Genomic DNA, 144,179 nt, shown 5'->3' with positions numbered 1-144,179 from the left:
GACTTGATGGGCCGAATGGCTAATTCTGCTCCTACAACTAATGAACTTATGAACGTATTTAAAAGGCTTTTACACAGTAGATAGGTACATGGAGGGCTCAGGATGAATCATAGCCAGTTTATCTAGGTATTATGTTCAGAATGGACATTATTGGCCGAAGGGATTTTTCTGTGCTGTACTTTTCTATGCTAAGATTTTTATGAAACACTATATGGAATTAGACAGTTGAACTGAAAACTGAGATTGACAGATCTTGTTTAGGGAGGAAATTGAAGGTAAAAGACACAAAATGCTGGAGTAACTCAGCGGGATAAGCGGCATCTCTGGAGAGAAGGAATGGGTGAAATCGTTCTTCAGACATGAAACGCCACCCGTTCCTTCTCTCCAGAGATGCTGCCTGACCCGCTCAGTTACTCCAGCATTTGCTGTCCATCTTCGGTGTATAAACCGGCACCTGCAGTTCCTTCCTGCACATTTTGAAGGAATGGGTGACATTTTGGGTCGAGTCCCTTCTTCAGAACAAGTCAGGGGAGAGGGAAATGAGAGACATGGAAGGGCAAAGTGTGAAAATGAAGGATCAAAGGGGACAAAGGCCAATGAACATGTAGAATAGATCATTGTTAGCTAGGGGAAGGCATAGGATGTAAAAATGTAATCTGGGGACATTCAGACTGGTCGGAGAATTAGGATGGGGGAGGGATGGAGAGAGAGAGAGAGAGGGAAAGTGAAGGGTTACTTGAAGTTAGGGAACTCAATATTCATACCGCTGCCCAAGTGAAATATGAGGCGCTGTTCCTCCAATTTGCGTTGGGCCTCACTCTGACAGTGGAGGAGGCCCAGGACTGAAAGGTCAGTGTGGGAATGGGAGGGGGGAATTAATAACCGGTGATGATGTAGGTTTAGGCGGGCTGAGCGGAGGTGTTCAGCGAAGCGATCGCCAAGCCTGCCCCTTGGTCTCGCCGATAGGTAGGAGTCCACGCCTGCAACAGCGGATACAGTAGATGAGGTTGGGTGGAGGTACAAGTGTGGGTTTAGCAGTTCTTGGCCCTCACTCGCACACGTTGAGGCTCACACTAACACCCCCACTGGCAAAAATAAACAGTCCTTGAAGAAATGCCTTCGGGCGAATGGAATTATAACCAGTGGAAATGTGTAAATAATTTCACTAATTAAGATAACTGAATGTTATTTTCTTTAATTGATGCTTCTTATTAACTGGTGATATAATTATAGTACCAACATCTGTAACTAACCAGGAGATGATGTACTTTCTAATGAAAAAACTCAAGAGATTTCTTCCTCGATTTGAATGAACCATCTTCATCAACAGCAGATCAGCAGACACACTAATGTACTATATTGTATTTGATTTATAAATAAAAAATCTGGCCTCCACAACCTCTTCATAATAAAGTATCACAAAGATTACCGAATGGCTTGAGTGGAATTTATCTGAAACCTCCTTGTACCCATTCCTCAACTGTTCATAAACTTCTACCAGTTCAAGAGGAGAATGGATTGGGTAGATGCACAGAATCTTTTTTCACAGAGAAGTTGGGACAGTCCAGAACCAGGGGCCACAGTTTAAGAATAAGGGGGTCGGCCATTTAGAACGGAGATGAGGAGAAACGTTTTTGTGAATCTGTGGAATTCTCTGCCTCGGAAGGCAGTGCTGGCCAATTCTCCAGATGCTTTCAAGAGAGAGTTGATAGATAGAGCTCTTAAAGATAGCGGAGTCAAGGGATATGGGGGGGAAGGCAGGAAGGGGGTACTGATTGTGGACGATCAGCCATGATCACAGTGAATGACGGTGCTGGCTAGAAGGGCTGAATGGCCTATTCCTGCACCTATTGTCTATTGTAATGGAATCAAGAACCAGAGGACATAGGTTCAGGGTGTGAGATTGGGCAGGCAAGACCTTTATTCCTTGGACCATAGGAGGATGAGGGCTGATCTTGTAGAGGTGTACAAGATCACGAGAGGAATAGATGGGGTAGACACACAGTCTTTTACCCTGAGAAAGGGACTCAAGAATCAGAGGACATAGATGAGATGGGAAAGATTTAATTGGAACCCGAGGGGTAACTTTTTTCACACAGTGGGTGGTGGGTGTGTGGAACGAGCTGCCGGAGGAAGTAGATGAGGATGAAATGATAACTATATTGTAAATGGCTTCTGTAAATTGTAAATTGGCCCTCGTGTGTAGGATAGTGATAGTGTACGGGGTGATCACTGGTCGGCACGGACACGGTGGGCCGAAGGGCCTGTATCTCGGCTGTGTCTCTTAAGGTGTAGAGGTGTAAGGAGCCAAAATGCCTCCCTCCTAAGATAGACATGGAAAGTTGGAGTAACTCAGCGGGTCTGGCAGCATCTCTGGATGGAAGGAATGGGTGAAGCTTCTTCAGGCACTCAAACCGAAGTGTTACCCGTTCCTTCTCTCCGGAGATGCTGCCTGACCGGCTGAGTCACTCCAGCCTTTTGTGTCTGTTCTCAGTTTAAACCAGCATCTGCAGTTCCTGCCTTTCCTGCTCCCAGCACACTGATGCAATTATAAAGAAGGCACATCAGCGCCTCTACTTCCTGAGAAGATCACAGAGAGTCGGTATGTCAAGGAGGACTCTCTCGAACTTCTACAGGTGCACAGTGGAGAGCATGCTGACCCGGTTGCATCGTGGCTTGTTTCGGCAACTTGAGCGTCCAGGAGCGGAAAAGACTGCAGAAAGTTGGGACCACTGCCCAGTCCATCATCGGCTCTGACCTCCCCACCATCGAGGGGATCTATCGCAGTCGCTGCCTGAAAAAGGCTGCCAACATCATCAAAGACCCACACCATCCTGACCACACACTCATGTCTCCGTGGCCATCGGGAAGAAGGTACAGGAGCCTGAAATCTACAACATCCAGGTTCAGGAATAGCTTCTTCCCCACAGCCATCAGACTATTAAACACAACATCAAACAAGCTCCGAACAGTCTAATATTATTATTGCACTCTATCTGTTTACTTATAGTGTATATGTATGGTCTATGGTATATAGATACACTGAATTTTTATCTCTCTTGAATCTTGACACGTGTGTCTCCATCCCCCCCCCCCCCCCCCCCATTCACCCCCACACACCTCCCCCCCCCCCCCCCCACCCCCCCCGTCGGACTTTCCCCCACTGTTATAGGGCCACCAGCGGAAGCACAGTGCGGGGTCAACTCAGGGTCCATCGTATCTCCCCCTGGGGTGGGCACTTTCTCCGGGGCTGTTTGTTGTCCAAACCGGACCACCCGCCAGCAGAGAAGATCCTACAATAACACACAGACGTTCGCAGATGTCCGGAACGGCAAGGTGATTTACCAATGTAACACCTCCCTATCCAACCCCAGCCCACCCACTGCACAAGTCTCCCCTACTCCTCCCCCCCCCCAGCGCAGCATAGATATAACTCAGCGGGCCAGGCAGCATCTCTGGAGAGAAGGAATGAATGAATGCTAAAGTTTATTGGCCAAGTATTCACATACAAGGAATTTGCCTTGGTGCTCCGCCCGCAAGTGACAACATGACATACAGTGACAATTAGGAATGACACATAAAATATTAAACATTAATAATAGATACATAGAAAATGGGTGCAGGAGTAGGCCATTCGGCCCTTCAAGCCTGCACCGCATTCAATATGATCATGGCTGATCATCCAACTCAGTATCCTGTACCTGCCTTCTCTCCATACCCCGTGATCCCTTTAGCCACAAGGGCCACATCTAACTCCCTCTTAAATATAGCCAATGAACTGGCCTCAACTACCTTCCGTGGCAGAGAGTTCCAGAGATTCACCACTCTCTGTGTGAAAAATGTTTTTCTCATCTCGGTCTTAAAGGATTTCCCCTCTATCCTTAAGCTGTGACCCCTTGTCCTGGACTTCCCCAACATCGGGAACAATCTTCCTGCATCTAGCCTGTCCAACCCCTTAAGAATTTTGTAAGTTTCTATAAGATCCCCTCTCAATCTCCTAAATTCTAGCGAGTACAAACCATCCAGTCTTTCTTCATATGAAAGTCCTGCCATCCCAGGAATCAGTTTGGTGAACCTTGTCTGCACTCCCTCTATGGCAATAATGTCCTTCCTCAGATTTGGAGACCAAAACTGTACGCAATACTCCAGGTGTGGTCTCACCAAGACCCTGTACAACTGCAGTAGAACCTCCCTGCTCCTATACTCAAATCCTTTTGCTATGAATGCTAACATACCATCCGCTTTCTTCACTGCCTGCTGCACCTGCATGCCTACTTTCAATGACTGGTGTACCATGACACCCAGGTCTCGTTGCATCTCCCCTTTTCCTAATCGGCCACCATTTTGATAATAGTCTGCTTTCCTGTTTTTGCCACCAAAATGGATAACCTCACATTTATCCACATTATACTGCATCTGCCACATTTGCCCACTCACCCAGCCTATCCAAGTCACCTTGCAGCCTCCTAGCATCCTCCTCACAGCTAACACTGCCCCCCAGCTTAGTGTCATCCGCAAACTTGGAGATGTTGCATTCAATTCCTTCATCCAGATCATTAATATATATTGTAAATAGCTGGGGTCCCAGCACTGAGCCTTGCGGTACCCCACTAGTCACTGCCTGCCATTGTGAAAAGGACCCGTTTACTCCTACTCTTTGCTTCCTGTCTGCCATCCAGTTCTCTATCCACATCAATACTGAACACCCAATACCGTGTGCTTTAAGTTTATTGATATTAAATAAAATACCAGAGCAAAAGGAGGCTACGGATTTTTGGTGATTGAGTAGAGCTACCACTTGTGGGGAGAAAGCTGTTATATATGTCTGGCTGTGGCAGCTTTGATGTTTGGGGGACGTTTCGGACATGCTGCCCCCGACCATCTTGGCGTACACTCCCCCCGCCCTCCTCTCCCCCCAAATGTCAGGCAGGCACATGGCAATACCTCATCAATAGTCACACCACCACGAGACATTAACTTAAACACTTTTATGGCAGTTGCCCCTTGACCTCTCCACTTAACTGTGTCCTGAGCACCATTTGTCTGCTGTGCGAGTGAGTGTTTTTTTGGTGCCATAGTTGAGACAGAGGGGAAAGTAGAACGCCGAGCCCTTGGGTAACTTGGTACGCAATTTGGAAAACTTTATCCCTAAAGCCCAAGGCCACATCAAAATTCTCTCAAGATAGACACAAAATGCCGGAGTAACTCAGCGGGTCAGGCAGCATCTCAGGAGAGAAGGAATAGGCGACGATTCGGGTCGCGACCCTTCTTCAACTCTCTCGGTCTGAGGAAGGGTCTCGCCCCGAAACGTCACCTGTTCCTTTTCGCTAGCCTGACCTGCTTGGCATCAAATTGCAGAATGATCTGCGTTGGAATGGTCAGACTCATCATGCAACAGTGAAAGCAACAGGTGTCCTAAACTTCCTGAGGGGCAACTTTCATCATTGTTCAGCTTCTGTCGAGGAGAAGCTGTATTTCACCCTCGTTAGACCTCATTTGGACCACGCAGTTGCAGCGTGGGACCCATACACAGATAAAAACATTTCATCCATCGAACGTGTCCAAAGACAGGCAGCTCGATTTGTTACTAACACCTATGAGAGAGAGGCGAGTGTCACCAAACTCCTAAATTCTCTGGGGTGGAAGGAACCCTCTCCAAGACAGACAGACGTGAAGCTCACCGTTTGACCTGTTTTTACAAACTGTTAAATGGTCAGCTAGACATAGATCACAAGACCTAAACCAAACCCCAAACCAATTAGGAGCCGACGAGGGCATTCGATCCAACTTGTGATCCCAGCTACAAAGACAGACGTGTACACCAATTCGTTCTTCCCCCGCACAATTAAAGCATGGAATAATCTCCACCCAACTATAGTTACCCAACCAGATGCAACTAAATTTAAAGTAGCTCTTTCTTCCCAATAACCCTGGTGACTTCATGGGAGGCCTGAGTTCAGAGACTGACATTTCAATTGCTCACTAATTGAAAAACCAGCAAGTCTGATCAACAAACAGGCTGTGATGTTTAATGGGTACCCACAGCAGCGGCCTTGAGTCACACACCATCTGCTCTGGAGGGGAGGGAGGTGGGCGGTCAGTGAGGGGAGGATGACAAACATCTCACTTTTGTTGTTTCAATCCCTCCAGCCCCTCCTGCCTGCTCCCTTGCTGCTGCTGCTACTCTGTACCTTTAGAACATGGCGAGGTTATGCTGTGAATAAGCTGCCACATGCACCCTCTCATATCCCCATCCATCAACCCCTTCACTTTAGACTTCACTTTCGACTTTAGAGGGACAGCGTGGAAACAGGCCCTTCGTCCCCACCGACCAGCGACCACCCCGTATACTGGCCCTCTGGAATGCCATTTTGTCAAAACATTGGTGGGCCTTTGACCTGAAACATTAATTCCGTTTCTCCACAGATGCTGCCTGACCTGCTGAGTCTTTCCTGCATTTACACTTTTTATTTCGGAATTCCAGCATCCACAGTTTTTTTTAATATTGATTTACTGACTGGCGATTATTTAGCATATTTTATTTCTTTACTTAGGGTGGCACGGTGGCGCAGCGGTAGAGTTGCTGCCTTAGAGCGCTAGGGACCCGGGTTCGATCCCGACTACGGGTGCTGTCTGTACGGAGTTTGTTCGTACGATCTCACCGTGACCCGCATGGGTTTTCTCCGGGTGCTCCGGTTTCCTCCCACACTCCAAAGATGTGGAGGTTTCTAGTTTCCTTCGCTCCATAGATGCTGCCTCACCCGCTGAGTTTATCCAGCATTTTTGTCTACCTTAGATTTTTCCAGCATCTGCAGTTCTTTCCTAAACATAGGTTTATAGTTTAATTGGCTTGATATAATTGTAAATTCTCCCTAGTGTGTGGGGGATAGTATTAGTGCACAGGGATCTCTGGTCAGCGTGGACTCGGTGGGCCGAAGAATCTGTTTCCTCGCTGTATCTCTAAACTGAACTAAACTACATATCAGAATCAGAATCAGAATCAGAATCAGAATCAGAATCAGAATCAGAATCAGAATCAGAATCAGATTTTAACTAAGGGGACCAGAATGGAACGTAGAAAAGACAATAGACAATAGGTGCAGGAGTAGGCCATTCGGCCCTTCGAGCCAGCACCGCCATTCAATGTGATCATGGCTGATCATCCCCAATCAGTACCCCGTTCCTGCCTTCTCCCCATATCCCCTGACTCCGCTATCTTTAAGAGCTCTATCTAACTCTCTCTTGAAAGCATCCAGAGAACCGACCTCCACCTCCTTCTGAGGCCGAGAATTCCACAGACTCACAAGTCTCTGTGTAAAAAATATTTCCTCATCTCCGTTCTAAATAGCCTACCGCTTATTCTTAAACTGTGGCCCTTGGTTCTGGACTGGCCCAACACCGGGAACATGTTTCCTGCCTCTAGCGTGTCCAAGCCATTAATAATCTTATATGTTTCATTAAGATGTCCTCTCATCCTTCTAAATTCCAGAGTATACAAGCCCAGCCGCTCCATTCTATCAACATATGACAGTCCCGCCGTCCCGGGAATTAACCTGGTGAACCTACGCTGCACTCATTGGGCTGAAGGTGTACAGTCTCTTTGTAAACGCAGCACGGAGATGGATCCACACTGTGGGAGTAGAACCATCTCTCTCTTTGCCAACTGGTATTATCACTAAAGGCACTCACTACCACCATGTGTCCCACGCGGTCACAGGGAGAATGTGCAAACTCCGCGCAGACAGCACCCCTGGTCAGGATCAAACTTTTCACGTTACTTTAATTAACTTTAGAGATACAGTCCTTCATCCCACTGAGTCCGCACCGACCAGCGATCACTAACGCTATCCTACTCACCAGGGACAATTTCACAATTTTACTGAAGCCAATTAGCCTATAAATCCGTACATCTTTGGTGTGTGGGAGCAACAGGAAGCACTCGGAGAAAACAAGGCAGAGATACAGTAGATACATTCTTGTTTAGTATGGGTTTCAGGAATCATGGGGACAGGAGGATAGAGCAGCCATGTTTGAATGGCAAAGTAGACTTGATGGGCCGAATGGCCTAATTCTGCCCCTATCACCGTAAGTTCATAACTGAAAACCCACGCTGGTCACAGGGAGAACGTGCAAACTCCGTGCAGACAGCACCCGTAGACAGGATCGAACCCGCATCTCTTTCTCCGTAAGGCAGCAACTCTACCGCTGCGCCACCGTGCCGCACAGCAGTTAGATAGTTAAATATCTAACTCGTTAAGTTAACTACTTTAAGGATCCATTTCCCATTCAGAGCTGGGTTCGTTTCCTAATGGCTACGAGTTAGATTAGCCGCAGTCCAAACACATTTGGCTGACCTACTGAGACAATAAGATTATCGGATTGACAGGGAGAATTGAAGAGGATTTTCCTAAATTACTTCCCTCTACAGCCATCAACTGCTCTGTAATTTATTTTCGGAGAAGGCAACAGCCCAGTGGTCCACAGCGTGGAATAATGTGTTCACTAAACACACTGAGAGGACATTAGGCAGAGCACTCAGGCACATCAACTCTGTCATTAGCCCCCATAAATGTGCTCTCCTCAGAGCAACCTCAGCCAAGGCTGGTCTACAGGGAGGGATCCAACCTTCTCCGGGCCTCCACTCCCCGTGTCTACCCTCCCCCCATACCAAACAAACAAACGTGCTTCATTAAATAAGCCCCAACAGTTGTCCACTTCAGTCACTCCGAGACTCTCTGGGCAAGTGACGAGATACAGAGAGCGAGAGGGTCATTTTGAAGGGATCTCACTACTTCTCCCAACTTGCTGAATATATATCGCCAATTTCAACAACGCACCAGCCTCCCAACGGCTTAAGGCACCACCGGTCCTTCACAACTAGTCCACAAACCTCAGGGTCCGTCATGATGCTGCTGGTGTTACCTTCCTGCCACCAAGTCAAGGTAAGCCTTGTGATGAAGCAATACAGAGGGAGATCCAATTCAAAACTGGTGGAGCTGCTGCCTCACAGCGCCAGACACCCGGGTTCGAACCTGACCTCGGGTGCTGTCTGTGGGGAGTTCGCACGTCCTCCCTGCTCCCTGCCACCTCACAGTGCCAGGGATCCGGGTTCCATCCTGACCTCGGGTGCTGTCTGTGGGGAGTTTGCACGTCCTCCCTGCTCCCTGCTCCCTCACAGTGCCAGTTCGACACCCGGGTTCCATCCTGACCTCGGGTGCTGTATGTGTGCGTGTGTTTGCACCTTCTCCCAGTGACCAGGGTGGGTTTTCGTAAGTTCATAAGTGATAGGAGCAGAATTGGGCCATTCGGCCCATCGAGTCTACTTTGCCATTCAAACATGGCTGCTTTACCTTTCCCTCTTAAACCCGTTCTCCTGCCTTCTCCCACGCGGGTTTTCTCCAGGTGCTCCGGTTTCCTCCCACATCCCAAAAACGTGCGGGTTTGTAGGTAATTTTCCCCCACTGTGAATTGGGGGAGTGGTTGGGAAAGTGGGAATAACATAGAACAAGTGTGAATGAGTGGTCGATGGTCGCCATGGACGGTGGAAGGAACGGTCTGTGTCCATGCAGTACATATATAAACTAAACTAAACTAGAGAGTGTGAGCTGTAGGGAGAGGTCGAGTAGGTTAGGTCTCTAATCCATGGAGCGTAAGTAGAAGAGGTGAGATCTTATAGAGGTGTACAAAATCATGAGAGGAATAGGCCAGTTAGATGCACAGTCTCTTGCCCAGAGTAGGGGAATCGAGGACCAGATGACACAGGTTCAAGGTGAAGGGGAAAAGATTTAATAGGAATCTGAGAGGTAACGTTTTCACACAGAAGGTGGTGGTGGGTGTATGGAACAAGCTGCCAGAGGAGGTAGTTGAGGCTGGGACTATCCCAACGTTTAAGAAACAGTTGGACAGGTACATGGATAGGACAGGTTTGGAGGTATATAGACCAAGCACAGGCAAGTGGGGCTAGGGTAGCTGGGACATTGTTGGCCGGTGTGGGTGAGTTGGGCCGAAGGGCCTGTTTCCACACTGTATCACTCTATGACTCTGGTCCCTAGGGTCAGTGTGGAAATCAGAGTTTAGATCTGCCTCACAAATCTAAAGACCCAGGTTCGATGCTGACCTTCTGTGTGGAGTTACATGTTCTCCCTATGACTGTGTGGGATCTCTCCAGAGTATTACAGAGATGTAGAGTGGAAACAGGCCCTTCAGCCCAACTTGCCCACGCCGACCATCATGTCCCATCTACACTAGTCCCACCTGCCTGCGTTTGGCCCATATCCCTCTAAAACTATCCTATCCATGTACCTGTCTAAATGTTTCTTAAACCTTGTGATAGTACCAGCCTCAACTACCACCTCCGGCAGCTGAGTCCATACACCCACCCCCCTTTGTGTAAAAATGTTACCCCCCAGGTTCCTATTAAATCTTTCCCCCCCTCACCTTAAACCTATGTCCTCTGGTTCTCAATTCTCCCACTTTGGTCAAGAGACTCTGGACATGTGTTTCCCCAATATATTCCTCTCACAATTTTACAAAGGTGTTCTACAAAAGTGTTTAATTTAGTTTAGTTTAGTTTATTGTCATATCTACTGAAGTACAGTGAAAAGCTTTTTTGTTACAGTCTATTCAGTCAACGGAAAGACCATACATGATTACAATCAAGCTGTCCGCCGTGTTCTAATACAAGGTAAAGGGAATAATGTTTAGTGCAAAAAGTCTAGTAAAGTCTGATTAAAGACAATCCTAGGGCCTCCAATGGGGTAGATGGTAGTTCAGGACCACTCTCTAGTTGTTGATAGGATGGTTCAGTTGCCTGATTACAGCTGGGAAGAAACTGTCCCTGAATCTGGAGGTGTGTGCGTTTTCACACTTCTGTACCTCTTGCCCGATGGGAGCGAGCGGGGAGACGAGAGAGTGACCGGGGTGAGACTGGTCTTTGATAATGCTAGTTTCCTCCCACATCCCAAAGATGTGCGGGTTTGTAGTTTAATAGACCTCCGTACATTACCCCTAGTGTGTAGGGACATAGAACAAGTCTGGTTGATGGTCAGCATGAACTCGGTGGGCTGAAGGGCCTGTTTCCACACTGTATCTCTAAACTAACCTAAACTAAATTAAACTAAACTGAACCTGTATTGAATAACGGCAGCACCGTCAGAGGCTCTGACCCTGACTCCTGATAGTTTGAAAGTTTATATTCATGTCATAAGTGATAGAAGTAGACCATTCAGCCCATCAAGTCTATTCCGCCATTCAATCATGGCTGATCTATCTCTCCCTCCCAACCCCATTCTCCTGCCTTCTCCCCATAACCTCTGACACCCGTACTAATCAAGAATCTATCCGTCTCCGCCTTAAATATATCCACTGACTTGACCTCCACAGCCTTCTGTGGCAAAGAATTCCACAGATTCACCACCCTCTGACTAATGAAATCCCTCCTCATCTCCTTCCTAAAAGAACAAGGGGTCACAATTTAAGGATAATGGGGAAGGACTGAGATGAGAAAAACATTTTTCAACGGAGAGTGGTGAATCTCCGGAATTCTCTGCCACAGAATGTAGTTGAGGCCAGTTCATTGGCTGTATTTAAGAGGGAGTTAGATGTGGCCCTTGTGGCTAAAGGAATCAGGGGGTATGGAGAGAAGGCAGGTACAGGATACTGAGTTGGATGATCAGCCATGATCATATTGAATGGCGGTGCAGGCTCGAAGGGCCGAATGGCCTACTCCTGCACCTATTTTCTATGTTTCTATGTTTCTATGAAATAAACTGAACTGAACTGAAGCCGATTGCGTTCTGAAGGAGGCAGAAGAGTTTAATGAAATCAGTCATTCAGCAAAACAAGTGCATGCTATGAAGTGGTAGCAGGTCAAAATGGAGAGCACTTGATCTCAATACAAGAACCATTGTATGACAGGTGAATTCATGACACACATGGAGGTAAATGGATTTGATTTAATAAGCAATAGGGTCGTGAGGGACACGAATACTCCAGGGTATGAGCTTTATAAAAATATGTGGAATGGACAGAGGAATGGGGAAGTATATTCCAGACAACAAGAGCCATAATAGGAAATGAGCCAAGATCAAATAATCGGGATGTAGAGACAGTAAGGGTAGGGATAATTAATAAATGCATGTTAACACTAATGGGATTAGTTTATAGCTTTCCCATTATCTAGTGGCATCTCTTGGAAGCTACAGCAAGGACGGAATAATATTTTTTAAAAGCTAGCAACAGCGGTAATGCAATAATTAGCCACGATCATATTGAATGGCGGTGCAGGCTCGAAGGGCCGAATGGCCTACTCCTGCACCTATTTTCTATGTTTCTAACATCCTTTAATTCTGAGGCTGTGACCTCTAGTCCTAGACTCTCCCACTAGTGGAAACATCCTCTCCACATCCACTCTATCCAAGCCGATATTACGTCTGTAAAGCTGCTATTTCATCAGCAAACATGTGACCCGGCTTCCAAGAAGCAGGTCTACAATCACGTGTTACAAACGCTCCACACGGTTAAACCTCCAGTCCCACAGATACAGTGTAAATGGCTCGACTGCAATCATGTTTTGCCTTTCCGCTGACTGGATAGCACGCGACAAAAAGCTTTTCGCTGTACCTCAGTGCACGTGACACGTGCTGGCTCGAAGGGCCGAATGGCCTCCTCCTGCACCTATTTTCAATAAGTTTATTTTCTAATAAACTAAGCTGAACTGAACTGAAGTGAGAGGTTCGAAACAGCTTGAGAAGGATGCAACTGGTTATCTTTTCCAGCTACATCTTGTTTGGGCCATTAAGCCAATTTAAAGCTCTTGCTCAGAGCTCCCTGCACCGTTCAGAGCAGCGAGTGAAGAGAAGATTTAATATAGCTGAAGAATTGGTGTAGCGTCGCTGAAAAGCAGCTGTTGCCAGCGGCCAGACGGACTGAGCTGGCGGGATGGGGTTGGGCAAGCTAGGACTCTATTCCTTGGAGGGTAGGAGGCTGAGGGCTGGTTTTGTGGATGTGTATACAATGGCGAGGGGTCTGAAGAAGGGTTCCAATCCGAAACGCCACCCATTCCTCTTCTCCAGAGATGCTGCCTGACTAAAGAAAGTGGCTAAGAAGGAACTGCAGATGCTGGAAAATCGAAGGTACACAAAAATGCTGGAGAAACTCAGCGGGGTGCAGCAGTGTCTATGGAGCGAAGGAAATAGGCAACGTTTCGGACGTGGCGTCGCGTGGCGTGATGAGGCGTGATGAGGCATGACGAGGCGTGATGAGGCGTGACGTGGCGTGATGAGGCGTGACGAGGCGTGACGTGGCGTGACGTGGCGTGACGTGGCGTGACGTGGCGTGACGAGGCGTGACGTGGCATGACGAGGCATGACGAGGCGTGACATGGCATGACGTGGCATGACGAGGCGTGACGTGGCGTGACGAGGCGTGACGAGGCGTGACGAGGCGTGACACGGCGCAATGACGTACGACGCGCGTTGTTTTTTCAAGGGTCGCAACATTTTTTTTGTCGCCGCTGGATTTTGAAATTTTCAAAATCTTTCAGCGACACTGATGTGACGCCGGCAGTCGCCGAAAAAATCACCAAGTGGGTCAGGCCCTTAACTCAGCGGGTCGGGCAGCATCTCTGGAGAGAAGGAATGGGGAACGGTTCGGGTCGAGACCCTACTTCAGACTGAGACTCACAGGAGAGGGGAACTAGAGGTGTGAAATGGTACAGAACAAATCTGAGCCGGCACTGATGACTCAAGAAAGGTGGAGCCCACAATGGTCCATTGTTGGTTGCGGAAGAGGTGATAACGAAGGGATAGGGTGGGGGAGGGCTGGAGAGAGGTGGAATGCGAAGGTTACTTGAACCTAGAGAAATCAACGTTTATTGTAAGGGTGGGGTGTAAGCTGCCCAAGCGAAATATGAGGTGCTGTTCCTCCGCTTTGCATTGGGCCTCATTCTGAGCGTGGAGGAGAGCAAGGTCAGTGTGGGAACGGGAGTTAAAGTGTTTGGCAACCGGGAGAACTGCGTGTGTCATTGACGTGCCGCCCCAAATAGTAATCCACGTAAAGGGCCTGTCCCACTTGGGCCGTCATTACGCGACAGGCCGGTAGTGACTGACGAGCGACGCTCGCGCGCATTATCATGCGTCCGCACAGCCGTCTGGAGCGCGTGACGTCATTTGAAGATGGACACAAAATGCAGGAGTAACTCAGTCTGAAGAAGGGTCTCGACCCGAAACATCACCCATTGCTTCTCTCCCGAGATGCTGCCAGCCCCGCTGAGTTACTCCTGCATTTTGTGCCCATCTCCCATCGTCTTGGCCCCGCGCTGGGAGTAGGAGTGGGAAAAACGGATCCGGATCCACAATGGCCGTGAGGCTCAGATCGAGCTCGGCGATGGTTTGCCCGCTTCTGCTGCTGTTGGAGGTGACACGTTGCGCCGTGCCCGGGTCTTGGGCCTGTCCCACTTTGGCCGTCAGTTACGCGACATGCCGGTGGCGCGTGAAGATTTCTCCTCCACGCCACGCCATGCGCCCGTCCACGCTTCCCACACGCTACCCACACGCTAGCAGGTCGAGTAAATGGCGCGCGAATGACAGCCAAGTGGGACAGGCCCGTAACTACACAACACAGAAACAGACCCTTCAGCCCAATTCATCCATGCTGACCAACTCGCTCATTGTCCCTCCAAACCTTTCTATCCATGAGTCTGTCAAAGTATCTTTTAAATGCTTAGCTTCGAGATACAGTGTGGAAATGTCAGCTGTCTATGGGGAGTGCCCCAGCCTACAATGCTGGCACCGTTGATGGTGCCACATCAAAACACTCAGTCTGCCTTATTGTCCCCGGGTCTCTGCTGTGGGACTTGGACCCAGGGTGTTTTGAACCGCGACACACACTGAGACGCAGCTGAGGACTCATCATGACTTCGGGGAGCGGAGGGGCAGCGATTCACATCTGGGGGCTGTCTGCGCGCCGGGCACAAAAACGCTGGGAAGAAGTTAATTGATTTGATCAGGAGGAAAGTTGTCCCTTTAATGCCTTGCAGACTGGTGCCTGAACCTAACTAGATTTGGCCATTTGCAGTCTGCATTACGGTAATAGAGTTTCGTCTGAAATATAGGCCTCGCAAACCAAATCGTTTGTCCAGGGCCCACAGCAACACAACAGGACGTCAATGTTTCCAGCGGCTGAGTGGAAAATCACATTAAGTGTGCCCATTACATTGTGCATGAAGGAAGGCAAGGGCTAAGCGAAAATAAGCAGCCAAGGTTGTTCAGGATATCTTAGCCGATCTTTGCTGAAAGTTGACTCGTGTTACGAGAAAGACTGGCGCCCTGCGTAATTTTGTGCCACGATAATTTTACTGGGATTTTAATGTCTGCATTGAACGCAATATTGGTAAAAGCTGCGTGGGAATAATGTGAGACTGGGCGTGTCTGCACATCTGAGGTTTCGATATATTATTGTTGAGCGTACAGTGAAAAGCCTTACATGCAGGAAGGAACTACAGATGCTGGTTTACACTGAAGACAGACACAAAATGCTGGAGTAACTCAGCGAGACAGGCAGCATCTCTGGATAGATGGAACGGGTGACGTTTCGGGTCGAGATGCTGCCTGGCCCGCTGAGTTAATCCAGCATTTTGTGTCTATCTTCAATGAAAAGCTTTGTTTTGCATGTGGGACAAATATTTCAGATATACTGCACATAAATACAATCAAGTCACACTCAAGTGCAATAGTTAGATCAAATGGGAAGATACAGAGTGGAGAATATAGTTCTCAGCATTGTAGTGGCTAGTGCACCAGCTCCAGAGACAAAGTCCAATGGCCACAAAGGGTTAGAGGTGAATCAGACATTGTCTTTAGATATCATCTCACACTAAATGTTGTATCTTTTATCCTTCATTTGATTGTAATCACAGAAACATAGAAAATAGGTGCAGGAGTAGGCCATTCGGCCCTTCGAACCTGCACCGCCATTCAATATGATCATGGCTGATCATCCAACTCAGTATCCCGTACCTGCCTTCTCTCCATACCCCCTGATCCCTTTAGCCACAAGGGCCACATCTAACTCCCTCTTAAATATAGCCGATGAACTGGCCTCAACTACCTTCTGTGGCAGAGAAGAGAATTCCACAGATTCACCACTCTCTGTGTGAAAAATGGTTTTCTCATCTCGGTCCTAAAAGATTTCCCCCTTATCCTTAAACTGTGACCCCTTGTCCTGGACTTCCCCGACATCGGGAACAATCTTCCTGCATCTAGCCTGTCCAACCCCTTAAGTATTGTCTTTTCGTTGATTGGACAGCACGCAACAAAAAGCTTTTCACTGTACCTCGGTACATGTATCAATAATAATAATCTAAGTTAAATGAAACGGAACAAAACTAAATGCTTTATGGAAGGACCATTCAGTAGCCTGATCACAGAGGGGAAGAAGCTGTTCCTGAGTCTGGTGGTGCGAGCTTTCAAGCTCCTGTACCTTCTGCTGGATGGGAGCGGGGAGAAGAAGGAATGGCCGGGGTGGGACCAGGTATCTGTTAATATCAACCAGTATATACTTTAATATTTCTGAAATAAATGAACCCAAATGGACAGTATCCGGTGTCTACACTTTCACAGCAGGTCCGGACACAGGTTAATATTACACTGGATCTGATGGTGCATCAATATTTAAAGAGGGTCTTAGAATGTTGATTAATATTTACACAGGCTCTCGGGGTTTAGATGAATTTGTGCAACCTCTCTAGATGTCGATCAATATTTATGGAGGGTCTCTCCACATCTGTTAGTATTGATAAAGAGCTTCACCCACTGCAGAAGTGTTTGAAACCTGCTGTTCGAAAGGGTATTGGAAGAATCACCAGACATTAAAGAGGGTCTATGTGTAATACAAGGGTTTCCATGATAACTAACCATTAATGCACAGTGCATGGAATTTTAGTTTAAGTATAGAGTTACAGCATCAAACAGGCCCTTCGGCCCTCTAAGTCCACACTGACCCATTCGCACTAGTTCTATGTTATCCCATTGCTCTACAAACTAGGGGGCAATTTATAGAGTCCAATTTATAGAGTCCTTTAAACCCGCACATCTTTGGGATGTGGGAGGAAACTGGAGCACCCGGAGAATGCCCGGAGGTTGCGGTCACAGTAAGAACGTGCAAACTCCACACAGAGAGCACCCGAGGTCAGGATCGGACCATCGGACCTGGCTCTCCGGCGATGTGAGGCAGCAGCTTTAGTTTAGAGATACAGTGTGGAAACAGGCCCTTCAGCCCAACGGGTCCGTGCCGACCAGCGATCCCCGCACATTAGTTCTATCCGACACACGAGGTGACAATTTACAGAAGCCAATTAACCTACACATACGTGTTCAAGAAGGAACTGCAGATGCTGGAAAATCGAAGGTACACAAAAATGCTGGAGAAACTCAGCGGGTGCAGCAGCATTTATGGAGCGAAGGAAATAGGTAACCTTTCGGGACGAAACCCTTCTTCAGACTGATAGGGGGTGGCAGGGAGAAGGAAGGGAAAAAAAGGGAGGAGGAGCCCGAGGGCTGGGGGATGGGAGGAGACAGCAAGGGTTAACAAAATTGGGAGAATTCAATGTTCATGCCCGCCGGATGCAGGCTCCCCAAGCGGAATACGAGGTACCTCGGCCTGGGGCTCACTCTGGTGCTGCAAGGCAGCAACTTTACCACTGCCAACGTGCCGCCCTCGTGATTTATAATGTGTGTACATAGGGGGGAGAGTGGGATGTGAATTAGAGTTAGACGCCAGCAGGAGATGAAAGGGCTATAAACCCGCCAATTCCTTGATGTTACCTGTCCAAGGCATTGTGCCAATGTAACAAGGTCATTACGCATCATCTTAGAGCGGTTATTACTTAACGTTGTTAGAGTTATGGACTGTTAGAGTGGCACGGTGGAGCAGCGATAGTGTTGCTGCTTTACAGCGCCAGAGACCCGTGTTCGATCCTGACTACGGGTGTTGTCTGGAATTTTCACCCCCCCCCACCCCGACCCCGTGACCGCTTACATTCTTCCTGTGACCGCGTGGGTTTTCTCTGGGATCTCCGGTTTCCTCCCACAAAAGACGTGCAGGTTTGCAGGTTAATTGGCTTTGGTAAAATTGTAAATTGGCACCAGTGTGTGCAGGATAGCGTTAGCGTGCGGGGATCACGGGGACGGTTTCTCAGCCGTATCTCTAAACTAAACTAAAGAGGATGACACCAAGTATTTTCATTACAGAGTGTTTTTCATTACAGAATGTAAATGAATTTACAAGTCAAGATGTGACTCCAACTCCCGGTGGGCAGAGCGGAGGAAAAATGATTAGAGTGAGGAATTGTCAGTCCGTGGGGTGCCTGAGGCTTTGAAGTGTGTCAGATGTGTTCCCTTTAGTTCTGTAGCTCGGACTCCCAGGGGCTTGTCTACGCTATAATCCCCAACGGGACCGTGAGGAACCCGCAGATGAGGTACATGCCCGGTTGGGTTTAAACTGAGACGCTCGCTGGTGGAGCGTAAAGAAGGCTCCTTGCTCTATGCAAAGTGTTAACAATAATAATGTCCTCGCTGGGGATGGAAGGCAATGAGAAAACAAACGGGAAAATCTGAAGGAAGATCGCAAAGTGCTTTCCAGCTAATAAAATACTTACAAAGCATTCTCGTTGTTGTAATGTCAGAGTTTTAGGTGATCAAAGAAGCAATAATCGGATTTTAATAACACCAGAAGATATTGGAGCAGAATCAGGCCTTTCGGCCCATTGAATCTGTTCCGCCATTCGGTCATAGAGTCATTCAGTGTTGAAACAGGCCCCTCCACCCAACTTGCCCACGCCGGCCAACATGCCCCATGGATATAGGATACAGGATACCGAGTTGGATGATCAGCCATGACCATATTGAATGGCAGTGCAGGCTCGAATGGCCTAATCCTGCACCTATTTTCTATGTTTCTATCTACACTAGTCCCACCTGCCAGCATTTGGCCCATATCCCTCTAAAGCTATCCTATCAATGTACCAGTCTAAATGTTTCTTAAACATTGCGATTGTATCTGCCTCAACTACCTTCACCGGCAGCTCATTCCATACATCCACTATCCTTTGTGTTAAAAAAAGTTCCCCTTAGGTTCCTACTAAATCTTTCCCCCCTGACCTTAAACCTATGTCCTCTGGTTCTCGATTCCCCCACTCTGGGCAATTGACTCTGTGCATTTACTTGATCTATCCCTTTCACAATTTTGTACACCTCTATAAGATCACCCCTCATCCTCCTGCACTCCAAGGAATAGAGTCCCAGCCTACTCAACCTCTCCCTGCACCTCAGGCCCGCAAGTTCTGGCAACATCCTCGTAAATAGATCATCTTACTCTCTCAATCCCATTCTCTTGACTTCTCCCCATAATCTTTGACTGATCAAGAATTACCAGTAATGACCTTCACTAGGTTGCCCAGTTTGAATACATTCATTGACAATATAGGCCAAAAATTATAAGATTATTAGGAGGCCGACACGGTGGTGTAGCGGCAGAGCTACTGCCTTACAGCGCCAGAGACCCGGGTTCGATCCTGGCTACGCGTGCTGTCTGTACGGAGTTTGTACCTTTTCCCCGTGGGTTTTCTCCGAGATCTTCGGTTTTCTCCCACACTCCAAAGACGTGCACTCGGCTTGTACTCGCTAGAATTTAGAAGATTGAGGGGGGGATCTTATAGAAACTTACAAAATTATTAAGGGGTTGGACAGGCTAGATGAAGGAAGATTGTTCCCGATGTTGGGGAAGTCCAGGACAAGGGGTCACAGTTTAAGGATAAGGGGGAAATCTTTTAGGACCGAGATGAGGAAAACATTTTTCACACAGAGAGTGGTGAATCTCTGGAATTCTCTGCCACAGAAGGTAGTTGAGGCTAGTTCATTGGCTATATTTAAGAGGGAGTTAGATGTGGCCCTTGTGGCTAAAGGGATCAGGGGGTATGGAGAGAAGGCAGGTACAGGATACTGAGTTGGATGATCAGCCATGATCATATTGAATGGCGGTGCAGGCTCGAAGGGCCGAATGGCCTACTCCTGCACCTATTTTCTATGTTTCTATGTGCAGGTTTGTAAGTAAGTTGTCTAATCGGGCTTGTTATAAATGTAAAATTGTCCATAGTGTGTGTAGGGTCGTGTTAATGTGCAGGGATCGCTGGTCGGCGCGGACTCGGTGGACTGAAGGGCCCCTTTCCGCGCTGTGTCTCCAAACTAAACCAAATGAATCTTATTCTTTGCAATGGATGAGAATGAGCGAGGCTAACACACATCGAGGTAGAGACTGAGGCAGACAGGTTTAATCCCATCATTTATATCCGAGATGCAGCACAGATATCTATCTCATCTTTAAGAAGTGATCCAGTGTAATTATTTGTTGCTGGGCACTTCTAATTATTAACTGGCATTTCAGAGGCAGGTGACAAAATCAAAGTTGTGCTGGGGATTAGAAGGGATTAATCCGAATTTGCATTGCTGGCACTAAGCTTTATTAGCTGGCAGGTTCAGAAGAGGGAATGGGATGGACAACATTCACCATTAACTCCCTCATGTCTGGAGCCTAGTGTTCTTACATCCACCAGGTTTATCAAGGAACCTCAAATGTTCAAGAAACATTTGGACGGGTACATGGCTAGGACAGGGTTTAGAGGGATGTGGGCCAAATGGTCTTTAAAAGATCAAGACCCATCTTGGTCAGATAAACACAAAATGTTGGAGTAACTCAGCGGGACAGGCAGCACCTCTGGAGAGAAGGAATGGGTGACGTTTCGGGTCGAGACCCTTCTTCAAATGACAATTTTACATTTATACCAAGCCCGACTAGCTAATTTATTTACAAACCTGCACGCCTTTGGAGTGTGGGAGGAAATAAAAGATCTCGGAGAAAACCCACGGGGAAAAGGTACAAACTCCGTACAGACAGCACCCAACTCCATCGAGACCCTTGTTCAGGCATCTTGATCAGCATGGGTGAGTTGGGCCGAATGGCCTGTTACCATGCTAATTGGCTCTATGACTCCACATACAAAAAGAAGCGCAGGTGAGACTAGTGTAGATGAGGCACGTTGGTCGGCATAGGCAACTTGGGCCAAAGGGCCTGTTACCACTTTGTGTGTCTCTATGACACTCTGACCTCGCCAGGGGTGAGACGATCATACCTACTTTGCTCTCCTTCCTTTTCAACCCCTGGGACCTTCAGTGTTTTTCTGAGCTCCAAACGTAAGATTGGATAGTTTTTTTTAGTTTTTAGTTTTTTAAAGATACAGTGTGGAAACAGGCCCTTCGGCCCATTGAGTCCATGTCGGCCTTCAATCACTCATTCGCGCCGGCCCTATGTTACTCACTTTCACATCCACTCCCTACACACTAGGGGCAATTTACAGAGGTCAATTAATCTACAAACCTACATGACTTTAGGATGTTTGAGGAAACCGGAGCACCCGAAGGAAGGAAACCCACCCAGTCACAGGTAGAATGTGCAAACTCCGCACAGACAGCACCCAAGGACAGGATCGAACTTGGATCCTATCAGCTGCGCCACCGTGCCGCCATGAAAGAGACAGCATTTAGGGTCAGATGCTGCCTCACCCGCTGAGTTCCTCCAGCAGTTTGCTTTTCACTCTGCACTTTGTGAACCCAGATTCTTTCTCCACAGCTGCTGCCTGACCTGCTGAATATTTCCAGAACTTTTATTTGTCTTATTTCCAGAACTTTTTAGTTTGCATTTACACCAGGTGGAATCCTCAGGCATTGGAGACCCTTGGACTATCTTTCATCAGATTTTACTGTACTTTATTTTGCAGTAAACTGTATTCCATTTATCCCGTATCTGTACACTGTGGATGTCTTGACTGTAAGCATGTATAGTCTTTCCGCTGATTAGATTAGATAGCGCGCAACAAAACAAGCTTTTTCGTGGGCGGAAATCGTGTTTAAAACATGGGGGGGACACAATGAGGCCTGACATCTAGGACAGGGGTCGGCAACCCACGGATCCGGCCCCTAACCCGAAATCATCCAGCCCGCAGGCGTATTTTTTTACAATTAGTTTTCGCGACGTGGGAACTACGGCCAGTCCCGGGGCAAGTGAGCTGATCTGGGCGCTAAAGCCAGACTTGGGGCAAGCGAGCCAATCTGGGACTGGCTGTAGCGTCCAGGTCACAAAACATGGGGGGCATTGTCTCCCATATCTCAAAACATGGCAGGGGGGAGGGGGAGGGGGGTGAACAGGTCCCTCCTGCCCCCTCCGCCAGGATTTCCGCCCATGCTTTTATACTGTACCTCGATACACGTGACAATAATAGACTCAACTAAACTAAATGGAAATGAAAAAGGTGTAGGAACAGCGCCTGATATTTCGCTTGGGCAGCTTATAACCAAGTGGTGTGAATGTTGATTTCTGCAATTTCAAGTAACCCTTGCATTCCCTCTCTCTCCGTCACTCCCCCACCCTGGTTGTCCTGCTAGTTTTACTGTTCATATCCCTTCGTTATCACCTCTTCCACAGCCCACAATGGACCATTGTGGGCTCCACCTTTCCTGGGTCATTCATCAGTGCAGGGGTCTGATTTGTTCTCTACCTTCCCAGACCTCTAGTTTCCCTCTCCCCTGAATTTCAGTCTGAAGAAGGGTCTCGACCCAAAACGACACCTATTCCTTCTCTCCAGAGATCCTCCTACCAGTCCCGCTGAGTTACTCCAGCATTTATGTCTATACACATTTTTTTTGTGTATGTGCTGATCCAGGGGTGAGAACCTGCAGCCTTAAGGCAGCGTGCTGCCTTCTAGGCCATTAAGTGCGGCCTTTTGAATGAATCCAAATTTTGTAGAACAAATGCTTTTATTTTTATTAATATGTTTTTGTGCGTCATTTATTATTTTTATTTTAATCTTAAAATGAACGGATTTAAAACACCAAAGAGTAAAAGAAGATTCAACAAAATAATCCTCCCCAGACTGACGGCCACAATTAAAACATTAGTAAGTCATGAGTGCTATTTTAACCAAAATAATGTACATTTTGAAGTATATCTAATTGAAGTGTCTTGGATGTGGCCTTATTAGATTACAGCTAACTTAATGTGGCATTCCAGTTACAGAGAAAGGTTGAACAAGTTAGGGCTTTATTCTTTGGAGTGCAGAAGGTTAAGGGGGGACTTGATAGAGGTTTTTTAAATGATGAGAGGGATAGACAGAGTTGACGTGGAAAAGCTTTTCCCACTGAGAGTAGGGAAGATTCAAACAAGGGGACATGACTTGAGAATTAAGGGACTGAAGTTTAGGGGTAACATGAGGGGGAACTTCTTTACTCAGAGAGTGGTAGCTGTGTGGAATGAGCTTCCAGTGAAGGTGGTGGAGGCAGGTTCGTTTTTATCATTTAAAAATAAATTGGATAGTTATATGGATGGGAAGGGAATGGAGGGTTATGGTCTGAGCGCAGGTATATGGGACTAGGGGAGATTATGTGTTCGGCACGGACTAGAAGGGTCGAGATGGCCTGTTTCCGTGCTGTATATGGTTATATGGTTATTCCAACAATGAAAAGGTTCCCCAGCCCTGTGCTGGACTAAAGAGTGTGTCTGGACAGACACAAGGCGAGCGGTGTTGACTCTACAGCCTCTGCAGGTAATGTGAAGCAGGGTGCCTGTCCCTTGCTGTGCGATAGTGGAGAGAAGTGACAGCTCTCTGATCCACCTGCTCAACAGAAGACCATCTAGTGATGTACGTAGAAACCTCCCACCTCCTGGACTGCCAGCAAGAGCCCTCGTCTCCACTTCTGAAAACATGCACAAAATCCCGCTGCGGCTGATGTTTTTGATATTTGACAAGTAATTCAAAGCAATGTGCAGATGATACCTGCTCTGCAACATGTGAGGGGCTAGATTATTATTCTTACAATGCCACAGCTTGTGATTCTCCCCCCTCTCCATCGGTTTGAATGGAAGAGATTGTGTAGGCGTGCTGCCCACGGCTGTGCTGGATTGTACACAATATCAGTGAACGCTTGCTTCAAAGATAGACTCAAAATGCTGCAGTAACTCAGCTGGACAGACAGGCAGTATCCCTGGAGAGGAGGAGGAATGGGTGACGTTTCGGGGCAGAGACCCTTCTGAGTACTAAAGATACTAGAGGAGCCTTTGCTGCGAACTGTCTGTAGTCTGAAGAAGGGTCTCGATCGGAAACTTCGCCCATTCCTTCTCTCCAGAGATGCTGCTTGTCCCGCTGAGTTACTCCAGCACTTTGTGTCTGTCTTTGGTGTATACCAACACCTGCGGTTCCTTCCTAAACCCAGTGTCTGCTTCACCTGAGGGGGGATCTTATAGAAATGAGGGAGGATCTTATAGAAACTTACAAAATTCTTAAGGGGTTGGAAAGGGTAGATGCAGGAAGATTGGTCCCGATGTTGGGGAAGTCCAGGACAAGGGGTCACAGCTTAAGGATAAGGGGGGAAATCCTTTAAGACCGAGATGAGAAAAACATTTTTCACACAGAGAGTGGTGAATCTCTGGAACTCTCTGCCACAGAGGGTAGTTGAGGCCAGTTCATTGGCTATATTTAAGAGGGAGTTAGACGTGGCCCTTGTGGCTAAAGGGATCAGGGGGTATGGAGAGAAGGCAGGTACAGGATACTGAGTTGGATGATCAGCCATGATTATATCGAATGGCGGTGCAGGCTCGAAGGGCCGAATGGCCTACTCCTTCACCTATTTTCTATGTATCTATTTCTATGTACCTTACCTTGAATCATTTGTTCTCTTATTTACTTACAGAAATCGGTGGACAAAAGTGCTGGAGAAACTCAGCGGGTGCAGCAGCATCTATGGAGCGAAGGAAATAGGCAACGTTTCGTCCCGAAACGTTGCCTATTTCCTTCGCTCCATAGATGCTGCTGCACCCGCTGAGTTTCCCCAGCATTTTTGTGTACCTTTGATTATCCAGCATCTGCAGTTCCTTCTTAAACACTAAGACCTATTAACAATTGGTGTTTTGCTGCCCCTTAGTGGCCACGGTGGTTAACAGGAAGCTTAGCTTCGTCTGAAGAAGGGTCTCGACTCGAAGCGTCACCCATTACTTTCTCTCCAGAGACGCTGCCTGTCCCGCTGAGTTACTCCAGCATTTTGTGTCTACATTCGATTTAAACCATCTGCAGTTCTTTTCAGCACAGCTTAGTTTGGTTTTAATTCAAAACATACAGCGTGGAAACAGGCCACACTGTGCCAACCAGCGATCACCTAGACACTCGTTCGGATATGGACCAAACGTTCGATTTGAAAGACGTTTGGACAGGTACATGGTTAGGAAAGAATTAGAGGGATGTGGGCCAAACATAGGCAGGTGGAATAGTGTAGATAGAAACATAGAAATTAGGTGGTGCAGGAGTAGGCCATTCGGCCCTTCGAGCCTGCACCGCCATTCAATATGATCATGGCTGATCATCCAACTCAGTATCCCGTACCTGCCTTCTCTCCATACCCCCTGATCCCCTTAGCCACAAGGGCCACATCTAACTCCCTCTTAAATATAGCCAATGAACTGGCCTCAACTACCCTCTGTGGCAGAGAGTTCCAGAGATTCACCACTCTCTGTGTGAAAAAAGTTCTTCTCATCTCGGTTTTAAAGGATTTCCCCTTTATCCTTAAGCTGTGACCCCTTGTCCTGGACTTCCCTAACATCGGGAACAATCTTCCTGCATCTAGCCTGTCCAACCCCTTAAGAATTTTGTAAGTTTCTATAAGATCCCCTCTCAATCTTCTAAATTCTAGAGAGTATAAACCAAGTCTATCCAGTCTTTCTTCATAAGACAGTCCTGACATCCCAGGAATCAGTCTGGTGAACCGTCTCTGCACTCCCTCTATGGCAATAATGTCCTTCCTCAGATTTGGAGACCAAAACTGTACGCAATGGGGAACGTAGATGGGGCATATTGATCAGCGTGAACAAATTGGGCCAAAGGACCTGTTTATGAAAGTCATGTTAGCTATGTTTCACTTTCCACAGATGCTTCCTGATCTGTATTTTCAGTATTCTGATATTTTTGCCTTCAAATTTCTAGTTTCCCCCAGCCTTTTGTTTTAACATTATTTGTGAATTATTTGTGGATCAGGAATTACTCGAAAATGGAGTGACGGGGAGAATGTTGAATGGGACAAAATAACTGCCTGACCCGCTGAGTTACTCCAGCATTTTGTGTCGATCAAAAATGATATTGATGGTTTTTGTTGCTGAAGCTGAAGGGACTTAAGTGTGTGGGAGCTGGAAGGGGGATCTCATGCAGAGTTGCTGCCTCACAGCGCCAGAGACCCGGGTTCGATCCTGACTACGGGTGCTGTCTGTACGGAGTTTGTACGTTCTCCCTGTGACCTGCGTGGGTTTTCCCCGAGTGCTCCGGGTTTCCACCCACGATGGAATTGGAATCCTAGGGGTAACTTTTTCACACAAAAAGGGGGTGGGTGTACGGAACGAGGAGGTAGTCGAGATGGGGAACATCCCAACGTTGAAGAAACAGTTAGACAAGTACAAGGATAGGACAGGTTTGGAGGGATATGGACCAAACTTGGGCAGGTGGGACTAGTGTAGCTGGGACAGAGAAACATAGAAACCTAGAAAATAGGTGCAGAAGTAGGCCATTCGGCCCTTCGAGCCTGCACAGCCATTCAATATGATCATGGCTGATCATCCAACTCCGTATCCTGTACCTGCCTTCTCTCCATACCCCCTGATCCCTTTAGCCACAATGGCCACATCTAACTCCCTCTTAAATATAGCCAATGAACTGGCCTCAACTACCTTCTGTGGCAGAGAATTCCAGAGATTCACCACTCTGTGTGAAAAATGTTTTTCACGTCTCAGTCCTAAAAGACATGTTGGCCGGTGTGGGCAAGTTGTGCCGAGGGGCCTGTTTCCACACTGTATCACTCTGTGAGAGGGTTGTAGCTTCTGAAGGTCACAGTTTAAGATGTGACCACACTCGTCTCCCCAGCGCCCACTGACCCACACTCCCACGTGCTCAGTGCCTCCAATCCATTTAAAAGACGGTAAATTTCATTCAGTTACAGGAGAAAAATAAATGGCTGGCGGAATTACATTACAGACTCCCTCAACTTAGTTACAGCGTTACATTTCATTCCTTACACCGTTGCATCTGCACTTTGCATTAGCCGAGTCTGTGGGTAACAAAATCAGCCGGATCCCCTGTGTATTCCCATCGGTCCACAAACACAATTACCCTCTACTCCCCTGCACCAGTTCACCTGAGGTTACTCTTGGACTCAGTTGGAAGGTTGCGACCGGCTTTTAATTGAGTCTCGTCATCATTTTAAACCCGCTCCAAGAGATTTGTTTTTTTAAATTACATTTATTTCTACCGCACCTTTGACGGCCTCAGTTCACAAAGACCTGGGATTGAGTTTCGAAGTCAACGTGTCTGCATAACCAAGTTCCCAAAACAGCGACTGATAAAAGATTTGGAAAAAAATAGGACACAAAGTGCTGGAGTAACTCAGCTGGTCAGGCAGCATCTATGGAGAACGTGGATGGATGCTGTCCCATGTTGGGATCCTTCTTCAGACTGATAGATGACGGATGAATATTGGCTAAGTAATCTCTAGTTTAAGAAGGAACTGCAGATGTTGGAAAATCGAAGGTACACAAAATTGCTGGAGCAACTCAGCGTGACAGGCAGCATCTCTGGAGAGAGAAGGAATGGGTGACGTTTCGGGTCGAGACCCTTCATCAGACTGAGGCTTCAGAGGTTTACTGTTCCGCTGAGTTACTCCAGCATTTTGTGTCCATCCTCAGTCCCAGGGGATTGTTGGTTGGTCAGAGGGTCTGCTGTCATTTTGGAAAATGCCTCACTCAGCCAACTGAAGATTCAACCAGGGTGAGGGTCTCAGTTTGAGCATTTGCCCGCTGAGGCAGGCGAGGTCCTAAAGCAAAGAGACCCGGTAACGTTTCAAATCTGTTTATGAATCCAACAGGTGAATGGCAAGGATGTTCCCGCAGGTGTGCAGGAGATAATTGAGATGTCGCAGGGTGACGGAGGGCACCTGGTCATCGACGTGCAGTGGAAACATGCAACGGGGAGGCACCACCGCAGCATTGACGTGGCAACGCAGACTGACCCGCCCACTGGCTGCACGGGTGTAACGCACCCCGCCTTACCCTCCCCTCCACTCTCAGACAGGTGTGTAATCTCCCCACTGTGTGACTCACCTCTGATCCAGCTGCAAGGAGCTTCATAGGAATCTGAGGGGTAACTTGTTCCACACAAAGGGTGATGGGCGTATGGAACACACTGCTAGAAGCGGTAGTCGAGGCTGGGACCGTCCCAATGTTTAAGAAACAGTTAGACAGGTACATTGATAGGACAGGTTTTGGAGGTATGTGGACCAAACGCGGGCAAGTGGGACTAGTGTAGCTGGGACACGGTGGCGAGTGTGGGCAAGTTGGGCCGAAGCGCTCGTTTCCACGCTGTATCACTCTATGACTCCATGACTATGAGAGGGTTGTAGCTTAAATGAAGCTACATGTCGGGATGAATGAATGAATGAATGCATGAATGTATGAATTGAATGAATGAATGAATGAATGAATGAATGAATGGATGAATGATGTATATATGAATGAATGAATGTATGAATGAATGAATGAATGAATGTATGGATGAATGAATGAATGAATGAATGAATGTATGAATGTATGGATGAATGAATGAATGTATGAATGAATGAATGAATGAATGAAAGAATGAATGCCCTATTGTCATGTGTGACAAGTCACAGTGTTTAAGAAGCTGAAAAATCGAAGGTGCACAGAAATGCTGGAGAAACTCAGCGGGTGCAGCAGCATCTATGGAGGGAATGAGATAGGCAACATTTTGGGCCGAAACCCCTCACTGACAAGTCACAGTGATATTCTTTGTTTTGCGTACTACCCAAGGTATGCAAAGAGTCGCCACATAAAGGTCGTTGACAAAGTTACAATGTATCCCGCACCAGGACCTCCCTTCCTCCTCCTCCCGGGTGCCCCCCCACGACAGGCCCTTCATCGTCATCCCTCCCCCCCCCCCCCACACCCCCCCCCCCCCCCCCCCCCCTTGTTGCGATCCCCCCACGCTGGGTCCTGCACGGTCCCTGTATCCCTTCACAGAAGAAAGGTTTCAAGGAGACATCATGTGGGTAGGGTGAATAACTTGGTGTCCCCTCATATACCATTAGAGAAGCTTGAAAAATTGAACCAGCAAAGAAAACCTGGAATTTATAAGGCGGAATTGTAATAAAAAATGTGATGTGAACTAGTTGGGGAGGAGGTATTGAGGAAGGCCAAGTGGGTCACGATTGAACAGATACAAAACTGGAATAACCAGCTATCTACTCTCACAACAATAGCAGGTTTAGCTTGGTTTAGAGATACAACACTGAAACAGGCCCTTCGGCCCAATGTGTCCACGCCAACCAGCGATCACCTGTTCAGAGATCCGGCTTCAATCCTGATCTGGGGCTGATCTCTCTTACCCTCTCAACCCCATTCTCCCGACTTCTCCCCTAACACCCGTACTAATCAAGAATCTGTCCATCTCCGCCTTAGAAATACCCAATGACTTGGCTTAAACAGACGTCTATGGCAATGAGTCACAGATTCACCGCCCTCTGACTAAAGCAATTCCTCGTCAACTCCTTTTTGAAGGTGCGTCTATTTGATCTGAGGCTGTGCCCTGTGGTCCTGGACCACTAGAGTTTGTGGAGGGTGAAATGGAATGAGCGTAGGATTAGCTTGATAGCCGACATAGACTTGCTGGCAAAGAGCCTTTTAGTTTAAAGATACAGTGCGGAAACAGGCCCTTGAGTCCGTGCCGACCAGCGATCCCCGCACACCAACACTGTCCTACACACACACATGGGACAACTTACAATTACACCAAGCCAATTAACTGACAAACCTGTACATCTTTGGAGTGTGGGAGGAAACCGAAGAACTCGGAGAAAACCCACGCAGGTCACGGGGAGAACGTACAAACTCAGTACAGACAGCGACCCGTAGTCAGGATCAAACCTGGGTCTCTGGCGCTGTGAGGCAGCAACTCTACCACTGCGCTACTGAGCCGCCCTATTCATGCTAACACATTCCCAATATCCATTGCCCAATGTACAATATGAACCCCTAAGAATGATAATAAGAAGGAATGGTTGCTGATTCCCATATATTTTTCTTTGGACACAGAAATTACTTCCTGCATGGATCTACAGCTGACCTCGACTATTACAGGCACCATCCCAACACCTCCCCTCGAGTGGAATGTGAATGCAACCTTCAGGTAACTGAGAACCACTCCGCCAGCCAGAGATTTGCAGAGTGATCGCCTTCTTGGATATGATAGAGAGACCAGCGAGCAGAGTCAACTAAAGTAACATTGCACGTTGGGTGGGAAGGAACTGCAGATGCTGGTTTACAACGGAGATAGACACAAAGTGCTGGAGTAACTCAGCAGTTCAGCCAGCATCTGTGGAGAAAAGGAATAGCTGGCGTTTTAGGTCGAGACACTTATTTTGCCTGCGGAGCTGAAGAAGGGTCCTGACCCAAAATGTCACCTATTCCTTTCTCCGCAGATGCTGGCTGACCCGCTGAGTTACTCTAACATTACACATAAGTCCCTTCACTTCCTAAACCCTGGAACCAAGGAATGTTTTTATGCAATGAATCTACAGAGTGGATGTGGGTTTAGCTTAGTGTAGTTGCACATTTACCAAGCCATATCGCAAACCTATTTTGCTGCGTATTGTTGTTAGAGTATATTAGAAAATGGATAGATGATGTTTTGGGTGGGTATCCCTCTTCCAACTGAGATCCAGTGAAAAGCTTGTATCAAACACTCACCATTCATTAACCCAATCATCCGCTGGAACATTCTCGTAACTCGCACTAAACATTATTCATTGATCATGTCTCTGGATGCTGTGGATGGCTCGATTGTAATCATGTATTGTCTTTCCGCGGACTGGGTAGAACGCAACAAAAAAGCTTTTCACTGTACCTCGATACATGTGACAACAAACTAAACTACAGTAAACTAAACTAAACCAGTCAGCGGAAAGACTGTACATGATCACAATCAAGTTATATTTAAGAGGGAGTTAGATGTGGCCCTTGTGGCTAAAGGGATCAGTGGGTATGGAGAGAAGGCAGGAACAGGATACTGAGTTGGATGATCAGCCATGATCATATTGAATGGCGGTGCAGGCCCGAAGGGCCGAATGGCCTACTCCTGCACCTATTTTCTATGTTTCTATGTTTCTATGAAATAAACTGAACTGAGCTGAAGCCGATTGCGTTCTGAAGGAGGCAGAAGAGTTTAATGAAATCAGTCATTCAGCAAAACAAGTGCAGGCTATGAAGTGGTAGCAGGTCAAAATGGAGAGCACTTGATCTCAATACAAGAACCATTGTATGACAGGTGAATTCATGACACACATGGAGGTAAATGGATTTGATTTAATAAGCAATAGGGTCGTGAGGGACACGAATACTCCAGGGTATGAGCTTTATAAAAATATGTGGAATGGACAGAGGAATGGGGAAGTATATTCCAGACAACAAGAGCCATAATAGGAAATGAGCCAAGATCAAATAATCGGGATGTAGAGACAGTAAGGGTAGGGATAATTAATAAATGCATGTTAACACTAATGGGATTAGTTTATAGCTTTCCCATTATCTAGTGGCATCTCTTGGAAGCTACACCAAGGACGGAATAATATTTTTTAAAAGCTAGCAACAGCGGTAATGCAATAATTATGGGGAATTTAAAATGTTCAATGGACTGAACAAATCGATTTGACAAAGACAGTCTAGTGGGCTAATTTATAGAATGCATTTGAGACAATTTCCTATTACAGAAAGTAGCGGAACCGACCGGGGAATGGGGTTTTATATGTTGTAGAGAGACAGGGGTAATAAATAATTTCATATGAAGAATCCCCTGGGGAAGAGTGATCATAATGTGAAAGAATTTGCGGTTGAATTTGACAGCGACATTCTTACGTCAGAAAAATGGAATAACTCAAATGAAGTCATTTGCAAAAGGATGAGAGACAGACTCACTAAAATGGATTGTGAATTGGATTAGTGGTGAATTAGAATGATACTTTGATCAATGGACAGTGGTACATATTTAGAGAGATATTTAAAAATTCACAATGAATGGGAAACACAAACTCCACAAGCAGACAGATCCGTTCATGACTGACTAAATAAGCATTACATCCAAGGGTAATTTGTGTGAAGAATGGCAAACCGGAGATTTGGAGGTTTCTTCAGTGAAACTTATTTGGAAACCAGCTATTCCACGGAGATCGAAGAAATTGCAGATGTTGGAATCTTGAGCAAGACCCGAAGCTCACGTGAGCTGGCGCAGCGGTAGAGTTGCTGCCTCACAGCGCCCGAGACTCGGGTTCGATCCTGACCACGGGTGCTTGTCTGTACGGAGTTTGTATGTTTTCCCTGTGACCGCGTGGGTTTCCTCCAGGTGCTCTGGCTTCCTCCCACACTGGAGTGCCACGGTGCCTGCAGTGAAACCTCAGGGAGATGATGGGCTAACGAAGTGCAAGCCAGGGGAAGCCTCTGGTCAAGTGAGTGTGGAGGTTGGGAGGTCATCTTGCAGTTGTATAAGACGTTGGTGAGACCGCATTTGGAGTATTGTGTTCAGTTCTGGGCTGGACACAAAATGCTGGAATAACTCAGCGGGGCAGTCAGCATCTCTGGAGAGCAGGAATGGGTGATGTTTCGGGTCGAGACCCTTCTTCAAACTGATGTCAGGGGAGCGGGTGGGACAGCGATAGAATGTAGTCGGAGGCATTAAGACTGGTGGGAGAACTGGGAAGGGGGAGGGGATGGAAAAAGAGGGAAAGCAAGGGCTACTTGAAGTTAGAGAAGTCAATGTTCATACCGCTGGGTGTAAACTACCCAAGCAAAATATAAGGTGCTGTTCCTCCAATTTGTGCTGAGCCTCACCCTGACAGTGGAGGAGACCCAGGACAGAAAGGTCAGATTGGGAATGGGAGGGGGACTTGAAGTGCTGAGCAACCAGGAGATCAGCTAGGTTAAGGTGGACTAAGCGGAGGTGTTCAGCGAAACGATCGCCGTGCCTGCACTTGGTCTCGCCGATGTAGAGAAGTTGACACCTCGAACAGCGGATACAGTAGATGAGGTTGGAGGAGGTGCAAGTGAACCTCTGCCTCACATAAAAAGACTGCCTGGGTCCTTGGATAGAGTTGAGGGAGGAGACAACTTTCCGGCGGCTGTCACTCTACTCAAAAAAGTACCTTGGTGGCTGCCAATCACCCCCCCCCCCCCCCCCGGACACTTATTATTATCTATTCAAATCGTTTGCTATGTCGCTCTTCCAGGGAGATGCTAAATGCATTTCGTTGTCTCTGTACTGTACACTGACAATGACAATTAAAATTGAATCTGAATCTGAATAAAGGGACAGGTGTTGCATCTCCTGCGGTTACTGGGGAAAGTACCTGGGGAGGGCGTGGTTTGGGTGGGAAGGGATGAGTTGACCAGGGAGTTGCAGAGGGAACGGTCTCTGCAGAAAGCAGAAAGGGGTGGAGATTGGAAGATGTGGCCAGTAGTGGGATCCAGTTGGAATCAGTTCTGGGCACCGTGTTAAGAAAGATATTGTCAAGCTTGAAAGGGTTCAGCGAAGGTACAGTACATTGAGAAAGTATTCAGACCCCTTCACTTTTTCCACATTTAGTTACGTTACAGCCTTATTCTAAAATGGATTAAATTCATTTTTTTAAATCAGCAATCTACACACAATAGCCCACAATAAAAAAGTGAAAACAGGTGTTTAGAAATTTTTGCAAAATAATTACAAATAAATAACTGTAATATCACATTTACATAAGTATTCAGACCCTTTACTCAGTACTTTATTGAGGCACCTTTGGCAGTGATTACAGCCTCAAGTCTTCTTGGGTATGACGCTACAAGCTTGGCACACCCGTGTTTGTATAATTTCTCCTATTCTTCTCTGCAGATCCTCTCAAGCTCTGTCAGGTTGGATGGGGAGTGTTGGTGCACAGCTATTTTCAGGTCCCTCCAAAGATATTCGATCGGGTTCAAGTCCTGGCTCTGGCGGGGCCACTAAAGGACATTCACAGACTTGTCACAAAGCCACTCCTGCATTGTCTTGGCTGTGAGCTTTGGGTCGTTGTCCTGTTGGAAGGTGAACCTCTGCCCCAGTCTGAGGTCCTGAACGCTCTGAAACAGGTTTTCATCAAGGATCTTTCTGTACTTTGCTCCGTTCATCTTTCCCTCGACCCTGACCAGTCTCCCAGTTCCTGCCGCTGAAAAACATCCCCACAGCATGATGCTGCCACCACCATGCTTCACCGTAGATATGGTATTGGCCAGGTGATGAGCGGTGCCTGGTTTCCTCCAGACGTGATGCTTGGCATTCAGGCCAAAGAGTTTAATCTTGGTTTCATCAGGCCAGGGAATCTTGTTTAGGTGCCTTTTGGCAAACTCCAAGCGGGCTGTCATGTGCCTTTTACTGAGGCGTGGCTTCTGTCTGGCCAATCTACAATAAAGGCCTGATTAGTGGAGTGCTGCAGATATAGTTGTCCTTCTGGACGGTTCTCCCATCTCCACAGAGGAACTCCTGAGCTCTGTTAGAGTGACCATCGGGTTCTTGGTCACCTCCCTGACCAAGGCCCTTCTCCCCTGATTGCTCAGTTTGGCCAGGTGGCCAGCTCTATGAAGAATCCTGATGGTTTCAATTTAAGAATGACGGAGGCCACTGTGCTCTTCGGGACCTGCAATGCTGCAAAAAATGTTTGATACCCTTCCCCAGATCTGTGTCTCAACACAATCCTGTCTCGGAGGTCTACAGACAATCCCTTCGTCTTCATGGCTTGGTTTTTGCTCTGACATGCACTGTCAACTGTGGGACCTTATATAGACAGGTGTGTGGATTTCCAAATCATGTACAATCAATTTAATTTACTACTTGTGGACTTCAATTAAGTTGTAAAAACATCTCAAGGATATTCAATGGAAACAGGGTGCACCGAAGCTCAATTTTGAGAGTCACAGCAAAGGGTCTGAACACTTATGTAAATGTGATATTTCAGTTATTTCTTTTTAATTACTTTGCAAAAATTTCTAAACACCTCTTTTTGCTTTTATATTATGAGGTATTGTGTGTAGTTTGATGATTAAAAAAATGACTGTAAGCAATTTTAGAATAAGGGTGTAATGTACCAAAATGTGGAAAAAGTGAAGGGGTCTGAATACTTTCCCAATGCACTGTATACAAGGATATTGCCAAGACTAGAGGGTCCGAGTTATAGGGAGAGGTTGGGAGTGTGTGACCTGGGTCTCTATTCCTTGGAGCGCAGGAGGATGAGGGATGATCTTATAGAGATGTATAAGATCATGAGAGGAATAGATCGGGTAGATGCACAATCTCTTGCCCAGAGTAGGGGAATCGAGGACCAGAGGACAAAGGTTCAAGGTGAAGGGGAAAAGATTTAATAGGAATCTGAGGGGTAACTTTTTCACACAATAGGTGGTGGGTGTATGGAACAAGCTGCCAGAGGAGGTAGTTGAGGCTGGGACTATCGCAACATTTAAGAAACAGTTGGATAGGTACATGGATGGGACAGGTTTGGAGGGATATGGGCCAAGCGCAGGCAGCTGGGACTAGTGTAGCTGGGACATGTTGGCTGGCGTGGGCAAGTTGGGCTGAAGGTCCTGTTTCCACACTGTATCACTCTATGACTCTAAGGAATGGACACTAGTTATGGACTAGTGATTAGTTATGGCCACTGTTTCACGATGAGTATGACGGTGAGCTTGCTGGAGCTTGAACTTACCAGCTTTCATACTCGGAGCTGAACGGCTGACTTTGGACATTCCCTCGGGCACAGCTGAAAGCAAAGATACTGGAGCCCAAAGACTATAGAGGAGCTACACGTCAATCCATTGTATTTCGCAGGAGTGGTCTATCTTGCTTCTATAGTATCTTTGCTGGAGCCTTGTCTGATCTTTGGTTCTTGTATTTCAGGCTGGGGACGAGAACAAGGGAAAAACAAACCCCCTCCGCGACGCTCCAAACGCTCAGGACCAGGACAGTGGGCTGGGATACATGGAGGGCGGCGGGCAGAACGAGGAGGAGTGGGAACATGAGGCCGGGGGGGAAGGAGAGGACAGTGAGAGGCGCCGGGGGCTGGGCGGCAGCGGCGACCAGAGACCAGCCGCGTTTCAGGAGCAACACCGTCACCTCTGATGATGAATGGAGCGACTCGGGCATGCACGGGATCAGCCACGGGGAGTGCGAACGGTTTCAGAAGGTCCTGGAGGAGAAATGGCAACTGTACAGCGGCAGCAACAACAAGCATGATGAGCTGGGCAGGGAGGCGCCGGCAGAAGCAGAGACTGGAATCAAATTGGAACAGAAGGTAGAACAGAGGAAATCAGGTGGGCGGAGGAAGTACCAGTCTGGGGAAGCCTCTGGTCAAGGGCAGGACACTAGTCACTGGTCGCTAGAAAGGACACTGCTTATGGAGCATCAGAGAGATCTCCAAACTTGTCCAACCAGCAACGAAAGGCGCTGCAGGATCTCGTCCAAGAGTTGCCACCAAACCCGTGCAGTTGTCCCAGATCAATGTGACCCAAGCATTGTGGAGGCATCTTTACCTGATCCACCCTGGGGCTGTGATGATGCCCGTGAAGGAGCTGGAAGCGAGCAGCAGCAGAAGGAGCAGAGGTGTGGGCAGGATTTATGGCCGGACAGTGGACAGAAGCAAGGGTCTGATTCAGCCGGGCAAGGGTGGCTGTACATCCCACGACGCGCACGGCACTACAGGAGCTACATGGAGCTGGTGCAGCAGAGGGTCGCGGTCGAGTGCAGCCCAGACCCGTCAGACAGGTCGGTGGTCATCGGGGGCAGCCTGGCCGCCAAGAAGCAGACGAGGCAGCGGCTCCTCAGACAGCGGGCGGCGAGGATCGGGGAGCAGCGAGCCGGCTTGAGCAGCGGCGACAACGACAACAACGACGACGACGCCTTGAGCGAGGTCAAGATGGGAAGGCACTGGAGCAGAGGGGACAGGCAGCGGCAGTGGGCACAAGCCAGGGACAAGAGGCAGAGGAATGAGGAGGTGGCGGTGGTGGTGAGTGAACGAGTACAAGCGGCGGCTGCAGGTGGAGAGACCAGAGCTGGCCAGAGCATCATTGAGCTGAGCCAGGGCTTGGCCAGCCGGCGAAGAAACAAGAAGGTTTTCGACAACTGGGTGACCATCCAAGAACTGTTGGCCCACGGATCTCGAGCTGTAGATGGGACAATGGTCTACAGTCCCCTGCTCTCCGTCACCACAGTGTAGACAGACACACATCTGGAGACACATCTGGAATCCTGTGTGGACGATCAGCCATGATCACAGTGAATGGGCGGTGCTGGCTCGAAGGATCGAATGGCCTCCTCCTGCACCTATTGCCTATGTCTACCCTGAGCACAACACAAAACGCTGGAGGAACTCAACGGGTCTGGCAGCATCCGCGGGGAGGGGAATGCATAGTTTAGTTTGCTTTAGTACAAGAAAGAACTGCAGAGTCGAAGGTAGACACAAAATGCTGGAGTTAAGGGCCGGTCCCACTTACGCGACCTTCACAGGCGTCTGCCGGCACACGTCATAGGCCGCCGAAATTTTCAACATGTTGAAAATTCAGCGGCGACTCTTTGGAGACCGCTCACGACCATATGCTGTACGGTGTGTGAGAGGTCAAGAGGTCACCCGCAACATGTCACCTGTATGTGAGAGGACTCCAAAGAGTCGTGGCATCGTTCTGGTCTCCGCTGAATTTTCGACACGTTGTAAATGTTGGCGACCTATGACGACGGGTGCCGGCAATCGCCAGTAAAGGTTCACGCAAGTGGGACATGCCCTTAACGCAGCGGGTGAGGCAGCGTCTATGGAGAGAAGGAATTGGCGACGTTAGTGTACTTTAGTTTACTGTAGCTTAGATAAGTTTAGTTTAGTTTGGATTTGATTAGATATACACGTCGTGGAAACAGGCCCTTCGGCCCACCTAGCCCACGCTGGCCAACGTTCACCCGTACACTTGTTCGATGTTATAAGGTCATAAAGTCATAAGTGATAGGAGCAGAATTAGACCATTTAGTCCATCAAGTCTACTCCGCCATTCAATCGTGGCTGATCTATCTCTCCCTCCCAACCCCATTCTCCTGCCTTCTCCCCCCTGACACCCCCCCCCTCCCCCCGTACTAAGCACGAATCTATCCATCTCTGCCTCAAACATATTTATCGTTATCTCTGTTCCACATCCCACACACACGAGGGGCAATTTACAGAAGCTAATTAACCGAAAGACCTGCACGACCTTGGAATGTGGGAGGAAAGCGGAGCACCTGGAGAAAACCCACGCGGTCACAGGGAGAACATGCAAACTCCACACAGACAGCATCCATGGTCAGGATCGAACCTGGGTTTCTAGCGCTGTGACAACAGCTCTGCCAATTGTGCCACTGGTTGGTATGATTTAATGGAAGGTATGAATTGATGGTTAGCATGAAGAACAAGCATTTCACTGTCTCTCTGTACACATGGCAATAAAGATGCCATTTGAACCATTCAGATTTTTAAAAATAATTTTCCCTTCTCCAATTCTGTTTACTAATGCAGCCTCATTCAGAATAAAATGGAGATGGGGAGGAATTTCTTTAGCCAGGGGTGGTGAATCTGTGGAATTCATTGCCACACATGGCTGTGGAGGCCAAGTCAATGGATATTTTAAAGGCGGAGATTGGCAGATTCTTGATTAGCACGGGCGTCAGTGGTTATGGGGAGAAGGCAGGAGAATGGGGTTTGGAGGGAGAGATAGATCAGCCACGATGGACTGGTATAGTAAATTGATGCTCCGAATGGCCTAACTTTGCTCTTACACCTTATGAGCATATAAAGCAGGCCCATCGAGCCCATGCCAACCCTTTTCACGAATCCAACACTAACCCGATTTTGCAGTGTAGTGGACAAAATGTGCAAGAAAGAACTGGTTTAAATCGAAGGTAGACACAAAATGCTGCAGTCTGAAGAAGGGTCTCGACCCGAAACGTCGCCCATTCCTTCCCTCCAGAGATGCTGTCTCATCCGCTGAGTTACTCCAGCATTTTGCGTTTACTGACACTAGCCCTTCTTTGATTGTCCACATTCCAGTCAACCTCTCCAGGTACTCCCACTCATCCACACTCTTGGGGAAATTTAGTGAGAAAATAACCTTCTACCTCTTTGGAATATGGGAGAAAACCTGCGGAAATTCATGGCTCAATTCAATGATTCAATGTAGACAAAAATGCTGGAGAAACTCAGCGGGTGCAGCAGCATCTATGGAACGAAGGAAATAGACAACGTTTCGGGCCGAAACCGTTCTTCAGATGATGCTCGATTGTCAATTGTCCCTAGGTGCAGTGAAATTCTGTGTTTTTGCATCTAATACACAAAATACACCAGTCACCACTGTTTCTGGTGCCGACATACAGAAACATATAAGATTATTAAGGGATTGGACATGCTAGAAGCAGAAAACATGTTCCCGATGTTGGGGGAGTCCAGAACTAGGGGCCACAGTTTAAGAATAAGAGGTAGGCCATTTAGAACGGAGATGAGGAAAAACTTTTTCACCCAGAGAATTGTGAATCTGTGGAATTCTCTGCCTCAGAAGGCAGTGGAGGCCGACTCTGGATGCTTTCAAGAGAGAGTTAGATAGAGCTCTTAAAGATAGCGGAGTCAGGGGATATGGGGAGAAGGCTGGATTGGGGTACTGATTGGGGATGATCAGCCATGATCACAGTGAATGGCGGTGCTGGCTCGAAGGGCCGAATGGCCAACTCCTGTCTATTGTCTATCGACAAACTTGCAAAGTACTCACCAGAGTCATGTTGGTCTCTCTATGTTCTCGTTTCATCCTGCACTGAATGTTGTCCCCTTTATCCTTTATCTCTGCACTGTGGACAGCTTGGTTGTAGTCACATAGACACAAAATGCTGGAGTAACTCAGCGGGACATGCAGCATCTCTGGAGAGAAGGAATGGGTGACGTTTCGGGCCGAGACCCTTCTCCAGACCATGTATAATCTTTTCTTTGACTGGATAGCACGCAAACAAAAGCTTTGCACTGTACCTCGGTAGACGTGACATTAATAAACTAAACTAAATCAAGCTTGTGGGTCCGTTTCAATATTCCCAAAAATAATTTATGATAGATCATAGAATGTTTTATTGCATGAGAGAGCTCTGCATAAATTAAATTTATTATAATTTCCAATGTTTTACAAATTATCCGTAGTCACACTAGTGGGGCTTAGATAAATTGCCCCCTCTCTCCATCGAGGCTTTTCATTAACAAGAGAGGAATCCTCCTGGGTAATAGGCTTGGCAAATGTTATCCCGAGGATTATTTGTAAACCATTTAAAGAATTCATTAGCCCCAAGTCCTTTTAACTTGATAAGTCTCTCTCTGTCAGACTCGTCAAAATGCTCATGACATTCAGAATAATAGCAAAATAATTAGATTTGCCAAGAACAGCCCAATGCAGAAAATATTCACCATCACTTTAGTTTAGTCTCGAGATACAGCGCGGAAACAGGCCCTTCAGCCCACTGGGTTCATGCCAGCCTGCAATCCCTGTACCCTAACACTATCCTACACACAAAATCCAAATGTTGATTCTGTTGTGGGGGGGGGGACGTTCTTATTGAATTCTATAATGTGTTTTGTCATTTGTTTTTATTTTTGATTTTTCTATGGATGTACGGAAACTTTATTATTTCTTTTATTATTTATTTTATGTAAAGCACTTTGGTTTCAACGCGAGTTGATTTAAACGTGCTATATAAATAAAACTTACTTACACACACACACACACACACGAGGGACAATTTACATTTTTTTACCGAGGCCAATTAACCTAGAAACCTGTATGTATTTGGAGTGTGGGAGGAAACCGGAGCACCCGGAGAAAACCCACGAATGGGAGAACGTGCAAATTCGGTACAGACAGCACCCGTAGTCAGGATTGAACCCGGGTCACTGGCGCTGTGAGGCAGCAACTCTACCACTGCGCCACCGTGCCGCCCACTAACAAACATTCATATTCTGTTAACCATTATGTTACACACGTAGTGATAATATATTTAGTCCATCTTTAATAGAACGCTTGTACAGGTAAATGTAATTTCTGCATGTCGAAAATATGGGGAATTTCAGATAAAATAAGAAAACATAGAAACTGTTTCACCTTATTAATCGTGGTCTCAAGTAATTAATTGTTGGTTGTAACTGTATCGTTTTCAATGTATTGGCTAGAAATGTCTCTCCCCCATTAAATCTCCGTACTCATTAAATTAAGGATATTGACCTCTGAGGTCTTTGAAGGACACTCCCTCTCTTCTCCCCTCCCATCAGGCAAGAGGTACAGAAGTGTGAAAACACACACCTCCAGATTCAGGGACTGTTTCTTCCCAGCTGTTATCAGGAAACTGAACCATCCTATCACTAACTAGAGAGCGGTCCTCATTCCCATCTACCTTATTGGAGACCCTCAGATTATCTTTAATCGGACTTTACCTTGCACTAAACATTATTCCCTTGATGCTGTATCTGTATACCGCGGATGGCTCGATTGAAATCATGTCTTGTCTTTTCGCTGGTAGACACAAAATGCTGGATTAACTCAGCGGGACAGGCAGCATCTCTGGAGAACGGGAATGGGTGACGTTTCGGGTCGAGACCCTTCTTCAGACTTTCCCCTGTCGTTTTCGCTGAATGGAAAGCATTCATCAAAAACGCTTTTCACTGCCCCTGGGTACATTGAGAACAATAAACTCAACTATATGAGAAGTGGGGGGGGGGGGGGGGGGGGGGGGGGGGGGGGGGGGGAGAGGAGAAAATTAAAGTATCATTGATGAATTAACCATGCCAGATAAACAGAAAGTTTTGCTTTTTATTGAGTTTACAGCATTGATATAGTCCATCTATTCCAAAAAAATTAATGGACCTTCTGCAGAACAGAGGATGAGACCTGGAACGCGAGCTCAGTTGATTTTGTTCCTGATCAACAAGAAGGTGTTTTTTCCTCCCTGCTAAAAATTCCGTCAAATCTAGATAGATCAATGCAGAACTTCCCCACGTCTCCACACACACACACGCACCCAATGCTCCAGCGCTCCCAAAACAACTCAATTTAATATATATATACACTAATTTTTATCTTTTTTTTGACACGCATAAAAATAAGATTCCAAAAGCGATACCGAACGCCCCCCCGATGGCCACGCCGCTGAAAACGGCCCGAGCTGTCATGCTGGCACTTTTAAAGAGGTCCTTTACATTTTTCCAGAATGATGGCCGAGTCTTCGTCACTGGTTTGCCCTGCAGTACCTGCAACTCTTCCTTCTGTGCAGGCGACAGCACTTTCATGTAATTCAGCTGCACCAGGTTGTCGGGGATCACTCGGACTGCGATCAGCACTCGCTTGACGACCTGCATCGTCTTGGCGTTCTGCACCTGACACATGTAGGTGCCAGCGTTCTTCTCCTTTACATCCTTAAAGTGAGGGATGAGAGAACAGACAGCTTCGAGTTCAAGAATCAAGAGAGTTCAAATTGTCATGTGTACAGTAAACGGAACATTGGAATTCTTACTTGCAGCAGAGTAACATCCATATAATGTTTCGGAAAGGAACTTACTGCAGATGCTGGCTTAAACCAAAGATAGACACAACATTGCTGGAGTAACTAACTCAGCGGGACAGGCAGCATCTCTGGAGAAAAGGAATGGGTGACGTTTCAGGTCGAGACCCTTCTTCACCCAGAGATGCTGCCTGGCCCGCGGAGTTACACCAGCTTTTTGTGTCTAACAGCTATATAATGTCCATCAGAGATAGATTGTTGATTAATACAGATGTCAAGGGTTGTGGAGAGAAGGCAGGAGAATTGGGTTAGGAGGGAGTGATTTATTGGCGGAGTAGACTGGTTTGGCCGAATGGGCTAATTCTGCTCCTATCACTTATGATCTTATAGTCACAAAAAGCTGGAGTAACTCAGCGGGACAGGCAGCATCTATGGGTGAAGAAGGGTCTCGACCCGAAACATTATCCATTCCTTCCCTCCAGAGATGCTGCCTGTCCCGCTGAGTTACTCCAGCTTTTTGTGTCTTATCTTCGGTTTAAAGCAGGATCTGCAGTTCCTTCTCACACACTTATGATCCTATAACAGGTCTGCAAACACTGTGCTCATAGACAGCACACTAAACAAAGTTCGATAAAGTTAAAAAAAAATGTTACAGTAAACCCAGGCAATAACGGACCTCGCTACAACGGATCTCGGTTATAGCGGATTGAGGCTCCCATTACGTCACCCCCTTCAGGATGTTTCCACTAGTGGGAGAGTCTAGGCCTAGAGGTCACAGCCTCAGAGTTAAAGGATGTTCTTTTAGGAAGGAGACGAGGAGAAATGTCTTTAGTCACTGGGTGGTGAATCTGTGGAATTCTTGGCCACAGCCGGCTGTGGAGGCCAAGTCAGTGAATATATTTAAGGCAGAGATAGATGGATTGTTGATTAGTAAAGGAGTACTGGATAACTGTCTCGTTTCAGATATCCATTATCTGCCGTATATTGCTTCTCAATTAAAGTTTGTGCTTATTTCAACACACTGAGGTGTAGCAAGAAGCCCACTTCTGTGGGAAGGTGAATTTTCCCCCTGGACAGAGTGAAAATTACTCTGGAGTGATTACCATGCAGGGAAATTATGAATTGCATTTTAGCTTTTGTCCTCATTGACCATTAATAAGAAAAACACATGACATCACTGAAGAAACAAAGATACACAATTATTGAAACCATAGTGATAGAATGTTCTGACATGATCATTGACGTGTGCATTCATCGTTAGAGTTGAAGTGAGAATGGTGCAACGGGAACTTTATTATTTGGTGAGAATGTGAGTATGATGTGGCTTATGAAGTATTTCTATACAGCCACCCTTTTAAGCCACGGTAATGTCAAATACATGGGACAATAATCTCCAAGTTAATTTACTTAAAATGCAATAGTTCTTAGAAATTGGGCTGGTCCAGTTAACGTTTCCATCAGGTCTTCCCTCAGCCTCCGATGTTCCAGAGAAAACAATCCCATGTTAGTCCAACCATTCCCAAGAGGTAAATCCCTCCAAGACTTACAGCTAATACCCTGTAACCTAGGCAGCATTCTAGTAAACAGCTTCTGCAAAGATTCCACATCTTTGTGGCCAGTGTGTGGTAATTGAGGCCAGTTCGTTGGCTATATTTAAGAGGGAGTTAAATGTGGCCCTTGTGGCTAAAGGGATCAGGGGGTATGGAGAGAAGGCAGGTACAGGATACTGAGTTGGATGATCAGCCATTATCATATTGAATGGCGGTGCAGGCTCGAAGGGCCGAATGGCCTACTCCTGCACCTATTTTCTATGTTTCTATCTTTCCTGTAAGAAAAATGGCCATTATGTATCATCGTTGTGAACTCTTTGATGAGTTAGCCACCATTCATCAGATCATACTGTGCTGTATCATTTCAAGGTCATAAGTGTCAGGAGCAGAATTAGGCCATTCGGCCCATCATGTCTACTCCGCCATTCAATCATGACTGATCTATCTCTCTCCCCTAACTCCATTCTCCTGCCTTCTCCCCATAACCCCATGAAGATCTTATGATTCCTTATTACAGAGCATTGCCACACATGTGCTGTGCAGAGTGCAGATGGCGGAGTGATTGAATTGCAAAAGGTTAACAGTTTTATCCCGAATAATGAAAAGTCTGGAATCTCTCTACATAAAACCCCATGTCTACTGATTGATCACACAAACCCTTCACACTTGTACTTTCCAAATGGCTGAAACTGTTGGATTTAACCAGAAAGCATTGAACTGATAATTACACTCTAGCTTTGATATTAATGGCAACTTTGCTGGTTTTGACAACATAAAAGTCCATAAAAAATGTTTGTGAGGATTTTACTTCTTAGTGGGTCAGGCAGCATCTGAGGAGGGAATAGACAGGCTCCATTTTGGGTTCATAGGTAATAGGAGCAGAATTAAGCCATTCGGCCCATCAAGTCTACTCTGCCATTCAATCGAGCTGATCTATCTTTCCCTCTCAGCCCCATTCTCCTGCCTTCTCCCAATAACCAGATAAAAGGGAGGCTACAGATTTTTGGCTGTTGAGTAGAGCAACTACTCGTGGATAAAAACTGTTTTTATGTCTGGCTGTGGCAGCTTTGACAGTCCGGAGTCGCCTTCCAGAGGGAAGTGATTCAAAGCGTTTGTGGCCAGGGTGAGAGGGGTCAGAGATGATCTTGCCGCTTGCTTCTAGGCCCTTGCAGTGTACAAGGTTTCAAGGTCTCAAGATCAGTTTATTATCACATGTACCAATTAAGGTACAGTGAAATTTTGAGTTCTGCTAAGTGAAAAGCAACAAGACACACAACCACATAAAAATTAACATAAACATCCATCACAGTGGATTCCACATTCCTCACTGTGATGGAAGGCTATAAAGTTACTGAAAATGAACCTACAAACCTGTGTGGGTGGAATCCGGAGAACCCGGAGAAAAACCATGCAGGTCACTGGGAGAACGTAAAACTCCGTACAGACAGCACACGTAGTGAGGATCTTGATTCTGAGATTAGACCCAACCAATAATGAAAGCAAATATTCTAGGCAGGGCCAGGTTTACGGTCAGGTTGAAGACTTACATGAAAACTCGATCATGATATTCGCACTAATCCAATACAAATGGCCAAAACTTACACAGTGCCGGTGATAGGTCAGCTTGGGTCAATATCAGCAATCCATCCCCAACTGTAGCACAAAATTGATTAAAGCATAAGCATCGTGTTATAAATTATGAGAGGAATAGATCGGGTCAGAGTCTCTTGCCCAGAGTTGGGGAATCGCGAAGCAGAGATCATGGGTTTAAGGCGAGGGGGAAAGATTTATAATAGGAACCTGAGGGGTAACATTTTCACAGAAAGGGTGGTGGGTGTATGGAACAAGCTGCCAGAGGATGTAGTTGAGGTAGGGACTATCGCAACATTTAAGAAACATTTAAACAGGTACGTATATTGGACAGGTTTAGATGGATATGGACCAAATGCAGGCAAAACTTAAGGATAAAGGGGAAATCCTTTAAAACCGAGATGAGAAGAACTTTTTTCACGCAGAGGGGGAATCTCTGGAACTTCTGCCACAGAGGGTAACCTGAGGGGTAACATTTATATTTAAGAGGGAGTTAGATGGTGGGTGCTAAGGGGACAAGGGGCCAGAGGAGAGAAGGCAGGTACGGGACTGAGTTGCATGATCATTTAATCAACATTTCAATGGTGGTGCAGGCTCGACAGGTTTAGATGGACCTACTCCTGCACCTAATTTCTATGTTTCTAAATGGGATTAGTGCAGATGGGACTTGTGCTATACTCTCTTGTACATCTCCGATGCTTACTTTCCAAAATGTAGAAACAAAGAACAGCAGATGCTGGTACAGTATATATCAAAAAGAGACTCAAAGTGCCGGAGTAACTCAGCGGGTCAGGCAGCATCTCTGGAGAAAATAGGATGGATGGGTCCTGATCGTAAATGTCACCCATCCTTTTTCTCCAGAGATGCTGCCTGGCCCAGAACTGCTCCAGCACTGTGTTTTATCTTCCTTCTTTTGCAGATGGCCAGCCGCCTCAATTCGAGTTACATCAACTATTTTGCAAATGTTTTATCGATAAGGCAAAGCGAGTACCTTGAGAATCATCATCCAGGGTGTTTTTCTCGACCGTCGTAGGTACATTCTGAATAAGTTTCGATCGGTGGTCACTAGTCCTTTTGCAAGTTTCCAGACAAAGACAAAGTCAGATGAGCCTAGCGTTTCGATCGTCTCATCCAAGCAGCTGAGGTTCAAGGAGGAACCCACTGCGCCCATTTTAGAGATCAGGCCACATTCCTGGCTGACGAGACACAGGGCGTTTTTCAGGACGCAGTTATTCCGCTTTCCAGTTTGGCTGATGCCACAGTAATACTCGGACCTCCACCCCAGGCCACAGGTCTTGCTGCATGGGTTCAGGCTGACCAACAACAGACCAGTCACCGTGATGTTCTCCAACTCAGGTGGCAAGGTGCCAATGGGTGCCTGTTGGCTGTTGGCCAGATGATGAATCAGGAAAGCAAAAGAGATGAGGATAAGGCAGAGAGAGACAGGAGGGTCTGGCATTTCTGTAGTGGGGTGGGGTGGGGGGGTGGGGGGGGATTCAGTGCTGCAGATTACCCAATTTTAATAAGGCTTTATTACATCAAACACCAGCACAATGGAGCACAAGGAGAAACAAAGGGTTGAGGTTACATTACAGCAATGATAGCAAGGTTTCAGACAGACAATGGTCCAGAACTTGATGCCAAAATAACTAGGAAGACAATGCTACTTACAATTATGTTGAAATTGTCTACAAACTGCAGCCAAGGAGTAGATCAGTGAATATTGAGACGTTTGTGTCCAAGTGCACTGTTCAAACTTGTATCAGGCAAAAGGAATCTTCCAATCTGCCTCACTATTGAAGGCGTTTAACCAGCGTGGAGATGTGATAGCTCAAGAAGCAAACTGTACTCGCTGCAGCATCCAATACAATTATAACGTACTGGAGCAGGGGGTCGGCAAACTACGGCCCCTGGGCCGAACGCGGCCCGTAACCGGGCGGATTTTTATCCCCGTAATTATCCAGCCCGCCGAGCGCCAAACTCTGGCTGTACTGCATCCTGCGCAAAGCCGCCGGCACGGCCACGCACCTTCTGCGAACACGTTTAGGAAAGAACTGCAGAACTGCTTTGAAAAATCGAAGGTAGACAAAAATGCTGGAGAAACTCAGCAGGTGAGACAGGCAAGGATTGCATGATGAGGCTGCCTCACTCGCTGAGTTTCTCCAGCATTTTCGTCTACCTTCTGTGAGCATGTGATTTGATGCCTGTCATCCGGGGCAGGATCCAAGTGTACATGTGATAGATGTGGCCCGCCATCCGCTCACAGACATGCGTCCTGGCCCCTTTGCAGAACAAGGTTGCATCTCTGGAGGACATGGAGTTTTCTATGCATTCTACATATCATTAAAGATAGGAGCAGAGTTAGGCCATTCTGCCCTTTGAGTCTACTCCACCATTTAATCAAGGCTTATTTATAGAAACATAGAAAATAGGTGCAGGAGTAGGCCATTCGGCCTTTCAAGCCTGCACCGCAATTCAATATGATCATGGCTGATCATCCAACTCGGTATCCTGTACCTGCCTTCTCTCCATACCCCCTGATCCCTTTAGCCACAAGGGCCACATCTAACTCCCTCTTAAATATAACTGGCCTCAACTACCTTCTGTGGCAGAGAATTCCAGAGATTCACCACTCTCTGTGTGAAAAATGTTTTCCTCATCTCGGTCCTAAAAGATTTCCCCCTTATCCTTAAACTGTGACCCCTTGTTCTGGACTTCCCCAACATCGGGGACAATCTTCCTGCATCTAGCCTGTCCAACCCTTTAAGAATTTTGTAAGTTTCTAAAAGATCCCCCTTCAATCTTCTAAATTCTAGCGAGTACAAGCCGAGTCTATCCAGTCTTTCTTCATATTTCTTCAGTCTCTCTTCATTATTTTTCCCTATCATCCTCATTCTCCTGCCTTCTCTCCGTAACCTTTGATGCTCTTACTAATCAAGAACCTATCAATCTCTACTTTAAAACTACGCAATGACTTGGCCTCCACCACCGTCTGTGACAATCAATTCCACAGATTCACCACCCTGTCTAACGAAATTCCTCTTCATCTACATTCTAAAGGTACATCCTTTTATTCTGAGGCTGTGCCCTCAGGTCCTAGACTCTCCCACTATAAACCAGACCAAAATGTATTAAGATAAAGACATAGGTTTAAGATGAGAAGGGGGCAATGATTTAAGAGGAACCTGAGACCATAAGACAGGAGTAGGACCAGGCCACTCGCCCCATCGAGGTTGCTCCACCATTTGATCTTGGCTGATTTATTTTCCCTCCCAACCCCCATTCTCCTGCCTTCTCCATGTAACCTTTGACACCATTACCAATCAAGAACTTAACGAAATTGTATCCATTGTGTAACCTCAGTTTCCTGTTAATAAGTTTAGTTTAGAGATAGAGCCCACCGATTCTGCGTCAACCAGTGATTTCCGCACATTAACTCTATCCTAAACATGCGAGGGACAATTTACAATTTTACCAAGCAAATTAACCTACAAATCTGTACGTCTTTGGAGCGTGGGAGGAAACCGGAGCTCCTGGAGAAAACCCACGCAGGTCACAGGGAGAGCGTACAAAATCCACACAGACAGCACCCGTGGTCAGGATCGAACCTGGCTCTCTGGTGCTGTGCGTCAGCAACTCCACTGCCGTGCCGCCCTTAAATTGTTGAAGAAAAATGTTGTTTAAAACAGGCCAGACGCATTTAAAACCAGATTACTGTTTATTATTTACAGGAATTTTAAAAAACGTATGCACATTTGCTCAAACCATTCTTCTAGGTGTTCTGTACAGCGGTGTTGGTTACTAAATACCACGTTGCCTGAATCACTCAAATCCTCCGTGAAGTTCCTCAAAAAATATGCTATCGATCTGTTCGATTTGAATGCCGTGAAGGATTGAGCAGGTATTATTCCATCAACACTAAAAAAGGATAATTATAAAACAGCCCTACCCAAATGGAAGAGTACAAGTACAACAACTGTGTCTGACATAACCAATGCCTGTGGGGTTTAAATGTAGAAGCAAGCTCTTACCTGCAGAGAGAGAGATCACAGCAGCGTGAGGATATTGAACATTGGAAGGAAAAGCGGTCCAGCCATTATGTGATGATGACAGAGGGAAAATCTAGAACAGCCACCCCTTCTCTGAAGAGTTTATCAAAAAGCTCATGAGTCTTTTTTTTCAGCTAAAAGTACCCACTATCTGGATCATGCTACTGTTATGAGCTGCAAGGATTTTTGTTTTTTCCAACGATACCATCTGACTGTTCAACAGGACCAAGGAAAAATCCACAAGTTTTTAGGGCAAGTCTGTAGCAGTCTTCCCGAGAACTCTTTTCATTTTTTTGCAAAAGGAAATAGAAGTTACAAAAGCAGCAGCTGGACTGCTACAGTGAGATAAGATGCCTTTGACCATCCGTACTGTTATGCAGCAGAAAAACTAAACACAGTCTGAATCCCAAGCCGAAGATGGACATAAAATGCTGGGGTAACTCAGCGAGACAGGCAGCATCTCCGGAGAGAAGGAATGGGTGATGTTTCGGGTCGAGACCCTTCTTCAGACTGAACGTCACCCATTCCTTCTCTCCAGAGATGCTGCCTGTCCCGCTGCGTTACTCCAGCATTTCGTGTCCATCTTCGGTTTAAACCAACATCTGCAGTTTCTTCCTACTCAATCCAAAACCATTCTGTTGTTTTGTTCTGGGCCAAGGCTTGCAAATGTGGGGGCCGTAATAAATTAGAACAAGGCGAGGAGAGACAGAGAGGTGCGATTTGACACTGCAGGGAGAAGCCGAGGAGATTAACAAAGTTATACTTAAGGGAAAGTTCGACAAAAACAAGTAATAAAGGCACTGAAGGAAATGGAGATGGGGGGGGGTTAGATGAAAAAGGATGGAAGGAGACGGAAGGAGGAATGTGGTGCATGAAACACATTATCATGGACCAGTTTTAAAATAAAATGGTGTGTGTTTAATCTCAGTTACACACTTTAAAAATTGATTTTTTTATTTCCTCTGGTGGTGATATCCGTGATAGAAGGAGGCTCCAGAAAGGAACACAATTGCTACAATAGATCACTCAGAGAAGGGGACAATAGCCATTTTGAAACAGTGTCTCAGAATCAGACCATTTCAGGAGTGGACACAAGAGACACAGTTGCCTTGTGATAGCCAACAGAACAATGCAGATGCTAAGTCTCAAGAAAAATCGTGGATTTTTCACGCAGGTTTTTGACACCAAGGGATTCTGAAGATGCATTTCGAAGGCAGAAGGCATTTTAAACCCTCAGCTGTGCGTGTTCTCTTTTGCATTGAGGGTCAAGAAAAACGGAAGAATTATTAAATGGCCAGCAGAAAGGAAAGCCCGGAGCAGGCAACATGCGAGGGAACGTGAATAGGAATGATGAGCTGATGAGCACCAGATCTTGATATTGGCGTGCATGTGATGGAGAGAGGAGGAATACCACAGATGGGACACACGTGAAAGTTATCCATAAGCCATGCGTGACTCCGAGAAGCTGCCCGAGTTCATAGTTGCTTACGGGATTTTACAATTAAAATCAACAACTCTCAGTTGCCCATTCCACTACTTTGAACAATTGAGAATCATTGTGAGGTCTAATTTAGGAAAATCAATTAGACCAATCAACCATTTTTTTTAAAGACACAAATTTCAAAACTAAATTACAGTTTAGACAGGCTATCCATTCATATGAAGATTTCATGTATCTACTTTTATGGCGAGTTTTCCTTGTTGGAACACATTTCTATTTGGACACCCAGGTCAGAACCTTGAAGGTGCCCTCTAATAATGAACCCAACAAGGGCAGTGGGAAGGCTACACAACTTGCACACATCTCTGGTGCATAATCTCTGGCATCTGTGGGTCGTGAGAGGCAAGGAGCTCTTGGTCCTCTCATGGTCATGGAGCCAATTTCCAACTCAACGGTCTTGGACGCCCAAAGACGAGATCAGTGCATGCCCTATGATAAACACAAGTTGTTGGCTTCACCAGAAAATCACTCCTTCTCCTAGTGGAGAGGCAGGAGACCAAAGGTAAGCAGTCGTCGCCATTTGCAAATCATCTCGCCTACTACCAAGAGTTGCTCAACCAACAGAAACATTTCAGGCTCTGCATATCCTCAACCAGTAAGGTTTTTGGGCTTGGTCTGCCCATATTCGGATTAGGACCGAGTCTGTACCAAGTAGCAAGAGGACACCACGCACAGCTGCAAAGTGGATGTATCAGACTTCAAGGGAACAACAGAAACTCAGAAATGACGGTATCCATCTACATTGTAGGTCAATAAAAAATATCGGCTGCAGTCCAAAAACAATATTACCAGCCCAGCCCCTGAACAAAGAACAAAATCTATGACATTTAGCCATTCATAGTCAGCTGGTCAACAGATCAACATTACAAAAGATTAGAAACATAAACACCAAGGCATTGAGAAATTACTACAAATCTGTTTTATGAAAAAACGTGAAGGATGTTAGAGATGGAGCCGTAGAAATTGGTCTACACGAGTCTTCACGGAGCACCAGAGTAATCAGTGTTCAAAGCAGATAACCTTCCAGAGTCTAAAACAATTAATCATAGAAAACTCTTCAAATGCAAAACTGCATGAGGTTAAAAGAATCCAAAAACAAAATAAAGTTTCGGGCACTCTGCTGAACCTTGCACACGTTTCTGATGTGTGCCCTCTGTTACGGTACAATGTGAAATGCAACTCTACATATCTCCATGACATTTGAAGATAAAAATGTACTTCAGCTTGGCATCTCCACAGCATTGCTCAGGACGTGAAGTGGATCGATCGGCTTTCCAAGGCCCACGGACTTCAGAAGGATGGAAGGGAAAGCCTCTCGTGGTTCACGAAAGGTCCCTTTGGGTTGGGTGCTCGACTTGACCAACAGCCATACTCTTTCTGGACATTGCACCATCATACCTACTAAAGTACGAAGGCAGCACGATAATTGCAAGGATGAAGAAGCATCTTCTTACAACTTTACAGCAGGTCGGAAATGACGGCTCCTCCTGAAATTCCAAAAACAAAACACGCAATGAGAAGCGAGGCATCTGACAGTAAGAAGGCACCAAATTATATATATTCTTTACCCTAATCATCGCTTCAACATAACTCGCGCAGTTACCTAGCCTAACGTTACTAAGCGGAGGAGTTTCAAAACCATTATGTGCAATACCATGCCCAGTGGAAAGCATAAGAGTAGGACCCCGTGGAGTGGGAACAAGCCAGCGAACAAAAGCATTCCTCTTGTGCATTTGAATCTGTATTAATGAACAAGGACTAGGTCTCAAAAGAAGACCTAGACCTAAGGCAACCCAAGTCAGAAGAAATGCAGCAGGTTCGGATAATGATGCACAATGTTTGAAATTCAACACGGCTGCTTATTTTGATCAAATTCTAACATCAAACCTCTTTGAATATTTAGTCAATCAAAGCTCCATGGCACATATTACAGGAAGGATGTGGAAGCGTTGGAAAGGGTGCAGAGGTAGTTTACAGGAATATTGCCTGGAATAGGGGGGGGGGGGGGGGGGGGCATTAGTTGCAGGGAGTGGTTGGACAGACTTGGATTGTTTTCTTTGGAACGCTGAAGGTTGCGGGGAGAGCTGATAACGGTGTATATAATTATGAGAGGCATGGATAGTGTAGGCAATGAGAACCCGTTTCCCCAGGGTGAAAAAATCAAATACTAGAGAGGATAGCTTTAGGGAGAGGGGCAAAGTTTAATGCAGTGCAATTTTTTTATACATAGAGGATGGTGAATGCCTGGTTAGTGCTGCCAGGGTTGGCGGTTGAGACAGATATGATAGCGGCATTTAAGAATGTGGATATGCAGGGAATACACAATAGATAATAGGTGCAGGAGGAAGCCATTCAGCCCTTCGAGCCAGCACCGCCATTCAATATGATCATGGCTGATCATCCCCAAACAGTACCCTGTTCCTGCCTTCTCCCCATATCCCCTGACTCCGCTATTTTTAAGAGCCCCATCTAGCTCTCTCTTGAAAGCATCCAGAGAACCTGCCTCCACCGCCCTCTGAGGCAGAGAATTCCACAGACTCACCACTCTCTGTGAGAAAAAGTGTTTCCTCGTCCCCGTTCTAAATGGCTTACTCCTTATTCTCAAACTGTGGCCCCTGGTTCTGGACTCCCCCAACATCGGGAACATGTTTCCCGCCTCTAGCGTATCCAAACCCTTAATAATCTTATATGTTTCAATGAGATGCCCTCTCATCCTTCTAAACTCCAGAGTGTACAAGCCCAGCTGCTCCATTCTCTCAGCATATGACAGTCCCGCCATCCCAGAAATTAACCGTGTAAACCTACGCTGCACTCCCTCAATAGCAAGAATGTCCTTCCTCAAATTAGGGGAATGGTGGGATATGGGTTGTGTGGAGGTAAATAAGAGGTCTTGGCATCATGTTCAGCATAGACATTGCAGGCCAAAGGGATTGTTCTTGTACTGTTAAAATTAAAATACAGCAAATAAAATATAGTTATTTGATACTCAGAAGGCATATTGCAATAAAACACATTAAAAAGACAAGGGATTGCTATCAGAGACTCTAAATCAATTTTCACTCGCATGAATGCTGAACTTAAACTTAGGTTGCAAACGTACAAGATTTTGATCACTGCAGTGTTTTTCCACAACTTTGAATATTTTGTGCCTGAAACAAACATTTTGATGGTTCTGCTTTAGGCAAAAGGAATCGGAAGATCAATACGATAAGAGTTCTCGTCGGAAGGTTGACATTTATTTTGCCACAAACTCACTGCCTATCACCAAACCCGTACTCTGCTTGTGCCATCCGTTCTCCAAGACACTGCAATAATGACATGGAAGATCCTTCAACTGGAAAACACATCATTTTAACATTCTTGTGGAGTTAATGGTGAGCATCAGACTGCAAAACTAATTTCATTTCAAAATAGTTAAAGTTAAACAAGGTTTTAATTTTCACTTCTTTGATTATCCATCCACAATACCCCCCAAAAATCTGAGTTCTACCACTGGGGCATTCATTCCTGGGTCTTACCATAATACCATAAGTTTCAGGAGCAGAATTAGGCCATTCGGCCCATCAAGTCTACTCTCCCATTACATCATGGCTGATCTATCTTCCCCTCTCAACCCCATTCTCCTGTTTTCTCCTGACACCCTTACTAATCAAGAAATTGTCTTCACTGCTCCACTTGGAACTCTGCACAACTTGATGCTTATACATGCTGCAGTTTACCAGTGGATAAAAGATCACAGGGTCTATATTAAAGATAGACACAAAATGCTGGAATAATTCAGCGGGTCCTGATTATTTTTTTTCTCCAGAGATGCTGCCTGATCCACTGAGTTACTCCGGCACTTTGTGTCTGTCTTTGGTATAAACCAGCATCTGCAGTTATTTATTTCTACACTAGGCCTATATTATCTGGCTTTAGAAGGAATTCACTGAAACATCATGGGAACAGCCATCGTTAAACAGGATAAACTTGAGGGGGGGGGGGGGGGTGAATGGATCCCCGAGCTGGTGTCTCTCATAATCTTGAACAATAAAAGGTCAGTCATTCAGAACTGAGCTGGGGGAAAAAATCCTTCTACCAAAGATTAAGAAACCTTTGGAATTTTCTACCCAGGGAGGGCTGTGGAATCTCAGTCTCTGAGTATATGCACAATAGATTCATCAATCTATTTTTGGATATTATAGGAATCGGAGAAAACAGAGAGAAATTAGAAAAAAAGAGAGAATGGAAGCAAGGCAAAAGTTCAGCTGCAACATCACTGAATGGTGACGTGGGCACGAGGAGCCAAGCGACATACTCCTTCTATTATGTTTTTTTTATGTACGATTTATTTGTTGAACATGTACCCCCATTTTACACTTTGAACATTGCTTTCCACAAATGCTTAATTTCGAACTTAGACTCTCGTCATTTCTCAGATACCCCTATTCCAATGAAAGCAACATTTCCCTGTCTTCTGTAAGTGACTCCTTCAGATCAGACAAGGGGCTTTTCTTGCATTGCCTCCTACACTTGAACAACTTAAATGTCTTTCGGTCAGCACGGTGGAGCAGTGTTAGAGCCGCCGCCTTAACAGCGCCAGAGGCCATAGATCGATCCTGTCTACGGGTGCTCTCTGTACGGAGTTTGTACCTTCTCCCCAAGACCTGTGTCGGTTTTCTCCAAATGCTCCGGTTTCCTCCCACACTCCGAAGACATACAGGTTTGTACGTTAATTGGCTTCTGTAAATTGTCCATAGTGTGTAGGATGTGTAGGATCACGGGCGCAGTCTCAGAGGGCCGAAGGGCTTGTTTCCACACTGTATCCCTAAAGTCTAAAAATCTTTTGGCAAGCAGGAAACCATATTTAAAGTGCACAGTTTTATCAGCATCTCCACTGCCTTGTATTCTGTTCTGCGATTCAGCAATCTGTATGCTTTATTGATTTCAATTCCTCCCAGTTGAAAATATATTCATTTCAAATCCACTGTGATTTATGGTGTTTAATAAATACATTTTAGACCACAGCACATCAATATTGAGTGAATATTTCCCACAAATATGAAAGTCATTCCTCTATGATGGGATAATGAGAGTGGCGCAGTGGTAGAGTTGCTGCCTTACAACACCGGAGACCCAGGTTTGATCCCAACCATGGGTGCTGTCACAACAGAGTTTGTACATATGCCCTGTGACCTTTGTACATATGCCCTGTGACACAATCATCCCCTCCAAACTGGTTACCAAACTCGCAGAACTGGGTCTCTGCGCATCCCTCTGCAACTGGATCCTCGACTTCCTCATCCACAGACCACAGTCTGTTCGTATTGGTGGAAATGTGTCAGCCTCGATAACAATCAGCACGGGAGCACCTCAAGGCTGCGTGCTCAGCCCCCTGCTGTACTCACTCCATACCCATGACTGCGTAGCGAACCACAGTGCAAACTCCATCATCAAGTTCGCTGACGCCACCACTATTGTGGGGCGTATCACTGATGGGGATGAGTCAGAGTACAGAAGAGAGATCGAGCAACTGTCCATTTGGTGCCAGTGCAATAACCTGGCCCTCAACACCAGCAAAACCAAGGAATTGATTGTGGACTTTGGAAGGAGTAGGAGGAGGACTCACAGCCCCATTTATATCAATGGGTCCATGGTTGAAAGGGTCAAGAGCTTCAAATTCCTGGGCGTGCACATCTCTGAAGATCTTTCCTGGTCCGAGAACACTAACGCAATTATCAAAAAAGCTCATCAGCGCCTCTACTTCCTGAGAAGATTATGGAGAGTCGGTTTGTCAAGGAAGACTCTCTCTAACTTCTACAGGTGCACAGTCGAGAGCATACTGACCGGTTGCATCGTGGCTTGGTTCGGCAATTTGAGCGCCCTGGAGAGGAAAAGACTACAAAAAGTAGTAAACACTGCCCAGTCCATCATCGGCTCTGACCTTCCTTCCATCGAGGGGATTTATCGCAGTCGCTGCCTCAAAAAGGCTGGCAGTATCATCAAAGACCCACACCATCCTGGCCACACACTCAACTCCCTGCTACCTTCAGGTAGAAGGTACAGGAGCCTGAAGACTGCAACAACCAGGTTCAGGAATAGCTACTTCCCCACAGCCATCAGGCTATTAAACCTGGCTCGGACAAAACTCTGATTATTAATAACCACTTTCTGTTATTTGCACTTTACCAGTTTATTTATTCATGTGTGTATATATTTATATCATGGTATATGGACACATTTATCTGTTTTGTAGTAAATGCCTACTATTTTCTGTGTGCTTAAGCAAAGCAAGAATTTCATTGTCCTATACAGGGACACATGACAATAAACTCACTTGAACTTGACCGCGTGGGTTTTCTGCAGGTGCTCTGGTTTCCACCCACACTCCAAAGACGTACAGGTTTATAAGTTAATTGTCTTCTACAAATTGTAAATTGTTCCCAGTGTGTGGGATAGTGCTAGTGTACGGGGTGATTGCTGGATGGCACGGACTCGGTGGGCCGAAGGTTCACAGGTTGTCGGGGCAGAATTAGACCATTCGGCCAATCGAGTCTACTCCGACATTCAATCATGGCTGATCTATCTTCCCCTCTCCTCCCCAATCTCCGGCCTTATTCCCATCATCCCCGACACCCGTACTGATCAAGGATCTATGAATCTCCACGAAAGTATCCACAAACGGCCTCCACAGCCTTCTGTGGCAGTCAATTCCACAGATTCACCACCCTCTGACTAAAGAAATGTCAACTCTTCTCCTTTCTAAAGGTGGGGGACATCGGGAAAAAAATAAAGTAAATAGGACGATGGGGAAAAATAAAGGACAAAGGACATTTATTGTCACATACACCAATTAGTGTAGTGAAATTTGAGTATTTGAGTGAAATAAGATGAGAAAAATAAGAATGCATCACAAAATGAGTGAGGGCAGCAATAATCGAGCACAATTGAATACCTGTTTCCTGTCGTGAGTACGTTAACACCAGAAGACAAAGATTTAACAAGGTTGGTAAAAAGATTCAGAGGCAATGTGTGTATTCTATTTTGATTCATGCTGCAGAGCCACCGTGATTTTAAGTGCACTGCGTCTGAAAGACTTTTCTGAAACAAATTTAACAGCAGCTTTCCAAAGGGAATTTGATAAATACTTGGAGAAAATGTTCAGAGTGCTATGGAAGCAGACCAGGGCAATTATCTTGCAAATACTCCATCTAAAGGCCGACCGTGGTTTATCATGAACCAGCTGAGGTTTTAGTTTTAGTTTAACAGATTCAGTGCGGAATCAGGCCCTTCTGCCCATTGAGTCTGCGCCGACCAGCGTACACTAATACTATCCTACACGCTAGGGACTATTTACCATTTTTACCGAAGCCAATTAACCTACAATCCTGTACGTCTTTACAGTGTGGGAGAAAACCGGAGCGCCTGGAAAAAACCACGGGGAGATCGTAAACTCCGAACAGACAGCACCCGGAGTCAGAATCAAACTCGGGTCTCTGGCGCAACTCTATTGCTGCGCCACTGTGCCACCCCAAATAGGTGAATGGAGGTGAACAGGATAGAGGTGAACAGACAGGATATGTTTAAGAAGGAAGATAGATGAAGACAAGAGGTGGTAGGGTAGACTGAAGGGACATGGGAGGAGCATTGTATGGAGCATGTACATTAGCTGTACACACTGCTTGTGTGCTGTGAATGCGATGTCAATCCATGCAGTTAGGCAGCTAGCTTGCTTCTCCCTCCCCCATGCAGAGGCAGGCCCAGGGACCAGAGGAAATGAAGGGGTGAGGGAAGAGCACAGGTCCCAGGCAGGTGGCAGGACGTCCCACCACAGTCCTTACCTGCGGGTGGCTCGACCACTTCCGCCAGCTCCTTGCCCTTCACTGCTCCTTCCAAAGGTTGACCTCTGTCCCCTTTGAATGCTTTCGACTTAATGAAATCTTTCTCTTTACCTTTCGTTCCTTTTGGCCGGCCCGCTTGCTTTTTCTTCGACTTGCCGTCGCCCTTCACGCCCAGCAACGGGTGAACTTCTAGCAAAGGGGGAAAAAAAAAGGGTGGCGGTTACTTCGACTGGCTTTAGATGCCACGAATAGATGCGTTAAACTTTGAGCAAAACACAAAGCGCTGGTGTTGGTTGAGCCAGGTACTATAACAGCATTTAAAAGGCACTTGGACAGGTAATTTGATAGGAAAGGTTTAGAGGGATACGGGTCAAACGCAGGTAAATGGGTTTTCCCTGGTGCTCCGGGTTCCTCCTACAGTCCAACGACCCACAGATTTGTAGGTTCATTGGGTTTGGTAAAAATTGTATGTTGTCCCTCATGTGTAGGATAGTATTAGTGTACGGGGATCGCTGGTCTGCAAGGACTCGATGGGCCAAAGGGCCTGTTTCCACGCTGTATCTGTAAAGTCTAAAGTCTATGTCCCAAAGTTTGTAGCTAACAAGATTGTGGAAAACGTCACAGTTGAAATGCAGGAGAACTGGAGGCAATTTGTCACATGCACCCAAGTAAATATAATTCTACAATGCAAACTGCTATTATGTCTGCACTTCTCACTGCATTCTTTCCAGAGACCTGCAATTCTCAAAGAAATTATTGAATCTGCTTGCACCATCGTACTGAGCAGCGTAAATTCAAATTAATCAAGAGCAAATAACTCTGCTTAAAACCTGAGCCAGCTAATATAATGCTCAAGGAGGCGATGGATTATATGAATCAATTCCAGGTTTCAGGTAAATTAGTTCTACAGCTGGAAAACCACAATACGAATCAATATCTCCAATAACACGACTAGGAGTGGAGCAATGATACTCTGTCAGTATTCCCAATTGTGATTAGCAACCAATGAGTTGATGGGTGTAGGAAGGAACTGCAGATGCTGGTTTATAGAAGACAGACACAAAATGCTGGAATAACTCAGCGGGACAGGCAGCTTCTCTGGATCGAAGGAATGGGTGATGTTTTAGGTCTGCAAAAAAAGGGTCTCGACCTGAAACATCACCCATTCCTTCTATCCGGAGACGCTGCCTGTCCCACTGAGTTACTCCAGCATTTTGTGTCAGTCTTCAATTATTTAGGGACTTGGGACCTAGCAAGAACGTCATTGTTAGGGTTCAGATGCATTTTTTTTAATAGGCGTGTATTAAGATATTTGATGAAGTGTTGGGCACATTCATGCACTCATAGTGTATCGTACATCCACTCAATAGCCCAAGGAGTCTCAGAGCCAAATCTGCAATGACGCCTCCTTCATTGACATTCAGCATTTGAACATAGCAGCAGAACTACAGGAACTACAGAGATGGCAATATAAGGAGCACAATGCTGGTGACTGGGTGTATCAGAGAACAAGCAGTCAATTACCATCAGATGGTACTCCTTGTAGTTCAATGTTAGTCATTTTGGGTTTCTTCTTGGGTGGCTGGGATCCATCAGTTGATGCCTGTCTCTTTTTCTCTGGGTTGGTCAGCTCTTCGGTTCCAGGGTTCTGCAGAGACACCAGTGAATCGAAAGCCTTTAGTTATGAAGCGAGATTCAACAACCGTTGCACTACTTTATCTTGTGTGTGCTTGAATTATTGCGATCACAAAACTGGTAAATGTAACCCAGGGCAGGATTAGCGATTACCATGGATGGTCGGGCGGCACGGTGGAACAGCGGTCGTTGTTGTCTTACGCCAGAGACCCTGGTTCAATCCTCTCAACCCCATTCTCCTGCCTTCTTCCCATAACCTTTGACACCCTCGAGAATCTGTCAATCTCCGCTTTAAAAGTAGCCAAAGTCTTGGCCTCCATAGCTGTCAGTGGCAATGAATTCCATTGATACCCCCTGACTGAAGAAATTCCTCCTCGTCTCCTTTCTAAAGGTACGTCGTTTTATTTTGAGGATGTTCCCTCTGGTCCTGTACTCTCCCACCAGTGGAAACATCCTCTCTGCATCCACTCTATCCAGGCCTTTCAATATTCGGTAAGTTTCAATGAGGTCTCCCTCAACCTTATAAACTCCAGCGAGTACAGGACAAGTGCAGTCAAATGCTCATCAAATGTTAACCCAATCCTCCCTGGGATCATTCTCGTAAACCTCCTCTGGACCTTTTCCAGCGCAACCCTCCTCAGATATGGGGCCCAAAACTGCTCACAATATTCCATATGCAGTCTGACCAGTGCCTTATAAAGCATCAGCATTACATCCCTGTTTTTATATTCTAGTCTTCTCGAAATAAATGATAACGTTGCATTTGCCTGCCTTATTACCGTTTCAACTTGCAAATTAACCATTTGGGAATCCTGCACCAGCATTTCCGATTTCTGAACCCTCTCCAAATTTAGAGAACAGTCTATGCCTGGAAGAGCTGTGATCATCAGGACTATGGATCTGATGTTGGAAGATGGCATACCACTGGATATCTCATTTTAGAATGGCACACACATGATGGACCAAATGACTTCCTTGAATTTCATAATTTTTCAAAGATTCTTCAACTAGTGGTGAGGACAATAGACAATAGGTGCAGGACTTCGAGCCATCACCGCCATTCAATGTGATCTTCCCCAATCAGTACCCCGTTCCTGGCTTCTCCCCATATCTTTAAGAGCCCTATTTAGCTCTCTCTTGAAAGTATCCAGAGAACCGGACTCCTCCGCCCTCTGAAGCAGAGAATTCCACAGACTCACGACTCTCTGTGTGGAAAAAGTGTTTCCTCATCTCCATTCTAAATGGCTTACCCCTTATTCTTAAACTGTGGCCTGTGGTTCTGGACTCCCCCAACATCAGGAACGCGTTTCCTGCCTCTAGCGTGTCCAAACCCTTAACAATCTTATATGTTTCAATGAGATACCCTCTCATCCTTCTAAACTCCAGAGTATACAAGCCCAGCCGCTCCATTCTCTCAGCACATGACAGTCCCGCCATCCCGGGTATTAACCTTGTGAACCTACGCTGCACTCCCTCAATAGCAAGAATGTCCTTCTAGCTAAAGGTATTTTGGAATATGAAAGTCCAATGGTAGCACAATGACGAGAGTAGCTAAAGAGGAGAATGTAATGGAGATAGAAAAATGGGTGCAAAGATACTACAGAGATGTTCAGAAGCTCAGCTAGGACTGAAATGTGACAAGGCAATTTTAATACAACCAGTCTTTGACATTCACTTACATTATAAACCTCTCAAATTCAACGCTGCAAATCAGGTTTCTATGACCCGCTCCCTCCCATCAAGAGACTTTTATGCAAGGAGACGGAATTCAATGAAGTAACTATTCCATTTCCCCCACCTGCCTATACCCTCGAGCTAAGGCACCAGTCTCACCTGCACAGGTTCTGGGGGAGGTCCGTAAGGGTTCTCCTCAGGATCTTCCACTTCTGGTGATATTGGAAGGTAAAGCAAGGCTTTGCAATCTTCAAATTCCTCATCACTGCAATAATAACAAACAATGAACAATATTACCGACACTGTCAACGTGAAAAGCTCCTTTATTTAGCAATATGAAAACAAGGATGAAGCACCCCTCTCCAGCGCAGTGGTAAGAGTTGCTTCCACACCATAAACCTCTGTCCCCTGGTTCTCGATTCCCCTACTCTAGTTACTCCCCGTTAGATTGCAACCTTGTCGTGGTCGGGAAGCTTGTGTGTCTCAGTGACCCCAAGAGCTATGCCAGTGGGAGATTCGTCTCCTGTTAGGGTCTCCCATGCTGGACAGGTGGAAGGGTAGAGGCGAGACAAAGAGCGATCCACTGGTCCTCCAGGTTGGAGGTTGAGCACAGGGCTAACAACCCTGTCTCGTAAAACAAATATGTTACGGAAACAGCAACTGAAGGAATCAACAAGGACCTCCGTTACTGCCATACATGCCAGGAGGCATAACAGGCAGTGAGTAAGTAAGTAACTACTACTCATGTTAAGGTTCACTTACTGAAGAACAGACAACTCATAATGGGTTAGGGAAACCAGCTCAAGCTTTACTGATCATCAGCCGGCGATAGTGTCAGGGATATAGAGTCAAGTATGCAACAGACACTTGGCTCTCCTGAGCCACCACTCTAATGAACAAAGACATACAACATTCTTTATAGTGTTTTCCGTGCCTGGTTTTGTACACCTCTATAAGATCACCCCCTCCCCCCCTCTTCCTGCGCCCTAATAAATAAAGTGCTAGCTTTTTCTACAGTTCAGGCCCTCGTGTCCTGGCAGCTTCGCTGTGTTTCAGGAATAAATATTTTAAAACACACCAGAAGGGAGGAAGAGGGAAATGTGATGTTGGAACAAAGATCGTCAGCAATCAACACGGGAATTTCCCCAGCTTAGAATGAAAGTATGATTTGCCACACCACTGAACAGCTGACATCGGGCTAGTTAGCTACCTGCTACAAAAAGCAGCGATTGGATCCACAGACGTCACATCAACTTCCTCATCTTCTGCCGCATCTCCACCTAAAAGTATTTGATACAGAAATAGGGCAAAAGATTGACATTAAAGGAAAGTCAGAAATGTTCTTTATGGGATGAAGCAGTTCAAGAATGCCATAGGACAATTATATAAATGAATAAACAGGCTGCCACAATTCACACATTTCAGTTTGGCAGAATATTAAAATAAACCTTCAATAGCCTGCAAGTGAAGCTCAGTAGGTCCATCCGTTGTAACCGAAATCCATTATACTGAGGTCCGTAATAACAAGGGTTTACTCTACTGGAGGGATTCCATGGTAAAGCTCTGCCACTTCACATATATACAAGGACAGAGTCAAGATATCTTCCAGCGCGCATTAAAATATGAACCATTTCAAGTTGTGGCTGGCACTGTAATACTGGCCTCTTGTGGTAAACCATTGTGTTTCTTTCAAATACATTTGGTTAATAGCACAATGAACCATACGGCTGTCTGTAACATTTTCATCTAATTAGAGGTATGTTCTTGCAAAAGGGAAGTCACGTGCGTCTTTGGTGCTCAATGTGCTGCCTTGATCACAGCACACACATAACACCAACGTTTCAGTAGGATGGTCGGTATGTTCACTAATAGCAACTCAACAAAATTTAAAAAGGACAGGCATTCTTACCAGTCTGTTCCGGCTCACTCTTATCTTCATCCTCAATGTCAAACTCAGATTCTCTCTCTTCATATTCAACATTCTCGTCCAACTCTTTAAAGTCTGGAGCAAAAGCACTCCAGTTTTCCTGTGAAGATACAGCCAGATTAGGCAACATTTAAAAAAAATCCCTCTTGGGATATGATGCCATTATAGATCCAACTGGAGATAAAGGACAGATTTGCCCAGAAGGTGGGGACTGGGTGAAGACGGGGGGAGGGGGGAGGGGGGGAAGATCTGAATGAGACGTTGTACGGGTCCAGGATCAAAGAAATTGAAGTGAGTCCGGTACACTTACCACTTGATTCTGAGCCCAAATGGATACAACCCCACTGGATATAGAAGCAATGATCGGTCTGACAGGGTGCCACTGGAAAAAAAACATTTAAAAAGATTAAATCAAAATAATTTCCAACGTTGATGAACTTGATGCCTTGTATCGTAGGCACCACAGGATTTCTAAATGGAATATTTTTTAATATTCTCAAAATGAAATGAGTTCAATATTTTAGATGCTGTAGGATAGCTGGAGATTTATAAATCACACCTGTCCCATTGTAATGTACAGCAGGGTTCAGAAAAGGCTCAAAATGATTGCCTTTCATGTTTTTAGTTGTGGAAGATTCGATAGGGTTAGTCATCTGTTTATAGAGTCACACAGCAGAGAAGTAGGCCCTTCGGCCCAACACATCCCAAAGGGCGGCACGGTGGCACAACGGTAGAGTTGCTGCATTACAGTGCTTGCAGCACCGGAGACCCAGGGTTGATCCCGATGGGTGCTGTCTGTACTGAGTTTGTACGTTCTCCTCGTGGGTTTTCTCCGGGATTTTCGGTTTCCTCCCACACTCCAAGGGCGTACAGGTATGTAGGTAAATTGGCTTGGTAAATGTAAAAATTGATCCTGGTGTGTGTAGTGTGTTAATGTGTTAATGTGCGGGGATCACTGGTCGGCGCGGACCCAGTGGGCCGAAGGGCCTGTTGCCACGCTGTATCTCTACACTACACCAAACATCCAGGTCAACCATGATGCTCCATCCAGCTAGTTCCACTTGTTCCTACATGAGCCATCTCCTTCTTAACCTTTACTATCTATGTACTTGACCAAATCCCCTTTAAATGCTGTATTTGTACCAGCCTCAACCACTTCCTCTGGCATGTATTTCTTTATATCCACCACCTCCCCTGTAAAATGTTGCCCATCAGGTTCCCATTAAATCGTTCCCCTCTCCACATAAAGCTGTGCCCTCTAGTGCTTGATTCCCGACTGTGGGAAAAACACTCTGTGCATTCACCCCATCTATTTCCCTCATGTTTATAAACAACTCTGTAAGATTGCCCTGATATCCTGAGTCCAAGCAATAAAGTCTGAGCCAGCCCAACCTCTCCCTATAGCCCAGGCCCTCAAGCCTGACAACATCCTCAAGTTCGTTTCTGCACTCTTTCCAGCTTAATTGCACATTTCCTATAACAGGCTGATGAAAAATGAGCACAATACTCCAAGCACAGCCTCACCAATTGCAACATAATGTCCCAACTTCTAAACTCAACGTCCCGACTAATGAAGACCAGCATGCCAAAAGCCTTCTTCACTATCCTATCTGCCTTCAATGCCACTGATTTAGTAATCTTAACTGGTATTAAGATTAGAATTCAGGCAGCAGCTCTGTACGTTGAACCCTATTGCAATTAGGGGCGGCACGGTGGCACAGAGTTGCTGCCTTACAGCGCCAGAGACCCAGGTTCGATCCTGAGTGCCGTCTGTTCGGAGTTTGTACATTCTCCCCGTGACTGCATGGGTTTTCCCCGGGTGCTCTGGTTTCCCTCCACACTCCAAAGACGTGCGGGGTTGTAGGGTAATTTGGCTTCGGTAAAAATTGTCAATTGCCCCTATTGTGTAGGATAATGCAAGGTGCGGGGGTCGCTGGTCGGAGCGGACTCGGTGGGCCGAAGCGCCTGTATCCACGCTGTATCTCTAAATGGAACTAAAACAATGACAACAGGGACCGTTCACACTAGTCACTCACCGCTACATCCAGTAGCAGCTCGCCCCGTGTGCCGTGCAGAATCTTCACCAAGTTTCCAATGCTCTTCTCCCAGATGTAGAGAGCATGTTGCCGTGCCGATCCAGCACAGATGTACTCTCCGTCCCCAGAGAAACAACACTTCTTCCAAGGTGTTCTGCGATTGAAATAATCCACCAGATCACATAAATTACAGAAACATCATCACAAACATTGAGCCTCTTTTCACATAATTCACGTGCAAACAGTCTTTGCTTCAAAGACAAAACCCTGCGGGAAACGGGTGTTTAGGCATTGCCCCTGTTGCCCATTCCCGATATCTAGATGATTCAATTGCTTTAAGTAAAGCACAAGAATATCTGGAGGATCTCAGCGGGCTGCGCAGCATCTGGGAAGGGAATGGACAGGCAACATTTCGGGTCGGGACCCTCCTTCAAAGTCTTTGAACTTTGGAGATACAGTGCAGAACCAGCCCACCGAGTCTGCGCTGGCCAGCAATCACCCGGCACACTATCCTATACTCTAGGGACAGTTGACAATTTTACCAAAGTCAATTAACCTACAAACCTGTGGCTTTGGAGTGGTGGAAGAAACCGGAGCACCAGGAGAAAACCCACGTGGTCACGGAGAGAACGTACAAACTCCGTAAAGACAGCAACTGCAGTTAGGATTGAACCCGGGTCTCCGGCGATGTAAGGCAGTAGCTCTGCCGCCGCGCCACCTTGCTCTCTGGAAAGGTCCCGACACTAAACGTCGCCTTGCGATTCCCTCCCAGATGCAGCCTGACCCAGAGCTCCCCAACACTTTGTGTTCTGCCCAAGATTTCAGCATCGACATATCTTGTGCCATGAGAGTGTTTATTTTTTCCATAATGAAGCACGTATTAGTGAAACATATGGCACTGGAAGTTGTGGGGAAGGTGTATGGTGAGTTGATACAGAAAAATAAAATCTGTCCATTCTCACAGATAATTTTGTTTTTGAACAATAATGAATAAAACTGAATGCTTGTCAGCGGCAGATGTTCAAATTAATTTCAAACTCGAGTAATACACACATCTTTGGGACGGGAAGAACATGCAGCTGATAAACAGCTAACCTCACATCTGTGTTAGCAGCAAACATAATTACTCTGCAGCAGAAGCAGTAGCTGAGAAAATGAATCTCAATTGTGAATCTCCTTACCTGTTCACCAGGTCCTGCAGCTTCTGCATCGGTTCAGGCTCACCGTCCCGCCCACAAGTTAAGATCTCCCTGCCATCGTACACTCGAATGATTCTGTCTGCCGTGTTTATTAAGAAACAGCTGCCAAGAGGGAATATTGAATTGAATTGAATAAATTCTATTAGCCAAGTTTGTGTACATATAAGGAATTTGCCTTGGTGCTTTGCGCGCAAGTAACAACACGATATACAATAGACAATTAACAATAAAACATTATTATTTAAACACGTGAAGAATGAAATAAAATACCAGAGCAAAAGGTGGCTACAGACTTTTGGCTGTTGAGTAGAGCTACTGCTTGTGGAAAAAAACTGTTTTTATGTCTGGCTGTGACGGCTTTGACAGTTCACAGTCGCCTTCTAGAGGGAAGTGATTCAAAGAGTTTGTGGCCAGAGTTTGCAGTGGGGAAAATGCAGTGAAATTCACTTCAAGATTGCTTACATGCACAAAACACTTAAATACAAACCATGATGTATTAAGATAACGACACTGGTCGAAGGTGAAAGGGAAAAGATTTAATAGTGAGAGGCCTGGAGGTCTGGTGTTGTGGCAGGTATTATAATACCATTTAAAAGACATATGTACAGGTACATGGACTGGAAAGGCTAAAGGGATATGGACTAAACACAGGCAGGTGGGACTAGTATAGATGGGGTATCTTGGTCAGCATGGTCAAGTCAGGTCAAAGGGCTTGTTTACATACTGTAAGTAAACGGAAAGAAAAGAATTTAAAACCTTACGAATTAGATTTTTTATAGGGGACAGACACTATGTCAATATTACTCCAGCTCTGTTCAACAGATCAGACCGCATTAGTGTTGTGGTCTGCCACACCACTGCATCATGAACAAATAATTATATGTTGCAGTTTGGAATGAAAATTAGATTTAATTCTATCCGTCTGCATACTAAAACCAATAATGCTCCAGAGGTGACAGGTTCTGTGGTAACCTAACATATCACCTCATTCCCAGTGAATTTGCTATAGAAAATAGACTGATTCTCTATGAATATAAACGAGTGGCAAGATGTCGAAGGGGCTTCCGAGTCCCAATTATTATCCAGCAAATCCTATAAGGAATGTGAATGCACAGACACCAGGTGCCAGGCTGCTGGGCTTGTTGCGACCAGTTTACTAATCCATCAGAGCACACATAACCAAACTCAGGAACAGCTTCTCCCCCTCTGTATCAGGCTTCTGAATGGTCCTTTGTATGCCAGAGTACCGTGCGATAGACCTCCACCTTTTTGCGGACACTGGACTCTTTCTATGGCAATGATGCCTTACAATGCTGAGATCTATATTCGCCACTCTGGACCTTCCCCTTTGCTCTATCTGTTGGGAGTGCAGTTTGTCTTGATTGCATTTAATGTCGAGCATGTATAGCATTATCTAATCTGAACGGATAGCATGGAAAACCACGTATTTCACTGTATTTCAGTACACATGACAATAATAAATCTAAACCTAAATTATTCAGGCTCAGAAACCGCAGCCTCTTGCATGCGATGCCATCAGTCAGTGCTTTCAAGTGAGGAATTAATTCATGAAAGAGATGAGGAGAGAGAACTACTATTAAAAACAAACCCAAAAAACAAATAATGGAAATGTAATATAATGCAAGTTGCATTACAGTAGGTTGTTCATTCTGGAACTTAATTCTCTCACTGGCTAATCGAAAAATAACCCAAGGTTTGTCACCGATTTACCAATTTACACCGTTGTAACTGTTCGATGAATTATTTTGTAACTTTGTCAATGCCAGAAATGTAACGACTCTTGTGTACCGCTTAGACGAGGTCTGCTGTATGATTTAACCGTTTTTTTTGCAAAACAAAGCATTTCACTGTAAATATATCACACTACATGTAAAGGATCATTGAATTGATCGAAAATAAAGACCTTTCTGAACCCGCAGTGACATCTGAGAAGCGGTCAATATCTCACCTGCCTTTCCTTGCAAATTCGATAGATTTGATAGCCGTGGTATTGCTGGTGCCTGTTGTGACGCGGAATGAAGCCACCAACTCTTGTGTATCAGTCTTTAACACCAAAATCTGAAGACGAGTAAGAATACAGGAATTGACATGAAGATAGACTCGCATATCTGGCATTGCCATTGTTCACCACTGGTAAATTTGCAATGATAAAATAAACTAGACTATAAGGAAAGCCAAGGTCCAATCTGTCCCCACAATCAGGCTCATACACAAAACATAGGCCACTGTGGGTGCAGAAAAGAACTGCAGATACTGGTTTATACTGAAGATAGACCCAAAGTGCTGGAGTAAGTCAGCAGGTCAGGCAGCGTCTCTGGGTATCCTTCAGTACCGATGTAAAACAACATCCATTCTTTTTCTCCAGAGATGCTGGCTGACTTGTTGAGTTACTCCAGCACTTTGTGTCCATCATAGGCCACTGTAGGCTTTATCAGTTGATACTGTGGAGTAGCTGGCAGAGTTGCAACCTCACAGCGCCAGAGACCCGGGTTCGACCCTGACTACTGGTGCTGTTGATGCAGAGTTTGCACGTTCTCCCTGTGGCCACGTGAGTTTTCTCCCACATCGCGAAGATGTGTTGGTTTACAGGTCAATTGGCCTTCTGTAAAAGCCCTTGTGTGTATGGAGTGAATGCAAAAGCGCGATAATATAGAACTAGCGTGAACAGGTGTTCAATATCCGGTGTGGACTCAGTGGGGCCAAACGCCTGTTTTATGTTGTGTTTCAAAAACTAAAACTTAAAAATTGAATTAACAACTTTTCTTCCTTGGCAAATACTCATCAGGTTAACAGTCATAGGCTAAAAATATTCAGGGCTTGATTGTTAATCTCTACCGATTAAACTAACCCATTCAAGTGGAATAGTAATAGCAACAAGAAGCTTGTGCAGTAGGAAGTTCCAATTTAGACTTCAGAGAATGGGGTTGAGTGGGAAAGATAGATCAACCATGATTGAAAGGCAGAGCAGACTTGATGAGTTGAACGGCCTAATTAATCCTGTAACTTGTGAACTTATGAATCTGCGAAACATAGAAACACAGACAATAGGTGCAGGTATAAGCCATTCGGCCCTTCGAGCCTGCACCGCCATTCAATATGATCATGGCTGATCATCCAACTCAGTATCCTGTACCTGCCTTCTCTCCATACCCCCTGATCCCCTTAGCCACATCCAACTCCCTCTTAAATATAGCCAATGAACTGGCCTCAACTACCTTCTGTGGCAGAGAATTCCAGAGATTCACCACTCTCCGTGTGAAAAATGTTTTCTCATCTCGGTCCTAAAAAATTTCCCCCTTATCCTTAAAGAAGAGACAGAGCTTGCAACATTTGGAATATTATTCTTATACGGTTGATCAGATGGATTGCAGAGATAAACTAATTGAATAAATGGTTAATTTTGGAACATTAATGCTGAGGAAAATTAATTTTAACCCAAGTACATTCATAATCAAGGACACTAAGTGCTGGAGTAATTCAGCAGGTCAGGCAGCATTTCTGGAGAACATGGATAGGTGACTTTGCAGGTTGAGACCCTTCTTCAGACATAATAAGCGACGTTTCAGCTCGAGACTTTTCTTCAGACGCATTGCTTCCACATTCACAATCAATGAAGTTAATTTTCCCCCAAGATAATCCAGAAAATCAGACCAAAAAATATCCAGCTTCCATGTTGATACTCACCTTTCCCTTGGCATTCCCTGTGTAAATATAATCTCCTCGCCGGTCAAAAGATGCCACAACGTTAAGATCCGAGTCGTCATCTACAGGTAGAACTACGTGCTTGGAATCCGAGAGAGTCAGCAGAACCGGTGCACACTTCATTGGGCAGACCAGCACTCTGTTCCTGTTGGTGAAAGTATAAATCAGACACAATCCTTTCCATATCATATATTAATAACACATAAATGGCTCTCAGAAGCCAATAGAGATACAGTACTCTGAAACCCAAAGGAATTGCCGGCAATGCCATATACATTCAGATAATTGGTGTCAAGGGTTATCTTAGACCTGGAGCACTCCAATCACCTATCTACCTCAGTTCACAGCATTTGTTCTCATTTTATAGAAGGACTGATGTTGGGAATGGTTCAACATTATGTTTGTTCTTATACAAGCAATAACATAAACAGGGGAGACAGTCGGAAGCTTTTTCCCAGGGTGGAAATGTCCAATACTAGCGGGCACAGCTATAAGTTCATAAGTTGTAGGAGCATAGTTATGCCAATCGGCCCACCAAGACCTCTCCATCATTCGATCATGGCTGGCAGAGTATAGAAGTGAGATCGACCGATTGACCAAATGGTGCCAGCACAATAACCTGACTCGCAACACCAGCAAAACCAAGGAACTGATTGTGCACTTTGGAAGGGGTAGGATAGGGACCCACAATCCCGTTTATATCAAAATCGCTCTTCAGACCCGAAACGTCTCAACCCAAAACGTCACCCATTCCTTCTCTCCAGATATGCTGGCTGCCCCGCTGAGTTACTCCAGCAGTTTGTGTCTACCTTCGATTTAAACCAACATCTGCAGTTCTTCCCTACCCAAGTACGAGGAATATACGGATATGGATCATGTACAGGGAGATAAGATCAGTTTAGCTTTGCATCGTGTCGGCACAGACATTGTGGGCCAAAGGGCCTATTCCTGTGCTCTGCTATTTGGTGTTCTCATCATTGCTTTTTAAAACTTGCCCCAACACATCGCCATTGCCAATAATTATCCAATCCTTTATACATTTTAATTCCCTGTCCCTGTTCTACTTGTGGGCTCGCCTTAAACAGTCAATCTTACAGTTCTGAAAAGAGAAAAAGATTCAAGAAAGGAATTGGATCTAAACATTTTTAGGTCAGTGTTTTAATGTGGAAAAGCAGTAAATAATATGCACACAGCTCGATCCAAACATATGGATGCAAAAAGCAAACCACTGGAAGAGTTCAGTGGGTCAGCCAACATCTGTGGAGGGAACCCCTTTGTCTTCTCCACGTATCACCCTCAGTCTCGTCCAATGTCAACATCAAGCAGGTGGAAGAGATAAACCTACACTATCTGCATGATAGAGGAATAATCGCCAAACAATAAATCAAATTATTCCCCACTGGCAATACTGTGTCCCAAACAACTATCAATCTCTTACCCGTTCATGCCAGATCAGCCCCAAAACCATCACGAAATGATTGAATCATGTACAGCAAAAGTGACAATTTAACATTTTTGATTCTTCTGGCAATTGGCAAGGAACTCAAGAAATATTTGGAAAGTGCTTCACAAGTCTTACTTCCACAGTACGAGGGATGTTTTGCAGCCCAAGGCGGTGAGATTTATTTATTTTTTACTTTGCTGTGTGGTAATTATTTTTACTTTGCTGGGAGCTTGTCTATGACTGAAAGTCTATCCCAACACGTGGAATACTTACTGATCCCTGGGATGGAATTGCACTTTGAGAACCGGTGAAGGAAAACGGAACCTTTGGTCACAATCTCCGGACAGAACATCCCAAAGTGACACGATGTTGTCAGTGGAAGCGCTGACTAATTTATGCCCATCTCGGCTCCAACTGCAAGACATAACAAACATATAAATACCATAGTTAGCAAGGAGATTTACTTTTGTTTCGTTTAGTTTAGATACAGCACGGAAACAAGCCCTTCGGCCCACCAGGTCCGAGCCGACCAGCGATCCCAGCACATTAGAAACATAGAAACAAAAAAAAAAATAGGTGCAGGAGGCCATTCGGCCCTTCGAGCCTGTACCGTCATTCAATATGATCATGGCTGATCATCCAACGGCCACCTACGCCCACTAGGGACACATTTTACATTTACCAAGCCAATTAACTGACAAACCTGTACGTCTTCGGAATGTGGAAGGAAACCTAAGATCTCGGAGAAAACCCACGTAGATTAGTCTCGAGATACAGCATGGAAACTTAGTTAGATACAGCATGGAAACAGGCCCTTCAGCCCACTGAGTCTTGCACTATCCATCACACACTAGGAACAATTTACAATTATAGCAAGCTAATTAACCTACAAACCTCTATGTCTTTAGAGCGCGGGAGGAAACTGGAGATCCCAGAGAAAACCGAGGCAGGTCACAGGGAGAACGTACAAACTCCATGCAGGCAAGCACCCGTTGTCAGGATCGAACCCAGGTCTCTGACGCTGTAAGGCAGCAACACCACAGCTGCGCCACCGTGCCGCTGAGATAGGAGCTCAATTTTTGATTGGCTTAGGTACTTGCTCTTTTATTTATAATTCTGATTTTAACTGCTGTCACAATATGTAATATTAAAATACTCAAATATTATCAAATATAATTACTTCCCTGCTAAAGGAAACATTTTTGTTGTAAAAGATACAAGGGCCTCCACCAATTTAATCCTCAAACCCCAAAAAGATTTGATGCAATAAAGGCCAAAACCTAAGCAGTTGACAAGAGAATTCTGTGCTAAAAATGGTGATAACAAAATGTGATTATACTGAGTGATCCCAAGTATTATCCACCCTGTTGCCCTTTCCCCATGTTCCCCGATTCCAAGAAAACATTCCAAAAAGAAAAATCTATCGACCTCAGCTTTGAATACTGTAATCTTAAACGGAGCACCTGCAGTCATAGAGTCATAGAGTGATACAGTGTGGAAACAGGCCCTTCGGCCCAACTCGCCCACATCGGGCAACAATGTCCCATCTAACCCAGCCCCACTTGCATGCTCTTGGTCCATAACCCTCCAAACCTGTCCTGTCCATGTACCTGTCCAACAGTTTCTTAAATGTTGGGATAGTCCCAGCCTCAACTACCTCCTCTGGCAGCTTGTTCCATACACCTACCACCCAGTGTGAGCAAAAGTTACTCCTAGGATTCCTATTAAATCTTTTCCCCTTCACTTTGACCTATGTCCTCTGGTCTTCAATTCCTCTACTCTGGGTAAAAGATTCTGTGCATCTACCCAATCTATTCCTCTCATGATTTTGTATACCTCTGCAAGATCACCCCTCATCCTCCTACGCTCCATTGAATAGAGACCCAACGTACTAAACCTCTCCCTATAGCTCACACCCTCTAGTCCTGGAAACATCCTCGTAAATCTTTTCTGAACCCTTTCAAGCTTGACAATATCTTTCTTATAACATGGTGCCCAGAACTGAACACAATATTCTAAATGCGGTCTCACCAACGTCTTATACAACTGCAACATGACCTCCCAACTTCTATCCTCTTCTCCTCGCCCCCCCACTCCCCATCAGTCTGAAGAAGGGTTTTGGCCCGAAACGTTGCCTATCGAACCTTCGCTCCATAGATGCTGCTGCACCTGCTGAGTTTCTCCAACTTTTTTTTTGTGTACCTTCTATACTCAATACTCTGACTGATGAAGGCCTCTGAGAATAGGTAATTCCGAAGATTTATAGTCCTCTTCATACATACATTTCTGCTTATCTCATTCTTAAATGGTCAGCCACTTATTCTGAAGGAATGAGGAAGGAGTCACAACCCTCTGAAGGTGACGCTTCCATAATCTCATGTCTCAATGCGTTCACAGCAGTTTTGGTTGCCATGTTATAGGAAAGATGGTGTCAAGCAGGAAAGGGTGCAGCGAAGATTTACGAGCAGGGTCTCAACCCAAAATATCACCCGTTCCTTCGCTCCAGAGATGCTGCCTGTCCTGCGGAGTTACTCCAGCATTTTGGGTCCACCTTAGATTTACAAGGATGTTGCCGGGACTCAAGGGCTTGAGCTTTAGGGAGAGGTTGAGCACGCTAGGACTCTATTCCTTGGAGCACAGGAGAATGAGGATGATCTTAGAGGTGAACAAAAACAGGAGAGGAATAGATCAGGCAGACATACAGAGTCTCTTGCCCAGAGTAGGGGAGTCGAGAACCAGAGGGACGTAGGTTTAAGGTGGGGAAAAAATTTAATAGGAACCCAAGGGGTAACTTTTTCACACAATGGGTGGTGGGTGTATGGAACGAGCTGGCAGAGGAAGTAGTTCAGGCAGGTACTATCGCAATGTTTAAGAAACATTCAGACATGTACGTGGGTAGGACAAATTAGAGGTATAGAGGTCAAAGGCAGGCTGGAAGAGAGTAGAGGGGACAGGTTAGTCGACACGGGCAAGTTGGGTTGAAGGGCCTGTTTCCACATTGTATGACTATGACATTTCATTCTTCTAAACTGTACAGTGTAAGGCAATCTTACTCCATAGGACAAGCGCACCATCCATGGGGTTTATAACATGCGTGTACGCAATTACACACAAACGTTACTTACCATAGTGAGCAGACGGGATGTATGTGGGCGCTAATGATCTTGGCAATGCCCCTCGTCAAGAAGTCCCAAATGACGATGCGGCCATCATTGCATCCGACAGCCAGCAAGGTGCCCCACCTGTTAAAGGTGCAGGTGAGGGCCATGCTAATACAGTCCAGTGTTCCATCTGCCTCCTACAGGCAAAAAGAATGACAACCAGTCATATCAAAGTGAGAAGCAGCCTTGCATCTATAGCAACTTACATTTACTTAGTAACCATAATTAAGATTTAAAATGTCCCAAGCAGCTTCAAAGGAGAAGAACCAGACAACATTCAATCGAGTCACTTGTAGATATTAAACAAGGTAAGCACTGATCAAAGAAGTATCTAAATTTGAAGAAGGTGGACATCTGGATTGTTTACTCTGGAACGACGAAGGTTGAGTGGAGAGCTAATAGAAGTGTATTAAATTAGACTCAGAGAGGCATCGATAGGGAAGACATTTCTCCTCGGGTGGAAATGTCCAAGACGAGAGGGCATCACTTAAGGTGAGAAGGGCAAAGTTTAAAGGACATGTGCAGGGCAAATTTTTTTTTTTTTCTTTTACACAGAGTGATGGACGCTTGGAATGTGCTGCCAGAGGTGGTGATGGAGGCAGAAATGACGGTGACATTTAAGAGGCTTTTTCATGGTAATATTGATCGTGTGATGGAAGAATGGATTATTTACCTTGGGAGCATGTACCACACAGACAATGTGGGCTGAAGGACCTGCTCCAATGCTAGATTGCTCCATGTTCTAGCAACGGAAGGAACTATTTTTATTTATTTATTATTTATTAGAAGCAAATATACAGTAGAGCAATCGGCATATAAAATGACACAGTAAATGTACAGCTTCAATTTTAACCTTTTAACTTTAACATAGACGAAAAGAAAAAAGAACAAGAGAGAGAAAAAATGAGAGGTGCAAAGATAGGAACCCCAGACTACCAAAGTAGTGCAGCCAAAGAGTGAGTAAAAGAAAGAAAATAAAAAGAACAAAAAGAAAAAGAGATAAAAGTGGTGATATACCTGCCTCTCGTCCCTCCCCACCCACCTCACCCAACCCATAGTTGGATTTAAATCCAAAGTTGAGTTGCGCTATACTATCCTTGTAAGAATTCGGTGAAGGGTGTCCATATCGTGGAAAAAGAATCTGGTTTTTCTGCTAAGATAAGTAATATTTTCAAGATGTAGTGTCTCAACGGAAGGAATTCAAGCATTTCTTCCATTGACAAAAGCAAAAGGGCCAGAGAACTCAGGAGTGGGGGGAGAGAACAAAGGAAAATAACTAGAAGAACAGAGCTCTTAGAGGCTGGAAGGCTAGCAGAGGTCACTGAATTAGGGTAGACACAAAATGCTGGAGTAACTCAGCGGGTGAGGCAGCATCTCTGCGGAGAAGGAATGGGCGACGTTTCGGGGCGAGAACATTCTTCAAGGGAGGGGGCGGGATAAAGATAGAATGTAGTCAGAGGCAGTAAGACTAGTGGGAGAACTGGGAAGGGGGATGGAGAGAGAAAGCAAGGGCTATCTGAAGTTAGAGAAGTCAATGTTCATACCGCTGGGGTGTAATTAGTGAATTAGGGAATATCTATGGCTTGGAGGGATTTGAAAACGACCATGAAAATGTGAATTCCTGATCTCAAGGTATCCATGCAAGCCAATGAGCACACAAATAACAAGTCAACAGAAGCTAGTGCTAAAGAAGGTACTGAGAGAATTCTGGATCTCAAGTTTAAGAAGGATGCAACATTGGAAATGTTCATGAGACCATAGAAATAGTCTAATTTCAAGTGGCAAAAGTATTAACGAGGCTTTCAACTGTAAATGAGCTGAAATAGGAAGGGGACTGAGTAGATGATTTTGGTGATGTGGAAAAATGATATTGGAAGATCGCCCAAAATGCCCAGGTTCCAAAGTCTAGTAGAGTATCTGACACCATCTAGACAACATGGATTTAGCTGACAACCCAGCAATATGAATAGTGATTTCTCCAACTTCAAGTACCCTTGTATCCCCACTCTCTCCATCCCCCCCCCCCACCCTGGTCATCATACTTGTTTCACTGTAGTCCTGTTGTTCCATTTTTATAACTTGTTAACACCGAGTCCACAGCCAACAATGGACCATTGTCTCCTCCACCTTTCCATGACCATCTTTACTTTGTGGGTATCTTTCACTCATTTGTTCTACATCTCTCTATATCCCCGTTTATATCTCTCGTTCCCCTTTCCCTTAATGTTTCCAGTTCGAAAACATCACCTATTCCTTTCTCCAGAAATGCTGCCTGACCCGCTCATTTACTCCAGATTTTTTACTCAATTTTCAGTTTAAACCAGCATCTGCAGTTCCTTCCTACAGCATGGATTTAGTGATCTGCTCAAAAAGTTTATGTTTGAATCAAGGACTGTGTGAATCCTTTATGGATATCCGGAGGATGGTGAAAAATATGCTGCATTCTTTATCCCAGAATGCAACCCAGTTTTGGGCATAGATTCAGAGATAAAATATGATTTTAATATGAACAGTGGCCCTAATTGTCTGATTTATGCATAACCTGGCCAAAGGCCATTTCAAGGGTCTACCCTAATTTTAATTTTTAGAGATACAGCGTGGACCCCTGCACTAGTTCTATCCTGTACACTAGGGACAATTTCAGAAACCAATTAATCTACAAACCAGCAGGTGTTAGGGAAGGGGGAGGAAACCGGGGGAGCATGCAAACTCTGTGCAGACAGCACCAGTAATCAGGATCAAACCCAGGTTTCCTGCCGCTGTGAGGCAGAAACTCTACCTCTGTGCCACAGAGCCGTCCTCGGTGCAAGGGTTCTCCTTCCTCTTATCCCTAAACAGGTACGGGGCTTTAATAATTTGAATCCATGTCTCCAAAACCAAACGTAAAGATAACCAAAAATCATAAATTATAAACAGTGTTTTCATGGTTAGATTGCTACTGATCTCGCGGATACAAGAAAAATATGGCATCTTCAAAATAACCTACCTCTGGATAATTCTGTCCAAAGGACTCTGTTTAAAAAAAAAAGAGAAAGCAATAATATTAAGACACTGAAAAGCATTCACGGTTCTTTTATCCTTGGGGATCTTAAATTTTGCCAATTAACCTACAAACCAGCTCGTCTTTGGAATGTGGGAGGAAACCAGAGCACCCAGAGAAAACCCACCAGGTGTTTGGGGATTTTTTTAAATTATAGAGAGAATTCTTCTGTCATCAACTGAGTAGGTCTTCTTGGCCTGTCAGTCCCATTGCGATTAGTAAGCTCACCAGTGATCTTTTTCTTCGTAATGATGTTCCAAACAGGTGATTTTTGGTAAGCCTAAGGCTTGGCTGATGGCAAACACTTTTATTCTTGTTTCTCAATCTCATAATGGGTTCTTTGACTTTTATTGGCACAACTTTGGTCCTCATGTTGATAAACCGCAATAAAAGTTTCCAAAAGTGATGGAAAGACTGGGAGGAAAGACAAGGTGCTCAGAGCTCTCTTAAGGAGGCATTTAAACACAACTGAGCAGTTACAAACACCTGTGAAGCCATGTGTCCCAAACATTATGGTGCCCTGAAATTGAGGGGGACTATGTATAAACACCGTTGTAATTTCTACATGGTGAAACCTAAATGTATAAAAATACCCTTTAATAAAATTTGACAATGTGCACTTTCACCACGTGATTTTTTTCTATTACAAATCTCAAATTGTGGAGTACAGAGGCAAATAAATAAATGATGGGTCTTTGTCCCAAACATTATAGAGGGTACTGTAGGTACCATGACAACATTTAAAAGATGTTTTGGCAGGTACACAGACAGGAAAGCTTCAGAGGGATATGGGCCAAATGAGTCTCTTAGGTGGAGCATCTTGGTAGCATAGACAGGTTGGGCTGAAAGGCCTGTGTCCGTGCAGTATGACCCTTCACTGTCCCCTCGAATTTGGCTTCTAACTCTGCTCCTCTGCTCTCCCACCCCACCCCCATCATTCCTTGTTTCGTCCCCCATTGCCTTCCCGCGCCTTGCGCCCATTCCCCCCATCCCCAATCCCCCTTCAGTCCACAGCCCCCATTATCCCCCAGTCCACAGCCCTCTGCCCTCCCCACCTGTCTATAGCCCCGTCTCCTCAGCCCGCACCCCCTCTCCTTACTCCGTCCTCCCTCAGACCACACCCCTGCCCGTCCCCCTCCTCCTCAATCGACAGCCCCACTTCTCCCTCCTCCCCCCCCCTCAGACTACAGCTCCCTCCCCCTCAATTCCCAGCCCCCTTCCCTAATCCCTCAGCCCAACAGCCTCTTGTCAGCCCAACAGCCTCCTACCATCGTTTCAGAGGGAACTGCAGATGCTGGAGAATCGAAGGTTACACAAAAAAGCTGGAGAAACTCAGCGGGTGCAGCAGCATCTATGGAGCGAAGGAAATAGGCAACGTTTCGTCCCGAAACGTTGCCTATTTCCTTCGCTCCATAGATGCTGCTGCACCCGCTGAGTTTCTCCAGCTTTTTTGTGTAGCCTCCTACCATCATTCCTCCAGCACCATCCTCCCCAGTCCCATTGCCTCCTGCTCCATCACCCTCAGCAACAACCCCCCCCCCCCCCCCCCAGCTCCTCTCCCCTTCCCCATTCTCCCCCCAAAGTCCTCATCCCTCCGTTCACTCTGTGTCCTCACCAGCAGCCCCAGCCCACTCTCCCCCCCCCCTCAGCCCCCCACCACCACCTGCTTTCATACCCCGGAGCCCTCTCCCCCTCTCCCCTCTGTTCCCACCCCCAGACACTCATTATTCCCCAATGCCCCTTCTCACCCCTCCTTGCATCCCTCCCCGGCCCCTTCACCTCCCACTAGCCGACTCTTCACTCCCCACCCGCAGTCAACACGACCCCCTCTCCCCTCAATTAAACTTGAATCTGAATCTGAATCAATCCCTCCTCCCCAGCGCCCTCTTCTCAACCCTCCCTCCTCCACAACACCCCTCACCCTCCCTCCTCTCCTCTCCCCTCCCGCCTTCTGTACCCCAACCTCCCCTTCACCCCCTCCTATCCCCTCACTCCCACCGCTCCCCTTTCACCCCTCGTCTCCCTCACAGCCCTCAACACCCCCCCCTCTCCCTCCCTCCCGCCTTCTGTACCCCAATCCCCCTTCCCCCCTTCACCCCTCATCCCACCGCTCCCCTTCCCCCCCTCCCTCAACAGCCCTCCACCCCTCCCTCCCCCCCCCCCGCCTTCTGTACCCCAACCCCCCCTTCACCCCCTCGTCTCCCTCACAGCCCTCAACACCCCTCCCTCTCCCTCCCTCCCGCCTTCTGCACCCCAATCCCCCCCCTCACCCCCTCCTATCCCCTCACTCCCACCGCTCCCCTTCACCCCTCGTCTCCCCCACACCCCTCAACCCCACACCCCTCCCTCTCCCTCCCTCCCGCCTTCACCCACCCCAATCCCCCCTTCACCCCCTCCTATCCCCTCACTCCCACCGCTCCCACCACCCCTCGTCCCCTCCACCCCTCGTCTCCCCCACAGCCCTCAACCCCCCCCCCCCTCCATCTCCCCTCCCCTCACCCGCTCCCCTCGTCTCCCCCACACCCCTCCATCTCCCTCCCTCCACTCACCCAGCAGCTCCAGGTTCATCCTGCCCGCCTCCCCCGCCCCGCCCGCTCTCCGCACCACGTGCCGCCCTCACTGCACCGCCTCCCCCCCGTGCGGCCCGGCCCCGGCCCCGGCTTCCCGCTGCTGTCAGTCTCGGCGGGTGAGTGGACGGACGGACGGACGGACGGACGGACGGACGAGCGGCGGCGGAGAGAGCGGCGCCTGCCCCCGCTACTAGGCCCGGCGCCACCTGCCCAGCGCTCCCTCCTCCGCGCCGACAACACCAGCCCCGCAAACAAGGTTCCGGGCACAAGCTGCTGCTCATCCCCAGTCAGCAGCACAATGACCCCAACACATACACACAATAACCCCAACACTCACACACACACACACACAGTAATACAATAGCCCCAACACTAATACACACACTGCACAACAACCCCAACACTCACACACACACAGCGCAACACATTAACCCCAACACACACACACCACAACAACTCCAACACTCCCACTAACCCCAGTCACACACACACAGTAACACAATAGCCCCAACACTCACAGTAACACAATAACCCCAACACTCACACTCACATAGAAACATAGAAAATAGGTGCAGGAGTAGGCCATTCGTCCCTTCGAGCCTGCACCGCCATTCAATATGATCATGGCTGATCATCCAACTCAGTATCCCGTACCTGCCTTCTCTCCATACCCCCTGACCCCTTTAGCCACAAGGGCCACATCTAACTGCCTCTTAAATATAGCCAATGAACTGGCCTCAACTACCTTCTGTGGCAGAGAGTTCCAGAGATTCACCATTCTCTGTGTAAAAAATAAGTTCCTCTCATCTCGGTCCTAAAGGATTCTCCCCTTTTCCTTAAACTGTGACCTCTTGTTCTGGAATTCCCCAACATCGGGAACAATCTTCCTGTATCTAGCCTGTCCAACCCCTTAAGAATTTTGTACACAGTAACACAATAGCCCCAACATTCACCCCAAAAACTCACACACAGCAGCACAACAACCTCAACTCCACCCCTCTCCCCAACTCCAACACTCACACAGCAACACAATAACCCCAAAACTCACACACACAGCAACACTACAACTCCAGCACTCACACAGACACACATTCACCACTCACCCCTGCACCACCACTCATCCCCACAGCAGCACAATAACCCCCACAATCTTCCACCTCTCACCAACATTCACCACAGTTCCACTCCACCACATTTACCCCCTCAATCTTCCACTCCTCGTTTTCACAGCAGCACATTTACCCCCTCAATCTTCCACCATTCACCCCAACATTCACACCGCCAGCAGCACATCCCCCACTTAACCTTCCACACATTCACCCCAACATTCACACCCCCAGCAGCACATTCCTTTGAGCGCAGGAGGATGAGTGGTGATCTTATTGAGGTGTATAAAATCATGAGAGGAATACTATAGATGGGGCAGATACACGCAGTCTTTTACCCAGAGTAGGTGAATCGAGGACCAGAGGACATAGGTACAAGGTGAAGGGGAAAAGCTTTAATAGGAATCCGAGGGGTAACCTTTTCACACAAAGGGTGGTGGGTGTATGGAACGAGCTGCCAGAGGAGGCAGTTGAGGCTGGGACTATCCCAACATTTAAGAAACAGTTAGACAGATCCATGGATTGGACAGGTTTAAGGGGATCTGTTCCAAACACAGGCAGGTGGGACTAGTGTCGCTGGGACATGTTGGCCGGTGTGGGCGTTGGGCTGAAGGGCCTGTTTCCACACAGTATCATTCTATGACCCTTAATCTTCCACCACTTACCCCAACAGCAGCACATTTACCCCCTCAATCATTAGAGTCATACAGTGTGGAAACAGACCTCTGTGGCCATGTGGGTTTTCTCCGGTTTCCTCCCAGATCCCAAAGTCGTACAGTTTTGTATGTTAATTGACTTGTTATAAATATAAATTATCCTTAGTGTGTGTAGGATAGTGTTTGTGTGCGTGGATTGCTGGTCGGCCCGGACTCGTTGAGCTGAAGAGCCTGTTTCCGTGCTGTATCTCTAAACCAAACAAAAAAAGTGATACTCACCAGCCTGTAAATTTGGTAAATCTGCAGTTCCCTGCATCTCCAATAGTACAACAATGTTCACCTGAATTTTCCATATTATATTAAACCCACTTGAGGGCAATTTCCAGTGACTATTTAATCTAGCTTCTTATCATTGGGATATGGGAGGAAAGTGGAGCTCCGAGGGGGGCCCCATGTGTTCCTCAGGAGAAAGGCAGTGCTGGCTCGAAGGGCCGATTGGCCTATTCCCGCACCTACTTTCTATGTTTCTATGCTTGAGTATATATATGGCAATAAAACTCAACCACTTGACTTTGAAGCATTCATGCATGGTAGAGGTATAATGTAGTCAGAGTGATACAGTGTGCAATTCATGTTCATGTATTCATGCAGACCATTATGGAGGTCAGAACCAAACCGAGGTCAGTGCAGCTCAAAGGCAACAGTGCTAAATATTTTGCCACTGCGCCAGCCTTGTTTTGGAGACAATTGGACAGGTGCATGGATAGCGAAGGTCTTTTAGAGGGAGAGGCCAAACACTGGTAGACACAAAATGCTGGAGTAACTCAGCAGGACAGGCAGCATCTCTGGAGAGAAGGATTGGGTGACTTTTCGGGTCGAGGCCCTTCTTCAAACCAGCATCTGCAGTTCATTCTTACACATTGTGGCCAAATGCAGGGATGGGGCATCTTGGTCATCTTGAACAAGTTGGGCTGAAGAGTCTATTTCCCCGCCTTGGAGCTACATCCCTCTTGGATATCACCGCAAGCTCTTACGTGCTCTGAATTACAGAAACCAGGTCTGACCTGTTGAAAATGGCAAAGGCGGAGAGCCCGGTTCGATTCTGATGACAGGTGCTGTCTGTGTGGAGTTTCTACGTTCTCCCTGCGACCGTGTAGGTTTTCTCCGGGTGCTCCAGTTTCCACCCACATTACACACGACAATAAACTAAACAACATGCTGATTTGAATGTTAATTGTCTTTGGTAAAATCGCCTTTAGAAGGCAAAAGTAGAATAACACAGAACTAGTGTATGGATTTTTGTTTAAGAAGGAATTGCAGATGCTGGAAAATCGAAGGTAGACAAAAATGCTGGAGAATCTCAGCAGCTGCAGCAGCATCTATGGAGCGAAGGAAATAGGCAACGTTTCGGGTCGAAACCCTTCTTCAGACTGATGGGGGGGGGGGGGGGGGGGGGGGGGGGGGGCGGGGGAGAAGAAAGGATAAAGGAGGAGGAGCCCGAGGGCTGAGGGCGAGCTAGGAAGGGGTGGGGGGGGGGGGGGGGAGACAGCAAGGGCTAACAGAATTGTGAGAATTCAATGTTCATGCCACCAGGATCATACTCCCCACATGAGAAAAAGAAAAATCAAACTTTTTTTTGTAAAACCAGCTACATCTACATCCCGAGTGTCACAAAGATGTATTCTTGCAGAAGAATAGTAACTAGTCCATTGTGGCCAATTGCAGAATCAAAGCATCCACCAGAAAGGCCAAGTATTCGACTACATCATGAATGGACAACTTATCGAGGTCGAAGATTGAATGTAGCCCAATAATCTTTCATAACCATTTCAATAGTAACTGTCAAAAGAAACCCTAATCATTAATCAAATTCTCCTCTCGGTTCAATTTGCTGGTCAAAATTAGACCATTGAAGGAAAGAATTGATATTCCAAGAACCAAATTAACTTTTCCTTCCAATTCCATTATACATTGTTTGTGCATTCATCATTTGTTAAATAAACTTACTCAATGAGTTTTAAACTTTAAGGTCTAACAGTATATTTTCTCACAGAGTAATGTTGATGAATTTGTAGGATACGCACAGAAATTCATCTTCTCAAGAACAAAGTGGCTGCAGAAAGTATGGACATCATCCAGTCCATCACCAACTTCTCCATTATCAAAGTTCCACAGGAAACACTGCCTCAAGGCAGCAGTGAAAATCAAAGAGCCACACCATTCTTGCCACATACTCCACTCGATTCTACCATTGGGAAGGTCTGAGAGGACCGTGAATAGGGTTGCCAACGTTCTCACTCCTAAATAAGGAACAGATCAAAATAAGGGACAAATTCCCAACGGCAATTTGTTGACCGACTCGGCCGTGGCTGGGTGAATGAGTTGGCCCAGGTGCTGGACTGTACACAAAGCCCAGCCAGCGGGCCAGCTGAGAAGCTTTGGCCCAGGCACACGTTAGGTCGCGCGCAATGTCCGGCACCCCATCCAACTCATAAACGCCCATGAGGGGGGGTGGTGGTGTCAGTGGTAAGCGAAGGTCCGAAGGTCAGACAGCTGGCTGGGCTGCCGACCAGGTAAGGCACTGCTACTGCACTACGTCTGTGTAGGAATCGTAAGGACAATTAAAGTGTCCAGCAACCGGGAGATCAGAAAGGTTCAGGCGATGGTGTTCCGCGAAACTATCGCCCAGTCTGCATTTGGTCTCGCCAATGAACGAGTTAACATCTTGAACAATGGATACAGTAGATGAGGTTGGAGGAGATGCAAGTGAACCTCTGCCCAGCCTGGAAGGACTGTTGAGTTACCAAGGAGTTGCGGAGGAAAGGGTCTCTGCGGAAGCCGGTCAGGGGTGGAGATGGGAAAATGTGGTTAGTGATGGGATCCTGTTGGAGGTGGCGGAAATTTTGGAGGATTACGTGTTGTATGTGACGTCCGATAGGGTGGATGGCAAGGACTAGGGTGAGGGGGAACAAGGGTGGAGCTGCGGGGTACTGAGGAGAAACGAGTAAGGGCCTCATCTATGATGGGAGAGGGGAACCCCCGTTCCCTAAAGAATGAGGGCATCTCAGATGTTCTAGTATGGAACACCTCATCTTGGGCACAGCTGCGGCGTAGACAGAGGAATTGGGAGTAGGGAATAGAGTCTTTGCAGGAAGCAGGGTGGGAAGAAGTGTAGTCAAGATAGTTGTGAGAGTCAGTGGCTTAGTAATAGACGCCAGTCAATAGTCTATTTCCCGTGATGGAGACTGTGAGATCAAGAAAGGAGAGGGAGGAGTCGCAGATGGTCCAAGTAAATTTGAGTGGAGGATGAAAATTGGTGGTGAAGTTGATGAAGTCCATGAGTTCTGCATGGGTACAGGTGGTAGCAGTGCCAGTGTATGCCTGGAACAGGGATTGTTCAACGTACCCGACAAAGAGGCAGGTATAGCTGGGCCCCATAGCTATACCTTGGACATGGAGGAAGTGGGAGGAAGTCAAAGGAGAAGTTATTGACGGTGAGGACCAGCTCCGCTAGGCAGACTAGAAGGAAATTGGATAAATTCTGCGGTCGAGGAAGAAACGGAGAACTTCAAGGCCTTCCTGGTGGGGGATGGCGGTGTACAGTGACTGAATGTCCACAGTAAAGATGAGGGATGGGGGGGCTCAAAGCAGAAGTCATTGAAGAGACGAAGGGCATGCAAGCTATCTCGGACATAGGCCAGGAGAGATAGGATGGAGTCGAGGTACATGGAAATCATTTCCACAGGACAGGAGCAGGCAGAAACGATAGGTCCACCAGTGCAGGTGTGTTTGTGGGTTTTGCCCTCCCCAAACCTACTGAACTACAACAGTCTTTACACTGCTATGGTTGCTCTGCACACACCGATCTTTGCAAATTGGTCTAGTTTAGTTAGAATTACTGATAATTAATTGTTCAGTGGTGGGGGGGGGGGGGGGGGGGGGGGGGGGGGGGGGGGGAAGGTTTATTTTTGTCGGGTAACACAGTAGTGCAACGGTAGAGTTGCTGCCTTACAATGGCATAGACCAGTGTTAAATCCCGACTGCAGGTGCTGTCTGTACGGAGTTTGTAAGTTCTCCCTGGAACCGCATAGGTTTTTTCCGGCTACTCTGCTTTCCTCCCACTCCAAAGATCAACAGGTTTGTAGGTTAATTAACTTTGGTAAAATTGTAAATTGTCCCTGGTGTGCAAGATGGTTTGACTTTAGTTTATTGTCACGTGTACCGAGGTACAGTGAAAAGCTTTTGTTGCGGGCTAACCAGTCAGCGGAAAGACAATACACGATTACAATCAAGCCGTCCAAGTGTACATATACATGTTAAAGCAAATAGTGCTAGTCAACACAGACTCTGTTGGCTAAGCTGCATCTCTAATGTCTAAAGTGTTGTTGCATCTGCTGCGTCTTTAAAAGCTGCAGCAAGAAAGATTTTCTTTATCAGAAGCGTTTGGCAAATTAATTTGAATTGTTATTCACACAGGACCTCCGATATGAAGGACAAATGGTATTATTGCTAAACAATAGCAGGTCAGATATTAAAAAGGCACATGAAATAGGTTAATGTTCATCTTTATTATATAAGCACCTTGTATTTTGTGCATTTTTCCAGTTTTTTTTAATATAAAACAAGGATTTGAGAGCATTGCCATTTTAACAGTAGAACTTTTAAAATAATTACTTGATCTTTAAACTTTACCCAATGGCTAAATTGAAGATAAGGAATACACAATGGTAAAATATTAATAATGCACCAAACTAGTTATTGTTTTTCATTGCACTAGAGTCCGAGCATTTTTAGCATTTAAAAGATCACCTTTACGTTGCCAAGTCATGTCACCATTTACATTAAAACAAAAGAGTGTCAGAACGTACCAAATAGGAAGACAATTAAAAACAATTGTTCTATACAAGATTGTGCTAACGATTGGTGTGGCTAGCCAACAAGCTCCACTGACTGAAGGCTCCCTCAAAATATGGATGGGCTGTGGTGCAGCTTCAAGGACTTCCTCTCTGCCCTCGCTAAAAGGGATGAAGTGATGGGGAATCATTTGAGTGCAGCTCGATATAAAATGGCTATCTTGGATGCACAATCCCATCCACGTTAACAGGGCTTCGCCCAAGGAGGATGGAGACTTTAATTTGTTTCGGGTGAATTGAGAGTAAATTGGGAAGTGCGAAAGGAGTAATTTTTAAAGAATTAAATAGGATTTGAACACTTCACCAGAAAACATCCCACCCCCTCTGCTGACTGAACACACAAATTGTTCTGCTAAATTCTTGTCCTAGTCTCAGCTCATGGGCGACAGCCTTCATAGATCTTTCCTTGGTATCATCAAATGATGCTGTGGTGCTGATGGGCTAGTTACTGGCAATGATTAGAGGGAGCTTCTGCAACTGTGATAGCATGAGATGTCTCTTGAATTTCATGTTAATTTCCACAAGAAGCTTGGGGGAACAAGCTAGTTACCCACTGACCAAGCTCTCGACAATACTTGATGGGATGATCTGAAATGTCAGCTTACTTATGCCCCAAAACAAATGCACCATTGATCCAACAAATAAGGAGACATTTGCAGAGGATTGTGAAAAGTTGCAGTTAAACTTCATGTCATGGGACCTTACAGGTTACTTACAACTTAATCATTTTGTCAATTGTCCTCTACAAGCTTTTCAAACACATTCTTAATTAAACAAAGACAGGATTAATTATCCTTTCCCATGCACCACATTCACAAGTACATATGTTTCATAAATATACTTCCAGCCAAAACTGAACACGAATGGTTTACTATGATAGGAGGCCCAAATTAATAAACCACATTCCATTAGTAGCATGAATCTGGTTGGTAAACATGGAATGTAGAGGTCCTGTGGAAAAGATGCACAAACCTGGACCTTAGTTGATTAACAGGGAATCAAGCAACACAATGATATGTTAGACAGTCACAATTTCCAGTTACGTTCTGTGGCACACAAATATTTTAAACACTTTCCTGGATTTAGTGGGGGAAAGATGGATAAAACTTAGCCCGAGTAAAGAGGGCAGAGGCGAGTGCGACACAACCACATAAAGATGCCATGAGTTAGCATCTCGGGAGTTTTCTTTTAATACTTGACCCGTGGGATTGGAGCCGTAATAACATACACAAACAACTGGTGCAAACCAGCTAGAGGTAGCTGACCAAGAGAAGACGATAAACAGTTGTAGTATCCCTGTAAACTATAGTTTTGAGCAATGAAGTGCTTTTTTTCCCCACCCATGAGGAGTGTAACAAAACCTGACAAGTGCAATGGGTCTTGCTGCCTCACACATACATATACAGAGCTAAGCAGGGACACAAAATACACGTGAGAACAGCCCACAATCACATTTCAGCAAAAGATGTTCATTTTTGTCAGTGACTTTAAATGCTTGGACATGACATCAATATATCTCATATAACTACTTGGAACTGGTCGACTTGGGAATAAGGAGATAAATACTTCATTTTATGTTAGAATAAGTGTTTGGAATTGTTGCAAGGTTTGGCATAATCAGTCTTTGTTCTCGTTTCTCTAATTGGTGCATTCTGTCTTGCACACGTGTTATTTGTGATCCTCAATCTCTCTGCATTGCCCAGCATCTAAAGGAGAAAAAGTATTTCTGATCTGTGAAATTTGATTGAATGAAGTCTCATTTCATCCATGACTTAAAAAATAAAACTCCAGCAGCTTCAGACTTGTGTGATTATGCAGCTGACTGTACAGCAAATAATTACACTCGTAGTTTGTCTTCATGTGCTTCTCAACCTAAACAGTGAGGGGGTCACAAAACTGAGCATTGTACCAATCTGCTTTGTACCTCAAAAGATCCAATGAACCTGCACCATATCTTCACCCCCCCAAAAATAAGTGCTTGAAGGTTGAGAACTCCAAATTGAACATGGCTATAAAGCTCATGTCGGGATGATTCTTTAACAAATTGTGATTACGGTTCAGATCATTGTACTCCTCAACAAAAGACAATGCTGAAGGCACATTACTCCCTGGACATAAATATGATGCAGTTTGAAAATACAAATAGCAATAAATCAAGCTGAAGACTGCAACTCTGGATAACTAGACTGAGGAATACTTCAACATCATTTGTTCAAAAATAGACTTTCTTCATGATTTTCCTCACATTCCCTCAGTTGCTTGCTGTGAATCATATTCAATCAGTAATTCCAATTGTCTTTGGTTTTTAAAATTGCAGACTAATAAATATTTATTGAAGTGCTGTTTCTCTTACAACTCCCTACTTGCAAAGATCCTTTCCTTTCATGTTCAATGAGGAACAATGATATATATTTTTTTCTCTAAATAGACTTCAGAAGCAACTTGCAGGTTCATCTACAGCTCAGGCCAGATGGAGAATAAACACCCTTTCTCTGCACAAAGACCGCAACCATATTCCTGCCTGACTTTGAATCTTTGTGCGCCAATTCGGCCATGATTTCCAAAGAGTTTTATGCTTTGAGCTCACAAGTACGAGGGACATAGCTGAGGCCAGCCTTCACGCAAGGAATAAAATCTCAAGTGCTGGCTGAAAGAAATAACCAGTTTCAGCCTGGATTCATATGCTCAAAGTATTAAAACAAAAAATGTTTGCTATCAGAGGCACAAGCTTTGTCCTCCATCCAATGTTGGTGGTTCAATTGTAAACATTCTCACATGGGTCAAGGAAACCAATTTTATCAAGTTCAGAGGGGAAAAAAAAAAATCTGCAAAATGTAACGCAAGGATCCTACTGAATGAAAATGACTGACATAATTAACAGTAATACCTTCCACCACATCATAACCTCACAGCCTAGCCACACAGATGTTAGGACCCATGATCTAGATCCCTGAACAATAGTAAAGTCGAGCAAGTGCAAAGACAATTATGAATATTCTTAAGGTAGTGTTTTTGTTTTTTAGGGTTTTAAAAAAAAAAAGGGAACCGTGTGGACAAATTGCTCACCTTACAAACACTGTTGAGCCCTTCCATTAATTGTCTGAAGGGTTTAAAGTAGTTTCTGCAGATAAGTAAAAGGTAGAGCTCTTTTTCATAGTTGGCGTTACTGAACAAGCACAGAAGCTCAATCTCATTGAAATGATATCAGAACTGGGTGTGCATACAATGCCCTTTTACCCACTGACCCAGAGCAACAGTGAGACACACCAACTATATTTTGCTGCGTAGTGATTTTATGATGTGGTGGCGCCCAAGTTCCATCCCTCTCAAGTAACCAACATTTAGCAGAATTGGAAATGGGACACCAAAGTTTGAAATGCCAGTGTAAAAGGGAGGTACATACTAGCCATCCGATACTTCATCTCATCTAGATCAGTTTTTACAGCACATGATTTACAAGACACTTTGGTCAGTAACTGAAGCAATCCCGTTTCAAACACAATACTAGTGGACAAAACCAAGAGATTAAAAAAAGATAGCTTCAACATGTATTCAAGATGGTATAGTCCTTGCAACACAGTCAAGCCCTCAACGCATGTATGGCCACTCAAGTCACTGTAGCACTAACTCAATATTCAGCACAACTATTGATCCTACATTGATTACATGCTACAGACTTGAGGGAATAAAGATGCAGCATTCATAGATCAGGTTTGAGACGTTTACAGCCAGTTTCTCCCTTGCATTAAAATAGTTACGAGTCCAATGCCAGAGTTGTCCACTTCCAAAATATTTGTTGTTTATTTGTCCAACAACCCTACCTTCATCTCATCTTTCTCTCAGCCATGCTAACAACTGTCCAAGGCAGAGTTAGACTGGACAGCAAAACAATTCAGGACCTCCATTTTACCTGGACTGATTAATCTATACTTGTCGAAATACCAAACTGCAAAATCATTCCGGCTATTAGCATGTAGTTCATACATATAAGAAACAATTAGTGTTATCTCCATCATCAGATTTGTGAAAAGTGGAGTGATCAATACTGTCCTCAGTTCAGAATGGCACAGAATAGAACATTCAAATGGTGAAGTGCTATAATGGGTTTGAGAACACATGCTGCTCATTATCAGAATTCATCAGAGTCCATCTAACAACTGTTTTCATCATTCCATCAAGACTTACTCGCCCGTCCCAATTTTATTTTTTAAATTAACATGCTAATCACATTATACATCTTGCTAGTGTGACAAAATTGAAAGTCTACTGTGGTATGAAATTACACAGTGAAGGGCCAAAATTGAGCAGTTTGTATAGACTTGCATTGGCTAGATATCATACTGTGAAGAGAAAATAAAATTCAGCAGTTGTACAAAAATGAAAGATTCAATCACTCAATTTGCACTTTGCCAGAATAGAATGGAGTGTAAGAGATGATCTTATCCCAAAAGCTCAATGACCAGACACTTGGAAAAATGTTGATCTCCAGTTTGTTTATGGCCGACCACCGTACCATTTTCTCAGCAGCTACAAACTGACAAGCGGACAGACAGGTTACAGAAGCAAGTAAACAAAACAGGTGATCATCAACTTAGTTCTTCTAATAGCTAAAATGGTGCAATGTGCAACAGCAGAAAATGTAGTGTTTAATACTAGGCAATTCGTAGGGCACTCAAATCAGGAGGGGTCCCATGGTCAAATTTCTCAGAGGCCCTTTTGAAGGAAGAGCAGGGCCAGAGTAACCTCGTTTTCCACCTCCATCTTGAGACGACTGTGTTCAGATCCAATGCCGAAGAATTCACAACAAGGCAAACGTAGAGAATATTAGTAACTAAGAGCACTGAATGGACAGAGGCTTGAAGGCACAATCGGATCCCGTTTTATACTTCAATTCTGTGCATTTTCTTCTTTTGATCAACACATTTATTTTTTTTAGCTTGAACTAAACAGTGATAATGTGCAAAGTGATAGTGTTCATGAAAGTCTTCAACAGGATCCTGATCCACAAGTAAAAATTCCAAGCAAGCTTAAGGGTAGAAAAGCAGATGGTCTTTTTTAAAAAGACCACCTTCCAGATACTGCCATTGACACATTGTTAAGCTCAAGAGCACCATTGCCATTCCCCACACATCAAAATGCAGACAAAACAAACGGTGCAGCTCTGAATTCCCCAATGTGTCAAACATAGAAACTAACATATAAAATTAGTGCAAAATGACACTATTTGTGGAACAAAAATAAGTGCCAGAATACAAACAAAAAAAGATTAGAATGAAACACAAATAAAAAAAGAGCTGAACGTTTAAAGTTGCTTTTCCTCTTCTCTCTCCGCATACAACAGCTGCAGTTCCCAATCACTCGAATACATGCAGTAGTTTGAATGGTTTAGAGTGAAAGAGGAAAGAGATGAGCTATGTTCCTCTGCATCTTCTACTTAAGGCACTCCGTGACAACCCATAACCCTAAACAAGATTTGCTCAAACACACTGCGGGGGGGAGGGAGAGAGCAAAGAAATCTATGCATCAAGTCTCAAACAGTTCTATTATTTCATCACCAAGTCAAAAGAATACAAATATCAAGTTTTACTGCATAGCAGATAGTAAACAGTTATGCTGGACTAGTGTTAATACTGATACTGGTGTCAAAGAATTGGGTTATTCTCGACCCATCCCATCACCCCAAACCCCACCAACGTTAGACATTTGCTGCAGATCCACAGTGCCTGGAGCACTTCATGTCGAGCCGTCTCTGCGCTGCTGCCCAGAACTGCTTTTACAGAGTCTGTCCGTGATGCTTTGAAGGATGGGTTGAACAATTCCAAGTAAGGGTCTCTGAGTGGGGTCACCACTCCAACAAGCTTCCATTAGTTGCCAGCATTCCTCGTCAAATGCAGGGAGCCGTTCCGGTCTTGCACCTAGGATCACAATCAAACACAAGGCTGCCATTCGGTTTATCGAGACTGCGCAAACTTGAAAGAATCAAAGGTGTTTCGATACCGTGACACATCGAGTAGTGTTGCTGCCTACAGCGCCAGAGACCCAGTTTTGATCCAGACTACGTGTGCTGTCTGAACAGGGTTTGCACGTTCTCCCTGTGACCCGCGTGGGTCCGTTTTCCTCCCACATTCCAAAGATGTTTCTAAGCTAATTGGCTTGGTAAAATTGTAATTTGTCCCTCGCGTGTGTAGGATAGTGTTAGTGTGCAGGGATGGCTGGTCGGCACCGACTCAGTGGGCCGAAGGGCCTGCTTTCGTGCTGTAGCTCTAAACTAAACCCAGACTACATAAACATGTTATCCATATCCAATTTCTTCAGCAAGATGCAGGCTCAGAAATTCCTTGTCTAAATCCACCATCTCTTCCTCAACTCTCATTTAAAAAAAAATGCCATGAACTTCTACTCTGACCCAAATAACATTCTGCTATCTTGCACGTGGCTGAGGGAAACACCAATTTGATTATAACATGCAAAGTTAGAGGAACGTTTAATAATTAATTACCTTTCTTTACATTGGTCCACAGCTGATCTTTGCTTGAACATTTCTCAAAAGCTTCCGGCAGTTTAATTGTACCCGTGCAGAGATACCAGAAAAGGATTCCAAACGCATACACGTCCACGGAATTATCGTACTTCCCTGAAGAGGGGCGGGAAAGGAAGAAAAATAAGCATCATAATCTTAAGGCATGACAGCACATAACACCAATATAGGTGCCACAATAGCACAGTAGGTTGACCCACTACGTCAACGCATGAGCCAGAGCTCAATCCTGATCTTGGCTGCTGTCTGTGTGGAGTCTATACGCTCCTCCTGTGACTGTTGGAATTTCACTAAACCAGAAATGAAATTTCACTAAACCAGAAGTGCTCTGGCTTCCTCCCACACCCCAAAAGCATGCGGGTTGGTGGGTTAATAGGTCAGTGTAAATGGCCCCTAGTATGCGGGCGAGTTGGGTTATCTGCAGCAAGGTAGGGAAACGTTGGGCAAATTTGAAATAGGATGAGTGTAAATAGGGCATTTGATGGTTAGTATGTATCCAGTGGGGTGAAGGGCCAGTTCCTGTGCTCACTCTCAGTGACCAGATTATGTGAACGCACATGAAGGGCTGAATAGCCTGTACTGTTCTGTTAACTAAGCCTTTCCTACAAAAGCTGTCAAGTAAATGATCAAGCAGAGGACCCTTATAACAGGAACTCGAAGAGTGCACACAAACGGTCGTGGTGGTATGGAACGAGCTGCCAGAGGAGGTAGTTGAGGCAGGCACTATCACAACATTTGAGAAACATTTAGACTGGTACACAGATAGGATAGGTTTAGAGGGATATCGGCCAAACGCAGGCAGCTGGGACGAGTGTAGATAGGGCATGCTGGTCGGTGTGGGCAAGTTGGGCCAAAGGGCCTGTTTCTGCGCGGTGCGATTCTAGGATTGACAATCCACTGTTGAAGCAACAGACCTGAGAACAGCTCGGGTGCCATGTGTATAGGGGTTCCCACGATGCTCCCAGACATCATTGCCTCGGGCTTGCAGAATCCCAGGTCTGTGATTTTGGCTCGATTTTGCTTATCCAACTTTGGGATTAAAAAAGGGAAACAAAGCACATCATGTTGAAAGCATCTTGCACAGCCCGGGGGGCAAGAAAGAGTGATATAGTCGTCATGTGAGGCTGCCACACTGCTCAGTGCCAGACAATACGACTGAATATTACCCACTTGAGAATGAATTACAACTGATAATGGAAATCAGTCTCCACTGGTAAAGGTATAGGCAAGACAACACGGAATCCAACCCGAAACGTCACCCATCCTTTTTCTCCAAAGGCCATGGTTCCGACTCAAAAATGTCACCCATTCTTTTCCTCCAGAGAAGGGGGGGGGGGGGGGATTCCACCCCAAATCGTCACCCATTTTCTCCAGACACGCTGCCTAGCCTGCCAAGTTACTCCAGCACTTTGTGTCCTTAAGTGCCCTGCTACTTGTCAATGTAGAAAATGAAGTGGTGCAGGCTAGTTGGTGCCAACAATAACATCAGTTGAACCGAGTATCCTGTGCATTTTAACAGCATTTTGATATCCTCTCCCATTACCCACTCATACTCCACCATCTTGTCAATAATTCTGGTGTTGTGTTGATTTCTTTGTCAAAGCTAGTGTTGTTGGTGACAGTTTAACTTTAGAATGTGATATCTTCATAAGTTCATAAGTGACAGGAGCAGAATTAGGCCATTCAGCCCATCAAGTCTACACCGCCATTCAATCATGGCTGATCTATCTCTCCCTCCTAACCCCATACTCCTGCCTTCTTCCCATAACTCACAACGCCCATACTAATCAAGAATATATCTATCTCTGCCTTAAAAATATTAATTGACATGGCTTCCACAGCCTTCTTGTTTTAGGTTGGAGGATTTGAATCATGCTGTTTGTGTAAAATATTCGAACAGGGCAGGGGCATAGCAGTAGAGTGGCGCAGCAGTAGAGTTGCTGCCTTAGAGCGGCAGAGATCCGGGTTCAATCCCGAGGGTGTTGACTATACGGAGCTTGTACATTCTCCCCGTGACAGCGCAGATTTTTTCCGGTTCTCCAGTTTCCTCCCACATTCCAAAAGTGTACGGTTTGAAGGTTAATTGGCTTCGTAGAATTGCTAATTGTCCTCAGCGTGCGGGATAATGTTAGTGTGCAAGGATCGCTGGTCGGCGTGGACACGGTGGGCCGAAGGGCCTGATTCCACAATGTAACTAAATTAAACCTCTTTTGTTAATGACAAAAACAAACTTGACAGTATTGTAAAGTTTATATTGGTGGGCTGGACAAGTTCACCACTCAAGTACTGCTTTCTTAACAACACGTCGACCCAGATATTTGTGGCTGTGATTCATCGATGTCTTTACTATAGATAGTTAAAAATAGATGTGTGCTGCCCATATCATATTTATTTCAGTCTTCATAAGAAGATTTCTCACACTTTCAAACACTACAGGCGTCACTAGCATTATTTCATATTTCATTATTTCATCGTAAACCAATATTTATTCACAATCCAAAGCAATTCACAAGGTTTAGGATCCAGTCTACGCAAGTTCACCGTTTCTTGTACACTATGAAAACAGCGCATCAAATGTATTTGGAAAGGAAGGAATTTTCCCCAATGTTCCAGCGAGTTATTTTCCTTCAACCATAAATATAATCCAACTTCCCAATCATAGCACCAATTTTACTACCCACAGATCAAACATCAAGCCTTGGGCCAACATGACTAATGGTCTGACGCTGTGCTGTTACTTTCTACGTCACCAAACATAAAGGGGCTCTGTTGAGTGAAATGATAGCGCAGTCTACGCTTGGTCTCACCGATGTACAAGAGTCCACATCTTGAACAACGGATACAGTAGCAAAAACAAGTTGCTTTTGTTTGCTGGCTAATTATAAATCCATTGTTAGGGCTTAGATGACTAATATTTGAGAGAGAATCACGTATGCACTGTAAAAGAAAATACTCTAATGTTATATATTTTTTAAAACAAGTAGCTTGATCATATCCATCCGCAAGAACAAATTAAGATTTGTTCTTCTGTCAGATGCATTTGCGTCATTCCCCTTTCAACCTCACTGCTTCCTTCATTGCATCTTACTGTATAATTTATAATGCAAAATAAAGAAAAATACACCAGGAGAACAGAGAATCAATAACAATAGAAACATTAAATAGAAACAGAATGATCACCCTGACAAATGCCAAATTAAATTGGCAATAATTCTTCCAGGCTGTGCAAACAATGACTCAAACGAGTTAATATCTGAACCTTCATTTTGAACTTAGAAATAACTGGAATCAACTGCCAGACCGTTTTCCACTTAACTGAAGATTTACACAAAATGCTGGAGTAACTCAGTGGGCACAGGCAGCTTCTCTGGAGAGAAGGAATGGGTGATGTTTCAGGTCGAGACCCTTCTTCAGACACAATGCTGGAGTAACTCAGCAGGACAAGCAGCATCTCCGGAGAGAAGGAATGGGTCACGTTTCGTGTCGAGACCCTTCTTTTAATTTGGTTACCAAACATAATGTCAGCTTGAAGAAACTATTTTGCATTTAGGCACAAAAGATGGTATTTGGATCGCATCACATTATGAAATTACGTAATTTTGTATTATACGAGCTCAAAGATCCTTGTGCTTTCAGAGGACAGATATCAAATTGTCAAATTTCACACCAGCCATGTATACGGTGTTACCAATGATGTGCTGTGGGTCTACATCTAACATACATATTAAAATGATGCCAGTACATCTAATATAATTTTCTTGGAGTAACAGAAAGCATCTTTAGGGTGGCACGGTTGGCACAGCGGTAGATTTGCTGCCTCAGTGTCGGAGACCTGGGTTCGATCCCGACTATGGGTGCTGTCCGTATGGTCTTTCCATGACCCCGTGGGTTTTCTCTGGGTGCTCCGGTTTCCTCCCACACTCCAAAGGCATACAGGTTTGTAGGCCAATTGACTTGGTAAAATTGTAAATTGTCCCTAGCATGCGTGGGGACTGCTAGTCGGCACGGACCCGGTGAGCTGAAGGGCCCGTTACCATGCTGTATCTCCAAACTAAACACTCAATCTACTTGCAGAAAAACCTTGTCTAAACACCAAATAAAATGCAGAAATATGGACGCGAATCAACACAGCTGAAACTGGAATAAGACGTTTATCTCCTCTCTATCCCCACACCCCATTCTCTCATCATAAAACCAGAATAAGCTGTAACCCCGTTTACAAATTATACATTTCATAATGTGACGGGGACCAAATGCTCTCCTTTGAGTAAGACTGTAGCATAAAGTAGAAATGGTGAAGGTAGGAAGAGTTTTTAAATTTGTATATCACCTCGTAACATACAAATAAACAGCTACACAACTAATCAATGCACAGGAAGGAACTGCAGATGCTGGTTTACACCGAAGATAGACGCAGAGAGCTGGAGCAACTCAACGGAAGTTACGATGTTTGAATCTGAGCCCTTCTTCAGACGTCAGTATTGTGAATCTATTTAATGAACTATTGAAGCAGAGGAACTGGAGTATTTCAAATTACAAACACCGTGCAAACACAAAGTATGAAACAGGATTGTTCTCTTAAAACAGGATATTTGATCAAAAAGGGGTTTGAATAAATCTAGGAGAAACTATCCTGAGTAATAGATGAGTGGTGAAGGATTTGAAATAGCTTGTCAAAAACAAAGAAACACAGTAGGAGGAAGAATTATTCTATGCATTAACTAATTTGTGAATAACATTGCCAGAAAAATGAAATGAATAGATTCAATAGTAGCTGTCACAAGGGAATTGGGTACAAACCTCAAATTAAAATTATGAAAGGCCATCCATTTTGTCCTTGCATTTTCCCCAAAGAGCCAGCAGAAATAGTGGTTCGAGAGCTGCCTTCGGCATAGAAAATAGATGCTGGAGTAGGCCATTCGGCCCTTCGAACCAGCACCGCCATTCAATATGATCATGGCTGATCATCCAAAGTCAGTCCCCCATTCCCACTTTTTCCCCGCACATATCCCTGATTCTGTTAGCCCCAAGAGCTATATCTAACTCCCTCTTGAAAACAGCCTCCATTGCCTTCTGTGCCAGAGAACCCCACAGATTCACAACTCTCTGGGAGAAAACATTTTTCCGCATCTCAGTCCTAAATGGCCTACCCTGTATTCTTAAACTGCAACCTCTGGTTCTGGACTCCAACATCAGGAACATTTTTCCTGCATCTAGCCTGTCCAATCCCTTAAAAATTTGATGTTTCTATAAGATCCCATCTCATCCTTCTAAATTCCAGTGAATACAAGCCCAGTCGACCCATTCTTTCATCAGGTCAGTCCCGCCATCCCAGGAATTAACCTGGTGAAACTACACTGCACCATCACAATAGCAAGAATGTCCTTCCTCAAATTAGGACACATGTTTTCTATACTCAAATCATCTCGCTATCAAATCAAAGGCCAACATGACATTTGCTTTCATCACTGCCTGCTGTACCTGCATGCTTACTTTCAGTGACTGATGCACAAGGACACACAGGACTCGTTGCACCTCCCCTTTTCCTAATCTGACACCATTCATATAATAATATGCCTTCTTGTTCTTGCCACCAAAGTGGTTAACCTCACATTTATCCACATTATACTGATCTGCATCTTCTATGCCCGATGACTACTTATAAACAGAATGGCAATCAATCCATGAAGAACTGATTAGTCCTTTTCTATACAGTGACTTTCACTAGAGGGAAATAAGTGGGGTGGCTCAGCGGTATAGTTGTTGCCCCACAGCAGCAGAGACACAGGTTCAAACATGACCACGGGTGCTGACTGTACAGAGTTTGTACATTCTCCTCGTGACAAAGTGTTTTCTTCAGGAGTTCTGTTTTCCACCCAGATTCCGAAGATGTACCGATTTGTTGGCTAATTTGGCTCGGTAAAAATGATAAATTGTCTCTAATGTGTAGGATAGTGCCAGTGCACGGGGTGATCGCTGGTCAGCATGGTCTCAGTGGGCAAAAGGGCCCGTTTCTGTGCTGTATCTCTAAACAAAACTATAGTGTTGTACAGAATTATGCTGCAATTCTTCACCTTTTTCTTCAGGAGATCACAAATGCATAAAGGCAAAGAAAGTTAGATTATAAATAGCACAAGTCCCAATATAGAAGCAATCGTTACCCAATAACAATTCAAAGAGGAGTAAAATTGAAGCAAGAAAGTTCACCTTACCAAAACATTTTTCAATTTGACGTCTCGATGAACAAGTCCTTGTCGATGGAGAAAACGTATACCTTCCACAACGTCAAGAGCAATCTGTAAACGTACTTCAAGCTTCAGGCCAGACTAGAATTCGGGGGCAGAAAACATGTTTCGATTTTTTTGACATCCCAGAGTTTATTAATTGTGCCGTAAAATGTTATAGGTAAACAGCAGCTTAATAAATAGAACAAAAAAAAAAAATCAACTGGGTTGCCAGTTTCCCATCAAACTGCCCAATAAACTGTTAGCCTCCGGAAAAACACTCATACATTACTGCCGACATTGCTGGATCAGATTTGAAATGGTATTGAATCACAGAAACATCTTTCCTTGGGGAAGATTAATAAACAAAGTTGGGCAGAGGAGCCTGGTAAACCATCTCAAAATTTCGTAAGTGAAATCAAGAAACATCTTACTTTACAGAGATCAAACTAAATTGAAACTCTTCCGCTGATCTGATTTAATTGGAAGAATTGGAATGTATTATTGGATATTTGTTGCACAAGATATCAAAAGTGGAAGTGATTAACTGAAGTTGATCATTCAGGATTTAACTGAATGGCAGAGGAAATGCAAAAGGCTGAATTTGACAAAGGCAAACAAAACATTTAAGAGTAAGATACACAAAAAGCTGGAGTAAATCAGCAGGTGAGGCAGTATCCCTGGAGGAAAGGAATAGGTGACGTTTCAGGACGAAACGAGAAGGGTCTCGACACGAAAAGTCACCTATTTCTTTTCTCCAGAGATGCCGCCTGACCTGCTGAATTACTCGAGCATTTCTGTGTCTATCTTAGTTTTAAACATCTGCAGGTCCTTCCTATACTTCAAGAGGAGGAGTAAGTCACGTTTCTCAAGTTTACCTTCAGCCCAGCATATAGATCTCTGTGCAATCTCTCCATGATTAACAGGACCGCAATGCTGGAGCCACCTCCATAACTGTAGTCTATAACAGACCCGTGAAGGTCAACTAGTCGCTCGTGCTTGGGTAAAGATCTACAAAAGGGAAAAAAATATTAAAATTATGAAGATTCAACTGCACCGGACGAATATTACCAACACGCAAAGTTTAATAATCAATATACCCTTCTTCCCTTCATTTGTACAGAAAGAGTTTGGAAATAGCAGCACAAACCTATTCGTTTGCAACATACAAATAAAAGTGATTGCCAAACTCAAGTATCTCAGATCTCAATATAATTTCCACACTTGGTTCTAAATCTCAATAAGAGGACCCTTTCATCCACCCTGTGCACCCACACCCATCCCAAACTTAGGTTAACCATTCAAGCCTTTTCACTGTGATTTTGGCTGATCATCCATACATGACAGCACCAGAGACCCAAGCTTGATTTAAAAGATATTTGGATAGGTACATGGATAGGATACATTGGGAGAGCTATGGGCCAAACGGGATGAGCTTAGATGGGGGATCTGGGTTGGCATGGATGAGTTGGGGCAAAGAAACATAGAAAATAGGTGCCGGAGTAGGCCATTCGAGCTTCTAATCGGTTTCTGTGCTGGAAAGCCCTATGATAATCATAAATCTGGCAAAGTAATGAAGAAAGGGAAATACTACATTGTCAGAACAGCTACAAATACCAGACAAGGAATTAAACTCAGTTTTTTTAATGAACAGTACAAGATCAAACTTGAAACACGTTCAGGCTCTGGATAAATATTGTAACTGCCATTATTTCAATGGCAACTTTAATTTTGTTTAGACATACAGCATGGAAACAAGCCCTTTGGCCCATCACGTCAACACCGATGTTCACTCGGGCTATCCTACACACTAGGGACAATTTACAGAAGCTAATAAACTGACAAACCTGCATTTATTGGGAATGTGAGAGGAAACCGGACCAACCCGGAGAAAACCCACATGGCCGCATGGTGCAAACCACGTACAAACAGCACCCGTAGTGAGGTTTGAACACGGATCTCTGGCGTTTTAAGGCAGCAACTCTACCACTGCGCCACCCTTCTGTGGAGCTTGTACCTTGTGTAGTGGAATTCTAGTGCAAGGTCGTTCCAATGCTTGTCATCTGGAGGCACAACAGATTTGAGAGCACAGGGAGAGTGACCAGCCCAGTTGTCACAGATATAAACCACTCCATACTGGCCACGGCCCAGCTCGCGTCCCAGTTTAGGTTTACCTGTGTAACGGAAGCAACGAGCGTTAGACTGGTCTGGAAACATGGAACTGCAGATGTTGCTTTGCAACAAAGTGCTGGAGTAACACAAGGGTCAGGCAGTATCTCTGGAGAACATGGATAGGTGGCATTACAGACTGAAAAAAGTGCCCGACCTAAAACACTGCCTTATCCAAGTACTGCAGGGATGCTGCCTGACCCTCCGAGTTCATTTTTCTTGCTTCAGAAAGGATACGTTACCACGTTTACCAGAACAATTAAATACCATCTGATATCCAAGTGAACAATGAACCAGCTTGAAGCACTTCACAGAAAAGGATGGTCGAAATCTGAAACTGGCCAGCCAACTCCCATCCCCATACAAATTATGAAGTCAGAAGTGAACTGAAAATTGAGACCGTGGATTGATGCCTTTTTGTTGAGGTCTTGAAGAGACAAGAATTGGCCTCATTCTTTCGAGCAGTTAAAAAGAAGTGGACCATCACCTAACTTGAAGTTGGAGATGGAGATGGCTCAAGAGGCTGAAACTCTGCTCCTGTAACAATGTGCCTGATATTATAGATGTTTTAAACTAGAGGCAGTTCCGTTATAATGGGTTTTCATAAGGCAAATTGAATGTAACACGGTAAGGTAATTAGGGAACATTTGGTATTAACCAGGATGAACTGGTTGTAATGTAATTTCTAGTGCTGTTCTAGAGAGCCACTTAAAAGTTACTCTGAAAGTTGACAATCAGTAAAGCTGTCTATGTAGATTAAAAAAAATATTCCCAATGAACCTCCACAAAGTAATCAAGACCCTTGTCTCTTAAGTATCTCTGTTTCACCATCAGTATTCATTAAAATTGACAATGACTTCAGTTAATACGTGCAATGATACCCATTTTCAAATAAAAGTTTAGGGGTACAGCTTTAGTATTTTGTAAGTAGCAAAATATTAAAAATAAATATAGCTATTGAAGATTTTGGAATGGTATGAGTGCAGGCAGGTAAATTAAGGGGAAAAAAAAAATGTTCAGCACGGACTGTAATCAAAAATGGCCCCGTGCAAACTCCATAGTTACTGTAATCAAAAACCCTCAAACTCCAACCATCTCTTCTCCTCCCCCCCCCCTCTCCCCCCATTGACGAAGCTGCTTTTAAGGACAATTTTCGATACTGCGAGGTTTCTTAGAAGCACAATTGTGGCATTTTAGCATTGCTATTGGTAAATTACTGTGCACATGCTCTCCATTAGCAACGACATAATGTGGATGAAAATCACGAGAACACAAAGAAAACATTTCCACTCCAGGTAATATTCAGCACCTCCAAAAGTCAAAACACATGGTCAAGACTGAAAGAACAATGATTCAATTCAATGATACTTTGTCACAGGCAAATGCTTGGTTTTGCATACAACCTAGCGGAATCATACAGCAGGCCTCACCCCAGGCAGTGCACAAGTGTCCCACGCTTTGGCGCTGACAAAGTTGCAAGCTTACCATGCAGCAGCAAGTCCCGGAGTGAACGGCTTTCCAATGAAAGACGCGCTAGTCGTGGGGCATGGTCTTTCCGTACCTTTAGCCAGAGATCTTCTGTCCTTTCAAGTTTTCCCGACAGCCCCATTTCAAGCTGCGGTGCAACAGCAGAGAATGACAAACCATTAAAATAATTTTATGGGGAAGATGCATTTCGAGGCAAATTTAATTAAAGCACATGCAGGACATGTAGAAACAAAGAAGGGCAGATGCTGGCTAAATACACAAAAACGACACAAAGTGCTGGAGTAACTCAGCAGGCGAGGCAACATTTGTGGAGACCACAAATCCAGAGATGCTGCCCGACGTGCTGAGTGACTGCAGGACTTTGTGTCCTTACATGCAGGACATGGATAGGTTATACTGAACAATGCAGGGCATATGTGGGGAGGCAAGACTGATTCTTGAATAGACCATGAACACCAGTATAGTGTCAACTGGCAAAAATATTAATTTGTACTTTAATATGCTTAATTCTATTCGCAGAATTGGAGTATGGTTGGAACAGAAATGTTCAAAGAAACACGTTTATTCGTGTCGCAGTAAAAGGAAAAAAAAAAAATGCCAGAACCCAAAAATACAAAATGATCAAAACACTGTGTTTAGGCCGTATCTGTGAGGAAAGAAAGTGTTCTGAATCAGTGCTCCAGAAAATAAAATTTCATTACAGAAATATTAACTATGCATAAACATTGCTTAGTATGCTGCATATTTCCACTGGTTTCCATTAGATGTTATTCCCTTTATCCTGTATCTGTACACAGTGGACGGCTCAAATGTATTCATGTATAGTCTTTCCACTGGCTGGATAGAGAGTACAGAGGAGATTTACTAGAATGTTGCCTGAGTTTCAGCAACTAAGTTACAGAGAAAGGTTGAACAAGTTAGGTTTTTATTTTTGGAGCGCAGAAGGTTAAGGGGGGGGACGGACTTGATAGAGGTCTTTAAAATGATGAGAGGGATAGACAGAGTTGACGTGGATAAGCTTTTCCCACTGAGAGTAGGGAAGATTCAAACAAGGGGACATGACTTGAGAATTAAGGGACAGAAGTTTATGGGTAACATGAGGGGGAACTTCTTTACTTAAGAGAGTGGTGGCTGTGTGGAATGAGCTTCCAGTGAAGGTGGTGGAGGCAGGTTCGTTTTTATCATTTAAAAATAAATTGGATAGTTATATGGACAGGAAAGTAATGGAGGGTTATGGTCTGAGCGCAGGTAGATGGAACTAGGGGAGGATACGTGTGCGGCACGGACTAGAAGGGTCGAGATGGCCTGTTTCTGCGCTGTAATTGTTATATGGTTATATAATGCAACAGAAAGCTTTTCACCGTACCTCGGTACATGTGACACTAATCTATAAATACTGCATGAAAATCTGCTTACACCCAGGGCATCAGTCACATAAAATAAAACAAATTGCTTGATTTCTTCACCCCCCCCAATCAAGGTCAGTGTCAGGGGCCATTTTAAATAAGTGGGGTGACAACACAAATGCTTGTTATCATAGGTACAAGGTTGAGGGACTTTATGCAAAGTACATTTAGTCCTTTACCTCAACTTCTCTGAACCACAATGGAGCTGCAAGAGTAGAAAGTCAGAAGAAGCTGCAACTGACTTTCGATTATTTACTGACAAGTGCTTGCAATACACAGGCAAGCAAGGTGACCCATGAAGATATCACCTTTCGCCCCCCAATGAACCTGTAACATATGTCTTGTGAAAAGACCGACACAGCAGCCCTCAAGTTCTATAGCAGTCAGACAGTATTAAAAGGTCAACATTCTGCAATGGGACCAAAGTGAGCCAAAGAAACGTGCCACATTGACACAGTGAAAAAATGATAAATCAAGCAATCAACAATGACTTGAGCAGGTTACACAAAAAAGCTGGAGAAACTCAGCGGTTGCAGCAGCATCTATGGAGCGAAGGAAATAGGCAACGTTTGGGGACGAAACCCTTCTTCAGACGTCTGAATCAGTCTGAAGAACGGTTTCGGCCCGAAACGTTGCCTTTCCTTCGCTCCATAGATGCTGCTGCACCCGCTGAGTTTCTCCAGCTTTTTTGTGTAACCTTCGATTCTCCAGCATCTGCAGTTCCTTCTTAAACAATGACTTGAGCATGTTTCTGCCCCCAGAAATGTGTTAGATTGCTCATAGTACACGGTTGACAAACTATGGTGTATATCCTCAATTGGCAGTGTGTTGTGCTTGGATTTTTCACCAAACAGTTTAAGTCAATCACATTAGCGGAACTTTGGTCAGGGCAGATCAGACAAGCATCGCAGATGGTCTCTATGCAAAGTACTTATGACAGATACAGAGTCATTATATATCATAACAAGTACTTTAATTTGTATACATACAGAGACCATTGAGATGAGTACTGTAGGCTCCGAATCGCAAGTTAAAACTAAAAATATGGCTGTCCGCATGCCACCAGGTGGTGGTGTGGAAAACCCGACATGGATTATGGATCAGGCCATCAGCAGCAAAACCAGACACTGATCAAATCAGCAATACTGTTTGATCGATAGTCTTCAGTGAAAAACATTACTGGATTAGTTTGCTTTAATAATGCAATAAATTCCATGATGATTATTACCCAAGACAACGTTTAACTTCAGATACAACTTGAAGCTCAGCGACACTGAGGTAATTAAAATGGAAGTGGATGAATATTCCCGACCTCTATTGGTACAGTAACTGAAAAATCCTCCTATAGCAAGCCCGATAGAAGAGCTAAATACCACCATAATACAAACACTCAACATGAACACCAGTCATTGAAAGTAGGCATGCAGGTGCAGCAGGCAGTGAAGAAAGCAAATGCACCTATTTTCTATGTTTCTATGAACAAACCTGTCGTAAAGAGGCAGCAAACGCTTCGTGTGAACTATTGAGACGGGTGCGGAATTGACTACAAATGCTCTTCGCAAGTTTAGACGCACAAAGGCTCTCGATGGCATCCTGGGCAATTTTTCTTTTCCACTCGATGGTAATAGCTGGAGGATGGACCCAAGGCATCCTGTGTATAATCTACAAATAGGGAAAAGGAGGAAAAAAAGCTTTTGAGACTTTCCACAAAGAAACTCAGCTGCCATGAAAAGTCAAGCACAATGTTGTGGGTCTTGAGACACAAGCCAGATCAGGTATGGTCAGCAGATTTTCTTTTTCTGGCGCCATTACATGGGTTTTCCAATCACAATTCTCAAGCTTCATGATCACTATTACAGAGGTCAGTTGAACTGCACATAAACTGGGCAATCGTTTTGCTGAACACCGTCGCTCAGTCCGCCTGGGACTACGTGATCTCCCGGTTAAGAGAGAGGGAACTCCCTCACTCTAGTTCCCCTACTCGTTTCACTGTCTTCTTGATGAATTTTACTGTTAGTATATCTCGTCAACACCTTCCCCCTCAGCCTACAATGAACCATTGTACATTTCCTTGATCAAGGTCTGCTTTGATCTGTCCTTTTCACGTCTTACATGATTTGTACCCTTCCATTTGTAGTTTCCCTCTCCCATGACTTTGTCTGAAGGGCCTCAACCAGAAACGCCACCCATTCTTTCTCTAGAGATGCTGCTTGTCCCGCTGAGTTACTACAGCATTTTGCGTCTATCTTTAGCATAAACCAGCATCTGTAGTTCCTTCCCATACATGTAATTACTCAAATAGAAATGCTGCAGCTGCCCTTGTAGAATTTGCAAGTATATCTAATTGTATAAACCAATGCAAAAAAAAGTTTAAAATAGACAAAAATAGACAAAGCTTAATGAATGTACTGATTTGAAATTAAAATATACACCAATCTAAATATTCATCTGGCAGTACATGAGGCATTTGGTGATTGGTGATCCAAAGTAAGGGTTTTTCAAATTCTTTTTGATTTTCAATTTTAATTTTATTTTTGTAGAAGTACGGGTAAATTTTAAACTACACAACCCATAAATCACTGTACGAGCCATTTTGTGTACTCCTTCAGTTTTTTTTTTTCCGACTTTAGAAAAAGATAGAAAGTCCGTAAGAGTTCGTGGATGTCAAGTAGCGGCTCGTAATGGCCAACTACGAGTAAAAAGTAAGCCCCTTTTTCCCATCACGAGTATTTAGAAGGAAGTACACGTGGACAAGTTTCACCCTAGAAAAAAAAGAAAAAGTTTACAGGAACAATCGCTCTATTATAACATTAAACTCCGCAGAAAGGGGACTACCAACCAAGTCTGTTTTTGTTGTTTTACATGGGTTTTTCAATTCTTAAGAGAAATGATAAAGGGAACAATATTTTTGTAAGGTAAAAGGTAATTTTAAAAGTTTAAGCCCCTGTCTCACTGTACGAGCCAATTCACGAGTTCTCCCGAGTTGTCCCCTGATTCCGACTCGGAGAAAGTCTGTAGCGAGTCCATAGCAGTTCGTCGATGTCTCGTTCAGCGGCTCGTAATGGCCAACTACGAGCAAAAAGTAACTTTTTTGCCCATCACGAGTAGGTAGGGGGGTTTACACGTGCGCGATACTTTTCAGGGGGCAAAGTCCATTTAGCAGTCTTATAGCCTGTGGGAAGAAGCTGAGGAGCATCCTGCTGGTTTTGCAGCTAATGCTCCTGTACCTCTTCCCAGATGGTAGGATGGAGAAAATGTCATGCGATGGGTGGTAGGGGTCTTTGATGATGGAGATGGCTCTGCTGATACATCTCTTCGAATTACCTCGTACAGTGGGACAGGGGCTCAATCAAGATATTATAGAGACATCTGAATATCTTCTAACTCCTCTATTCTATCATAATACCACCATCAGCAGAAGGGTTGTTTACCTGTTTGATCTGTTCCCAAAGTAGCCGGGATACGGTTGATCCAGAGTGGAATGTCACCTCTACATGATATGCAGCGTTTAAAATCTGTAAAAATAGACACACCATTTACCACAATATTGAACAGTTAAAATGTTGCGTTTCATTCCCTAGCACACGGATCAGAAAGTATACTGAGACATGGAATGTTTCAAGAATAAGCCTAGGAAGAACAAGTGAACCTCTTGGTTTAAAAAAAGACAAAGTACTGAAATATCTCAGTGGTAGACAAAGCTGGATAAAATCAGCGAGTGAGGCAGCATCCATGGAGCGAAGGAATAGGCGACGTTTTGGGTCGAGACCCTTCTTACATGATTCTTACATGAGGAAGAAGGATCTCGACCCGAAACGTCATCTATTCCTTCGCTCCACAGATGCTGCCTCACCTGCTGAGTTTCTCCAACTTTTTTGTCTACCTTTGATTTTTCCAGCATCTGCAGTTCCTTCTTAAACAAAGTATCTCAGTGGGTCAGGCACCATTTTTGTCGAGCATGTATACGTGATGCTTGGAGTCGGGACCCTTCTTCGGGTTGGTGTAACTCATGCTGCCTGACCCTATTCGGGGGGGCACACCGATGAATATGCCTCCACCACCCTTCAAAATGGTGTATTCTGAATTAATAATTCTGTGCAATATTTTCTCCACTTTCCCTCAGATTCAGTAATGTCAACCAGGAATGGGGTTGGAAGCAGATACGATTGTGGCGATTTTAGCTTCTCAGATAGGCATTTGAATCTGCAGGAAATGGAGGGGTGTCGATAACATGCAGGCAGTTAAATACATTTAACCTGGCATCATGCTCCGCACAGACATTGCAAGCCATGGGGCTTGTTCCTGTGCTGTATTGTTCGACCTACTCTTCTCGGTTACGCAAGCTATCTGATCCCCAAAACTCCCAGTCCAGAAACAAGAAGCCACCAAAGTTTCACAATGACTGCTGCAGCGTTGAAAATACTTGCATCACCATCAGCTCTTCTGATCTTTTTACCCACTTTTGACACACCTGCTTCAGGTGATTGCTGGCGACACTGTTCACGGCTGGGTCCTGGTTGGATTTCTCCAGGCTCTTCAAGCAGCGCTCCAGGGTCCCCACAAAACTCTCCCGAAGGTAGTCGACCGAGCTGATGAGTTTATTGGCAACCGCCTGGTTTAAGCGGGAAACAATCAACTCCTGAATCTGTTTGATGCAGCACTTAATGTCCTTATTGCCGACAGTCTCACCATTCTCAGAGATGATTATATCTGGGGGTGAAGGAGCAGAGAAAAGGCATAAGATGAAACCTTAATCGGCAAAGTATTAGAAGAGTTCCAGAAAGTACATTATCTAAATGTGATTGGAGGTTTCAGTTCATTTTAACAATATTATCGCTTAATGAAAAAGATGAGGAAACCCATTTAATCTATAAAATTAGTGACATAAATTGATCAGTTAAAACTAGTGATTCTAGTTGTAGGACAGAGAACTGAATGGTGAAATTCTGTAAACGATCCAAATAAAGTCATCAGAGCATTGAAGAATGAAACACAATATGGCAAAGCTATCCAATCCTGTTCAGTGGGGATAGATGCAGGATACTTCAAGTTCATCATTGGAGAAGCTTCTTGATATACACTTCCATTCCCAAATTTGGATTGCACGTACCGTCCCTGATTTGCTGAGCTATTCCAGGATTGTCTTTTTTTTAAATACATTATTTAATATTGTCATTGCACCCTGTGCCTTTGAACACTAGGTGGTGCTGCTGTTCACCCAAGTTTACAGTGCAGAACCAACTTCTCTAGGTGACATTTAATCAGTCAAAATTTCTTCTTCCTCACACAAAAGTGGCCCCTGCAACTAATTCCAAATTGTGGGGTGGTTAGTTTCTGCTACACTGCTTGGGGTGCAATTTTGCACAGCATTTTCTCCTTGTGGAGTCTGCTGCTCAACAACTTGCTTTTCCTAAACGCTGGAGTAACTCAGCAGGTCAGGCAGCATCTCGGAAGAGAAGGGATGGGTGACGTTTCGGGTTGAGACTCTTCTTCAGTCAGAGTCTGAAGAAGGGTCTTGACCCGAAACATCACCCATTTTCTTCTCTCCAGAGATGCTGCCTGTCCCGCTGAGTTACTCCAGCATTTTGTGTCTATCTTTGGTTTAAACCAGCATCTGCAGTTCCTTCCCACACAACTTGGCTTTTCCTGCCTGTTCCTTTCCCAAATCTTTTTAACTTCTGCTTGTCTGGGTGGCTTATGGCTAATGACAAAAAAAGGCCCGATTTCCCCCACTATATCTCGAAACTAAACTAATTGTTTGAATGGTTAAAATTTATGCTCGCTTCTTGTCCATTCCTATGGCTGTGTGGCGACCACCCATTTCACTGTACCAATTGGTACATATGACAAATAAATGAATCTTGTATCTTGTCCAAGCAGAAGCATTGCTATTTGGATCAGTGAAAAAAAAATACAGCATGTTATTTAACATTGCACCACCACTTGACAAGTTCAGCATTTTTAATGTCAGCTCAATATTATTCCTGACCAGTATTGGCTTAGCAAGTGTACATCATCATTTTTTTGCTTGGGAATAAATCCTTCTGCTCTCCCTCATAACCTGTTAAAAAAAACACGAAAGGCACGCGAGATGGCACAGGAAGCAATCCAACAATTCTAAAGTCAGTTTTTTCCAGAAAAGCTTTGCCGATTTAATGCTCCTGGAAGCAGCTGTGAAAGGGGCATGGCTCACAACTCTTGCTGCTGAATGCGCAAGACACACCAGCAAATCCCAAGCACAGGATTAGATTTGTAAAGAAATAACACATCACTTGGCTATAATACTCTACTACATGTTCAGTGATCCAATGACCTCTCCCAGGTAATGCGAAACACTGACATTAGTTTACTTTGAATTTTCAGTAACCGCATCCATGGCTACAATTTCACTCGATGAGGGTTCATGCTGCTTCTGATGTAAAACAATCTTCGAGTTGATGCCCTTTAACAAGCTTAATTTCCAGGGATGCGCTATGCGGCACAAGGATATTTCAGGCAAAATGTCATTCAAATTAATAACCAAGGTTGACATTCTAAAATGCTGCAAGCGAGTACTGTTGCTGGAAGTGCCAGACGAGAAACCACCCGTCATCCTGAGGATTAGACGTGTATTTAGTTTACAGATACAGCACAGAAAAAGGCCCTTCGGCCCGCCGAGTCCGCACCGACCAGCGTTCATCCTGGACACCACACTATCCTACAAACTGGTGACATTTTCCAATTTTGCTGAAGCCAATTTACCTACAGACCTACACGTCTGTGGAGTGTGGGAGGAAAACCAGATCACCCGGAGAAAACCCACATGGGTCACAGGGTGAAAGTAAGACAACACTCGGGATTGAACTCGGATCTCCGGCACAGCAAGACATCAACTCTGCCGCTGCGCTTCCATGATGCCCTAACGGCGAACGTTGAAGTCTGTATCTGCACTATTTGTGGAGACGTTGGTTCTTCTTCTTCAAAAAAGGCTGGTATTTTCTCAGTGGGCTTGTAGTGTTGCTGTGTCAATTGCATTATCCTCGAGGACTGATGGGCCACTAATCTTGGCTTAGAAATACCCATACATTGCATTTCAAATCAAGTAAATTTGAAATTACTCTTCATACTCTTCATACAAAGTCAAGCCTGGATGTTTTTAATATGTTTTATAATACTCTAAATGCGACCGTAGAGCATGCAGTGAAAGGTGCTGCTCTCTGATCATACATGTTGCTGGCAGTGAACGTCTGAAACACACCACCAGCCTCAGGAACTAATAAAGGCAAATCAAAATATCAAAATATCAAAGCAATCTCATCAATTTTTCATAAACCAATTTCCATGTTAATTCATTTTCGGTATCGTATCGTTGTCATAGTTGGAAATGTGACAGGATAAAGCCGCAAGTTGACTCAAAATCTACTCCAATCTATTATCATCTTATCTTAGAAAAGATGTCTAACACATTGGGTCTTTCCTATTCCATTTGAAGTAATAAAATATTTTAAAACATTTATTCTTCAGAACTAAATGGATTCCATGCACAATTTCAAAAACCTTGAGTTTACTCATTTCTAATTCCCACGTTTGGTTTGTCAACCTGTGTTAACCAATGCCCACTTCCCTATTCAAACCAGAGAAACACTGTCTATATAGGAGCAAACTCACTCCATTCATGATGAACGCAAAACAAGGCCTTGGTGCAAATCAATGAAATCTGTGCAACTTTAAACATGGTTTCACAAATCTGCCGGTGAATCCAACAGTATTAGCATGATGAAACCAGAGGAGCCATACTCGCGCAGACAAAGTGCGAGAGCATCTCTGGGTGGGTAGGTTATGTTGCGGGTTGCAACCCTGCTTCAGACTGAAGTGCGCTTCCTCAGCTGGCTAAAGATGGGTCCTGGCCTGAAATGTCCAGACTGTAGTCCTGAAACTATAACCATCCACCTTCTCCAGAGGTGCTGCCTGACCTGCTGAGTTACTCCAGCACATCTGGCACACCAGAATTTACAGTTCCTTGTTTCTCTGTGGCGACACCCTGGTCTGAGTGGGCAAGTTGCAAAATCAAGGTCAACTTCAGAGGTGGATTTTACACTGCAGTACTGCAGACAGATGCATGTTTGCACTGACGTCCCTTTCAGGTAATGAGGAGAGTCTAAAAATTGCCTTGTGAAGGAGAGCTCACCCCGGCACCAACGAAAACTAGTCATAAATCACTAGTTTCAGCAATATTTAATGCTCTTAATGGAGTTTCCCCATTTAACTAGACTTGTGAAAATGAAGCTGCAATGCATCTTTGATAAAAAACTAGTCATAAATCACTAGTTTCAGCAATATTTAATGCTCTTAATGGAGTTTCCCCATTTAACTAGACTTGTGAAAATGAAGCTGCAATGCATCTTTGAAGAAAAACCAAGAAAGGAATTGTAGGCACAGCAGTTTAGCTTAAATAAGAAACTGGAGACAAATAGAATTGTTTATTACTGCGCATCTCTCCAGTTCAGGAATTCCCAGAATTACAATAAAATTTAACCCAGGATAGATGAAACTCAAACCTTGCACCAATTATATTGCACAGAATACTTATAACAAGCTCTCCACGTTTTGTCTTGTTCTCCCTCGTTTAGTGTTTGTGTCAAACTGAAAGCCGTCACTAGAGGGCGTGCGTCAACAAGCTAATTGGGAAGCAGCAAAGTAATGATTTACAACATCACTATGGAGTGGATAGTGGAGTCAGTGCAGGTGCTGTGGCAATAATGAGAGGCTGGGGGAGAGGGGGGAGGGCTTTGATTGCAGATAAGTTGAATGTGACAATAGCTGAAGGTGAGAAAGAGACAAAAAGTGCATCAGATAACTAGAGGCACAAAATTAGCCAGAGGGAGGAATGATGGTGGAAGGGGACAGGTGGGAGATGTATGGGGGGGGGGGGGAGAAGCTGCTGTTTAATTCATTTCAACAACCAGATATGCAAGAGGCTTTGTATTGGGGAAGGGTATGAAGGAAACTTGTAACATTAATAACTATTAAAAAGTAACCAGTTTATGAGAAAAGTGGAACAAAAAATAAGTACTCATGCATGAAAAACACCAAACACTGGAGGAACAGCAGGTCTGGCGTCTATGACTTCTTGTGTCCCTCATCTCATCCAATGCTTGCCAAACTTCTTAAGGGGTTGGACAGGCTAGATGCAGGAAGATTGTTCCCGATGTTGGGGAAGTCCAGGACAAGGGGTCACAGCTTAAGGATAGAGGGGAAATCCTTTAGGACCGAGATGAGAAAAAGTTTTTCACACAGAGAGTGGTGAATCTCTGGAACTCTCTGCCACAGAAGGTAGTTGAGGCCAGTTCATTGGCTATATTTAAGAGGGTGTTAGATGTGGCCCTTGTGGCTAAAGGGATCAGGGGGTATGGAGAAAAGGCAGGTACGGGATACTGAGTTGGATGATCAGCCATGATCATATTGAATGGCGGTGGTGCAGGCTCGAAGGGCCGAATGACCTACTCCTGCACCTATTTTCTATGTTTCTAATCATATTTTTAGGACATCGTATGGAGAATGCTCTCTACATATTAATACAAAATTGTGAGAAAGAGAAGTTAAAGGAATCTTGTCTTCTGTTGAAGCATTACAAATGTCTGTGGTGACCCAGTCACTGCCCAACCTCCAATGTCACCCATTACATCAGATCACAATTATCAACAGCAAGAGAAATCTCATCAGTATTTAGCATTGAAGCAAAAAAATAAGATAGATTCACATCAGTGGTGGGCATTAATCAAAATGCTTTTAACAGGTAAATCTCACCTTTGAATTGTACATTTGCTGCCTCCTCTAAAAGTTCCTCCTTCATGCCGCTCAGAGTCTCGACAATCATGTCTCTCATTTCCTCCTGCTTCCTGTTTGCGATGCTCATCAGGGACTGGTACAACTCATTCTCCTTGTCCCGGGTGTATTCCAGCCTCTTGGGAGTAATCTGCAGGTTCCGCTGCATATCGAAGGCCTGGTCGATGAAGATGTCCAAGCAGCGACAGTGCACGCCATTCAGCACAGTCGCTGCATCAATGAGGTGCATCTGCACCACCTGCTTGGCAAAGATGCCCAGCTGCTTTAGTTTGTCAAAGTGTTCCACCAATGTGCTTGGGGCTTTGTTGGCGTGGGATATTCCACCCCCCGTCGGGCTTAGGTATTCCAGCTTCGCCAGCTGACGGTAAAGGGGGCTCTTCTCTTTTTCAGTCTTCGAACCTTTCACCTGGTGCTCCTTGTCTGGTCCGGAGTGCGGCTCTGGGTTGTGACTGGTCAATTGTTTCGGCACTTTGATGAAAAAAATGGGTAGGGCGTGTTTCCTCTTCAGGTCCTCCAGCTCAGCTTCTTCACAGTCTGTCAAACGGTCCTCACTGATGGCATAGACAATTATTGGCATGGAGCGTCTCAAACAGTCTTCTAATGTGCCACCTTCCGCCTGGGTTTCATGGCATGGAAGAACTAGGATATCCATTTCCTAGAAAGGAAAGTCAAAGTTAGAAACTTGATATAAAATACAATTATTTTATTCAGAAGCATACTCAAGGAGACAAGAGTTCATGCCCCAATGCAGAGTCAGGATAACAAAACAGCCTGGCTTCGGATCAGCTTCATCCAAGACTGCAGGAAATTGCAGATTTGTGGACGTGGCCCAGCCGCAGTTCCATTGACTCCATCTACACTTCACACTGCCTCAGCAAGGCCACCAGCAAAATCAAGGAGCAGTCTCACCCCGGCCACCCCTTCTCCCCTCAAGCAAGAGGTACAGAAGTACGAAAACACACACACACACCCAAATTCAGGGACAGTGACAGTTACTTCCCAGCTGTTATCAGGGAACTGAATCATCCTCTCATCAGCTGGAGTGCAGCCCTGACCTCCAATCTGCCTCGCGCAAAACATTTGAACTGTCTGTAATTGGATTTGATCTTGCATTAAATTTTGTACTCTTTATCTGTATACCGTGGACAGCTCGATTGCAATCGTGTATAGTCTTTGATTGGATAGTTCATTGCACCTCAGTACATGTGACGATAATAAACTACAACTAAATCGTTTGAGACGTCCAACAACAGCTTTAGCTTTCCAAACATGAATTTTTAAACCAGAAGAATGCATTGATGAAGTCAAAGACCTGTACTGCAATGAAGTGCTGGATACCTGCAATACGCCAAGGCAAGGAATGGATTGAGGTACAGATGATACTGGCGAGGGATGCAATACTTGAGAGTTAGACATAAAGACAAGGCTGGTGGTATTGTAACGGTTTTTTCCATATTGAAGCATGTATCCAGAAAAAACTCATCTCTGAATCATGTACATAAAAGTTCTTGGAAGTTTTGGTAGCTGAGAATAATGGAAACTCACTTTAGCTTTGAACTTTGTCAATGCCCACGGTATTACAGCCGGAGGATCTCACTATACCACATATTGGGCACAACCCTGTTAGTCCATTGAATATGACAAATGGGCCCACTTTGAGTTAGAAAAAGATTAAACCACAAATTTACTGAGCTGATTGTTAAATTAAGCACTTTTGGTAACGTTTGCAATTACCGCTCTTGCACGAACAGTAGTTACATTTACAATTAGTTAAAACAGGATTTTGGATCCTCGAGTGCTGCAGAAATAAAACTCATCCCAAGAACACACCCAATTCTATTCCAGATACGTGGAAATTTCCTTTTCCAAAAACAATAATCTGCTTTTACATTGCCCCCAAAAATACAGCCAATTTGCACAATAGTTATCCTGTGTCTCTGAAGTTTAAGACCTCCGTAATGTCTCATCACATCTTGTCTGTAGGATTTCACACAACCAATTACACTATTCCACAAAACCTTAACCAAAGCTTGAAACCAAATATATTCCTGCGGACAAGATGTGCTGAGACATTATGCACGTCTTAAACTTCAGAGACACAGGATAACTAACATGCAAAATCTCAGAAAGATTTCATTGTTACATTGTTTTAATCTGGTTCTCAAATGTACTTAAATTGTGATAACTGTAAAGAACTGCAGATGCTGGTTGATACCAAAGATAGGCACAGAGTGCTGGAGTAACACAGCAGATCAGGCAGCACCCCTAGAGAACATGGATAGGCGATGTTTCAGGTTGGAACCCATCCTCAGACCACCAGGTCTGTCCATCTTCTCCAGGGATCCCGAGTTACTCCAGCACTTTGTGTCTACTTAAATTGTAGGTTTTCTTGAATACTTCTATGAGTACCTGGCATTTAACACGAGCTGTGTTTGAACAAACTTCAGATGCCGGTTTACATCGAAATAAACACAAATGGAGTAACTCAACATTTTGGGTCGAGACCCTTCTTCAGTGACATGACAGGCCATTTAACATGACCTGCTGGGCCTTGTGTTTCCACCAACACTGTCCACTGGTGTGACCATTTGACCATTCGCCAAATTCAAAGACTCAAGAGCTTTCGTCTCTCAAACCTATTCTGCAGCAGGAATTGAGGAACCAGCCCATTCTGCTTCTAATTAGACTCCACTGACACTCTTGACCTGCGGAATCCAGACAACTGTCATGCAACCCAATCCCAATAAAAATAAGGGTGTAAAATTAAAGAGGGGAGTGAAGTAGAAGAACTGTACCTGTATCCTATTAAGGATGCAACACAGAGATTAAATACAAGTGTGTAGACAAACTTATTTGAAGTGTGACGGAAGAGGAAGTGGACACTCCACACCAGTTGTTTTTAGCAACGCATTTCCAATCTGTGACACCACCAGAGGAAATAAAGCAAGCTTTTTTGGAATGCGTGAGAAATTAAAGGAGGAACCACATGCACACAAGCTCAGTGGTTGTTTGCGCTTGCTGTTGTTTAGAAATCACCACTCCAATTTCATCATTGTTCTCAAATTTTGATTCTCACCTGGCAAAAGGCATGGCAAATCTTCACTTGGCAGATGAATATTTTTTTTAAGTTACTGTAGTTGGCAGAATTTTGTGCAATTTCTTTGTTAATGAGTGTACACGCATGTACGGATATGCACGCATGTGAAACGTCACCCATTCCTCCTCTCCAGAGATGCTGCCTGTCCCGCTGAGTTACTCCAGCATTGTGTCTACCAACCACATACACATCTATACACACACATATATATACAGACAAGTACAGACAGTTAATTGCCCCTCGCGAGCTGCAGTCATGGGACAATGCTGCCATTTTAACTGACACAATCCCAGTGCCGTCTCATAACCAAATTCTGCCTCATCGTTTTCACTGAATGGTATTATGCTTCATGTTGTTTTAACTTTTAACCCACAACCACATGTACCATGGAAAACCTTTTCAGTGCACTATCCATCTTCTAATCCACAGATAATAACCATTGTCCCTGTTACCGACAATCTTTCCACCCCAAAAAAAATCAGTAAACATGGTCCAAATGTATTACTTCATGATTTCATCATCTAGCTTCATCTCAAACTAATATGCAATTTGTGTTTTGCACCAAACTTGGAATCTTCACCTCCAAGACATTCCAAACTGCTCGGAATTATATCAGACTTATTGTCCAGTTGCATTGCAAATGAAGGTCAACTCATTTGCCTTTTAAATTGCTTGATCCTCTACATGTTAATTGTTAAAGAAACTGCTGGAGGAACCCAGTGGGTGAAGCAGCATCTGTGGATGCAGAGGGGGATGGGGTGATTAGTTTAGCTTAGAGATTCAGCAGAGTAGGCCCTTTGGCCCACCGACTCCACGTCGACCAGCGATCATTTTACACAAGCACTATCCTACACACCAAGCACAATTTACAGAACCCAATTAACCTACAAACATGTATGCTTTTGGAGTATGGGAGGAAACAAGAGCACCCGGAAAAAAACCCATGATCTCACGGGAGAACATACAAACTCCGTACAGACAGCACCCTTAGTCAGGTTTGAACCCAGGTCTCGGGCACTGTAAGGCAGCAACTCTACCGCTGCACAACCGTGCCGCAATGTTTTGGATCAAAACCCTGCATTGGGATTGAGAGAGGAGTGAGGGATGGCTAGTATATAGCGGTGAAAGGAAGAGGTGAGGCAGAAATAGGTGGAACCAGGTGAGGAGGGGGATGATGGGGCCAGGCAGTTGGGGATGGGTAGAGGAGGTAGTGTCAGAGACTGGAATGGAATAAGTGGAGCTAAAGGGCTATAGATTGTGGAGAAGTAAAATGGCAGGCAACTAGAAGCTCAGGATGGTATACTAAAATGCTCAAAGGCTTGACTTTTTGCCATTTTTCAATATTTAAAACCAAACAGAATTACTGGGAAGATTTTTTCCAAGTCAAGGAAAACGATCGTTCATGACATTTGACCAAATTAAATTGATAAATTTATGTGAATCAGAGGATTTGATTGAAGGTTAAATGCTTCCATGTACAAAAAATGTACACAATAATTAAACAAAATGCATAGAGCTTAAGAGTTGGTTCTTTAGCACAGGGATGGATAGATTTGCAGAGTTTGTCAAGAAAGCTCAGTGCACATTTGGGAATACCATGTCGCCAGAATGTAAAATTTATCTGCATTAAAATCAAAACAGCAATTGTTTAGATATCTTCTCTTATTATATAAAACTCTGTGGCTGCCGCCTGCCGTCCAGCTGCCTTTCTGCCTTTTGATTCGTTCCATCGTGTGATGTCACAATGCCCAATACTCGCAGATGTCCAATCGGAATGGCCGATGCTCGCAGATGTCCAATCGGAATGGATCCATTTACATGTACGGCTGCCGGCTGCATTTCTTCCTTTGATTCCTTGCCACGCCGAATCCAGACGCACAATCGCCGAGATCATTTCCATTTCGGTAGAGATTTCACTTTTCTTTCTAAGCATCCGCTCCTCATTACATTTCGTCGTGTTTAAGTACACGCTTTTAATCAAATCTTTCTTCCCCCCCCCCCCCCCCCCCCCCCCCCCCAATATTTCAAAAATAAACTGCCTTCTCACCCCATAGAAGCAGCCATTTCGGTAGACATTTCACTTTTCATTCCAACTATCCACTCCTCATTAGATTTCGTTATGTTTATGTCCACATTTTTTCATTTAAATCCTTCCCCCCCCCCCCCCCCCACTCATTCATTTTGTCGACTCCTGGTGGCCAGTGACCATAACGGCTGCTGGCGCCCGCATCTCGCCTCAAAGACGCCATTTAAAACCAGCCGCACTGCTCATTCCTGAGCCGCTTGAGTTGGAGGACCACGTCTCCCGTGGGGGCCACGGGTGGGGAACGGCTACGTTGGGGGAGCAGACCCAACGGGTCTGCCCTTGGTCTAGTTTGATTTAAAGACTTAAGTGCTTATTCGTCCCTTCATACCATCCGCTCACCACCCTCTAACCAATTGAAATCTAAATCACGCTGCAAAGGATGTGACTTTAATCAGAATTTAATCAAATAATATATATATTTTTTAATATTAGACCACCAGAAACTGAGGAATGAATGATGAGTCCAACCTGCTGCCACAATGGAGGCAGCCACAGGCATCTCCGTGAGACCACACAACAAATATCCAGAAAGGAAAGTACAGTTCACAAACTATTAAAGTTGTTCAAAGCTGGAGTAATCCCAGGCTGATGAACTGGAATGCAGTGTTTTAATTAAAGCTGAAAAAACGACTACGCCCGATAAACCAGCCGAGTGGCAGCTTCATTCTCCCAGATGCAAGTTGATGAATCAGTGTTATCTGGAGCAGCATTAAAACTAGGACCAGAGGCTGCTCTCTTGGGGGGGTCATAGTCACGCAGTGCAGAAACAGGCCCTTCGGCCCAACTGACCCACACCGACAAATATGCACCATCCACGTTAGTCCCGCTTGCCTCTAAACCTGTCGTATCCATGCACCTGTCTAATTGCCTCTTAAACATTGCAATTATCCTCGCCTCGTTCAAAACAACCACCACCCTATGCGTGAAAAAGTAACCCCTTAAATTCCTGTAATATCTTTCGCTCTTCACGTTAAACCTATGCGTGGCCAGGGTGCTGTGGCTTCCCGATACTGGCTGCGTTTGAAGTAGCGACTCTTGTAGATCCCGTTGACGTGGGGAGGTCAGTATCCGCGAAGGACTGGGCAGTGTTCACCAGTTTTTGCAATCTTCTTTGTTCCTGGTTGCTCGAGTTGCCGAACCAGGCTGTGATGCAGTCAATATGCTCTCTGCTGCATGACTGTACAGGTTAAAGAGTATTCATTGACATACTGAATCTCCTCAATTTTCCATCAAAAAAACAAAACAAAAAAAAAACAATTCTCTGCCACAGAATGTAGTTGAGGCCAGTTCATCGGCTATATTTAAGAGGTAGTTAGATGTGGCCCTTGCGGCTAAAGGGATCAGGGGGAATGGAGAGAAAGCAGGTACAGGATACTGTGTTGGGTGATCAGCCATGATCATATTGAATGGCGGTGCAGGCTCGAAGGGCCGAATGACCTACTCCTGCACCTTTTTTCTATGTTTCTACAAGTGGAAGAGTCTAGGACCAGAGGCCATAGCCTCAGAATAAAAGGACGTACCTTTAGAAATGAGATGAGGAAAGATTTATTTAGTCAGAGGGTGGTGAAACTCAAATTCATTGCCACAGAAGGCTGTGGTGGCCAAGTCTAAGGATATTTTTAAGGTGGGGATTGAGAGATTCTTGATAAGTATGGGTGTCAGGGGTTATGGGGAGAAGGCGGGAGATTGGGGTTGATGGATGAGTCATGATTGAGTGGCGGAGTATAAATAGGCCAAATAGCCTAATATTGTTGCTATAACTTATGGACATTTATTAACTTACTGCTTTGCCCTTTTCTTTCTCAGCATTTCTAATTAATCTCAATTCAGCTCTCATTTTCCTTGAACGACTTCCACTTAACTTTTCCCCTGAACAAAAAGGTTATTGAGCCAGCAAAGATCAGTTGAACAACATGATCCTCCCTGAATCGTGATATTTAAGCTATTTGTGAAAATAGTAGAGAAAAAGAATACTAACATTCATAGCACCACGGGGAGGAGCACACAACAAAAGAAGCATTCCCTATAGGACAGCAGCGAAGTAATTTTGCTACATTGTCAAACCTTCAACACTGGTGCAATTAAAAAGGTGTCTTCAAGGACGGTAGCCACAGTGCAAAGGAAGCAAAATTCTCCTCTAGCTCCCTTGAGGAAACTCCAATTGCCTAGTGTTCTAGAGGTCGGGAAATTGAGATGGAAAACTTCAAGCTGAACCCCGAAACAGCCATCAATTACCAGTCGGCTCTGCACAGACACACTCAAGATTAATGAAGCGCAGAGATCAAACTCAAATTAATTCTGTCTCAACCAAGTTTCTTCGCGGTATTCCACGATTCCTTTGCAGTCGGCTTTCAAACAGTTAGAAGCTTGCTGAGGAATTTTGTGGGTTACCAAAAATAGCTCAGACTTAACTAATATTTTTCCACACAGAACTGGCAGCTGGAGCATTTATGACTGCCCATCCTCCCTATAAATATGTCATAACCTACCACAAAAATGGGCTTAGAGTGAACATCCTCATGTTATAATACTCCATTGGGCATATCCAAAAATAACGCACAAGGATGTCTCACCATCCTTAAATTAATGGTCCAAGTTAAACATTCATAAAAGAAACATAATAAAAAAATTCCAGAAATTATTCAGTCTCAAGGATAAATATGCACCATAATACATAGGCCTTTAAATAAAGTCAGAGTCACCTTGGGGAACCCAAAGTTCATTTATTCTTAATGGTGAGCAACGTCCCAAGATATTGTTGCTCCTGTTCAAGGCTTAATTTCTAGGCGATTACACTAGTTTCACTAACTAACACTTTTAATTTTGTTTACCTCAGATTCATATGAACAGGTCAATATTTGTTCACATCAGCAACATTAAAGACTTGGACAATTTAGAAAGCGATCAAGCCTGAGGTGGCGTCTCAAATAGCAACAAATAGCTTGTGGCTTCAGACCTTAACTTTAGCAGTCGGCTCAGCAAATAGGAGCCAGATTCAAGGTTGTATCTTAAGATAGACAAAATGCTGGAATAACCAGAGTCAAGCAGCACCCCCTAACATTCTCTCAACGTCAGCCAGACAACGGAGATCATGAAAGCAAAGTGGAAAGCACAGACTGGTGTTCATCAACAGAGCCAAAGTGGAGATGGTTGAAAGCTTCAAATTCTTATGAGTAAATAGTCCAGCAACTTCACCTGGACTGGCTACCATCGAAGCAATGGACAAAGGTGCAAACCAACACCTCTGTTTCCTGAAAAGGCTTAGGAAGCTGAGCATGCCCCAACAACTCTCTCAGAATAGAATAGTTTCTTTATTGTCATTGTAACATGGGCCATGTACAACGAAATTTAAAATGTCAGCCAGTCAGTGCAGCATTCAAACATTTCTAAAGCTAACGAAACATCCACGGTAAAATAATAAAGATAAGCAAATAAATAAATATCACAGACAAAGCACGCATACACACCCAACCCTCCATCCTTCTGTCGATTTCTCCAATTACTTCAAATGCATTTTATCGGTTTGAATCACAGCATGGTTTGGGAACAGCAAGACTGCAAGAAACAGTAGAGTTTTGGACATGGTCCAGACCACCACACAAACCAACCTTCCCTCCATTGACTCCATCTACACCTTACATGATCTTGGTAAGACCACCAGCACAATCAAGGAACAGTTTTACCTTGGTCACTCCCCTCTCCCATCAGGCTCAGCACACATGACAAACTAAATGATGCTAAACATCTCTGGAGAAAACTAATGTTTCCAGTCGGAGCCCTTCATTAATTTTATGAAGGGCTCTGATATAAACCAGCTACTGCAGTTCCTATTTATTACACGGAGTGTATTTAACTGCTAGTGGGCATTGATGCGAGTTATGGTTGAGTAGAGTTCAGTTTATTGTCACGTGTACCGAGGTACAGTGAAAGGCTTTTGTTGCGTGCGAACCAGTCAGTGGAAAGACAATACGTGATTACAATCGAGCCATCCAGTGTACCTTTTCAGTTTGCACCTCTTGCTAGGTTTCAATTAGGAACTCACAGCACCTTCTAGACCTCAAATATAGAAAACAGATAAAGCAAAGGATATTTCCATAAAGTGCATGACAAATGGAACAACAGGTAAAATGTTCAAGAAGGAACTGCAGATGCTGGAAAATCGAAGTTAGACAAAAATGCTGTAGAAACTCAGCAGGTGTAGCAGCATCTATGGAGCGAAGGAAATAGGCAACGTTTCAGGTTTCAGCCGAAACTTTGCCCATTTCCATCACTCCATAGATGTTGCCGCACCCGCTGGGTTTCTCCAGCATTGTCTATGAACAACAGGTAAACATGTCTCCAATCCTCAAAACCTTGGTCAAAATCCATTCTGTTTAATGACACCGAAGAGATCTACCGTGAAACTGCAACAAAGCCTCTCAGCCAAGGACATAGAGGGACGCAGGATGAAATTTGCAGGACGTGTACTCAGAATGTCACCAGAACGTGCACCCAAGATAGCAATGACACGGCAACCTGACGGAAGAAGGAAAAGAGGCCGACCAAAACTCACATGGAGGCGAACATTCCAGCAAGCCTATCAAGGGTGGAGGACATCGCACATGACCGAACAGAATGGTGAAAGCTTGCTGCCCAATGCACTCAACAGCGTGGGAGGAACGAAGTCTAAGTAAATAAGTTAGTGACACTTTGCATCAAGACAAAATGAATTGAAATCATGTCTCGATGTAACTGAACTGAACATTTATATTTTTGAAAATAAGGCCAAAAAAAATCATTTGTGAATAAACTGAGGAGGGACCGGTCTAATTTTACATATCGTTCAAGTTGAGACGGAGTAAATCAGGCCATGAAGACTGCTTTAAGCGCATGCCAAGCTGCAAGCACCACAGGTTTCCTTTACTTTTGAAATTTTCCAACCAACGCTTGGGTTTTATTACTCGGTTGCTTTGCAAAACAGACCCAGATGTGTTGCAATGAGAGAGACGACAGGAACGGAAATAACCAGAACAACAGCATTTCAGTTTCCAAATGACTCAGCTTTTATAAGAGGAATTTGGTACATCTGTACAGTATCATAACAAATTATTAAGGAGTGCAAGCATTCAAGATCGTGTTGTAATGATTGATGCCTTCCTAGGTTTAGTGCATGCTCACAAGTAGCTTATCAAATCATCATTTAAATAGATTCAACATTTACTTCATGTCAGTAGTCACCTAACACCATGTCCTTCATATAACACATGGGGTTTTACTGTATAACAGATAGAATGTCTGACTGCAACATTATAAACCAAAAAAATAATAATTAAGGTCTATTCATAGTCGCAGCTGCACAGCATGGAAACGGGCCATTCTGTCTAACTTGTCTATGCTGACAAAGTTGACACACTGGGCTTGTTCCATTTGCTTGCATTTGGCCAATAGTCCTCCAAACCCTATTTATATATTTGTCCAACTGTCTTAGAAAATTCTAACAACTTCTGTACTTTCTTCTGGCAGCTCATTCCAGATATTGACTACTGAGTGCCGAGTGAAAATGTTGCCTCCGAGGTTCCTCTTAAATCTCTTCACCCAGAGAGTTGTGAATCTGTGGAATTCTCTGCCACAGAAGGTAGCGGAGACCAATTCACTGGAATTGTTCAAGAGAGAGTTAGAATTAGCTCTTAGGGCTAAAGGAATTAAGAGTACGAGGGGAGGAAAAAAAAAAAGTAGGAACAAGGTACTGATTTTAGATGATCAACCATGATCATATTGAATGGCAGTGCTGGCTTGAACAGCCTACTCCCTTCTTATCTTATGCCCTCCTACTTTAGAATCCCCCATCCTGGGAACAAGACTGCAGTCTAGTTTTTTTTTCAGCTGAAGGGAACAATGAAGGAAAGGTAGAAAAATAAAGAAATTGGTAGCCCACAATTTGAAGTTATGTTCCAATGTAAGCAGCACAAAGCAGCATGGAATGAGCTGCCAGAGAAAGTTTTAGAACCTGTAACAATTATAACTTTAAAAAACTGTTGGACAGATATAGTTAGGATTTAGAGGGCTATGGACTAAATGCATGCATATGGGACTAGCCAAGTGTGTCAATCTGGTCAGCATGGACAATGTGTTAATCCATTATTTTATCACCCCCCCCCCCCATGGTGTATTACATGAGGGATATAATGTCAGAGGGGAGCCGACTGACACGATAAATGTTAAATCAATGTGATCATTTGACAAGCTACTTGTGGTCATATACGGAACATGAGAAGCATATATGCACAAATAGCGGTTGTCGTGATAAATGCAGCTGCACACTAACTAAGGGTGGCACTAAGGATAAATGTGAGGTTATCCATTTTGGTGGCAAAAACAGGAAAGCAGACTATTATCTAAATGGTGGCCGATTAGGAAAAGGGGAGATGCAGCGAGACCTGGGTGTCATGGTACACCGGTCATTGAAAGTAGGCATGCAGGTGCAGCAGGCAGTGAAGAAAGCGAATGGCATGTTAGCTTTTATAGCAAAAGGATTTGAGTATAGGAGCAGGGATGTTCTACTGCAGTTGTACAGGGTCTTGGTGAGACCACACCTGGAGTATTGCGTACAGTTTTGGTCTCCAAATCTGAGGAAGGACATTATTGCCATAGAGGGAGTGCAGATAAGGTTCACCAGACCGATTCCTGGGATGTCAGTCTTATGAAGAAAGACTGGATAGACTTGGTTTATACTCTCTAGAATTTAGAAAATTGAGAGGGGATCTTATAGAAACTTACAAAATTCTTAAGGGGTTGGACAGGCTAGATGCAGGAAGATTGTTCCCGATGTTGGGGAAGTCCAGGACAATGGGTCACAGATTAAGGATAAGGGGGAAATCCTTTAAAACCGAGATGAGAAAAACTTTTTTCACACAGAGAGTGGTGAATCTCTGGAACTCTCTGCCACAGAGGGTAGTTTGGGGCCAGTTCATTGGCTATATTTAAGAGGGAGTTAGATGTGGCCCTTGTGGATAAGGGGATCAGAGGGTATGGAGAGAAGGCAGGTACGGGATACTGAGTTGGATGATCAGCCATGATCATATGGAATGGCGGTGCAGGCTCGAAGGGCCGAATGGCCTACTCCTGAACCTAATTTCTATGTTTCTATTGGAGCATAGTTCTCAACAAAATATTCTACATCTTTTAAAAACGCAGCAGGTCAGACAGCTTATTTGGAGAGAAACAGTCAATGTCTGATTAATGTGTTGTTAATCTAAACCAAGTCCACCTCTGAAGACACTTCGCAACTTGCAGAGTGTTTTAAACAATGTTCACTGCATTTGATTAGGTGGTGACTACAAGGGAGACAGTTGCAAAATAATGTATATTTTCTGTCAATGGGACAATTTATTTACACTCAGACTGTCCACAAGTGGGAATGCTGCTGTGAGATAGTATTTATTTGATTCCATCAAGTAAATCATCGATTTTCCAGCATCTGCAGTTCCTTCTTAAACACGTATATCATCCGTTTGGCTCAATGGCAAATCAGTCATTGAATTACATGTAGAGCATGCAACATGCTTGGTGAGGTTAGAAAGTTAGCATATGTAGATGATGTAAAAAAAGCCTGTAGGGAAAGAGATTAGTGAACGATCAAGATATTTGCAGAGTGAATGCAATAGGAAAAGGCAAGATTACTTACACTGGAACACCAATGAAGGAGATTGAAATGGAGTCAGACAACAAAAAATTGCAATGCAAATTTGGGATTCTGACTACATACAAAGGTAGCATGCAGATAATTAAAACAAGCTGATTTCCCTTAAATGGAGAGGCTAAAAGTGTGGATGGTACTCATGCTTATGGTATAATTTCATTACTTGCATTCCATACCATAGCATTGCAGTTTACAATGTGGAATAGCAGTGGAAGCAGGTTCTCTCAGGATATGCACATGGGGAATTTAAAGACTTCAGGAGAAGCAGAGTCTGTCCCGGAAGATTAAAAACTGCTCTCCTTGAATTGACATCGCAATTAATCCAAAAGGGCCACGATCTGACCAGTACTCTAAAACCACCTGCATGTCAACACCACCCTACTCATAGATTAATTAATAATGTTCAGTGCTCCGTGGGTGGGGTCCACATCAATCCAGTAGCTATTACAACATGCCAAATATTTAGCTCCAAAGCAGGAATTGAAAATGAATGGCTGGTTATTCCAATAAAAGCAACTGATGTCATCTGGACATTTTTGCACATTTTAAATTTGATTAAAACTAAATTAAACAATCAGGATGACATTAACATGGATTAACTCGTGTTGGCAGCTTTTTATATGTGAGAAAAATGGGAATGAAAGAAACACCAGTTAAATTAAACTTGAGAGCATGCAACTCCAGTCAGAACTGCCTGGGAAGACAATGCTGCATCTTTTTACACTGGTTCAATACCACAAAGACAGATTAGCCGGTGTTTAAATGTATTGAGAATGGTAAAAGGTTGACTTTAAGCATTATTTAAAAGTGTATTTTTTCCCCTTTAAACCCCCTCAAAACAAAATGACTAATTCTAGCTCTATTCTGTACTAGCACCTCCCCCCACACCCACCAATCTTCATAATTGAGCAACACATTAACAAAATCCCCAAGTTTCTATGCTCTGGTTCTGTTGCACTATATCATATACAAATACAACATTCAAGCCAGCATATAATCAGAGGGCTTCATTCATCTTAATTCTACGATACTGGTACTTGCTTCAGAGCACTATTATGAGGCAGGGCTTGAGAATAGTTTATTGTTTAGTTGTTAAAAAAAAAACATGCATTCGAGGCCAAAATGCTCAGCACCACAGCACAGCTCATTTTTTAAGCATTAAGAAATGTACCTCCTGTTTATGAAGATGAAATAAAGACACTCCCAACTCAGGTTGCCGTGTTGCAAATGGAATATTGCAGACAAATCACTCAGCCTCCTCACCAATTCTTCCCTCAAGCCTTGAATGGCAACCGGGGCACATTCACTTTTACATCAACAACGTGGCTACCCATATCAAACCAAATGACACAGAAGCTATAGCTTTGGAGCAGACAACTTCAAGAGGGTCACAACCAGAAATGTCACCTATTCTAACTCTAGCTTTAAAAAAAATTTCATCCAGTTTGTAAACTGCTTCCATGTGATGTCACACACATGCCCAGTGATATTTGACCTGACACTAAACAAACAGGCGAGTGGTGGAATATTGCTTTGGGGGAAATCAGGTTGCGTTGGGGGACCAGGCCTCCCGTGTGACAGTCTAGAAACATAAAAAACTTCACTTGATAAACCAAAATAAGAATCATATATACATAATACAAAACAATATACCTGCAATGCTTTCATAATTAGAAGAGATGTATTCCATATTTTTTCATATTTTTGGTCACACATGCGACTAAGAATGGGCCTTCTCCAGAGATGCTGTCTGACATGCTGAGTTACTCCAGCATTTTGTGTCTATCTTCAGCTATAGCATAGAATCATTTATCCAGGAGATTGTAAATTTAAAATCTGGCAACAAAGTATAGTTGGCACTTTTTCATAATACGCTCATTCAAGAAACACATTGGAATTTTTCCAACTTTGCAGAAAGTATATAATTGAAAAAGATATTCTGCATTTGCTGAAAACCTCAGAAGAAATGTACACACACACGTAAAGCAGTACCGATTCAGCAAACAAGCTTGCAATTTACACTGCCACATATGAATGCATTTTTTCGTGTGACAAATGTAATTGTGCAGTGTGAAGCCCTGGTATCTAACCTTGGGCTCAATTAAAAAAGATGAAAACATACAAAAAAAAACAAGCCTCAAATGACTTTCTCTTTGTGGCAGTCCCATGTGAAATTTGTCAACCCACATTTAAAACTTTGATCAATTACCATCATGTTTCAAAAGTAAAACTTACAGAAGTACACTATTCAAGCTCATGTCTGTGCAAGCCAAAGTCTCCAGCCAAATCCAACTTTCCAGATTTGGTCCATAGTTTTATAGGTTACAAAACTTCTATTATTAATTTCCCTATTTCATACACGGCTAGTTCCAAATCCCCACCATCCTCATGAAAAAATATTTATATATTTCTCCTAACTACTTTATGTCCTACAGCTCAAAAGAAAATTCTAACCAATAAATCCAGCTCATCCAGCAACAATGCCATTGTTTACTCTTGTACGCCGTTGCCCTTCCTAATGCGATTAACCTCAAGGCCTTGATCCAAGTTATCTACACTACAATTCCAGCATGTCTTTCTTACCAAAATTTACAATCTGTCTTTATCACCTCTCATCTTGTTTATTTTTCATTTGTCACCTGCCCAATGCACTGGTATCTTCTTGGGATATCATTTTCTTCATGATGATCTAATCATGAATTAGACCTTCATATTTCTCAATTCCAGTGAACAGGTTTACAGCTTAAACTTTAAAAGAAATTAATAGCAAGATTGCAAACAGAGTTTTCCGGTTACTGAAACGTGCCAATTATGCTCAAGCTGAGCTTTTCCTTAACTGAACGCATGACGTATGGAAGCTAATTAGAGTTTTTATTTAATCAATTTAACTTAATATATACATTGCCTCCTTAGAACCTACAATGATTGATTAAAAATATATACATAATATTAAAGGTTTAACATCCTTCATTGTTCATAGTCTTAGATGATGACTTTTGTTATATTACATCTATCCTAATCCCAAATAACATCTTTACAGGAAATCCTGCTGTTATATCATGTCTGGTCATTGATTATACAATAACCGACAGTCATATTGGTAATACAACTGACAAACATGCAGCAGTCAGAATCTGTGAATCCATAACTGCAACATCATTGGCAGTGCAGACATTAAGAACACAATGTGGTAATATGTGCTTATTGTAAATGAAATCACTACGTGTATAAGTGATAGGAGCAGAATTAGGCCATTCAATCATATCCTTCTCTCAACCCCATTCTCCTGCCTTCTCCCCAAAACCCCTGATATTTAGATTTTATCATTTAAATTGGAAAATGAATCTCAATTCTTTAAATAACAAAAGTAGACAAAATTCCTTATCCTTGCTTCCCCACAAACTAACTAATGATAAAATTCATCATTAATGATCATCATATTACCTGCAATAACGGATGGTGTAACGTTACTTCCAGATGTGCCGCACGATGTGCAGGATCTTCACTATCTTGGATTTCTAGGTCCTCCTCCGGAATGGTGTCCCATTTTCCCTGGTGTGCCGCAAGATGGTGGACCAATACATAATGTCCAGGCAAAGCCAAACTGACACTTGTCCTTTTACCGTGGGTGAATTTCAGCCGTCGCCTTTTACACTTACTATCATTGCTGCCCTTGACAACGGGTAAGAGCCTTTCGCCCAAAAGACTGTTCAGTACGTGACACTTGGCCCAGCAATTCTGTCCTAGGATCATTATGCAGGGATAGCAGCCCACTGTTGCTTGGAGGTAGTCCTCTTCATGACATGGGAATGAAATGCAGCGTAAAGGACCTAGAAAATCAAAAGAGAAATTAAACAGATATTACTTGCAAATTACCCTTAAATTTACTAACCTGTTCTGTGAACTAATGTCCATGACCTGGGAGCCAGTGGCACTCGGATATATTACCCAGGCCCAGATGGTGGTAAATTGAGATGGAAGTATGGGCTCTCCAACACAACCAAGTATCTGGAAGCATAACCAGTTGTGTGCAACCAAAGTTAAATATCACCCCAGAGCAATTATGCACAGCATCTCGATCCTCCCCCAAACCCCATTAATTATATTTATTTAATTTTAAAAAGTGTTATCTTCAATTAGGATTGAAATGTCATCTTCAATTAGGAGAAAACTGCAGGGAAGAAGTTGGGGTGGAGGGAGGGATATTAGTTGAAATTGGAGGATTCAAATGTTCATACCACTGGGATGCGAGCTTTGAGGCATACAAGTTGTTCTTCCTTCCCCCTTGTGGCCTTATTTTGGCAATGGATGAGGTTGTGGAGACAACTGACAGCGTGGGAGTGTGAAAGGAATTTGAAAAGTCTAGCAACCAGGATCTGCAGTCGGCCTTGGTAAACAGAGCACAAGTGGTTGATAAAACAGTCGCCTAGTCTATGCTTGGTCTCAGCAATGTAGGAAGGTCACATCAGGAGTATGAAATGCTGCAGGCGAGTTGAAGGGAAGTGCATTTCAACCTATGTCTCACATGGAAGGAGCTGCTGGGTTCCCTGAAAACAGTGGAGACGGAATATCATGCCAGATGTTGGAACCAGAGTTTGCTTCCTCAAGCCAGTCACTCGTATTCAGAATCAAGCAACGCAGTAAACAAAGCTATTATTTTAGAAGGCTGCAACTTCAAGCTTAATATTATCTGAATGGTGGCCGATTAGGAAAGGGGGAGATGCAACGAGACCTGGGTGTCATGGTACACCAGTCATTAAAAGTAGGCATGCAGGTGTAGCAGGCAGTGAAGAAGGCGAATGGTATGTTAGCATTCATAGCAAAAGGATTTGAGTATAGGAGCAGGGAGGTTCTGCTGCAGTTGTACAGGGTCTTGGTGAGACCACACCTGGAGTATTGCGTGCAGTTTTGGTCTCCAAATCTGAGGAAAGACATTCTTGCCATAGAGGGAGTGCAGAGAAGGTTCACCAGACTGATTCCTGGGATGTCAGGACTTTCATATGAAGAAAGACTGGATAGACTCGGTATGTACTCGCTAGAATTTAGAAGATTGAGGGGGGATCTTATAGAAACTTACAAAATTCTTAAGGGGTTGGACAGGCTAGATGCAGGAAGATCGTTCCCGATGTTGGGGAAGTCCAGAACAAGGGGTCACAGTTTAAAGATAAGGGGGAAATCTTTTAGGACCAAGATGAGGAAAACATTTTTCACACAGAGAGTGGTGAATCTCTGGAATTCTCTGCCACAGAATGTAGTTGAGGCCAGTTAATTGACTATATTTAAGAGGGAGTTAGATGTGGCCCTTGTGGCTAAAGGGATCTGGGGGTATGGAGAGAAAACAGGTACAGGATACTGAGTTGGATGATCAGCCATGATCATATTGAATGGCGGTGCAGGCTCGAAGGGCCGAATGGCCTACTCCTGCACCTATTTTCTATGTTTGTAATAGGGTGGTTCCATGCGAGACCTTGAAATATGCTTTAAATTAATAAAAGCGATCTAGCCCATCATAAAATATCTCTCATACTTTGGATAATACAATAACATGGAAGTAATTGCGGTCGTGAGGCATATGTGGAAAAGATAAATTAAATTGAGGAAACTACTTCAATGTGCAATTGTGCACATTAATTTCTTTAACTTGAAACATGAGCACTCAAATTAACTAACCCACAATAAATAATCTATAATTTAGTAAAAACATTACTAGTACTTCTGTAGAGACAAGCAACATCTCCAGATGCAGAAAAGCTCTCTAAAGGTTGGATTGTAACATGTGCAACCTGATAAGATGGAGATCATCATATCAATATCAAATGACAAATAAGGGAAGAATATTAATGGTGGTCATGGAAGGCATATCAAACGGATTCCTAGAATCGCTTTTATTTGTTGAGGAAAGAAAGCAGCGTGGTCTGTAATAATTAATGTTTTGGTGAAATTAGGTGGTATGATTGAGAAAGGAAAATAATTGGTTCTGAGCAGGGTAGATGGTGTTTTGCCGAGCAATGCAGTTTCAATAAACAGGGTGATAATTCATTAAACAATGTTTGATATTTCTTTCATGGGATAGGGGGGGGGGGGGGGGGGGGGGAGGGAAACAACTTCATCTGCCCTATCTACATCTCTCAAGTTTATGAATGCCCTTTTCCTGTATCTATACACTGTGGTACACGTAACAATAATAAACAAATAATAATAACATTGGTTAATTGATAGAAATAACAAATTGATTATTTGGGGGAGTGTTGGAATTGATTGTAATGGAGGCAGCATGAATATAGATCTGTGGGCCCACAGAGACTGTGCTTACCATCAACCACTCATTTGGATGGGCCTCAGTTATTAAAAAATGATCAGTCATTTGGTTGAGGGATTAAGCCTCATCTCCATGTTTCTCAACGGCTGTCAGCTGGGTGACTGATGCGAGTTACGAGGGGGACACAAGTTTCATGAAAATTGAAATGGGAATGGACAGAATAAATGTGTTAACATGTTATTCCTTTTAAGAGTCAGCATGAGGTTCCCTTTATGTGGTGAGAGGCTGAATGGAGCCTGCGCTCCACTGGGGTCAAGGTGTCCTCGGATGCGCCTCACCTGAAAGTGAAGTGCAGTGTAAGCAAGATATTATGCTAATGTTATGGCAGCTTTCACAATGTATTCAAACACTCCTGCAATAAAACAATCCAACTACAATTACATCGAGCCGAAGCCTTGACTGGAAATTTGTGTGCAGGTGGAGGTACGAGTTTTCAAATTTCTGCACCTCTTCAGGGGAGACATCACGTTAAATCATTGCACTGAATGCTGTACCTTTATTCTTGATTTGTACATTATGGATGGCTAGATTGGATTCATACGTGGCCTTTTCTCAGACCGGATAGCATGAAAAAGCTTTTCACTGTACCTCTGTACGTGACAATAATAAAATAAACTACCCAATCTTCAATCCCTGCCAGTTTATTTCTCGCCAACATTGGTGTTTTAATATTTAGTTAAATATTTTATTAGAAGTACGGTAAATTACAATACTACACAACACGTACACGTTCTGGTATGAAATATTTGATATTTTTTCAAAATTAATCAAAATAAAACTGGTACCAAAACCAGAATGGATTATTTTTGGAATATCGGAAGGTAACCCTGAACTAAACGCGTTTCAGAAGAATTTATTTAATTACGGGCTAATAATGGGAAAAAAAGCTTATACTTAAATTCTGGAAAAATGCGCCCACACCAACAATAAAAATGTGGATATCAAATATGTTTGAAACATTACATCTGGAAGAGATGAGATTCCTCTTAGCAGGTAAAGCAGACCAATTCCAAAAGACGTGGTCTATGTTTCTGGACCTATTACAAGTATGAGGTGCAATAGTAATTTAAATAAATAAATAAATAGATAAATGGTATCAGGACCTGGTAACGGGAGGTAAAACAACAAAAACAGACTTGGTTGGTAGTCCCCTTTCTGCGGAGTTTAATGTTATAATAGAGCGATTGTTCCTATTTTCTTTTTCTTTCTTTTCTAGGGTCTACTTTCTCACTTTACTTCCTTCTCTAACTTCTTTTCTAAGGGGCTTTCTTTTCCCAACACTCTTGCACTTCACGACTCTTGCGCACTTTCTTTACTTCCTTTACTTCTATCTTTTTCTTAAAGCTAAAAAAAAAATGAAGCTGTACAAAAAATGTATTAAGATATACGTGTTGTGTAGTATTGTAATTTACCGTACTTCTAATAAAAATAAAATTATAAAAATAAATAAATAAATATTTAGTTAAACAACTTCATGTCAAGGCTCATCTCCAAGGCCTCATCCATATCCCAAAGGTCTGAAGAATGACCTCAACCCAAAATGTTACCAATTCCATCTATCCAGAGATGCTGCCTGTCCTGCTGAGTTACTCCAACATTTTGTCTATCTTCAGTGAAAACCAGCATCTGCAGCTCCTTCCAACACCGATTCTGCTCAATACAGTCTCAAAACTTGAGATTAGTCAAACATGATTTCTCCATTCATAAATCTGTATTAACTCTACCCAATGCTGAACTCCACTTCACCAATTCCCCAGTAAGTTTTCCCACTACAAATAGCGCATGAATTAGCTTTCAGTTTCAATTTGCCTCTCCCCCTCAAAGCACAGGGGTGGCAAATGTGACTTCATAATCTGTCAGAACTATTGAACACTGGCAGTTTTGGAAGATGGCAGCCCATGAACCCAATATCTGCAGAGCCACTTCTTTCAAACCCCGAGGATAAAGTCATCAAGGTTCTGGAGACACCTCAACTTCTTACACCCATAAATTTCCAGTGTCATTCAAGACCGAGATGCAAATTAATTTCTTGCATAAAATGGAAAAAAAAAAATTCCAACTCTTTACTGAGGGCATTAGAAGGTTATTGGCTCAATGTTATCAGGATTGTTTCACTTAACATCCAAAAATCTATTGCTCTCAGTATCTATCAGTGCAGGGAATTGGTGCAGAAGCTGAAGATTGGCCATTAATTACTCAAATGTTTTTAAGTAACACTGCTGTCTTTCAAATCATTCCTTGAAGAATGATTTGAAGTGCTCAAGATTTTTTGTTGTTGTTAATTTTAAATCAAGATCTATGTCTCCTCTGGGTCTACAGGCTGCTAGATGTACAGTGCCCTAACTAATGTTTGGGACAAAGAACCATAATTTCTTTTTTTGCCTCTGTACTCCACAATTTGAGATCTGTAATAGGAAAAAATAAATAAATAAATAAAATAAAAGGTCACATGTGGTTAAAGTGCACAATGTCAGATTTTAATAAAGGCCATTTTTATACATTTTGGTTTCACCGTGTAGAAATTACAGCTGTGTTTATACTATACAGGATTTTTCTTTATTATAGAGAGAATTCTTCTGTCATCAGCTGTGGAGGTCTTCCTTGGCCTGCCAGTCCCTTTGCGATTAGTAAGCTCACTAGTGCTCTTTCTTCTAAATGATGTTCCAAACAGTTGATTTTAGTAAGTCTAAGGTTTGGCTGATGTCTCTAACAGTGTATTCTTGTTTCTCAGTCTCATAATGGCTTCTTTGACTTTCATTGGCACAACTTTTATCCCCATGTTGATCAACGGCATAAAAGTTTCCAAAGGTGATGGAAAGACTAGGTGCTGCGAGCTCTCTTATACCTGCATTAAGGAGGCAATTAAACTCACATGAGCAATTACAAACGCCTGTGAAGCTATGTGTCCCAAACATTTTAATAAACAGCCTTTAATAAAATCTGACAATGTGCAGTTTAACCACACGTGAATTTTTTCTATTACAAATCTCAAATTGTGGAGTACAGAGACAAATAAATAATGGGCCTTTGTCCCAAACATTATGGAGGGCACTGTGCAGGCTGATGCTGCACTCAGCAGTATTTTGCACTACCTGATGTATCCACATCCAGTGTGATTTGCCTGGATATCATGCAAAACATTTTTCACACTTCCAGTGGAGGCGACAATAATAAACCAATATCAAAATGGCTCTCAAATCACAGGTTCCCACAAGTGCTCAAGGGGAACAAAACAAAAGCAGATTTTCTTTCATTGTCCCCATCATGAATGAGATCCAGCAGACTACTCATCGGGAGAACCAAAGTTGTTCTATTTGTTTCCTACACAACTCTCAGTGGTACATTTTTCCCCTCTATGGCATTAAGCTCAATGGCCAGCAAGCACCTTTGAGTTCATTATCAAAGACAAGTCTTTAGACTGGGAAGGCTGTAGCAGGTTGATACCATCTTTTATCTAATGCAGGCACATTTTTGAGGGACATAGTTGTCCAAACTCCACAAACTCATGGAACTACCACTTATAGATCCTAATGATGCTGCACCTTTAATGTGCCAGCAAGGGTGCACTACTGCCCCACATCACCTCTTCTCTTCTCCCCAGTTCACCCAACACCAGTCCGAGACAATGTACTACTGGGCCCAGAAGCGCATTGATGAGATCATTTTACCCACTACATTAGCCAAAAACAGCAAGTTCCTGAGTTCTCAAAGATTCTTTGCATTGCTGGTAGAAACTAATCTCTGACTTCATTGCTAAAAAGTCTACTTTCAGCACTGGTTCCATTCTCACTCTGGATCCTAGGAACCCACCAGAACTAAGCAAGATACCCATGACAAAAACAACAACTAATTCCAGCAAAACTAGCCATCCCATTTTATGAAGTGACCAATTTGCATCTCTTAAAATGAATCACATAAAGAAATGAAATCGGAATAATGCAAGATGCTAAATACAAGTTGGGTTAATAAAACACAAAATAAATTTAACTAAAAGCATGCCAAATTTTGAGATATACTTGGCTTCGAAATCTCTCATGTTAGAATGCATTGGATACTATCTCAACACAAGGTTGGTTTATTTGTCTGAAGGGTCTCGACCCGAAATGTCGCCCACTCCTTCTCTCCAGAGATGCTGCCTCACCCGCTGAGTTACTCCAGCATTTTGTGTCTACCTTCGATTTAAACCAGCATCTGCAGTTCTTTCTTACACGCTTTATTTCGCCACTCCAGTTCTCCAAGGTTAGCTTTTCCTAACAATTGTGCCCAACAATCTGCTTGTCAACAAACCCCCTGAACAAACTTGCTTTGTTCTGCTCATCCCTTTTGCCAGCTTTCTTCCCCATGTCCCCTGCAATCAGTATGAGGGTCACAACCCGAAGCATCACCTATCCATGTTCTCCGGGGATGCTGTGTAGTCCGTCCACTGAGTTACTGTAGCACATCACGGCTTTCAGCTTTTCAGAGTGCACTTTTGGCGCTGCGCTGCATTTTAACTAAGTATTCAACAACAAAAATATTGAAGCATGATTTGGCAAGACTTGGTGTGTCTAAGAATACACTTGCATTTAGCAATGTAAATGCTGTTCCTGAACCATCAACTTGACCCACTAATCTTAACCTCAGCTACTACCGTTCCTGGAAGACTTCTTGTCCAAATATCCTAGGCCGACAAGACTGAGCATGCACAATAATTGTTTAGTTGTCCTTTCACGAGTCGAATAACAAAAAAGCTTAATTATTAGCTACTTTTTAAAAAATAAGACAGCAAATGCAAAACAAACATGCAGTTCTGACAAAGCAGACAGATCTTCCAAGTGAAGAAAGAGCAACCTGCTGCTAAAGTCAGGGCGCATTCCCTGCTTCATTGGCGATAAATAGGCCAACAGTTTTTGCTTAAAGTGGCAAAAATAATAATTTGACACCGAATTTTATGCTTTGGCCAGTGGACGACTTAGCAATGTTACAAGACTACATTGAAAGATGAGGCTGGTGTCTTTATTTAAATGTGAAATTTCACTGCTCTCCGCAACTTACGGGTGTTTACATACATGCCTGCACATCGTGGAGAAAATTCACGTAGATGATTAGACAGTTAGCAAAGTTTTGTGAAGGGAAATCATTTCTCGAAAGTTCTTCAGTGCTCATTGGAGATGGGACTGGCAAGGTAGACAAAAGTTAGCAAGTTCTAGGAGCAGAATTAGGCCATTCGGCCCAACAAGCCTACTCCGCCATCTTATCATGACTGATCTATCGTTCCCTCTCAACCCCGATTATCCTGCGTTCTCCCCATAACCCCCGACCCCCTGACTGATCAAAAATCTGTCAATCTTCACCTTAAAAATATCCAATTGGCTTGGCCTCGACAGTCGTCTGTGGCAATGAATTCCAGATTCACCACCCTCTGACTAAAGAAATTCCTCCTCATCTCCTTTCTAAAGGGACGTCCTTTTATTCTGAGGCTGTGGTCTCTGGTCCTGGACTCATCCACTAGCAGAAACATCCTCTCCACATTCACTCTACCCAGGCCTTTCACTAGTCGGTATGATTCAATGAGGTCCCCCCCTCCCGATATGGTAATATTTCAATGGCAGCCTCTATTGCCACAGTTCGACTGACTCATTTGAAATATAAAAGGTATCCGACTCACTTATTCCTGATTTACAGAGGTTAAATCCTTCCTAACACTATGTGCAATTATTTATCAATTTTCAAGACTAGCCATTGAATTGCTTATCATTTACTATCAGAACAAGCTCATTAATATTTAACTTCCAGCAGTTGCAATCATTCCTGTCCAATACTTTGATATCTTTGTCCAAATGCAAAAGATATGACTACCATCCCCAATGACAAAATGCCAACACAATCAAATGTATGTAAAAGGCATTGGACCCAACAATGGAGAATTTAACTTTAGAGATACAGCGCAGAAACCGGCCCATCAGCCCAGAGTCCACGCAGACTAGCGATCCCCATACACGAGCACTCTCCTATACTCCAAGGACAACTTACTGTTTTTACCAAGACCAATTGACCTACAAATTAGTTGCAGGAGGAAACAGGAGCACCCAGAGAAAAACCTATGAGGTCAAGTATAAACTCTGTACAGACAGCAGCCACAAACAGGATTGAACCCGGGTCTCTTGCTCTGCAAGGCAGGAACTCCACCGCCACGCCACCCTGAAGTGTAGAATGCACTGGTTTTGAAGAAAGCAAATGGTAAATCACTGACAAGACACACGAGGACGATCATGGAGGCAGCCTGAAGATTGCCTGAAGGGTCCCAACCCAAATTGTTATCTGTCCATTTCCTTCTACAGTTCCTCCAGCACTTTAGGAATTGCTGGCTAGTGGTTTCCCTACACTACTTGTGCAACAGAAACAAACTACACATATACTGGGAGACTTTCACATTCGGAGTACTTGAGCTTTTTGTGTCTATCTTCGGTTTAAACCAGCATCTGCAGTTCCTTCTTACACAGTGTGATGCACTGCCCTCTAACCAATCTCAACATTTTTTGTAGTAAACAGATGCATAATTCTCTGTTGCCCGAGCATGTCTCTTAAACCCCACATCATGGTTAACTAATACTAGCCTACCTTTGCAAAAGCATCTACTTGATGTCATTCAAACAAGGTCTAAAAGTTAAACTATTTTTTTAATAAATTAAAATAAAAAACAGATTTAATAGACTCGTGCAAAACAAGACCCAGCTTCTTACATAAGATTGTATGCAGTATTTTTAACTATTTCCTCCTTGCCAAAGCTAAATGAAATGTACAGTGTTTACTAAGCAAGAATCTATCTATCTCTGCCTTAAATATATCCACTGACTTGGACTCCATAACCTTCAGTGGCAAAGAATTCCACAGATTCACCACCATCTGACAAAGAAATTGCTCCTCATCTCCTTCCTAAAAGAACGCCCTTTAATTCTGAGGCTATGACCTCTGGTCCTAGACTCTTCCGCTCGTGGAAACATCCTCTCCATATTCATTCTATCCAAATCTTTCATTATTCTGTGCATTTCAATGAGGACCCCACTCATTTTTCTAAACTTCAGTGAGTACAGGCCCAGCACTGTCAACCCTGGGCATATCTCGGACAGTGGCTCGAATTCATGTCCACCTTTATCAGCAAATGTCAAAGCCAGGTGAGGCAGGCTGTGGTACCCAAAGGAGAGATGGTTGGTGATGGTGATGCCAGGTGAACCCCCAACACTGAGGACCTTAATACCTCTCACCCCTTCACCTCATCCCCCTACACCCTCCACCCAACATCCCCCTTCCATCCCACCCATCCTCCCCCACACTTACACACACCAAGCCCCACATCCCACACACGCTCAACTCAACCATCCACTCCCACTCAACCACCTATCCCCATATCCCCCAGCCAGAGTTCCCAACTCTAACTACCACTCATTCAACCAACCACCCCATCCCACACTGCCTAACACACTCCTCATTCCAAGCCCCACATCCAATCCAACCAGCTTCCACGCCCACAACCTCAACCAACCTTCCCCAGCCCACCGCCGACCCACACATCCCACCTCCACAATTTAGCCCACCATCGACCCCCACATCCCATATCCTCACGACCATCTACTCTCAACACCCCCCACCCAAATCTCCTCTCATCACACAGCGAGACGTACCACCCAACCCCACCAACTTCCATCACATCGGATACCACCCCCTACTCTCCAACCCAAGTCCCACTGCCTACCTGCCACCTCCAAACTACATGCCTCATCTCCCCTCCCCACATCCCACCCACTACAATGGTCTACCACCTCCTCCCTCACCTCAATCCCCAATTTCGCCAACCCACCCTGCCACCTCTGTCCACCCACCCTGCCACCTCTGTCCGTCACCCACCCCACCTCTCCACACCCCCACCCCACCTCATCTCCCCTTTCTCCCCCTCCCCGCCCCACCCCCTCACCTTCCAGCAAGCTGATGCCGATGTCGGCGGCTTCCTCGGCGGGCTCGCTGTCCTGTACAGCCGGCTCGGCACACGGCGGCCCCGGGCTGAAGCAGTGCGGCTGCCGCAGCTCCTTGAAGTATTTCTTGGTCTCCCGCAGGTTCTGCCGGAGATGCGAGGAGTGTTTGCTGCAGCTGCCCAGCGTGCGGAGCAGCTCCCGGGCCGAGGGAGTCAGGCAGCGCCCTCCTCCTTCTCCTCCTCTGCCGCCGCCGCCGCCACCCGCCGCCGCATCCATCGGGCCGCGCTGGGCTTGGCTGGGGCTGTGGCTGGGGCTGGGCCCGGCCGCAGCGACTCTCGCCTCCGCCCGGCGCCGCCCCTCCCCCTCCCTCGCCCGGGCGACACCCCCCCCCCCCCCCCCCCCGGGTAACGCCGCCCGCCGCCCCATGGGTAATGTAGTCCCGATCCGCGCAGCCTCCCGTCTAATATAACGCAGCACGGCCTGCTGGGAAATGTAGGCTTCGCCAGGCCTCCTGGGTAATGTAGTCCAAAACTGCCACATGACCCTCTGGGAAATGTAGGTGGAATTATGCCCCCCTGGGCAATGTAGTCCACACCAAAGATACCAGAGGAGCTCAGGATTCTCCAGCATTTGCAGTTCCCTCTTAAATACCAGAGGAGCTCCTCTAGTATGTTGGTTACACAAAAAAGCTGGAGAAACTCAGCGGGTGCAGCAGCATCTATGGAGCGAAGGAAATAGGCAACGTTTCGGGCCGAAACCCTTCTTCAGACTGATCGGGGGCGGGGGTGGGTGGGGACAAGAAAGGGAAAAGGAGGAGTAGCCAGAAGGCTGGGGGGTGGGAGGAGACAGCAGGGGGGCTGAGGAAGGGGAGGAGACAGCAAGGACTAACAAAATTGGGAGAATTCGATGTTCATGCCCCCAGGATGCAGACTCCCCAAACGGAATATGAGGTGCTGTTCCTTGTCATACAGTTGGAGGGCAGGAGGGCTCCTCTAGTATGTTGTTCAAGAAGGAACTGCAGATGCTGGAAAATAGAAGGTACACAAAAATGCTGGGGAAACTCAGCGGGT

The 144,179-nt window shown here is 44.5% G+C and overlaps 3 protein-coding genes across 4 annotated transcripts; all 3 read right to left on the bottom strand.

The window, feature by feature from the left end:
• Positions 1 to 42,094: 42,094 nt before the first annotated feature.
• Positions 42,095 to 47,335, bottom strand: tmem81 (transmembrane protein 81). Its single transcript, XM_055655118.1, has 2 exons — positions 46,868 to 47,335; positions 42,095 to 42,695 (listed from the first exon to the last, which is right to left on the bottom strand). Exons 1-2 carry the CDS (start codon positions 47,333 to 47,335, stop codon positions 42,312 to 42,314), a joined length of 852 nt encoding a protein of 283 aa, XP_055511093.1. The 3' UTR covers positions 42,095 to 42,311.
• A 2,240-nt stretch (positions 47,336 to 49,575) lies between these two features.
• rbbp5 (retinoblastoma binding protein 5) lies at positions 49,576 to 81,691 on the bottom strand. 2 transcript variants are annotated; one of them, XM_055654880.1, is made up of 15 exons: positions 81,635 to 81,691; positions 79,032 to 79,057; positions 76,010 to 76,182; positions 73,158 to 73,298; positions 71,423 to 71,585; positions 69,687 to 69,796; positions 67,700 to 67,819; positions 66,519 to 66,672; positions 64,793 to 64,864; positions 64,465 to 64,582; positions 63,766 to 63,835; positions 62,715 to 62,820; positions 60,771 to 60,894; positions 59,247 to 59,435; positions 49,576 to 52,913 (listed from the first exon to the last, which is right to left on the bottom strand). In XM_055654880.1, the coding sequence occupies exons 1-15, from the start codon at positions 81,651 to 81,653 to the stop codon at positions 52,885 to 52,887; spliced, it is 1,614 nt and encodes a 537-aa protein (XP_055510855.1). In that variant the 5' UTR covers positions 81,654 to 81,691; the 3' UTR covers positions 49,576 to 52,884. The 2 variants fall into 2 exon arrangements, with proteins under 2 accessions (XP_055510855.1, XP_055510857.1); XM_055654882.1 differs by having other exon boundaries at positions 59,358 to 59,435.
• A 9,674-nt stretch (positions 81,692 to 91,365) lies between these two features.
• dstyk (dual serine/threonine and tyrosine protein kinase) lies at positions 91,366 to 143,445 on the bottom strand. The gene is made up of 13 exons (XM_055654879.1): positions 143,112 to 143,445; positions 132,286 to 132,671; positions 115,942 to 116,635; positions 110,627 to 110,865; positions 109,587 to 109,670; positions 107,641 to 107,817; positions 104,747 to 104,876; positions 103,110 to 103,266; positions 101,971 to 102,103; positions 101,081 to 101,194; positions 95,783 to 95,897; positions 94,830 to 94,964; positions 91,366 to 94,245 (listed from the first exon to the last, which is right to left on the bottom strand). The coding sequence occupies exons 1-13, from the start codon at positions 143,383 to 143,385 to the stop codon at positions 94,064 to 94,066; spliced, it is 2,820 nt and encodes a 939-aa protein (XP_055510854.1). The 5' UTR covers positions 143,386 to 143,445; the 3' UTR covers positions 91,366 to 94,063.
• Between the last annotated feature and the right edge of the window lie 734 nt (positions 143,446 to 144,179).

Source organism: Leucoraja erinacea, chromosome 24 (assembly GCF_028641065.1).
Source record: "Leucoraja erinacea ecotype New England chromosome 24, Leri_hhj_1, whole genome shotgun sequence".
In the NCBI taxonomy this organism is placed as follows: domain Eukaryota; kingdom Metazoa; phylum Chordata; class Chondrichthyes; order Rajiformes; family Rajidae; genus Leucoraja; species Leucoraja erinaceus.
Note: the sequence above shows the minus strand (reverse complement) of the source record. Positions and strands in the feature narration are given on the sequence as shown.

Coding starts and splice junctions, on each gene's coding strand:
- rbbp5 (XM_055654880.1), bottom strand. Junction 64,583..64,792: donor TTTGGGCTCAGAATCAAGTG/GTAAGTGTACCG, acceptor GTATCTTCACAG/GAAAACTGGAGTGCTTTTGC. Junction 62,821..63,765: donor ATCGCTGCTTTTTGTAGCAG/GTAGCTAACTAG, acceptor TTATTATTGCAG/TGATGAGGAATTTGAAGATT.
- tmem81 (XM_055655118.1), bottom strand. CDS start 47,335: ATGCCAGACCCTCCTGTCTCTCTCTGCCTTATCCTCATCTCTTTTGCT. Junction 42,696..46,867: donor CCTGGATGATGATTCTCAAG/GTACTCGCTTTG, acceptor TGAACTCTCTTG/ATTCTTGAACTCGAAGCTGT.
- dstyk (XM_055654879.1), bottom strand. CDS start 143,385: ATGGATGCGGCGGCGGGTGGCGGCGGCGGCGGCAGAGGAGGAGAAGGA. Junction 132,672..143,111: donor CGGCATCAGCTTGCTGGAAG/GTGAGGGGGTGG, acceptor TTGATTTTCTAG/GTCCTTTACGCTGCATTTCA. Junction 94,965..95,782: donor GGCACCCGAGCTGTTCTCAG/GTCTGTTGCTTC, acceptor GCCCCTCTTCAG/GGAAGTACGATAATTCCGTG.